This window comes from Urocitellus parryii, chromosome 3, assembly GCF_045843805.1.
Source record: "Urocitellus parryii isolate mUroPar1 chromosome 3, mUroPar1.hap1, whole genome shotgun sequence".
Lineage (NCBI taxonomy): Eukaryota > Metazoa > Chordata > Mammalia > Rodentia > Sciuridae > Urocitellus > Urocitellus parryii.
The window spans coordinates 92,593,175-92,737,353 of NC_135533.1; the positions used below are offsets into that span (position 1 = coordinate 92,593,175).

Sequence of the window (144,179 nt, forward strand, 5' to 3'; positions counted from 1 at the left end):
GGGCTATTGAGCACTTTAGATTAGGCTAGCTTGAACTGAGTTGTGGATCATAGTTAGGATCCATATATTCCCATATAAATTATCTCATTTTATAGTAATTGTATGTTGAAATAATACTTTGGATTTACTGAGTTAAAGAAAATATATTACTATAAATTAATTTTAACCTGCTTCCTTTTGCTTCTCTAATGAAACTAATAAAATATTTTAAATTATGTATGTGGCTTACATTATATTTCTAATGGAAAGAGCTGGTCTAACCTGTTTTAGAAATTCACTACCTTCTGAGGAAGCAGATTTTATTTTTGAAATTTCATTTTCATTTTTTGAAACTTTATTGCTCCTATTTTTAGATGGAGCTAAATGTTTGTATTCAAAAATTCTCATTTGCCTCCTGAAACCAAAAAAGTCTAACCTCCCTATTTAATCATTTTAAGACAAATTGCAAGTCTTTCTGAGTCTTTTCATTTCCATTAATAATATTTATATGGCAGAGGGTTATATTTCTCTAATTGTTGTTATACCCTTTTAAACTATATTTTGCACATATTCTTGCTGACATTAGTAACTGTAGATCTGTGATCTTAAAATTACAAATTGGTTGAGATCTTGTTGGGATTATCTCCTATAATTTCTTACTTGACAGTCATATGAACTTGTCAGAAGTAAAAATAAAGAACATCAGACTTAACCTGTTGAAAAGTAGACCCATAGTGATTTTTGATGTATATTACTTTAGTTTTTTCTATGTGATTTTTTAAAAATGGAAAATTAAAAAAAATATTTCAGATTTCTTAATAATAACTTGGAAAATGGAGAATTATAGAAAACTGAATTACCTCTAAACACAGCAAAATAACACAGTGTTAAAATTTGGGGAGTATTCTCTTTCAGTGCTTTTATTTTATAGACTTTTTAAAAAGCTGTAATAAGATGGCTCATGATTTTTTTTTCGTAGGGAAATAGTACTTGGACTATATTATATGGTAGATATATGTTTATCTTTTTAAGAAATTGCAAAACTATTTTTCGATGTACTTGTAACATTTTACATCACTATCAGCAGTGTGTGAGAATTCTACTGGCTCTATATACTCACCAATCCTTGGAATGACTCTTAATTTTAGTTGTTGTTGTAGATCTGTAGAGGTAACTCATTGTAGTTTTAAATTGTATTTTCTTGGTGACTAATGTTGAGGATCTTCTTTGCGTATTTGCTATCCATATATCATCTTTGGTGGTCTATGGAAATCTTTGGTCCATTTTTAAATTGGGTTGTTCATCTTACTGAGTTGTAAGAGTTCTTTGTATATTTTAGATGCTATTTTGTTGAAATGTGCAAATACTTAATTTCTCATTATTAATATTTTTACCTTCTAATTTTAGCATCTGTCAATAATTCTTGCCTGTGGCAGTTGTTACTTTGTTCTTTGTCTTATAGTTTCTGTTTATATCATGCTACATTTTAAGAGGATTATGTTGTAAGGAAGAATTTTTATTCATTAATTCATCAATTATTAATATTAGCATGGACCCATGGATATTAATTGATTGCTCTTTCACATTGGCTCTCATATCTTTTTAATGTGACCCTGTCATTTTTTGAGTTCTTCCTTATTTTCTGGCTTATCTTGATTTTTTCCTGTTTAAGGCTTGGAATCAACCATTGCCTAAGGTTCCTTTTGTTTGAGAATAGTATTTATATACTAAATCTGGGCATTAGAAGCATCGCTATTGGAGTATAATGCTTCTACTATTTTGAGCAGGCAAAGGTAGGGAATACATGTATTTATGTACATAAACACACATTTTTTTTTTTTTTAAGTGGTGCTGGGGATTGAACCCAGGCTTTGTGCTTGCCTCACATGCACAACTTAGCTATATCCCCAGCCTCATAACCACATTTTTATTTCTGTATATGTATATAGTTATGAACCATGAATTCATAACTGGTATACAGATTCCCATCTAATATTTTAGGGTTCACGCTAATATTTGTTTTTCTTATTTGTAACTCCTTTCTCTTCCTTTTAGAAATTGCAGTACTTCATATGTACAAGGCAAGTGTTCTACCGCTGAGCTACAACTCCAGCCCGTTATCTACTAAATATTTATAAAATTGTTATACAGCTGAGTGCAGTGGCATATGCTAATCCCAGCAGTTTGGGAGGCAGAGGCAAGGGGATCTGAAGTTCAAACCCAGCCACAGCAATTTAGTGAGACCCTGTCTCAAATTTATAAGAAAAAGGATGTTATACTCAGATAAAACTTCAGAACTGCTCTTATATATATGTTTACTTATTAAGTATAGTGTTTGTGTATACTTCTTTTTGTCTCTAACCTTATACCATTATAGTCAAAATACTGTTTTCTGAAGTTACTTATCTTTTCTTTAACTCCATTCAGTGTCTTTATGTTCTTAATTTGAAATACAGTTAGTTTCACTTGTTATTTTTTGTATTCCATTTTGGGTTCTTCTCATATCCTGGTTGATTTTGATTATTTCGTTGTTATTGTTGGAATATATGAAACATGGGGTTAATAGTCACCTCTTTATAATGAGTGTACTCAGAAGTATACTTCCCTCTTTTTTTTTTTCCCTGTTCTCATTTCCCTTTTCTTTCTACCACTTTCCAGTCTGTCCGTAGAGGTAACCAGCTGTGTAAGTTTCTGGCTTTTTCGTCCTATCATTTTTGGATAAATGAGAAGATAATGTGTGAGAAAGGGGACATTATACCTGAGAGGTAGCAGCATATTATACAATACGTGCTTGTTTTTATACCACCTATATTGAGATATAATTTATATACCTTAAAACCCCTTTTATGTATACAGTTCTGTGTTTTGGTATATTAAGGGTGTGCAACCATTGCCATTATCTGCTTTTAGACATTTTCATCACCAAAAAGGAACTCTGTACTCATTAGTAATCACTCATTGTACCCTCTCCTTCTCAGATCCTGGCAACTACTAATCTACTTTGTTTCTATGGATTTGCCTATCCTGGACATTTAATATAAATGTGGTCTTTTGTTAGTGGCTTCTTTCACTTAACATAATGTTTTTTAAAAAAGATATTTTGTTTTCATTGTAGTTGGACACAGTACCTTTACTTTATTTTTATGTGGTGCTGAGAATTGAACCCAGCGCGCACATGCTAGGTAAGCGCTCTACTGCTGAGCCATAACCCCAGCCATAACATAAGCCATGTATAATGTTTTAATGTTATCCATACCTTCGGAGTACTTTATTTTATTGTTGGTATTATTCCACCGTATAGATAATACTTACATTTCGTTTATCCATTCATCAATTGGTTATAGGTTATTGGAGTTTCATTTATTTATTTATTTTTGCTATTATGAAAATTCTGCTGTGGACATTTAAATAAGTTTTTATGTGGACATATTTCCAATTCTCTTGGATATATACCTTAGAATAGAATTTCCCAATTCTAGGGTAACTCCATTTCAATTTTCTGAGGAACTGCAAACTATTTTCTAATTACCACCAGTTTATGGGAGTTTTACTTTTTCTGCATTCTTGTTCACATTTCTGATTATCTCTTAAATTTTACTTATCTTTGTAGGTTTGAGGTGATTATCATTGTGATTTTAATTTGCATTTTCCTAACAGCTAATGATGTTTGACACATATGTTTATCTTTGCAGGAATGTCTGTTAAAATTTCTTGCTCAAGTTTTTTTTTTTTTTTTTTTAAAGAGAGAGTGAGAGAGAGAGGGGGACAGAGAGAGAGAATTTTTTAAAATATTTATTTATTTTTTCTTAGTTGTCGGCGGACACAACATCTTCGTTTGTATGTGGTGCTGAGGATCGAACCCAGGCCGCACACACGCTAGGCGAGCGCGCTACCGCTTGAGCCACATCCCCAGCCCTCTTGCTCAAGTTTTAATCGTGTTATTTGTCTTTTATTAAGTTGTAGGAATCCCTTATGTTCTGGATATAAATTTGTTATCAGATGGTTTGCAAATATTTTCTTTAATTTTCAGTTTTCATTTACTTGGTGGTGGTGTGTGAAGCACAAATGTTTTTAGTTTTGATGAAATACAGTTTATCTGTTTTTAAAAAGTTGCTTGTGCTTTTGATGTTCATATTTAAGAAACTTCATCCAAGATCATGAAGATTTACTCTTTGTTTTCTTCTAAGAGTTTAATAGTTTTATATCTTATATTTAAGTCTTTGGTCCATTTTGATTTTTATATGTGATGTGATCTAGGAAATATTTTTATGTAGATATTCATGCCTTTTGATAGGCACAGTGTTGAATTTATAGATCAATTTCCTGTTTATAAGATCAAGTCATTTGCAATTAGAGATAATTTTATTCCTTATATTTACAATTAAGATACCTTTTTTTTATCTTGCCAAATACCTTTTCTTGAACCTCCACAAAGTGTTGATTAGAAGTGACATGAGTGGACACCTGTGTCTTGTTCTTGATTTTTTTTAGAGTGAAAGCATTCAATCTTTTACCATTAAGTATAATATTGTGGGTTTTCTTAGATGCCTTATGAGTTTGAGGAAGTTCCCTTCCGTGCCTCATTTGTTAAGTGTGTTTATTTTGAAAGAGTATTGAATTTTTGTCAAATATATTTTCTTTTTCTACAGAGATGGTCATATGATTGTTGTGTATATTTACTTAATTTAGTATGTTACATTGGTTAATTCTTAGATGTAAATCCAGCATATTTATTCTGGGATAAATCCCATTCTGGTCATGGTGTAATTCCTTCCATATTGCTAGATTCTGTGGCTAGTATTTTGATGATGGTTTTGGGGTCTATATAAAGAGCACTGGTTTGTTGTTTCCATTTGTGCATTTGGTTTTGGTATCAGTATAAAATTGGTCTCATAAAAGAAACTGAGAATTGTTTCTTGGAGTAGTTTGTGGAGGATTGGACAATTTTTAAACATTTGGTAAAATATTCCAGTGAAGACATCTGGGCTTGGGTTTGTCTTTGTGGGCAGATTTATGTTTTTGTTTAATTTTTTGTTTTGGTTATCTCTTTGTTTGTACACATGCATGTGAGAGAATTTTTGATTGCTAATTTAATCATTTGTCATAGGACAGTTCTGATTTTCTGAATTATTTTTGTTTTTGCAGTGCTAGGGTTGGAACCCAGGGTCTCTCACATGGTAGACAAATGTGCTAACACAGAGCTACACAACCTTTTGTTGATAGACAGCTTGAGTCAGTTTTGATAGTTTGTGTCTTTCTAGGAATTTTTATATTTCTTCTAGATTATCTAATTTTTTGGCATACAGTTGTTCATAGATTCCTTTGAAATATTAAAAAAAAATTTTTTTCTATGAGGGTAGTGCTTTTTCCTTTGTTCTTAACTAATTTGAGTGTTACTTTTTTTTTTTTGGTCAGTCTTGCTAAATTTGTCAGATCTGTTGACCAAATTAGAGTTTTGTTGACCCCCCCCCCATTGTTTTCATGTTTTTCCTTTATTTCGAGTCAGACCTTTATCATGTTCTTATTTTTGTTTGTCTTGGGTTTAATTTGTTGTTTTTCTAGTTTCTTGAGAAGAAACAACTGCACATGGTCAGTTCCTTCTTACTTGGTTCTTTCAGGGTTCTCTTTGTCTTTGCTTTCTTTTTGACAGTTTGAGGTTTGGGTCTCATTTTATCCTCTTTGGCATTTACTGATCTTTTAATGTGGAGACTAATTTTTTCCCTAACAAATTTGAGAAGTTTTCTGCCATTGTTCTTCAATACTTTCTCTCCCTTCCTCCCTCTCTCTTCCTCTCCTCTCTTTTTCTCTCCTACTCTAGGAATTCCCATTATACACATATTGGCATGATTGATTTTGTTCTGTGGATTTCTATGGTTCTTGCCCACTTTTCATATTTAACTTAGATTGGTTAATGTTATTTGATCAATTTTCAGTTTTGCTGATTTTTTTCTTCTGCCACATCTAGTCTTTTGAGCCTAATGAAAAGAGGAAGCCAGCTCCACATCATTTTCAATAAGTGTAAAATGTATTTTATCAATAAATAAATATTAAAGTGATGGCTCAATCACAACTAAGAAATCGAGACTTAAACTTATTGAAAGACTTTACACATAGGCGCTAAAAATATTCTGGAATGTCAGTTTGGAGCAGAAAGGAAAACTGAAATGTCAGATATCATCTTTAACAAACAAAAGAAAGCAGGAGTGTAGTAACTGACAAATTTAAGAAGCAGGGAGAAGAAATATACTACCGTTAAACAGTTTTTTTTTGAAAAGCTAGATTCTAGCTGTCCAATAGAAACATAAGGTGAACCACACATATTGACAGTATATACAGTTAAATAGTCTACTAGACACATTAAGAAAGTAAAGGTAAAAAGGTGAAAATAAATAATAAAAACTTTAATATTTTATGTTACCAAATGTAATCCATAGTACTATCATTTTAACATTCAGTCAATATAAAAAGTTAAAGACTATTATTCTGCATTCTTTTTATTTGTAGTAAACCTATATAATCTGATGTACATATTAAAACCTTTAGAACATCTCATTTGATGGGAGTAGAAAAGACAGTGGAATGAGATGGATATCATTACCTTAAGTACATGTTTATTTTTTTTTTAAGAGAGAGAGAGAGAAATTTTTTTTTTAATATTTATTTTTTAGTTTTCGGTAGACACAACATCTTTGTATGTGGTGCTGAGGATCGAACCCGGGCCGCACGCATGCCAGGCGAGCCCGCTACCGCTTGAGCCACATCCCCAGCCCCTTAAGTACATTTTTGATGAATGGTGTGACTCTACTTTGTGTACAACCAGAGATATGAAAAATTGTGCTCTATATGTGTAATATGAATTGTAATGCATTCTGCTGTCATATATAACAAATTAGAATAAAAAATAAAATAGAAATTAGAATTAAAAAATCATTTGGAACTGGTCACGTTTCAAGCCAGGTGCAGTGACTCATATCTGTAATCCCAGTGATTTGGGAAACAAGAAAAAGGATTGTAAATTCAAGGCCAGCCTAGGCAATTTAGTGAGACTGTGTCAAAAATAAGAAAAACGTGGATGTAGCTCAAGTGGTTATCGCGCTTCTGGATTCAATTCTCAAACTGCCTCCCTCCAAAAGAGTGTGTGTGTGTGTGTGTGTGTGTGTGTGTGTGTGTGTATAACTAGTCACATTTCAAGTGCACAACAGGCCCATAATATCAGTGACCAACATAATCAGCACAGATAGAGAACATTTTCATCATTACCAAAAGATCTGTTTGAGAGAATAAGTTAAAATGAATAGAAGGACCCAGTACTGGCTGAGAATGTAGAAATGTAAGGTACTCGGTAACATGATTGTCAGAATTTAAATGACTTACTTGAGGAGCAGTTTGGTTTTGTGGACGAAAAGCTTAAATCTTCATTCCCTTTAACTCAGCAAATTCCAGTTCTACAAATTTATAATCTTGAGAATATGTAAGATTTAAATAGCAGAATATTAAAGAAAGCCCTGTTAATAAAAGTGAAACATTATTTTATAAAGTTCCTTGAACAAGTGAAATAAAAAACATTATGGTATGTCCATATATCAAATGCCATGCAGATATAAAAAGCTTGGATTTAGAAGAATAGACATGGAAAGATAAGGGCATACTGAATAGAAAAACTATTTTCAGACATTTGGCAGAGTGACATCAAAGAAATTACAATAGATCTCAGAAAATGCTCTCCACCACTAAAATCAATGAGAAAATGGGCAAGAATGGTCAAAATTAACTTTCTTAGAACTCTGGAAATTAACCAAAAGCTTGTAACAATTCAGGGAATACTTGGAAAACAAAGCTGAATTTTCAGGAGAAAAAAAAATTTTTTTTTGTAAAACAGTGTGTCATATGTGCATCTACATATATGTTTAATTTTAAAATCCAAAGGAAGGTGGATTGAACTTAAAGTTATTTTGGAAAGACCAAATGTTTATCGTTGAATTTGAAAGTAATTGATATAATCCTCGGATCTGTATAACCTGATTTTTTAAAATCGAAATTACCAAGAGGTGAAATAGAATTCTAGCATATTAAGGAAATTTGGGTTGTATGTTATTATTCCTAACCACTTTGATTTTTTTATTGGAATCTCATTTTGTGAAGATTGGGGGAGTTGAAGATTGATGAAAATCCTTCCAGGATAATTTTTAATTTTCCTGAGATTTTCGTCTTTTTTAGGCTTCCATTCTTTTACAATTCTCCTTGCTTAATTTTTTTTATTGTTGTTACCAGAAAGCATGTTGAGCAAATTTCAAAATATGTTGTGGTTTTTTTCTACTCTGATGGAAAGATTTGTTAGAGCAAATATAATACCTTACCTTTAAATATGATGATGGGGTTTTAGGTATCAAATTTTAGTGACTTTATTGTGTGTAACAAGAACATGGCAAAAGAACATGAAGAATTCTTGAAAAGTTTCAGTTATATAAGTATCTTTTTCTTTAAGTAGTTTTGATTTCTAGAAATAAGGTTAGATAAGTTAAACATTCATCTTATTCCATATTTTATTTAATTTCTAGCAAGCAGTGGCATTGTAGTGTTTTCTTCTTTCTTTCTTCCTCCCTCCCTCCCTTTCTTCCTTCCTTCCTTCTTCAGGATTGAACCCAGGGCACCTAACCCCTGAGCCACATCCTGAGCCTCCCCTGCTCCCCTTTTTAAAAATATTTTATTTAGAGACAGGGTCTCGATGGGTTGCTTAACTCGCTAAGTTGCTAAGACTGGCTTTGAGCTTGCGATTCTCCTATCTCAGCCTCCCGAGCCTGTGAGATTACAGGCATGCCCTACTGTGCCCAGCTCTAGGTTTTTTTTTTTTTGTTGTTTTGTTTTGTTTTAAATATAAATTTTCGCAGAAATAGAATATAACTAAAAACTATGAATATATTCATCTGGAAATAATGATTAAGGTTTCTTTTTACAGAGCTGATGTTTAAAATCAAAGAATACTTTCAAGATCTTAAGGTTTTAGGTAGAAGCCTGGGTGAATATACATTTATTTATAATTCTCATACTTATAAATACCATGGTTATATCACTTACATCTATAAATAATGTTTCCTTATCCAGCGATATATTTCACAACTGGCACTGTGAACATTTTGTTTGTTCAGGAAAAGAATCAGTGGGTGGTTAAGTCTTCATAATTACAAACTGGTTATTTTAGAATTTGGGGTCAGGAAAGATTCTCATGGGATATGAAAAGTTTGTGCCTTAGTTAAGCAATATTGTGAATAGTGTACTATCTAAATAGTATTTGGAGCCAGGTAGCTTTAGACTTTTATTTTTCTATTTGATGGGATACTTTTATGCAAATTCTGTGATAATTTATTTTACAGCAGTAGTCAAACCAATTTGTCTTTGATTTTTGAACATTTTTTTTCAGAAGAAATGTCTCTGAATATGCAGTCCGCCACAATTTTTGGTTATCAACTCTGTAAATGACACTTTGCTAGTACTATAGAGATGAATATGACAATTCTACCCATCTAGGATATCAGTCATGAGGGAACCATAAGTGTTTCAAAATCATTTGATTTTTGAAATAACAAAATGTTTTAATAATTAAGTGCAAATAATTATCTACTGTAAACCAAACTAGTCACTCTTCTTACTGTGTAACAGTGACTGCGTTTTTTAAAAGTTACTGGCAACTTTACTTTCAAATGTTAGGGTCATATTTCATTTGACTTCTTTTCTGTAGCATTCCATACAGTTGATTGACTAGTCCATCATTGAAATGGTTTTGGTTTTCCTCATACCTTCTCATTGTCTAATCTTTCACATCCTAACTATTAATATTTTAGGGTTATAGGGCTCTGAATTCCCTTCTTTTTTATCTATAATCTCTTTTTGGGAATTTAGTCCCTTCCCAGTCATAATCTATATTTACAGCACTAACTAGTCTTGGAATTTCTGGAGCCATGAATTTAAAGCTGTCTACTGGACATATCAAATAGATAATAGGCACCTCAAACAACCATTTCAAAGCTGTTTTTGATTTTTTGTTTCACCAATGTTTTCTTATACCATTACTCATTTTTTCCCTAGGAGATGTCAGTAGCAATTAAGTTGTTCAAGCCAAAAATCTAGGAATTATCCTTCATCTCTTTTTCCTTCACTAATCACATCCAGTTCATCAGCAATATCCCCTTAACTTTATCTTCAAAACATTTTGAATCCTTAATCTGTCATTGTTTTCGTACCATTTTAGTTCAGTATATCTTTCTTTCCTGGACTATTGCAGTAGCCTCTTTACTAGTTTTCTTATTTCCACTCTTCACCTTGCAGGGAGAACTATCTTTAAAATACTAATCAGGTCACTTGCCTGTAGAAACTCTCCAGTGGCTTCCCATCTTGCCTAAAATAATATCTAGACTTCCTACTTTGGCTGAGTCCCACATGATCATACCCTGCCTACTTCCCTGACCTCATTTCCTATCACTCATGCCCTTGTCCATACCTTCCTTTGTTTCTTTACCTTCTTTTCTACCTCAGTTCATATACCTTTTTTGTTGTTGTTGTTCCTAGAAATACCAAGTTTATCTCTAATTTAGGGTCCACTTTTTACCTAGAATACTTTTCCCTCTTTTCTTAGTATGTGCCAAAGACTATACTGAAGCTAAAGCAATGAATAAGACACAGAGCCAGGCTCTTTAGATGCTTTTGTTATGTCTTTTGTCTGGTGGATTCTTTGAAGATGCAGACTAAAATACCATAATTTCTGAACTTTTTTCAACTCTCCCAGATGGCTTCTTTTCTGATACTGCAATTTGTGTAATTCATTTAATCTCTGCCCTGATGGAGCTTACAATCTTGTTAGCAATGGGGTAGAGAAAATTAATAAACAGTATGATTAACATGCATGTTAGATGGTGGTAAATTTAAGTGCAAAGCAAGCAGCAAAGTACTAGGTGAGGAGTGGATTAAATAGGGTAGACAGGCACATCTCTCTTTGAAGGTGACATTTGTGTAATGATAATCTCTTACAGAGAGAAAAAGCAATAAGTGTAAAAGTCATGAAGTTAAAGCATCCTGGTGTGTTTGAAAAGTGGTTAGACATTCACTGTGTCTGAAGAAAAATTAGTAAGGCGAGTTGTAGGAAACTAGGCCAGGATAATAGCAAGGCTAGATCTTGAGGGCCGGGGTGCTTGTCAATTGGTGGTTCTTAGCTCTGGCTATTCATGGGAGCTATCTAAAGAGCTTTAAAAGTACTAATGGGTGAGTCCTACTCCTAGAAATTGATATAATTGATCTGGATGGAGTATAACCAGGGCATTGGTATTTTATCAAAACTCCCTAGATGATTTTCTAAGATGAAGCTGAAGTTGAGAACCACTGTAGGTCTTTTGTTAGGAATTTGAATTTGACTTTTGAGGGAGAAGTCATTGAAGGGTTGTGTCATGGGAAAAATAATTTTGTAATTAATTATGTTTCAAAGTAGATTTTCATTTACTAAATTTAATTAACTATAAAACTATAGTAATGCCTTAACTCTCTGATTGGTAGAAGTAGGTTATAGATTTGTATTTGTGTAAATATGTACACTTTTTTTTTTTGAGAGAGAGAGAGAGATTGAATTATTTATTTTTTAGTTTTTGGTAGACACAACATCTTTATTTGTATGTGGTGCTGAGGATCGAACCCAGGCCACACGCATGACAGGCTAGCATACTACCGCTTTGAGCCACATCTCCAGCCCCAATATGTACACTTTTCACAACAAGTTTGTTCGGTGATTATCTTGTCTTCTCTCTGTTTCATTAATTGCCTCTAAGTTTTCACAGCTCACAGTTTATGCCATCTTGCCATATGTTGCTGCTTACCATCTTAACTTTCTTCCCTTTCCTGTATCTAGTCTACATTTCTTTTAACTCTGAATTTCACTTTAATAGAATTGAAATGTAGCATTGTATGAGAAGATTTTTAGTTAAAACATTTAGGTTTGTCTGATTTGGGCTGCATTAATACAGTGACTAACCAAAAAAAAAAAACACAAGAAAAATGAAACTATGAAAATATTTATATTTTTTCCCTTATTGAAAATTAAAAGCTTTTGCCTGTGTGTCTTCCTGAAACTATACTTCTGTCATCTTTCAACCATTTCATGTGGAAGACTTAAGATGCAAGGCATAGTAATTGGCCTTTATAAAAAACATAGGAGTCTTGTTCTATATTTCAGCAGAACTATTGACAATGAGTTTTAACTCACACTTCAGGATAATAGCAAGGCTAGTGTGAATTTTAACTCTCACTACTTGATGTCCTGTAAACACAAAAAAAGACCGAAATGTGTAGAGAAGTCTGTTCTCAATTTATTTGTGATTTACATCTATTTTTGAGTTACATGTAAGTAACTTTTATTTTTCTACCTTTTGTTGTGTTCCAATGGATTTGCTACTCCTGTTTGGATTGAATTGTCATTACAATTCTTGGAATTCCTCGTTTACTGTTCCCCTGTGAATTTGTTCTGTTTGGAATCTGGAACACTGGAATGATGGAAATGTGTTCTTTACAAAGTAGCTGTAAGTATACTACATAATTTATACAGAGACATTTTTTCATTCTAAGTTTACTTAAATTTAACTCAAAGTTGGATGAAATGTGTACTCAGGAAACCTTAAATTTAATACATATTTTAGCTATACTTATAGTAAACTTTCAAATATTGACTTTAAAATGCTATGTTAAGATGAGTTTCTTGATTATTAGCATTAAAATTAGCTTTTCAATTTAATCAACTGAGTTGGCTTATCAATACTTGGATTAAAAACTATATGAGTGAAAAAAGATTATTGATAAAATATTTTACTACATACGTGATTCTAGTGAAGAATTTAGATGACTTTGTTAAATACAAATGTGTTGAATTAATGCTTTGATCTCCTGAGTTTTTATTAATGTACTGTTGTAAAAGTGGCCAAAACTTAAAAGAAATATGTATCTCTAAGTAGATTTGCCATTATATTGTCATAATGAATGAGACTTAACCTCCAAAGTGAAATTAGCCAGTAAGATTCTACTCCCTCAGATGGTCCGAACTATGGGCAGTGTTTCTTACCTATGGGCAAGTTAGAACTCAGACTTATTTACTATACCAATTTAGAATTGGATTTTTAAAAGTTACTTATTAAATAATCATTGAAGTCATCAGAGGACCAAAAACTCATATAGCAAAGAAATTATGATGTACTTAAAAATCTGGATAAATTTGATTTCCTTGAAGATGGAATAGGCAAGATCATGTGAAACCTTGAAGTGGCATAATTGGACCTGGCATAATAGCTTGAAAGTTATTGTTTGTTGATTGACATTGATCATGAGAGCTGTCAAGAATTTATGAATAAATTGCTTTAAACTAAACTTTATTTCATTTCATGATTCAGAAAACATATTTCAAGAAACTCATACCTGTGGTAATTAATCAGTGAGAATAAAGGTTATAGTTAAAAAATGTTCATAACATATTTTTAGGGGATTTGAGTTTTTGCTAGTAAAAGTGCTTTTTTATTTTGTTTGGTTTCGTTGGTTAGAATCTTGTTACTAATTTATCATCAATTGAAGTCTGCTCTGAGGGAAGTGGAGGTCTAATTTTTATGTCATTCCCTTGGGGTTTTTGTAATTAGCCATTATATTATCAATCAATTTGAGCTCTATTCATTTCATCCATTCTGCCATTAACTAATACTTTTTATTGGTATCAACCAAAAAAAATTGGACTTTTTATGAATAATATTTTGTATAATTTTAAAAGTAGATTAGTAAATAAAATTTGAAATGTCTGATAGGATACTGTTGTTGATACATGAATAACTTGCCTCTTTTTACCTTTCTTAGCAACCGAAGAACCTTGAAGGCTATGTGGGATTTGCCAATCTTCCAAATCAAGTTTATAGAAAATCAGTGAAGAGAGGGTTTGAATTCACACTTATGGTAGTAGGTAAGATATGATTTTGCACTAAAATGGAGTTTTGGTTTCAGTTAAAATGTTGATTAGCTCTGAATAAATTTAAGACAATAATAAAAAAATAGCCCAAATAACTACAGTGAATTTATGTTATCGTTTATCTATTTTTTATATGATTACATTTTCAAATTTAACTTAGTGGTATAATGAGATTTATATATCTTATCTATTGGAAACCAAAAGTTGGAAATGATGGGCAGTAGAGGTGAAATAGAACCCAAAAGAGATTCTCTACAATTGATATTGCAAAAGAAAATAGTGTCTGGTGGTTACTTATTACTTTAGGATGTTTGTTCTGTGCTTTATCTACTATAATGAAGTCATGTCACATGAGCATTTAACAAAAAAAAAATATGTGCTCTAAATTCAGAGGTCGGGTGAAGAAGCATAATCCAAATGATTATGCTTAGAATTATACCCATTTCGAGTATGAGCCCTTGAGTGAGTTAAATATTACCCTTCTTGTTCTCTAATTCAGTCTCATTTTTTTCTTTTGTGTTTTATGTCATGAATATCTTATTCTGTTTTATAGTCCATTTGAAGATTAAGGGCTATTTTGACTGTAGTTTGGTAATATTATTACATATAAAGAAACATATTCTGCATTTTACTATGAGTAAGATTAGTAATTTAAAGTGATGGTTTTATTCTTAAATGACCAATATTTTTACCTCATAGATTGACTTTAGAACCTTTCATGAGTATGATACAATTGCAATTTTATTGTACTTTTATTTATTTATTTATTTTTAAATCAGGTAAAAAGGAGGGTAGTGGATTAATTATCCTTGACAAATAAAATTGATTTAATATTGGTATGGGGGTAAAAAAGATGGTTGAATGAGAAGGATATCATTACCCTAAGTACATGTGTGAAGACATGAATGGTGTGAATATACTTTATATACAGCCAGAGAAATGAAAAATTGTGCTCTGTGTGTATAATATGAATTTTAATGCATTCTGCTGTCATATATAACAAATTAGAATAAAAAATAAATAAAAAATGATTTAATACTAGGCTTTTAAGGTAGTGTTTATCAAGTTTTGTTAATCATGTTTTACCATGTAGTATTTTTATTTTGGTATTAAATTGAATTCATTGAATCAGCTATGAAATACTCCTTTATGGAGAGGAGAAAATATTTTACCTGTTTGGAAGTTGTACACATTGTGACAGTTCATACATTTAAAACTTGGCTCAAAGTTGTAAATTTGTTGGTTAACTTGCCCCACTATGCTTTGGTAGAAGTATAGTATACCTAGCTTGCAAATTCCTGCTGTGGAGCAGAGTTGGATCTAGATATATGGATAAAATAAAGGAAAAGTGTGCCTTTTTTTTCTGGAGGTTTATAGCATCATCATTATATAAAGAAACATTGGCTCTTACCTTAGTAGTTGTAAATGATAAATTGTTATAGTTCTCTGATATAGGTCTATTAGGAGAATTATAACAATAGAAATTTTTTTTTGGTATTAGAATTTTAGTTTGAACAATAAGTTCTTGAACTTAGTAGAATAATGTGTGGTGATCAAGGCCAGATGTTTTAAAATTTCTTTGTCAATTTTTCAGATAAAAATCTGATAAGCTATTTTTTTCTTTCTTTTTGAAATTTAAGTCATCATATATATTTAATTTTGTTCTTTAACAAAGCCATTATAACTACATATCCTACTACTTTACTGACCTATGTAGGAAATCATTGAAAAATATTATAAAATCTGATAAGTCTTTTGATCTTTCTTTTTTAGACTAAATGTATAGTTTGTAAATATATCTTCTCTATAAGCTTTTATGATAAACTCTTCTGGGAAATTCAGCTTTTTTTTTTTTCCCTCCTTCTTAAACCTCAACTGAGGATAAAGGAAAAGAGGTATCCTATAGACTTGTGTGCAGAGACTAAATCTTTTCATCAGTGTAGTAGTTGTGCCTAATATATAGTCAGTCATCTTTTAAATGTCTCAGTATGTTGATCTGTTTTTCAGACTTAGACTGAGTTTTACAGCATTAATCATAGTAAGCCAAAAATTAACCTTTGTTTTAGTATTCTTGACTTACATAAAACTACAAGCAATTTCTTAGAAGTCCTCATTTTTGGGATCTAAATTCAGTACATTTCTGACTCTTAACAATTCTTAAGACTTAAACATTGATTATGTATATCTATGATGAACATCTATAACATTGATTATGTATATATCTCTCTATATATGATAAGTCAAAATACATTCAACTGTTATGTATAACTTAAAAGAACAATAATTAAAAAGACTTAAACATTGGCACAAATTGAGAATCTATATCAGTGATTTCTATTTAAAACTCTTTGTACTTTGTTATAAAGCCTTTGTGCAGTAATCTTGCCTCAGATACTATATCCTGAGTACTTACTTGAATACCTTTTTTTCCTATTTAAGAGGTATGGTGTGAGTTCCCATATTGTATGTCTTAAAAGGAGCATATAATTGGCATGACAAGATAAACTACACATAAAGAAAATAGGTGGAATTTCCAGAAAATGAAGATAAGTCAGTAGACTCACACAAAAATTGAAAATTCTTAGAGTTTAAGAATACAGGAGAGTTTGCCCTGGTTACAGATTATTAATGCCTTATTGTAAGATTGGGGCAGAGTTTTTTTTTTATTATTTAATGCTTTTTTAGTTGTAGATGGACACAATACCTTTATTATTTGTTTTTATTTTTGTGTGTTGCTGCGGATCGAACCAGTGCCTCTCACATGCTAGGCAAGTGCTCTACCACTGAGGGACAATCCCAGCCCCTTAGGGCAGAGTTTTGAGAATAGAATTGAAGTTGAGATCAAGTGAGCATTCTAGTTTTGAAAATAGTAACCCAGCATAAAATTAATGTGTTATACAATGTTTATTATGGATATTGATTGATATACTCAATAAAATGATTTTATAAAGTACCCCAGTTTAGAGATGAAGAAACCAAGGTATTAGATCAGCCTTTTGTTGCATAACTAGCAGGTGACAGAAGCAAATTCATTTTGCTCCTTAGTTTGTTTTGTTGTTCTTTTTTTTTTTTTTTTTTTTTTTTTTGGGACAGAGTCTCACTAAATTGCCAGGCAGGCCTCAAACTTGTGATACCCTCCCCTACCCCATCAGACTCTTGAAGTAGCTGAGACAGTGGTGCCCAGTTTTGTTATGTTCTTAACCATGATTCAGAGGCTCATTTTGGAATACTGGTTCTAGTACACAGTTCAGTAGAGGGCAACCATAATGCTTTGAGCTCACATGAATTCAACTACACACTTTTGTTTCCCCTAAAAAAAACTGGGAAGGGGGAGAGAGAAAGTGTGAGTATATGTGAGAATGGGGTCATGATTTAAGAATGAAAACTGTAGAACCTTTTATGAATTGTATTTTTCCCACTGCTATTCCGTGGGAATTGATGTCTGCCTAGAGTGTCTTGAAATGGGAGAGGAGATTTACTATCCCACTAGTCACTTTCATCTTCCACATACTTTCATAGTGTATAAGCATCACCTTATTGAATATTAATCTGGTGACAGTATTCTACCCCTTTTTTTGTGGTACTTGGGTTGAAGTGTTTCAGGCATGATAGGCAAATGTTCTACCACCGAACTACATCCAAAGGCTAATTAAATCCATTCACTGTGTAACTGCTCAGAGGAATAGTTACTTATTTTAGTGCAGGAGGAAAACAAGTTGCTAGATTATATTTCATTATGCTGTATGGGTGATAAAATTAATTTTCATTTCACATTGACTTTAGGATCTGACCCCTAAGTTGTAACATTATCTTTGAATCTTTGTTTTTGTATGCTTCCTAATTAGATTTAACTATAATGGAGAATAAAATGTTAATTGTAAAAGTCCTGATTTTACTATAATCCTTGAAGGAGGCAGAACTCAGAAAACTGTAGATTGCTTTGTCTCTAAATATTTTGAAAACAGGTGGTATCAAAACTATTAATTTCTTTGAAGATAAAATTCTAATTTTGAGGGTTGGGGCTATAGCTAAGTGGTAAAGTGTTTGCCTAGCACATGTGAGGGCCCTGCGTTCAATCCCCAGCACCACATAAAAATAAATAAATAAAGTTGCTATGAAAAAAAATTCTTAAAAAAAAAAGCCATTATCAAGCCACTTTAAAGAAAAAAATCCAAAATTTGATTATTTCTGTAATTTTGAGATTTGCAGGATTTCTATGATAGAGATTTTTTTTGTTTTAGTTTAATGACATGACATGTATTTGACCTATACCAAATATTTTTAGTAGCAGATTAGCATTTCTATTTTTTAGTAGGAGAATGCTTAGAACATTGGTCTAGCCATTTTTGGAATTCAATGTTTATCATAAAATGTTTTTTGTATATGCTTTATTAGAGATAGTTTATGAGGTAGTCAATGTTAGTATATTCAATGACTGTCATAGTTTCTATTTTTCTCCACCATACTATTGGTGTTTGAAGTGATTTAATAATATCCAGTTATTTGAAAAAGCTAAAAGATAGGTCTGAGAATGTAGGTCAGTGGTAGAGCTTGGACTTAGCATATGAAATGCCTTGGGTTCAACCTCCATCATCTCAAAAAAAAAAAAAAATAGTAACAGCAACAAAAAAATCCTCACCCAAACCAAAAAGGTAATACTGACTCATTTTATATGTAGGCTGTTGGGTAATTAGTGGTTTTTTAAGAGATATTAGTTTGTTGGAATGCTTTAAGTAGTGTTTAAAAAAATTCTTCCTTGAGCTCTCTATTCTTATTTTACTTCAAATAAAATAACTTAATGACTGTAAGCATTGTAAATATACTGAAAATCACTCAATTGTTTAATTAATAAAATAGTGAATTTTCTCTCATTTAAAAAAAAGTAATTTTTTACCCATACAGCATAACAAAACATAATCTAAGAAAAGAAAGTTCAGAGGAAAAAGCAATCGTGAAATTCCATGTATCTACTATTTTAATTTTGTGCATTCTTTCCAGGTGTTTAATCTGTTTCATTGAAGAAATTAGGAAATGCAGAAAAGCAAAATGGGAATAAACATTACCATTTCACCCATCATGACACTTACGTATAGAAACTTGGAATACTTGCAGTATTCCTGTTTGTGAGCGTCTGTAATGTTCTATGATTGCTTTTTTAAATTTAGCGGTAAATTGTGGTCATCTTGCACTGACTGTGGGTCAAATTGTGTTTTTTAAATATTCATTTTATTTTTGAAAAATGGCTAAGTAATCATCCTAGAACTATTTATTACAAACTTGATTTTTGAAAACATAGATGCTTGGTTTTATCTCTCTCCCTTTGGTTTGGTTTAGTTGTAAGAGTATATATCTATTATACTTGGCCATGTTGTCAGAATAGTTATACTTGATAGCTAATAGTAATATCAGAGTAAACATGATTATAGTTGTGTTTTTGCTTGCATTTGCAGTTATTTACTTTCAGTTAAAGCTTTGGAAGTGTGAATTGCTGTTTTTTAAGGCCATTTTTAAAAGGGGTTTGATACAAATAAAAATTGCCCTAAAATAGATTGTGCCATTTTACCTACTCACTGTTATTAATACCTCCTTTTCTGAATACTGCCAACATTGGATATTATATTCTTCCTTTGCCAATTTAATGCCCCCAATAGGTGTCTTATTACCATCTGTATTTCATCATTGCTATTTTTTAAATGTTTATTTATCTTTGATATTGCTGTATTTGCTTCCTTGTTTGTTTTTATGGTGCTGGGGAATAAACCCAGAGCCTTGAGCATTCTAGACAAGCACTGTAGCACTGAGCTCTACTCCTAACCCCTTGCCCTATTTGTAAATGATATACAGTAATAACATTCAGGATGAGATCTTTCATAGCATGCTTATCATAATTCAGAAAATAGATTTTAATTGAGAACAGATTTTAATTCAGTTAAAATCTATTCTCTGAATTATGATAAGCATACATACACTTCATAACAGTAAATGCTAGGAATTCTAGATCAACTTGGATGATATAAAAATGAAAATGGTCAATTCTACCTTCAAAGGAATTTCCAGGGAAGAAACACACACTACTAATTGCAATGTAATAAGTGAAATATACACATGTACGTGTGTGTGAGTGTGTGTGTGTGTGTGTGTGTGTGTGTGTGTGTGTGTGTGTGTAAGTTATTTTTTGGATTTAATGGTAGTAACATCTTACTGGTCTGATAGATATATTAGAATCCCTAAAGTAGTAACTTATTATTGTGTTTAAATTTAAAATATACAAATTATTTTGGAAATTTTATAACAGAACTCCTTAATACTCACGTTTTGGTTTACGTTTTTCGTGAATATCAGGCATCTGTATTTAAACAACATTTAAAACTACCTTATAATACCAAGTACAGCAGCTATGATACTTATTCTAGTTTTAAACTTCAGAGCTATAAATGTTAATCACCACATCAATAGACTTAAAGATAAGAACCGTATGATCATCTCGATAGATGCAGAAAAAGCATTCGACAAAGTACAGCATCCCTTTATGTTCAAAACACTAGAAAAACTAGGGATAACAGGAACTTACCTCAACATTGTAAAAGCTATATATGCTAAGCCTCAGGGTAGCATCATCCTAAATGGAGAAAAACTGAAGGCATTCCCTCTAAAATCTGGAACAAGACAGGGATGCCCTCTCTCACCACTTCTATTCAATTTAGTTCTTGAAATACTAGCCAGAGCAATTAGACAGACAAAAGAAATTAAAGGCATAAAAATAGGAAAAGAAGAACTTAAAATATCACTATTTGCGGACGACATGATCCTATACCTAGAAGACCCAAAAGGGTCTACAAAGAAACTACTAGAACTAATAAATGAATTCAGCAAAGTGGCAGGATATAAAATCAATACGCATAAATCAAAGGCATTCCTGTATATCAGCAACAAAACTTCTGAAATGGAAATGAGGAAAACCACCCCATTCACAATATCCTCAAAAAAAATAAAATACTTGGGAATTAACCTAACAAAAGAGGTGAAAGATTTATACAATGAAAACTACAGAACCCTAAAGAGAGAGATAGAAGAAGATCTCAGAAGATGGAAAAATGTACCCTGTTCATGGATAGGCAGAACTAACATCATCAAAATGGAGATATTACCCAAAGTTCTCTACAGGTTTAATGCGATGCCAATCAAAATCCCAACGGCATTTCTTGTAGAAATAGATAAAGCAATCATGAAATTCATATGGGAAAACAAAAGACCCAGAATAGCAAAAGCAATTCAAAGCAGGAAGTGTGAATCTGGAGGTATAGCAATACCAGAGTTTAAACTGTACTACAAAGCAATAGTAACAAAAACAGCATGGTACTGGTACCAAAACAGGCAGGTGGACCAATGGTACAGAATAGAGGACACAGAGACCAATCCACAAAATTACAACTTTCTTATATTTGATAAAGGGGCTAAAAGCATGCAATGGAGGAAGGATAGCATCTTCAACAAATGGTGCTGGGAAAACTGGAAATCCATATGCAACAAAATGAAGCTGAACCCCTTTCTCTCGCCATGCACAAAAGTTAACTCAGAGTGGATCAAAGAGCTTGATATCAAACCAGAGACTCTGCGCCTGATAGAAGAAAAAGTTGGCTCCGATCTACATATTGTGGGGTCGTGCTCCAAATTCCTTAATAGGACGCCCATAGCCCAAGAGTTAAATACAAGAATAAACAAATGGGACTTACTTAAACTAAAAAGTTTTTTCTCAGCAAGAGAAACAATAAGAGAGGTAAATAGGGAACCTACATCCTGGGAACAAATTTTTACTCCTCACACTTCAGATAGAGCCCTAATATCCAGAATATACAAAGAACTCAAAAAATTAAACAACAAGATAACAAATAACCCTATCAACAAATGGGCCAAGGACCTGAACAGACACTTCTCAGAGGAGGACATACAATCAATCAATAAGTACATGAAAAAATGCTCACCATCTCAAGCAGTCAGAGAAATGCAAATCAAAACCACCCTAAGATACCATCTCACTCCAGTAAGATTGGCAGCCATTATGAAGTCAAACAACAATAAGTGCTGGCGAGGATGTGGGGAAAAGGGTACACTTGCACATTGCTGGTGGGACTGCAAATTGGTGCAGCCAATATGGAAAGCAGTATGGAGATTCATGGGAAAGCTGGGAATGGAACCACCATTTGACCCAGCTATCGACCTTCTCGACTATTCCCTGAGGACCTTAAAAGAGCATATTATAGGGATACTGCCACATCAATGATCATAGCAGCACAATTCACAATAGCTAGACTCTGGAATCAACCTAGATGCCCTTCAGTAGATGAATGGATAAAAAAATGTGGCATTTATACACAATGGAGTATTACACAGCACTAAAAAATGACAAAATCATGGAATTTGCAGGGAAATGGATGGCATTAGAGCAGATTATGCTAAGTGAAGCTAGCCAATCCTTAAAAAACAAATGCCAAGTGTCTTCTTTGATATAAGGAGAGCAACTAAGAACAGAGCAGTTAGGAAGAGCATGAGGAAAAGACTAACATTAAACAGAGACGAGTGGTGGGAGGGAAAGGGAGAGAGAAGGGAAACTGTATGGAAATGGAAGGAGACCCTCATTGTTACACAGAATTACATATAAGAGATGGTCAGGGGAAAGGGGAAAAAAAAAGGGAGAGAATTGAACAACAGCTGATGGGGTAGAGAGGGAAGATGGGAGGGAAGGGGAGGGGGGATAGTAGGGAATAGGAAAGGCAGCAGAATACAACAGTCACTAATATGGCATTATGGAAAAATGTGGATGTGTAACCGATGTGATTCTGCAACTTGTATTTGGGGTAAAAATGGGAGTTCATAACCCACTTGAATCAAATGTATGAAAGATGATGTGTCATGAGTTATGTAATGTTTTGAACAACCAATAATAATTAAAAAAAAGAAATAAGAAGAAAAAAAAATGATGTAAATCTCTTTTTGTTATGTTGTTCCACAATTAAGTGTTCCGGTAATGATTTTCCATTCTTTGTCTATCTTGATACTTTAAATAGAGTCTAGGTTAAAAATATCTGGTATAATAAAATAAGAAATAAGCAGCTAGCAAATTAGGAAGTAGGTAAAACTAATTAAAATAATTCTGAAGACTGTTGAAGGTATAGTCCTACTAGATTATTTTTTAGTTATGTCAGTATTTCAACCTTTTCTAGATAGTATTTTCATACTGACTTTGAGATTAACTTCAATGGCAACATCACACTTTTAAACAATAATATCACAGTAATGATATGTGTTGATGTCTGGCAGTCCTGCTTCTGTGCCAGCAATATGCTAAGCTCATCTCCTGTGCTTCCTGACAGCTCTGTACAAAAACAACCCTAATAAACCTAGTGGCCACAGTTGAGATAATTGTGGGCTTAATGGCCCAGTGGCACACTAGATGCTCAACACAAAATCTCTATGCTTTAGTAGGACAACATTAAGGAAGAAGATGTATACAGGGTGAACTTTGCCTCTCTTTGCTTTAGACTACTTAAAACTGAGAGAGACCAACAATTTCTGGTTTGCATAAGCTTTATTGCCAACTTCCAGGCCAAAGGGTAGGCCACCATTTTTTCTTCTTATTAAAAAGAAGAGGGAACTTCAATTCTATGAGCAAATTCTAGCCTCCAGTTTTCTCAGAGCTGGGTAATCTGGGTGGCAAAATACATAGATCCAACTACTTGTTTGTGCTTAAGTTTATAAAATTCCAGTGTGATTTAAAGTCTTTATTGCAATATCCTAAAACCATACAATGCAAATATTATTCCCTATAAGTTTGTTAGTATGAAATAGTCACTCCTGCCTCTTTTTTAAGTCCTTCCTTAAGTATTTCTAACTTGTATCTGCATTTCCCTATAGCTAATTTTTCTTTCTCTTGCTCTTACTGTGTGTGTCTGTGTGCACAGGCTCTCTCAAAAGCATTTTAATAATCATTATGTTTATTAGATTTTTGTTTTATTTATATTTGTTATTTTTATACTTCAATATCTTAAAAATAAATTTACAATGGAAATAACTAGATTTTTACTTCAAATATAGCTTTTCTTCCTTGCAAAAAAAAAAAAAAAACTTCAGAGCTATATAGCTTTGGATGGATAATTTTGAATCTGTTTCCTTCTTACAGCTAATTCTTATGTAGTCTTTTCTAAGCTAGGCACTGCACTGTGATGTAATAATTATAATAACAACAATAATGATTATAAAAGAATTACAGCATTAGGGTGCCTTCAGCACCTATAAGTATTAGATGATGGTGAAGTGAAGACACTTTTGTGAGCATAGTGTGTTCTGTGTGACTACCCCACCTCAGAGAGGGCTTGAGATAATTACATATGTTAATATATATACTATACATAGAATGTATATACTAAGTCTTTAAATTGTGTTAAGTGTTAATTTTATACCCGGTTTTTTTATTATTACTTTTTAAAAATTTTTATATTCTAAGTAGGTATATGTGACACCAAAATCCATTTTTACTATTACTTTTTAATGACAGTTTTGAGATCTAAAACTAGAAATGAAAAAAGAAAGACAAGGGATGCATTGTATCCCTGTATACAAAATATGGTGTTTTTACTTACCTGTTATGTATAGATTAGGGTCCATAGTCATTTTGGAATATGAGATTTATAGAATGCTTAGAAATGGAAAGACTGGGTCATTGTTCAGTTAAAGACTGCCCCCTTCTAGTTTGAAAGCCACTGCTTAGCATCACTGTGTAGGAAAAAAAAAAAAAAACACCTTCCCCAAGAAAAAATTGACACCTTGTTTCCCCTCTTTAATCCTTTAGATAGGCAAGTAAAAACATTTCTTTAGTATTCTCCTATCACCTTTCCTGACTTCCCTTTATTTACGTCCTCATTTTCCCAGTGGCCTTTAGCGGATGTCTAGCTTCATAGAGCCTTCCAACTGTATTTCCACGAAATCTCTACCTTCTTTGATTCAGATAAACCAAAAGTAGCCCTGTTTCCCTTAAACTAAAATTTAGTGAATACTGACCACAACTAAAAGTTAGAGGGAAAGTCTTTTTTTTCCCCCAAAATATGAAAGACTGAGAGCACTCAAGAGAATACTGGATTTTTAAGGAGGAAAGTTTATTGAATAAGCAGTTACAACTTCTGGTAATAATAGGGAGAATTTAGAGTAACATTAAAGGAGATACAGTATCCAAAAAGTTGATTTCATCACATTTCAGTTAAGTAAAATAACTTATATTTGTTATGAAAGATAGATCAAATCAAACAATATTTTTAGCCTAAATCAAACAATATTTTAACCAAAAAATGGTGGTAACCTTTTTAAAAAATAATTAATCATGAAGAAAGTGTTCCAAGTAGCTAAGTTTTTCTTATAATATGAGGATTAAAAAATGTAGCTATCCATGTGAACCAGGCTGTATAAAGAGTACTTTTTATCTCTGAATATAGTAAAAAAGAGATAGCAAATGTACTAGGCCAGTGGGGTAATTATTGAGTGTCTGGTTGGACTCTTTGCTTCTAGTTAGGTAGAAGAATTGTTTGTTAGATCTTAGGATTGTTGGTCAATTATTGTAATTCAAATGAACTTACTTTAGGATAATTGTAGAGTCAGCTCATAGAAAACCTTATTTAGCTTATATTTGAAGAATAGCATGTGTATCAGTCTGCATACTGAAGGCTACCTTAATAGATTTTAAGGACGTGATATAGTCTTTCAGCAAATTTCAGATCACATATTTTTAGAATGTCTTGAAAATAATCAGTGTCTAATTATATTCTGTTCTTGAAAATCTTTATCAGATAAGCATATTAAAAAGCAAAACAAAGAATAGTATCCTTTCTTGACGACACATCTTTATCCTATGGGTGGTATCTTTTCTTTGTTTTACAGCTAGATGAAAGGAAGGATAAATCTTTACTTTTTAATTTTGCACCCATACTTAAATCCTTACCATTTGGCTTTTTTTCATTATTTTATTTATTTATTTTTATGTGGTGCTGAAGTTCAAACCCAAGGCCTCTCGTGTATTAGGTGAGCGCTCTATCACTGAGCCACAACCCCACCCCTGGCTTTTTCCTTTAATTTAAAGCTGCTTTTTACTAAAAGTTAGTAGGCCTTTTTCTTGTACACTAATCACTTTTTCTTTAACCTCTTCGATGACATTGTTGACCTTGTTGGGTTTTTTTTTTTTTTCATTGAAATTCTTTCCTTTTAAGAATTTGTGGTTAACTGGTTATTTTAAAGCCTCCTTTTTAGGATTCATTTTCCACTGGCCAACTTTATGTTGCTATAATTTGGCATATTTCCTTTGTTAGATTGTCTTAATTTTATCTGTTGTTTGAATCATTTGGACTGCTTCATCATCATATACCTGAAAATACTTGCCTGGGTATTCTGGCCTTTAGAGGTCCGGGGTGTGATATAGTGATTAATTTTGAAGTAGGTCCTTAGCTATTAAATGACATCAATATGAATTCTGGTTAAAAAATATAGTTTGCCCACAGCATGCCTGTAATCCCAGCTACTTTAGAGACTGAGGTAGGACAATATGGAGTTCAGAGCCAGCCTTTGGAACTTAGCAAGGCCCTAAGCAACTTAGAGAGACTCTGTCTCTAAAAATAAACATAAAAAGACTAGGAATGTGGTTAAGCACCCCTGGGTTTAATCCCTGGTACCAAAGAAAAAAAAAAAAAAGATTTTAACGAATAAAATATTCTGAAAAATCCTTAAATCAAACTGTAGTTTGGTGCTATTTCATCTCTACTTCAGTTAAAATGAACACCTGTATCTTAATAATAGGTAACATTTGAGGTATTTTTGTTCTTATGTCAAACACTGCTAATTTAATAAAATAAGTTTCTTAATTGAAGTCCTATACTTGTATTGTGATTCAGTTAGGATTTGAATTGAACAAAACTGTTTTCAAAACCCAGGAAAAGTGAGAGAGGGAATCTGAAGAACAAAATGGAAAATGGTGTACAATGTGGTCATCATTTTCACAAGCACCACCAGGCATTTATTCCATCATGACCAAAAATCTAGAAGAACTGAAGATCCTGCTTTTAAACATTCTTTGCTTTCTTTCCCACACTATTGCAAGATGATAAAAGTAACATCTTCTAACCACAAATATAGTAAACAGTTGAAATGCTTACTGAATTGGCACTCCCATCTTTCAAAGCCTCATTGAAATGTGCTCTCCTTTCCAGACTTCTGTGATTTATCAAGTTTTTGAAATTCTATTGCTCTTGGTTATATCATTTATGGTTTGGATCAAATTCTGCATTGTGTTATTGTTTATTTGCATAGCTTACATTTCAGATCTACCATTTTTGAGGGCAACAATTACATCATATTTTGCATTGCCTATTTATGTGAAAAAAAATTTAATGATCACTTAAAAAGTATTTTATGCTCTTCTAGTCCCTGAAGATCTTATGGCTGCAAACTGAGGAGATGCTAAACAAAACAAAAATAAACATTTATCTTTGACTTCAGGAGTTTTCAGAATATATAATTCTATAAATTTTGGGGTGGAGAGGGTATTAGGGATTCAATTTAGGGGCACTTAATTACTAAGCCATGTCCCCAGCCATTTTTAAAGTTTTTTTAGAGACAGAGTTGCTTAGGGCCTTTCTAAGTACCCGAGGCTGGCTTTGCATTCATTATCCTCCTGCCTCAGCCTCCTGAGCCATTGGGATTACAGGCCTGTGCTGCCACACCCAGCTTGTCCTATAAATCTTGTAGGGTCCTAAAGGATCTCAATCCCAAAGTCCTGAAAGAATCTGACCTTGACTCTTATAAGTAAATATTGCAGTTTTCTTCAAAATCTCATGTGTAGACATTTCATGAATATTTTAGTCTTAGACTAGAAATTTAATATTCTTGAATATGGTAGAATATACATGGCTTACATGGGCTAGACCGCAAAGATGAGAAAGACAGGTGATTTTAACCTTCTTAATGTTAAAGTACATGTGTTATATTACAGATTTTAGGTACTTTTATTTCATAAGGCATTTGACATCTTAACTCGTAAGTAATAAAATATTTTGTTTTAGCAAAGACAAAAAAATAATCCAATTATTTCCCCTTAAAGTCTAACAAAACAAGGGAATGATAATGACTTTGTTGTACAGCATATATATATAGGGCATATCAAAGTCAAGATAATATAAAATAGACATTGATTTGAATCAGTAAATAGATCTCCCAGAATTTTAAAAAATATTGTTTATAAGGAGATATAAAATGTTAGTTAGATTTACTATTATATTTTCTTAAGTTTTCTTAAGCCAGAATATATAATTCCAAACTTTATTATTATTAAATGTTTCTAAGGTAGTGCAAAGGTTAACTTGATTAGGATTGTTTTCACAAATTCTTTGTTCAAGTAGTGCTTGAGTTATAGTCAAGAATATACTGTACTAAGATGGTTCTAATAGATAATTTCTTTCTCAAAACAATTTTGTGATGTTGTAGATATTACCTTTATCTCATTAATAAGGATACTGAAGTGGTGAAATTGTGGTTTGCTGAAGGTCACAAAATCAGTTTAAGATGGAAGCGGGATAAGAAATTTCAAAGACATTTTAAGCTCTAATGGACTGGTACCTTTGCCCATAGCCTTTTTCAAAGTTATACAACTGCTTTCTTAAAACTAGGCATACTTTAAAAAAATATATTGTTGAGATAACTTGGAGTAAGGATATGTGGTACCAAAGGAAGCATTGAGAAGGCTGGAATGCACTTAATTACAGCCTATTTCTATAATATTTCTCAGGTACTGTATTAACTGGTATACCAAATAAATGAACTACTCATTTATTACAAAATAGCTTGTTCTTAGAGTTCCCATATCAATGTCACATTGGTCACAATGATTTGAATAAGATGACCTTGCTTATAAACTTCATTTTATCAGTTTTATTTGAATGACATTTTGGTAACCTCTACAGTATAATAGAATCATTAAAACACTACAGTAGCCTGCTAATCTCATTTGTCTGAGCTTGCTTATTTTCCTTTTTTCTTTCTGGTAGTACTTTAGAAGAAAGTTCACTGAAACAGTGTTAATCTGGCTGAGTATAATTATGTCTTGTAAAGGTTCTTTTTCCTCTTTTTCTTCAGCCTGCTAAAGAAAAGGTTCTAATTTGGGTCCACTTCAGATGTGGGATTTGATGCTTGGTAGGTAGAGAGTATTTAGTCTGAAGAGATCAAAAGCTGTTTAGCTTTCCCTTTTCCCCTTTTAAATTTTGAATTGCTTTGATTTGACCTTTTCTTTTCCCATTCAAAACTCTTTGGGTCTGTTCTCACTATTAAGACTATGTAGGCCAAGACAAAGAGGAGAAGAAGCGTCTTCTTTAGTCTCTTCAGAGTATGGGCAGTATAACCTGGTGGTTTAAGAAATAAGCTTTGCCATTCAGGGTGAGATGTAGCTCGGCTATTTGATAGATATTTGTCTTTGGTAGGTTATTTAACCCCTCAGAGTTTTTGTTTATTCATCTGTAATATTTGGATAAGAACCTTAATAGAGTTTTGATTACATTTTTATTCTGTTTTCTGTCCTGAATTCTTTCTTTTATGTATCCTTTCTTAATGTTGCTAAGTTTTATTTATCCTTCATGATTCAGCTTTGTTGTAACCTCTCCAGACTATCTAATCTCCTCTTTAAAAGTTACAGTTCTGTTTTCTACCATCTTAAATATACATAAATATAGAGCTCATGGTATTTTTCTTATCTACCTACCTGCAAGTCTGTGGTGTAAGTTGGAGGTCTGTTCTGTTTATACTTTTAATTTCATAACTGATAAAAAGTAGGTGATTAATTAATATTTACTGAATGTATTTTATGCAAAGTGGTTTCTCTTTGCTCTATGAGAGTGTTTTGTATTCACAATTTGGCAGTGTTTTCTGTTTTCAATGTGATTATACAGGGTTTGTCATGATAAGTAAAAGAAAATTATTATTAATTTCTTACTGGCTACATGTTTATGGATATTTGGTCTGTGTGAGACCTTATTTGTGAGTTATTGATTGTTCTCTTGTGAATTTTGTTCATGATGAGGATGTTTAAATATCTCAGAGCAGAAATGGCAAGTTATCCAGTTTTTCATTGACTAGAAGTTAACTTATAACTATTTCTCTGTAAAGCATATTTGGCAATAAGCTTATTGATTATTTTGACTATTCATAAAGAGGAAAATACATGTTCCTTTTAGAAAGTTTTGGAAGTAGAAAAAGTTGATGTAAGGGAAAAGAAAACTAGGTCTATAGTACAACTTGGGTTCCCTTTCACATCAACAATAAAACATCCCCAATTTCTTTAAGAAGTTGTAGTAACACTAGCCTCCTCCATTTCTCATACTTTATAATTTTCCTTTTATGCAGAGTTGTGTTCTCTCCTGTATTTTTAGGCTCTCATCCCTTGCTCAGCCACTCTACCAACCTCTCCATGATTTTATATGGATCTCCCATGCCACATATAACACATTCCCTTAGTTTGAATTCTTCTTTTTTTTTTTCTTTCCTCTTTTTAAAGATTTTTATGTTTTTTTAGCCAGGCATGGTGGCATACACCTGTAATTCCAGTGGCTCAGGAGGCTGAGGCAGGATGATTGCAAGTTCAAAACCAGCCTCAGCAGTGTAGTAAGACCCTCAGCAACTTAGTGAGACTCTACCTTAACATAAAGGTGAAAAAAAAATTAAAAAAAAAAAGTGACTTGGGGATTTGGCTCAGTGGTTAAGCACTGCTCAGTTCAATCCTGGTACTGAAAAAGAAGAAAAAGGAGCAGGGGAGACTGCTTTTAGAGCAGTTCTAGGTTCACAGCAAAATTGGGAAGAAGATACACAGATTGTTCATATACTCTTGTTTTCCCACACATGCATAGCTATACCCTCCCCTCACCTACCCACAGGGTTACATTTGTTAAATTGTGAACCTAAATTGACATATCATGATCAACCAAAGACATAATTTACCTATTCACTCTTGGTATTGTACATTCTGTGGATTTGGACAAATATAAATGGTTTTCATCATTGTAATCTCTATTTAGAGTATTGTCACTGCCCTAAATATCCTCTTCTCTTCATATTTATTCCTGTACCACAAACCTAGGTAACTACTGATTATTTTACAGTTTCCCTGGTTTTGCCTTTTTTATAATGTCATAGAATTGGAGTCATACAGTATGAATGCGCATTTAATGTTACTCCATGTTTTTGTAGTGCTGGGAATTGAGTGCAGGGCCTCATGCATGCCAGGCAAGTGCTCTCTCTCTCAGCCACATCCCCAGCATCTTAAAATAGCTCATTTCTTTTTAGTGCCGAAGTTTTCTATTGTCTGGATATACCAGTGTTTGTTTATTCATTCACCAACTAAAAGACATCTTGTTTGTTTCCAAGTTTTGGCAATTATAAATGGAGTTACAATAAACATTCACTTGCAGGTTGTTGTATAGAAGTAAGCGTGCTACTCCTTTAGGTAAATACCAAAGAGCATGATTGCTGAATTGTATGGTAAGAGTGTGTTTTTTAAGAATCTGCGAAACTGTCTCCCAAAGTAACTGTAGTGTACATTTCTATCAGCAATTATTGAGACTTCTATTACTTCACATCCTTTCCAGCATTTGATATTGTCACTGCTGACTTTGGCCATTCTGATAGGTATGTTTTATTTTGTATTTCCCTAATAACATAGGAAGTGAAGCAACTTTTCATATACTTACTTGCCTTCTCTTTATCTTCTTTGGGAAGGTGTCTGTTAAGGTCTTTGATCCATTTTTAAAACATGTTATTTTTCTGTTGTTGAGTTTTAAGACCTTTTATATTTTGCATCCTAGTCTTTTATCAGATGTTTTCTTCTAGTCTGTGTCTTGTCCTCTCATTCTCTTAACATTGACTTTAACAGAGCAGAAACTTTTTTTTTTTATTTTAATGAGTTCCAGTTTATCAGTGGTTTCTTTTATTAATGTGCCTTTGTGTTACATCTGAAAAGTCATTGCAATATTCGAGGTCATCCAGGTTTCCTTTTATGTTATCTTCTAGGAGTTCTGCAGTTTTCATTTTAAATTTAAAACTATAATCCATTTGGGTTTTTTTTGGGGGGGGGTACTGGGAACTGAATCCAGGGGCCCTCAACCCCTGAGCCACATTCCTAGACCTTTTTATAAAATTTTGACATAGGGCCTTGCTAAGTTGCTGAGGCTTGTCTTGAACTTGCAATTCTCCTGCCTCAGCCTCCTGAGCCACTGGGATTACAGGTGTGTGCCACCACACCCAGCTTTTTTTGGATATGTTTTTACAAAGAGTTTGAGTTCTGTCTCTAGAATCATTTTGTTGTATATGTATACAGTTCTTCTGGCACCATTTGTTGTAAATATTATTTTTTACTCCACTGTATTGCCTTTGCTCCTTTGTAACAGATCAGTTGACTATATTTGAGTATATTTCTGGACTCTTCATTCTGTTCTCCTGTTCTATTTGTATGTTTATTTCACTTGTTTATAGGCACCACACACACGCACACACACACATGTATGTTGTGTGTATAGCTATATGCACAAACAATTGAATAGTTACTCATTTCAAACAAAATATTCTCTTAGACCAATTAAGAATAAAAAAAAAAACAATGTTTTTATTTTACTTGTTCTTTCTTCAGTGCTCTTTCTTTTTGTAGACCCAAGTTTCTATTATCTAAAGAATTTCATTTCTTGCAACGTGTATTTATTTTCAACAAATTTCTTCAATTTTTGTCTTGAAAATCTAATTCTCCTTCACTATCTTTTTTTTTTAAATCTAGGGGCACTTTACCAATGGACTACATTCCCAGCCCATTTATTTGTTTGTTTATTTATTTATTATTTTGAGATAAGGTCTTACTTAGTCGCTCAGGCTGGACTCAAACTTGGCAGTCCTGCCTCAGAGGCAGGCGTACACCACTGTGCTTGGTTTTATACTTTTGAAGGATAATTTCATAGTTTACAGAATTCTAGGTTAGTTGGTTGATTTTTTTTTTCTGTCTCTCCTGTCCTCTCTTTCTCTCTCAACACCTTAGATTTTTTACTCTATTCTCTTACTCACATGGTTCTGAAAAGTCAGATGTAATTCTTTTGTTGTTATTGTTGATAAGTAGTTTCCCTTTACCCTGTATTTTTAGTTTTTTGTTTTCTTTTTACAAATGATATGCCTTGTTTTAGTTCTTTTGGCATTTATCCTGCTTTGGTGTCTCTGAGCTCTCTGTGATTTGGTGTCTGACATATATTTTGGAAATATTATCAGTGATTATCTCAAATAGTCTGTTCCCCTCTTATATTCTTATTATTCATAGTTGTGCCTTTTGTAGTTATGTCAGTCCTTGAATAATTTTTTTCATTTATAAATAGGTCTTTTGCCCATTTAAAAAATCTCTTTGGTTTTCAGTTTTGGAGGTTTCTATGGAGATGTCCTCAAGTTCAAAGGTTTATTTTTTTTCATCTGTGTCTAGAGTCTACTTACAAGCCCAGCCAGTCATTCTTCATTTCTGTTAAAATGTTTTTGATCACTGACATTTCTTTGTAGCCTTTCTTCGGAATTCCATTTCTGTTTATATCGCCCATCTGAATATGTAATAAAATATAATCTATTATAAAACCTAATCAAATTGATATGGAAGAGGTAAGACATAGTATTGTAGATGAACATTTTGATTCTGAGACATTTGTTTTTAAATATGTTGTTGGGGAAAATGTGTATCTTAAAATTGTGGAAATTGTGGTGTTCTTTGAATCTATCATTATAGTTTACTTTGCCCAAATCAGCTTAGAAATAAATATAAATAACTTAGAAGAAATAACTACAAGCATAAATTTTGGAGATAATAAATACTAATTCTGCATGAGTACTCTTAAATGGGATTCTGAAATTATTTTTTGCTTTACCAAATGATAACCCTGTGCTATTTGAAGTTTTATTTTGGTAGAGATCACCTAGTTAGTATAGTCATGGTCCATATCGTAAATATATCTTAAAACATATGAAATATAGAGAATAAGTTGGTAAAATAGTAAACTTAATTGTTTCCTTTTTTAAAATGCAGTTTTTCTACCTACTAACTCTTAACTCTTTTTTGGAAACTTCCATAAAAACTTTGATAAAGTTTCTTGAAATAATACCTTGGTTTTGAGCAAGGTAGCATGTGTCTTCTTTATATCCAACCTTAGAGGATGTCACATGCAAATTGGTTTGGAAGCTTTGGTGTATAATTTCAGTATAAGTAATCCAAGAACTGATAGATATCTGTTGACATGACAGAATTGCTCATAACTTAGTTTTAATTCAGAGGGTTTCACATAACTAATCTCAAGAGTTTAAAAGTTTCAAAAAAAATTTGGTAGGAAAAAATTTATTTTTAAGTGAAAATGTAGTTTGTTATTTTTTTTAAAATTTTTAATTTGTTATATATGACAGCAGAATGCATAACAATTCATTACACATATACAGCACAACTTTTCATATCTCTGATTGTACACAAAGTAGAGTCACACCATTCATGTCTTCATACATGTACTTAGGGTAATGATGTCCATCTCATTCCACCATCTTTCCTACCTCCATGCTCCTCCCTTCCCCTCCCTCTCCTTTGCCCTATTTATAGTTCATCTAATCCTCCCATGCCCCTCCCACCACATTATGAATCATTATCCTTAAATCAGAGAAAACATTCTTACCTGCAAATGACATGATTTTATTCTCTTTTATTGTTGAGTAATATTCCATTGTGTTTATATACCATATTTTCATTCATCCAATGAATGGCATCTAGGTTGGTTCCTAAGTTTAGCTATTGTAAATTGTGCTGCTATAAACATTGATGTGGCTGTGTACCTGTAGTATGCTGTTTTTAAGTCCTTTGGGTATAGACCCAGGAGTGGGATAGCTGGGTCAAATTTTGGTTCTACTCCCAGTTTTCCAAGGATTCTCCATACTACCTTCCATATGTGCTGCACCAATTTGCAGTCCCACCAGCAGTGTAAGAGTGTGCCTTTCCCCTACATCCTAGTCAACACTTATTATTGTTTGTATTCTTAAATTCTGACTGATGTGAGATGAAATCTTAGTTTTGATTTTCATTTCTCTAATTGCTAGAGGTGTTCAACGTTTTTGCATATATTTGTTGATTGATTGTATATCATCTTCTGAAAAGTGTCTGTTCATTCCTTGGCTTATTTATTGATTGGGGTTTTTTTTGTTAAGATTTTTTAGTTCTTTATATACCCTAGGATTAGTGCTCTATCTGATGTGTGTGTGTGGTAAAAAAATTTTCCCAGATTGTAGGCTCAGGCTCTGTATTCACCTCATTGATTGTTTCTTTTGCTGAGAAGAAGCTTTTTAGTTTGAATCCATCCCATTTATTGATTCTTCATATTAATTCTTGTGCTATAGGAGTCTTTTTAAGGAAGTTGGAGCCTAAAGAGTATTTTAAAAACAATGTATATATGACCTTCTCATTTATCCATAATGTCACAAATGGCAGGATTCCCTTCTGCCATAGATAGACAGTTTGATAGATTCCACAGTTTCTTTGTCCATTCATTCATTGATGGATATTTACCTTGATTCCAAATGTTGACTGTTGTCAGTGGTGCTGCAATAAACACAGGGGTGCAGAATTTCTTTGACATAGATTTCATTTTCTTCAGTTATGTCACCAGTAGAGGGATTGCTGGAACATATAGTGTTGTAGGGACAGAGGAAGCAGGGCACCAAAGATAGCAGGAAACAGTTTTATTTGGAGCCAGGTTCAGAGGGTACAGCTTTAGCTATAATCAATTAATCCCCTGAACCGTGAGTTCAGGAAATTTCAGAACTTTATATCCAGCATGTAAGGGGAAGAAGGGCTCAGAAGTTCACAGTCTGCAGAAGTTCACATAAAAGCAGCTTTTTCTTTCACTGTTCTGGGCAAGTTAACCCTTCAAGGACAACACCTGAGAAGGAGAGACCTTCTTCTCTCCTTTGTTTTCTTCTCCCCGCCAACTGTTACCATGGAGCCTAATTGGTAACTTCTTTTATCTTAGAAATGTAGACATCTCTGTGAAGCTCCAGCTCAAGGCCAGAGGCCTTGTTAAAGGATTTTTCTCTCTTTTTTAAGACCTTTATTTCATCCGTTTATTATTATTTTTTTAATGTGGTGCTGAAGATCGAACCCAGCGCTTCACACATGCCAGGCAAGTGCTCTACCACTCAGCTACAACCCTAGCCGAGGATTTCTCTTTTTATTATCACATTTTGCATTTGTAAACACACTTCTACAAACTACTATACTGGATATATGTTTGTGAAAAACTAGTAAAGGGGCATTCAAGACCTGGAGTGCTGATTTCTTCCAGGCCAATGGCCAAGTAAAATAGAGCAATAGGGAAATACAAAGTTTACAGTGTTTTATTGGGTTGACTCTTTTGCTGATAGTCCTAAAATCAATTATGGTGAAGATTTCTGGAGAAGCTTAGTTAAGATTTCCTGTGGAGGAGGGGGTGCCATTACAATAGTCATTCTATTTTTATTTGTTAGAGGAGCCTCATGATCATTTCCTAACCATATTTATATTTCCAACTGTGTAAGGGTTCCTTTTTCTAAATCATAGCTAAACTTATTTTTTATTCTTTTGATAATAGAAATGTTAACAGATGTGAGGTGATAATCACATTGTGGTTTTAATTTGCATTTTCCTTCTTGATTAGTGAGGTTTAGCATTTTTTCTATGCTTATTGGCCGTTTGTGAATCTCCCTTTAAAAAATGTCTATTAAAAGGTCTTTTTTTTTTTTAAGAGAGAGGGAGAGAGAGAGAATTTTTTAAAAATATTTATTTATTAGTTTTCGGCTGACACAACATCTTTGTGTGTATGTGGTGCTGAGGATCGAACTTGAGCAACATCCCCAGCCCTTAAAAGATCTTTTGACCATTTTTTTAACTGGGATTTTTTTTTTCTATTGAGTTGTTTGATATTGAGTTGTTTAATATTTTGAATATTAAGTCCTTATCACATGTATGCTTCGAAGATATTTTCTCACATTCTGTATTTGTGTCTTTGTTGATTTATTTATTTTTATTTCCATACAAACACTTTTTTAATTTGATGTAATTCTTCATCCTCTCTGGACCCCCCCACACCCTCACCTTTTTTTTTTTGCCTTGGTTGCCTGTGCTATTTGAGGTCATATCCAAAGTCATTGCTATGACCCAAGCATGGAGTTTTTCTTGTTTGTTTGTTTTTCTTAATAGTTTTATAGTTTTAAGTCTTACATTTAAATCTGTAATTCATTTTTTTAATACAGTGTGGGCTATAGGTCTGCTTTCATAATTTTATGTGCAAATACTCAGATTTTAATAACATTTATTGAAATAACTATCCTAGGGGCTGGGGATGTGGCTCAAGCAGTAGCGCGCTCGCCTGGCATGCGTGCGACCCGGGTTCGATCCCCAGCACCACATACCAACAAAGATGTTGTGTCCACCGAGAACTAAAAAATAAATATTAAAGAAAAAAAAAGAATAAAAAAAAAAAAGAAATAACTATCCTATCTTTAATGTGTGTTCTTGACATCTTTGTTAAAAATAAATTTAATTTTTTGTGGATTTTATTTTGAGCCAATCTATTCCATTGGTTTTTATGTCATTTTAATTCTACTATGTTGTTTTGTGTTCTCTGCACTATTATAGCTGTATAAGATATCTGAATCAGGTGGTATAATAGTTCCTGCTTTGTTCATTTAAGATTTCTTTATTTGTGGTCTTCTGTGGTTCTATGTGAATTTTAGAATTATTTTATCCATATCTGAAAAATGTCATTGGAATTGTGATAGGTATTGCATTTATGTCTAGGTTTTTTTTTTTTCTTTTTAAGGCAGTATGGTCATTTTTATCAGTATTTTCGAATCCATAAACACAGGTTTTCTTTCCATTTATTTGTGTCATCTTCAATTTCTTTTTTAATTGTTTCAGAGTTTTATTGTAGAAATCTTTAACTCCGGGTAAATTTATTCCTAAGTGTTACTCTTTTGGTAGCTACTGTTACTAAGGTACCCCCCCCCCCATTTCTTTTTTGGGTAGTTCTTTGTTAGTTCATAGAAATACGACAGCTTTTATGTTTTTTCTAAGTATAAAATCATGTCATCTGCAAATAGGCAGTAGAAATGATGAGAGTGGACATCATGTCTTAGGTTCTTAGAGAATGTTGTAAACATTGTGCAGTTGAGTATGACATTAGCTGTGGGCTTGTCATCCTTTCTTTTTAATTTCTTGGAAGAATTTCAGGAGAATTTGTTTTTAATTCTTTAAATTTTGGGTAGACTTTACCAGTGAAGCTATTTGGTCTAGGACTTTTTTTTATTGAAAGGTTTTTGGTTACTGCTTTAATCTCCTTACTATAATTATGGATCTTTTTATGTATCGGTGCTGGGGTTACTAGGGTTTGAACCCAGAGGAGCTTTACCACTGAGCCACATCCCCATTCCATTTTTTTTATTTTTTACTTTGAGACAGGGTCTCAAAAAATTAATCAGCCTGACTTGAACTTGTGGTCCTCCTTCCTCAGCCTCCCCAGCTGTTGAGATTACAGGTGTGTGCCACTGCACCTGGCTAATTATAGATCTTTAACATGTTTTCTTTTTCATCATTCAGGCTTCATAGGTTATATGTTGCTAGGAATTTGTCATTTAGGTTCCCAATTTGTTGCCATACAATTATTCACAGTACTCTTTCTACCTTCCTAGTAATGTAAAATAGAATTAATTTTTAATTTTAGTAATTTGAATCTTTTTCTATTCTCTTTCTTTCCCTCTTTTTTGATGACTTTGGGTTTAATTTGCTGTTCTTTTTCTAGTTATTTGTGGTATAAAGATAGACTCTTATTATTCAAGATCATTATTTTAATGTAACCATTTTCAACTATAAATTTTCTGTCTTAACACTGTTTTCTGCATCCTGTAAGTTTTGATATGTGTGTTTTCGTTTTGATTTGTCTCACTATATGTTCTATTTTCTCTTATGATTTCTTCTTTGACCCATTTATTATTTAAGAATGTGTTAGTTAGTTTCCAGTAGGTATAAATTTTTCCTGTAGGTATAAATTCATTATGTTACTGAGTTTTAGTTTCATTTTGTTAAGAAGGAATAAAAATTTGATTTTAGTCTTTAGTTTAGATTTTAGTCTTTAGTTTTTAGTGTTTAGTTTTTGTTTGTTTGTTTTGTTTTGTTTTGTTTTTGGTACTGGGGTTGAACCCACAGCATTTTACCACTGAACTGCATCCCTGGTCCTTTTTTTATTTTTGGTTTCGAAATAGAGTCTTACTAAGTTACTGAGGCTGGCTTTGAATTTGTAATCCTCCTGCCTCAGCCTCCCTAGCTACTGGGATTACAGGAATATGCCACCACTCCTGGCTCTTTTGGATTTATTAAGACTTGTTTTAGTCATTCCTGAAAAATGTCTTGTGTGCATTTGAGAAAATTATGTATTCTATTGTTGGATTCAAAGTCCATTTTTACCCATAATATAATAACTACAAAGCGTACATCATGTAACCAAAAGATTAGATCTAGCCAGATGCATTGGTACGTACCTATAATCCCATGGCAGGAGGATCACAAGTTTGAGACCAGCTTTATTGAAAAGTTTTTGGTTACTGCTCTAATTATGGATCTTTTTATGTGTTTTATGTGTTGGTTATTCTATTCATTATTGAAATCAGAGTATTGAAATTTCTATTATTATAGAACTATTTCTCCCTTCAGTTCCATCAGGGTTGTATACGGACACAATATATTTATTTATTCTTATTTGGGGCTTAGGTTAGAACCCATGCCTCACGCATGCAAGTGCTCTACAACTGATCTATAACCGCAGCCTGGCTTCATGTATTTTGAAGTGCTGGTGTTTGGTTTATGTAGATTTTATGTCCTCTTGGTGAGTTGATACTTTTACCAACATACAGAAAGTCCTTTGACTATCATAACAGTTTTTGATAAGTTTATTTTGTCTGACAGTAGTAACATGGTAACTCTTTTAGTTACTGTTTGCTTGGAATATCTTTTTTCAATCTCTGCTTTCAACCCATTGAGTTCTTAAATCTAAAGTGAATCTAATAGATAATATGTAGTTGGATATCTTGTAGCAGTTTTGTCCCTCATTTCCACCAGTTTTGTGCTGGCAGTCAGTCCTCTGCTAATAGAGTGGGCATGGCTGGGCATGCTTAAGCTTAAGGATCATCTCAAGGTAAAAGCTTAAGTTTTTAGGACTTCTCTGAAGGTGAAAGTCATAATTTCCAAAAAGACTTTCACCACTGTTTCTTCTGGGTCTTTAGGTGGTCTGTTGTAGCTCTTTACCATAGTCTGTGGCCCCAGGCTGCAGACTTGTAGTCTCCTTGTCATTTTCATAAATGGTTCTTACCACTTCTCCCACCGGAGATCCAAATTAGGCAAGATAATTGTTACTACTCCTTGCAGAGCTAAGACTGATTAAAATGTTAAAAGAAAGGTCAGCTCTTTTCCCTTCTCTTTGAAGGGAAGGAATTCATTCTACAAGGCTTTTGTTTTTTTGAGGCCCAGACAAACCTATGGAAGGGTTGAAACAAGAACTCAGAAACATGCCAAGCTCTCTTTTGCCTATAACTTTTTCTCAATTGGGCATTTTTTATTGTTCCTATAGGTCTTTCGCTTTTTTAAAAAGATACTTTTTTATTTTTTAGTTGTAGTTGGACCCAATACCTTTATTTTATTTATTTATTTTTATGTGGTGCTGAGGATCGAACCCAGGGCCTCATCCTTGCTAGGCAAGAGCTCTACTGCTGAGTCACAACCCCAGCCTCTCTTTCACTGTTTTTTATCACTCTTATAAGGTCAGTTCAGCCGATTTTGTTGTTTCTATGAGGAATAAGAGCTTGGAGCTTCTTTATTTGCCATTTTGATGTTTACACTTGAATGTTTTTTAATTTTACAAAAATAATGTAATATTATTAAAGGAAATTTAGAACACACAAAAATGTAGAAAGCTTAAAACAAACAACTCCCTCTCCCCAGCACACTTCTACCATCGTTTTTGGATTCTGGCTCATGAAGGAGAGATATTCTTATACTTAAACTCATTGGTATGTGGGTAGATAAATTAGAAAATATTTTTTGTGATTTTAAGTTTTATACTGAGGTGCATTGTGATTAATTTTTCTTTGTATCAGCAATTTTCTACTTTTATAGCTACATTATTTCTTACTGAGGATATTCTTTTTTTAATAATAAATATTTATAATTTTCTAGTTTATTTCACTGAAATAACAGTATATAATCCAACTAGAATTTTTTCCATAATGATCGACTTTGGTCTTTAGGAGTACATTACTGTTAAAATTGCCAATTATAGCATTTGGATACATTACTTTCTAATAAAAATAATTTTATTTTTAATACTGGGATGCCATCTATCTACAATACAGTAAAAGACAAATGGGGAAAATTATAGAACAATTATAAAAGAATCCTTGAATATATAAATTTCATTTAATTAATAACAAACTGAGGACAAGATACTTATTCTAATAGTGAGTTTTTGTAATATATTTTCTAATGTTAACTTTTCCCATCAGAACTACTTGCATGAAGCAAATTTGTTTATAGTATTATATATACATTGATTAAAGTGGTTGAGTTTGACAGACTTTTCTCCTATTTCTTTTAGGTGAATCTGGACTGGGAAAATCGACATTAATCAACTCATTATTCCTCACAGATTTGTATTCTCCAGAGTATCCAGGTCCTTCCCATAGAATAAAAAAGACTGTGCAGGTATGTAGATTAGTATTATTAATTAATGATAAGCTGAAATAATGTTAACACAAGAGAGAACTCATGCTGTGCCTTTCATTCACCTAGAAGTAGGATGCAAATTTGACTTTAGCCAGTGTATAAAGTGAGAAACATGACTGTCATAAAATTAAAAAGAAAACTTAAAAGTACAGCTAATCAAAGAAATTGTCTTGATTGGGACCTTCCAGAATTGTCCTGAGGACTCCTAGAAATGACACCATGACTCTCAGTAAATAACCTTAGAATTGTTCTGTCTAGTATGGAAGCCCCTTGCCACATGGGACTAGGTTTAAATAAATTAAAATTAAAATTAAATTTAAAAATGCAGTTTCTCAATTGCAACAGATATTTTAATCTGTTATGTGCTCAGTAGCCATAGGTAGCTACCATTTGGAGTGGCACACATATAGAATATTTTAACCATTGCAGAAAGTTCTGTTGGACAGTGGAAAGAAAGAATAATTCAAAGAAAGTATTTAAATAACAATATTATACTGAATTTAAAGGACCATATGATGATAATATCATATGATAATTGAATGGCAATAGCAATTAGGTAAGACTCCTGAGCTATGTTTGGTTTAATTTAGCAATTATCAGTGTTTAGTATGTGTCTAGATCACCTGGGGATCTTGTTAAATTAGTTTCTATTCTAGAAGGTCTGAGGTAGGACTGAGTTTCTGTATTTCTAACAAGATTTCAGGTGATGCCAATAGTGCTGAGTGGTGGACCACACTTTGTATTAATTATTCAGCAAAGCAGAGTCTAGGCTCTAGATTTTTACTTTTCAGCACTGCAGCCTCTTGAGCTTTTGAAATGAGAGTAGTCCAAATTGAAACGTTCTGCAACTATAAATTCTCCCTGGTTTTGAACACTTGTCAGATACCTCATTAATAATTTTTATATTGATTATTTGGTTCAGTGATAACATTTTGGAAACATTAGATTCAATATATTTATCTCTCTGATTTCTTGTTTTAAAGTGGCTACTAAAAATTAAATTTATGTGGCTCACATTGTATTTTTATTTGGTAACACTGCTTTAAACTGTTGTTTGAAAAATTTGTTGGTGAACTGATTCAGTACTACACAGTACAAGAGCAGAGAAGAAGGAAGTGAACAGTTTCTGAAGCAGGCTTTATTGAGGTGGTAAAACTTAGAAGTGGATTTGGAGAAGTCATGATTATTTCATTGTCCAGATGGAAAAATAGTTTTCATAAGTTGGACAGAAACTCACATATATCAAACTGCAAGATGCAGTTTAGTAATTAGATCCCTAGAGAGTAATTTTTATGAAGTAAGATTTTTATTTTTGCCTTATTAAATTTTCTCTTAGTCTTAGTTTCCTTTTTTTGGTAACCTTTTAAAATTACTTGCATAAATGTTCTCTAAAAATTTGATCTCACATAGCTTATTTTGGGATCAACATTGAAAATTTTAATCCTAAGCAAAAAGATGAACTTAACATCTTAATTTTGGTATTTAAGTTCAAGATCAGCAAACTTTCTAAGTTCTTGTTATTGTTCTAACCTATGCATATTGCCAGACCTATATTAACAATAAAAGTTAACGTTTAGTTATTGTTTTCTGAGCACTTTAGATGTATTAATTTATTTTATTAAAAATTTTTTTTAGTTGTAGATGGACACAGTATCTTAATTTATTTAGTTTTATGTGGTGTTGAGGATTGAACCCAGTCCCTCACATGCGCAAAGCAAGCGCTCTACCACTGAGCTACAGCCCCAGCCCTCTTACTTGATTATTGAAAAAGATTTTATGTAGTTGTAGTAATGTTATTCTCAGCTTACAAGTGAAGAAATTGAGGTACAGAGATGGTGATATGCCTGAGATCATGTAGTTGGTCAATGGCAGCAATAGAATTCAAAACCAAGCGGTCAGGTGCAGTCTATACTCTGTCAAACTGTACATAGTATGTATCTAAACCTTAACTACTTAGTGAACTTAGTGAAATGGTACCTGAATGGATTAACCAGTTCTTTTTTTAAATTCAACAAACCTTACCTTTATTTAAGATTATTTCTCTGACCAAGTTTTCTAAACTGGGTCTTATCCTGGGAATTTTATTATCTGTTTCAGAAAATTATGGTCTTTAAGACAGCCAGTTCTTAATAAGTAGATTATTTTGTCTTTACTATTTCTTTCCCTTATCGGTAATGTTTAATCTTACAAATTACCACTTAAGTTTTGGTTTATTTTGGATTTTCCTTTTAAATTCTGACACAGTGACATAGTTTTCCCAACAAGGCAGTTTAGACAAAGGCAAAGGGAGTTGATTAGTGAAGTCATGTCTTCATCATAGGTATATTATGCATGAAGGTAATTAAAAGAATATAGAGCCAGGCATGGTGTCACACCCCTGTAAATCCCAGATACTAAGGAGGCTGAGTCAGGAGGATTACAAGTTCAAAGTTAGCCTCAGCAACTTAACAAGATTCTGTCTCAAAATAAAAAATTTTAAAAGGCTAGGGATGTAGCTCAGTGGTTCAGTCCTCCTTAACTCTTTTTGGTATGGAGAGTTTCATTCCCTGTATCAAACAAAAACAAAACCTGCCGCAGTCTGGCTGGGCAAAATTCACGAGCCACTTATCAAGCAGAAACGAACTTTATTTTTAGAACACACACACACACACACGCCACACCACAAGAGCTCTTCAGGAATTCCCTCAGAAAACAACTGCCTTCACCGGCTTCCTACAAGCCTCTCAACCCCCCTCTCCTCCTGCTCTTGAGGCTGATTGGCTGGGTCACATGGGTAGAGCCAAAAAAAAGTCCCCAAATGAGCAGCTCCCTGGTTTGAAAGGGCGGGGAAACAGCCCAATGAGCATCACCGCAGAGGAGCCAATCAACTGGCAGCTGGAAGTTTGCTGGGTCCCCTTTGGCTGTGGCTCTCAACATCTCCCCCTCTCTGTTTAAACAACAAGCATGTGGCTTAGGGACCGTGCTTGCCTTAGGTTGTCCAATACTACATATGGTCCTTACCCATCATCGGATGAGCTGACCTCAAGGCGTCAGCCTCCTGTCTTAGGTTGGTACCATTGCAATTGGATCTTACCTGTCATTGACTACCGGTCCAGCATACAGCCACACCTGTGGATAGACCTTTGTACCAGTGTGGGGGTGAGGTTCTTTGCCTCACCTCTGTTTGCCCCTAGATTTTAGCTGAACGACCATCACAAGCAGAAGGGAGGAGGAGGATACACCAAGCCAATTGACGGCTCCTTTTGGAAAAATTGTACCACCGATGACACCATCAGCAAAAATACCCCAACACTACCAAAAGTCGCTGCACCAACAGATAGTTCACAATGCATACAAGTGATACATAGTCCAGACAAGTTCTGCAAGCAGTTCAGTGATAGCTATTGCAGAAGCTGTAGATTGGTTTTATCTTTGTCTTCACTGGCACTGGAATGAAGATAGGAATTCTGGCAATAATGGCTAAAGAAAAAATTATGTAACATTCCAGAAGGCACTAAAAGAAAACAATTTTCTGAACAATTTACATTATCTTGAACAGAATTATTAAATATAATGAAAAGGAAAGGTGAAAGTAAACAAACAGATCTGTTAACCTCCTTTTGTGTTCACATATTAAAACAATCCTCAACAGCTGTTTATCCAATTTAAATTAAACCATTTAAATCATGTGAATAAAAAAAAATTTGGATCCATTTTTTCATGAGCGCTCATCATATATGATGTATGGACATACGTAAATACAAACATACAATACAAAACACAAGTGTGCACACATAATATAATACATACAACACATAACATAATAGTTAAGGCCCTATAACTTTTTACAGGTGAAATCTCCATTGCAATGTTTAAAAACTCTATAGTCAAAAAATAGAACTGATCAGCAAAACATTAACCTAGGTCTGTATGAGCCCAAAAAACAAAATAGAACTTCATGATGTGGTAAAGGGCAATAATAAAATAGATATTGAAAAAAGCATCCTGGTTAAATTACTGATATACCCTTTGGAGAACTGGCTATAATTTTTATTTCGCCTTTATAATCAGGATCAATTACCCCAGGACTTACATTAGTCCTTTTAGTGTAGAAAAACTGCGTCCCAATAATAAGCCTACTGTTCCTTGGGGAAGAGATCCTTTTACCCCTGTGGGAATGATTTGAACTCCCATCTCTGGAGTTAGTGCTGCTCTGGCGGAAGCGCAGATGTCCAACCCTGTGCTCCCTCTGGTTTGTCTAGTGAGGGATCTAATGGACAATGTGTCCTGGGCACTACCCTGATGGGGTTGCTGGGTTCCTCCAGTGCCCCGTATATTTGTGGTCTTGGGCCCCGGAGCATTAGGCCCTCCTGTCCATTTTTTGGCAATGGAGCCCGATGCCTTTCTCCACTATATGGTGGATAGACACCTGGTCCTTGTCCGTTTTTTGATAACAGAGTACCCTCTATGGTGGTTTGAGAACGGCATTCATTTGCCCAATGTCTCCCTCTACGGCATCATGGGCAAATACCCTGTATTCTACTCCTTTGATACCTAGTTTTGTTAAATCCTCCTCCTATGGGGCAATTCCTTTTAAAATGTCCTGTTTGTTCACAATTGTAGCATGTTTTTGGCCTGGCATCTCAAACCTGTTGTACTGCAGCTGCCAAGACTTGCCCTTGTTCATTATTGTCTCTACATAATTTAATATATGTGTTTAAATCTTCATGTTTCCATGGTCTAATGACTTCTCTGCACCAACGATTCGCTTGCTCGTAAGCCAGTTGTTTTATTAATGGCATTGCTTGTTCTGTTTTCCCAAAAACTCTGGTAGCTGTTTGAATAAGCCTATCTACAAATTCAGCATAAGGTTCATTAGCTCCTTGTATTACCTTAGATAATTGACCTTGTAAACCTCCATGTCCTTGTAAAGTCTTCCATGCCCTAACCGCATCTGCAGCAATTTGTGAGTATGTGGAAGCAGCCCATGACCTGGTCAAACAAGAAGGACATATACAACCCTCTCTATCTCCCCGTAATACTCCCATTTTTGTCATCAAAAAGAAATCTGGTAAATGGAGATTATTGCAAGATTTAAGAGCCAAAAAAAGTCCCCCAATGAGCAGCTCCGTGGTCTGAAAGGGCAGGGAAACAGCCCAATGAGCATCACCGAAGAGGAGCCAATCATCAGCTGGCAGCTGGAAATTTGCTGGGGCTCCTTTGGCTGTGGCTCTCAACAAAAACCCATAGAAAATACCAATATAGGTCATATGACTGACCTGTGTCTAATGCTACTTAGTGAAAGATACTTAAAATAGATGGGACTTATTTTTTAAATCTCAGTTGGTACACCCATGAGGTTACATGTTGTTTTTAAGGTTTGGGTTGGAAGCTGGACTTAGGGGATGTCTTGACTTCCATTTAGGTACTAGATATGAAATTTTAGTAAATTACTGGGTAGAGGAGGACAATCAGTGAACTCATAAAAACTTTGAACTTTACATGTTTTATTTTCCTTTTTTAAAAATAAAAACAATAGAAGTATATTTCAAAGCTCTTTTGATTCACCCATGCAGTAACCTTTGCTGGTATCTGAACATGTATTTATTATCTCAGTACTTCAACACATAGAAATCTAGTTTGTTGTACGGAACAAAATATTTACTCAAATAATGAAAGAGTGCTTGTAATATAATCATAAATGTGCTTATTCTATCATGGTATACATATTACCATGTATGAAATTGTCATCACTGATTCTCTACATTGTATGATTATGAATATGTTTTTTTTTTTAAATTCAGTTGTATAGTGGACATTCTTTTATAATCAGAAAAATGCCTTTTAGGGCAAAAGGGGTACAAATTTTAAGCAGATTTATGAATTTTCAAATATGTAAACATATGTTCATGTAACCACCACTTAAATTAAGATATAATACATTTTCTAGCATCCTAGAATGCTTTCTTGATTTTCCTTTCAGTGTTATACCCCTCAAAATAGACATGTTGCTGACTTCTGTCTCTGTAGATTAATTTCACCTGTTTTTTGAATTGCATGTAGACACTTGTAGCTGGTTTCTTTCACCAAAGATTAGTCTGTGTTGTTTATACATGTTGACTATAGTTGTAAGTTTTTTTTTCATTATTCTATAATACCTTTTGTAGGATTATATCACAGCGTATCTCATGTTTCTTATTTTTGTTTTATTTCATTTTAATTTTGTGGTCCAGGTGATTAAACCCAGAGGCCCTCTACCACTGAGCTACACCCTCAAACCATTTATTATTTAAATTTTTGAGACAGGTACTTGCTAAAGTGACCAGGCTGACCTGTTACTCGTGATCCTCCTATTTTGGCCTCATAAGTTGCTGGGTTTACAAGTGTGTACCACCACACATGGCTTCTCTCTCCTGTTTTAGATAGCCTGTGGATTTTCAGGTTCTTAGTAATAGAAACATTCTTGTAGTGGTGAACATAGCCCTTGCATATGCATAACAATATAAAAGTGTCCCATCATGTTGATATGTTTCTTTCATTGCTAATGAGATTGAACTGGTATTTTCTATTCATTAGCTGCTTCAGTTTCATTGAATTGCTATGGTTGTTTTTAATACTTGCTATCTTTTCCTTACTGATTTACACGAGTTTCTTACCTAAATAGTAATCTAAATCCCTTACATTTTGGGCGTTATATGTATCTTCTCCCAGCCTAGCTACCTTTCTAGAAGATGTGACATGCTTGAAAAATATATCATCTAAACTCAGTTTGCCTTCCTTTAAGAAACTTTCCCAGTATATTTTCCTTTTGTGACTATATTTTTGACTTTCCCATCTTGAGGACAAAGGAGTAATGGGATTTGGGCGTATCTTTTAAGGCAGAGGTGTTTGTTTACCACTGTCAAATCTTCCTTCTTTATCAAAAATAAGACCTCTAAAACTGAGAATCAGAATGATCCTAACTAGAATCCCAGAGAAGTATCCTTTCCTGACTGAATCTTGTAGATATTCCTTTATATACTAGAAACAAATTGAAGATCATCTATACTCTTCTGTTCACTTATCCAGGAAAAAGCATGACATATGCTAGACTGGAATCATTTAAGAGACCTAGAAAGTAGATTATGATCATCTTTTACAGTTGACTGTCTCTTCTCTAGCCTAGCAGTCTAGCAGATAATCTGCCCTTGGAAGCCAATGAATTCTTTCAGCAGGGAAGCATGATCACGAGACACATTAAACATACATGAGTTTCAGAAGCCAGTCCTGACCTGAGGCTTTCTGGAACACTGACATCTGTCAAAAACAAAACAAAAATAAAAACAAGGGAAAAAAAATCCTCTCCTGCAATGTGCCCAAACAGGGAATGAAATTTTCATAAAGACCGTGATTTCATATTTTCCTTTCTAAGGATTATATATTTACAAAAGACTTGTATCTTAAAGAGAAATTTGTTCACATTTATAGTCTTGGAAGACGATCATGTATTACACTGAATGGAGAGCTAATTCTAAGACTCCTTTTTATCAGTAGTTCTGTTTTAACTGTTAATTATGAAGCTCTCTGAGATTGATTCTTAACTTTCTATCTTGGGCATAAGGACCCTAAGATGTGCATTTCCAGATGTGAGCTGACATCTCAAACACCAGTGTGCATCACGCTCTCTTGGAAGGCTTGTTAAACAGATTGCTGATTTCTTTCCACAAAGTTTACTATATAGTAGGTTGAAGGCAACCTCCCTCCATTTACATTTATTAATTTGCTACCACTGACTTGGGTATTACACTTTAAGAATTCTTGCTATGTAGTTTTCTTGGCCTACTGAAAACTGGTATTATCCTATCTCTGTGGGAAAGGAGAAGGGGGAAGTGTTTTGTCTTACTTCTTTTGGAATATTTCAAATTGGATGAAAAAGTTCCATGTTCCTTATTTTATTTATATATATATATATATATATATATAAAATCTTTTTTTTCCCAATAGCTGACTAAAATGAAGTATCAGAAAAAAAATTGGAATATGAGCTCCACATCATATTCTAATCTCTTGTATAGATCCCTGGACAAAGTTATTAAGAAAAGCATCACATATGTTGTATCTGTGATAACAAATTTTATCTCACAACTTTGTTGTATTTGAAAATCGTGTTAATTCAGTGAAAGAATTTTCTTTGGGAAAAGCTTTTATTCACGATTAAGTCCATTTTAATTTTATCAAGAGAATTCATGGGGTTAGGAAACTGGGTTCAATTTCTAGCATCACCGAGAGAGTGGTGGGGGGGCTGTGCGGGAATTATTTTGTGAAAACTATAGTGTTAAGATTTTTTGTTTGTTTGAGTTCTTAGTTGGCAACTTTATGTTGATCCTACTTTAAAACCTTTTCTTGGACTATGAAGTCCTGTAAATCACTGCTTTAGATTAAGTTGGTACAAAATTTGTGGAAGTAAGGAAAGGTGAAAGCAGTGTATCCTAGTCTTAGAAAAGCATGTTTTATAGATGCCTTGAAAAAATTTACAGACTCCAATTAGAAAACTCTCCTGCAGTTATAAGCGCAGTTTTGATTTTTTGAACCAATCAAGAAATTTGAATTCTTTTATTATCAGGCTTTGTGGTTACAGTAATGATGAACAGATACAGTTCCTAAAGTTCTCAATTTAAAAACTAGATAAACAATTATGATTTAGTGGGTAACCCGGATGCTACTGTCGTGCTTAAGAGATGACCTGGGTATAGTAGATATTAGTGAAGTGGGAAGGGGATGGAGAAAAGGAGGCAGTGGGTTGAGAAGTGAAGATAAGTGGTAGCTATCAAGAAAAGGATGAGAGAAATATGTGTAAAGAGTTGAGAGTAGTGTGGTTATTTCAAAAAGACTCAAGAATAGTTATATTCAGTTTCTGAGAGATGAGAGGTTGAATATACAGGGGAAATAGTTGTCAAGATGTTTCAAAAATGGGAAGTTATCAGATCCCCAGTATAGACTGAGAAATTAGCTTTAAGAAAAATCAAATCTCTTTCATTGAATAGTAGGGAGGACTCAGTGCTGATTCAAACAGGTTGAGAATGCTCTATCTTTAAAAGAGTGGCAGGTATTTTGACCAGCATAGTTGACACACATGGTAGAGAAGAGGACTTTAGGAAGACCGTTCTGGGAAATGAGAAACATGCAACTAAGAAGCATATAAAAGGAATATTAGATAGCAGAGAGGTAGCCGATTGAGGTTGACACTCATGAATTTTATGGTACAGAAACAGAAGGGTGAGTAGATAGACTAATGCAGACGGGAATCTGAACTGGAAAAGGAAAGAAAGGTTTTGAGAAGTGGAGATTGCTAATAGAAAATGAAAGGAGCATGGGATTTGAGGTCTCAGAGTGAGAAGACAGAAACAAGAGAATAGAGGCAGAATTAGAAACTTGGGATCAACTTTCTCTTGTATAAACTAAAATAATTCTGGGTCTTGATGAGAAAGAAGCAGTCTTTAGGTATAACTGTTATACTGTAGGTCATTTCTACTTTTCTGTGGTATATTTAGAAGCATTTAAGATGATATTTATCTTTTGAGCTATTAAGTAATAGTTCTTATGTTTGAACTCTGGAATACGTCAGACTTTTCAAGTCTTTTCTGAGCTTTGGTCGTAATGCCCTTTACCGAGCAAGTGTTAGTAAGAAGTGAGCTCCTGACAAAATTTTAAACTTCTCGCCAAAATTTTGTGCATTTAATTAAATAATGATTTTAATTTACTCTAATAAATGGCTTATAAACATTAGCTTAAAAAAGTTTAGTGTACTTAGCAGTCTTTTGGTTATGAAATGGTAAACATTGAAAGTTTGATTTTTTTTTCCCCCTCTCAGATTGAAAACTAAACAGCATTAAAAAGGAGAGAACTTTAGATTTCTGGAATCTAGGAAGCCAGAATAAACCTCTAATGGGCTTTAGTTTTATTTACTCTTCAGGGAGAAACCATTGAAAATGTCCTTGCTTCATTCCTTTGGTATTAAATTATGCATTTAATCTTAGAATTCTGAGTGATGCCATAAAATATCCTGATGTGACTGACCTGCTTAAGGAAAGTGCATGGGAAAGTGGCCATTTGGAATAGATTTGTTAAGAAAAGTTTGAAATTCCTGGACTTGAACTAATTTGTTTTCCATGGATCTCATGAGGATACTTGAAAAACCAGATGATAGGATACAGTTGGATCCTGTGAATGGCACTTGTTTACAGTTAAGTTTTTTGGATCTCTTCCATATGTTACTGACTTTGTATTTGACCATGTATGGATATACAGAATTTGATAAGCGAAAAAAGAAAAGAAGATTTATAAACCCACTCTTTAAAGTTCATGCAATATTCATTTTTCTTATCAAGTCAATAGACAATTAGGATGAACTGATTTTGTTCATTCTTTCATTTTTTGGGATGGCAGTGGGCTGTGTTGGTGATCAACTCCATGGTCTTATGCATGCTAAGCAAGCACTCTGTCACTGTCTGATCTATACTCCTAATCCCTTTTTTTATTTTTTATTTAAGTAAGAAATGTCTTAAAATTAGCCTGGTACAGTGGCATACACCTGTAATGCCAGCCTCAGGTATATGACTTAGCAAGACCCTATTTCAAAATGAAAAGAGCTAGAGATATAGCTCAGTGATAAAGCACCCCTGAGTTCAATCTCCAGTACCACCGAAGGAGAAAAAAAATTAAAATTTAAGCTGTTGTATTAAGGTGTGTAATATGTATATAGCATTTGGGCTCTGTTTATTAATAAGGAAAACAAGTGATTTCAAGTAAAACTGATAGAATATTCATGTGGAAATAGATATTTTTTAAATCAAGTAAAAGGACAATATGATTATTTAATATGTTTTTGCTTAGTAACAGTTATTAATAAATGACCTGTCTTTATGAAGGATCTGGAAAATAATCCAATAATAATAATATTTTAAAATGTAGACTTGTCCAGGTTGTCCTTTGACTAGAGGATCACTAGATAAATAAAATGTGGACTTCCTAAACCAGGAGAGAGAGCATAATTTAAAAATTTGTTTTAATACTGGTGAATATTATAACTTACATATTGATGTTTGCCTTTTAAATCTGCAGATAAATTAATACTTAATATTCAGATTACCAGTTTGTTAGATTAATATGCTTATATTTGGGATACTCAAAATTTTTACTGATAGCTTATGCCAAGATCAAAGCAGTTTGAAAAATCATTGATCTAAAAGATAAGACCTTGACTTCTTAATTGTCTAAAAGATAGGAAGGACCTTCAGAGACATGCATGTCTAAATCTTATAGATTGTTTTCTTTTCAAGATTTAACAAGTTTTTTCTTAATGATAAACTTCTTTTATTGGTAGTCACTAGCCATGTGTGACTATTTAAATTTGAATTAAATTCAAATAATATAAAAATAAACATTTAGCTCTTCAGTTGCACTAGCCACCATTTTATGGGCTGAGTAGCTACATTACCAGGTGGTTACAATATTGGACAGAGTGGATACAGAACAATTCCACTATCTAGGTATATTTTCTTGGTACTATTGGGTATAGTTGCTGCAGTGTTCTTGCTCAGCAATCTTAATCTGAGCTTCTCAGTCTCTTTGTATGCAAGAGCAGGTATCTAAAAATGCAACAGGGAAAATAGAGTTCTCATTTCCATATTCTCTAACAGTATGCCAAACTTTTTCTACCCAGAAATTAATCACTTTCTTTTCAAATCCTTTTAGTCAACATATATGAAGTTGCTTTTTTCTTGGTCATGATCACATTTTATCCTTTAATTGGGTAGAAAACAAATTGTGCCAAGAACCATTGTTGTATAAGTTTAAAACCTTTAAGCAGACAGAACATATTTGAAAATTGAAAAGATAACTGAAGATTTTAATTAGTAAAGTTTCGGTCTTATCAGAATACATTTTCACTACCTGGACCTTTATTGATTGTGTTATTCAGAATATGGAGCATATAAGTTGACTGAAAAATATTTAGGAATGGCATTAAGTTTGCTTGAGTAATTAGTTTGGATAAATCTGTATGGAGACTAGTCCAGGAAGTTGTTTATTATAAATGCTAGATGAGATATGCTTGTATAATTAATCACATTTGAACTCAATAAATTACCAAATTATTCAAACAAATTATTTATTTATATTGTTTGTGTATTTGGGTCACATAGTATATAGCTCTAGTGGTTATTACTACTTCATTAGTTCCTCTTTCCTTCTTTATGTCAAGTATGAACCATAAACTCAGTATGAAATACCAAGAGAATGGTATATTATATACATACATGCTTTTCTTTCAAGTATTGAGGATTCTAATGGCTGCAATAATTGATTTTAAAGAAAATTGTGGGAGAGAGTAGATTTAATTTGTAAATAATTGCCAAATTGGCTTAGAAAAATTTGATTGATACTGTTTATATCCCTTGTAGGAAATACCTGGTGTAATGCATGATACTAACATCTGTACCAAATGACTCTTACAGGTGGAACAATCCAAAGTTTTAATCAAAGAAGGTGGTGTCCAGTTGCTGCTCACAATAGTTGATACCCCAGGATTTGGAGATGCAGTGGATAATAGTAATTGGTAAGAAGTGTTTGTTCTCATTGCTTTCTTGGGCTTTTGAGATATCAGCATGGTTAGACTTCTTTTGCTTACCACTTACGTTAATAAAGAACATTGAACTTTAAGTGATGTGACTTGAGTTCATATGTCAACCCTGCCACTTATTTGAAAATATTTTTTAACTACTTTGAAGTAATTCTTTCCTATACAATGGAGTTAATACCTGTCATAATTATTTTTAACACAAATCTTAAGCAACAAAGGTAAGAATTCTCATTATTGTAATAAATGTGTAATAAATAAGAATTCTCATTATTGTAATAAATGTTAAACTTTCCTTTTACTATAATTTATAATTGCATAAATTATTTTCTAAATAATTAGCTAAACTACCCAATTTTTAGACCTTCAGTTTTAAGTAAATTAACTTATGAAATTCTAGTCTTAAGTAATTATTATAGTTTTTTTTTGTTGTTGTTTTTTTAAACCTCTAATTAAACCCAGGGGCACTTAATCACTGAGCCACATCCCCAGCCCCTTTTTGTATTTTATTTAAAGACAGGGTCTTAACTGAGTTGCTCAGGGCCTCACTAAATTGCTGAGGCTGGCTTTGAACTTACTATTCTCCTGCCTCAGCCTCCTGAGTCTCTGGGATTACAGGCATGTGCCACTGCACCTGTCTCTCTCAGTATTTTATAAACAGAATTTTTTTTTTTTTTTTAGTCCACATTGATTTGAGGTGATTTTCTCTCTTAAAACACACAAATAAGTTTATCCTAATGTTTTTATATTAAAGTAATCTCCATTTTAAAATCGTATATAATTGTTTTCATATTGGAAAGTATCTTAGCATTTTTGTAGTTATCAATCCAAGTAATTTGTTCATAATTAACTAGGTCTTCACACTGCATTTTAAATCTTTTGAAATACTGAACAAGGTTTATTCAACATAATTTTTACCTGCTTCTGAATAGAATAGTTTGAGATCCTTCTATTAGTTTGGTTTTTACCTAATTAAAAATATTGATTATTATCTTATGGATATCAGTTTTTCATTCATTTATAAGATTGCAACTTAATTGTGTTGTTTATCTGCATTCCACAGTTGGCAGCCTGTTATTGACTACATTGATAGTAAATTTGAGGATTACCTAAATGCAGAATCTCGAGTGAACAGACGTCAGATGCCTGATAACAGAGTGCAGTGTTGTTTATACTTCGTTGCTCCTTCAGGACATGGGTTAGTACTTTAATTGTTCTGATGCATTTGTTGTTTAGTATTTCTCATCTTTATGTTCATATTTTAGAATCCTTATTCTAGGAAGCACGTATAACTAAACTAGACCAATGATAAAGGACCAAATTCCATGCAGAAATGACTTAAGAGCAAACTTTTTAAAGTTCTAAGTAAACTAACAAGTGATTTTATCCCTTAGTTCCTCATATGTATCGTACCTGCTTCATGGAAAGTAGCAGGGTTTTCACCATGGTTTGAGGTCTCAACGTGACTAATTCAGTGTTTGTTTTGACCATACTTTGTCACTAACTGAACTACCAAATAAGCAGGAGTAGCAATAACAATTGTCTTTCGATTTAATGTTAAGAAATTTTAAATAATTTTGCCATTTCTTCAGTTAGTCCATTTGGCTTCTGTTTCACCTTAGCTACCAAAGTCACATTATTTCCATTTCGTACCCATTAGTACTAACCTTCTTTTTATTAGGAGTTAGGACCATGTGTCTAGATGTACATCTGATTTGATTATTCTGTTTGTTAGTAGTTAGCCTGTAAACTCCTCACCCCTTTTTTCCCCTTGGTACTCTTCTGTCATTTTGAGTAGATGTATGTGTTATTATCAACTGCAGATGCTTTTAATTACTCTTCTTCAATCTTTTTCTTTGAGTCAGTAACTCAGAGTAATTCAGTCACTTAATGATAACTCCACCTCTTTACCAAAAACAACTAGATTATTATGTAGAACAACATTTTCCTTTGATACTCAAATTGCAGTAATGTAAAGCAATTTCCTTATAAGCCATGTTGAAATAATGAACAAGGTTTTTGGTTTCTCTCTCCATCTTTTCTGTAGTCTGATGTCCATTTTCTCTATTGGTAGAGCAGGGAACCTTAATTATAAAGTTAACATTTTTGCACTAGTAGGTTAGAGAGGTGAAAGTGTACCTTTGGATATTCTACATTGTTCTCAGAAGTTTATAAATTTTTATCATTTAAATGACTCATCTAGTTAAAAGGCTCAAAAAAGGTAATCTTAAAAAAGGGAACACTATATAAAGTTTTTTATAAGTACCTAGGCAGCTACTTCTTGAATTTAATTTTTTGAAATATTTTTTCAAGTTGTAGATGGACACACAATATCTTTGTTTATTTATTTAGTTTTTTATGTGGTGCTGAGGCTCGAACTCGGTGCTTCACACATGGGAGGCAAGCATTTTCCTACTGAGCTACAGCCACAGCCCCTAAATTTTTTTTTTAATCAACCTAGTTTAATTTGTTAGGACTTAATCCTGGAAGTCAGCTGAATGAAGTTTTAACCTGCAGTTAAGTCAATAGAAATTAGTGAGCTCATAACCAGTTTTATTATTTTAGATCTTTTGGACACTCTCCAAGTGTTAGTATTTCTCATGAAATTACATTCCTCCCATCCCCCCTGGGGAAATTTATTTCTTAAAATTGCATGGGAAATATGAAGGTTCCCCCAATGCCTTATTTTTTTGTTGTTGTTGTTTGTTTTTAGAAAAAGTTTTATAATTGAAATGATATGTAGAGGCTTTGAGCTGTTTTTTGTCACAAGAATGGGAGTTCAAAATTTTTATTTCCTCTATGCAAAAATATGCTTTTGAATAGTTAGCTTAATTATTTTTAGAAATGGAGCAAAGTTTTGCCCATTATGTGATACCATAAACTAAGTAAAAGAATATGACACTGAATTTTATGTAGAGTTCTAAATTCTCTGCTCACTCAAGACTGAAAACCCATGCAGTTTAGTAAATGAATTAAGGCTTTTCTATCTTATTTGAGTAGTTCCTAGATTTCTTTTTTAGAAGGACTCCTTTTTTGAAGAAGAAATAAATTTTAACGTATTGATTTTATTGTCTTCTACCTCATCTACCAAGTGGATGAGGATATAGGCGTAACTTATTATTTCAGTTATTATTGTTCCATTTTTTTTTTTACTCACTGTTAGGTAGCTGCTATTAAAATTAAAAATCAACTCAGCACTTCAATTTTAAAATGGTGTCTCATTCTTTTAATACTGACCACCACTATTTTTAAAAAGTAAATATAATTTAGTAAGCTTTATACAGAACTTTTTTCTTCCTGAGAAACATACTGTAATTTATTTTGTGTGTGTGTGTGTGTGTGTGTGTGTGTGTGTGTGTGTGGTATTTATCATTTCCCCTGTGGTCAGTGATTTTGCTATAAATAGGCTTTGAGATTAAATAATCTTTTCTCTCTAATGGGGGTTTATTTTTTTTAATTTTCACAAAGGACTTTCTGTTAGTTAAAAACAAGATTTATAAACTAAATTTGTTAATGAACAGATAAACCTGTTCAAAACTAAAGGGACAGAGGAAAAATTTCAACCAGTATGAATATAGTCAACATTGAATGAAATGTTTTCTGCTGATGTCATTTTGTAAGCATGTGAAATTTGTATACTAATTTAAGAAGAGTTTTATTGAGACTTTTATAAGGTTTTACCTTTTATCCTAAAGGAAAAACTGATTTAAATGTTCATTGGCCCTCATTTTATACTTAGAAAATTGACTTCCCTGATTCCCTGTCATGATTATTTTTAAAAACCTTTCTCTTTAAAAGTTGGGATATTATAAATAAATACTCAGTTTAAAGTTACAATTAAAACAGAACTCTCAAGGGATAATTTTGCATACATGTTCATTTGCAGTATATTTTTCATAATAGCTAAAACATGGAAGAAACCCAAGTATCCATTGACAGATGAATAGATAATCAAAATCTAGTATAGCCACATGTTGAACGTTATTCTGCCTTAAAAGGACGAACACATAGACTTATGGTGCAATATGGATGAACCTTAAGAACATTACATTAAGTGAAGTAAGCCAGTGCTGTGGTCTGGATTCGTTCCCTCCAAAACTCATGTGAATGATTCCCCTCATGAATAAATTACCATTGTAATAGAAAGCCCTTTGGAAACTGAATTGCCCCCTCTAGTATTCTGCCACATAAGGAACAGCACTCCTCTTATGTGGAGGATGCAGCATTCAAACCATCTTAGAAGGGGAGAGCGGGCCTTTACTAGACACACCTGCCACTACCTTGACTTGGGCTTCCCAGACTGCAGAACTGTGAAAGAACACATTTCTTTTTTTTTTTTTTTAATAAATTACACAGTCTCAGGTATTTTATTATAGCATAAAATGGACTAAGATAGCCAGTCATAAAAAGACAAATACTGTATGATTCCATTGAAATGAAGTACTTACAGTAGTCAAAATCATAGACACAGAAATAGAATGGTAGTTACCAGGTGCTAGGTGGAGGGAGAAGGGGATAGTTATTGTTTAATTTGGTATAGAATTCCAACTTTACAAAATGAAGAGTTCTTGAGGTAGATGATCACACAACATTGTGAAATATCACTAAACTGCTCACTTAATTTTATGTTATCTGTAAAATTTAAATAATTTTATTTTATCTGTATTTTAAAATATATTAATCATTATCTGGTTTTAAATATAAAATCTAGTTAACTTGTATTTTGACTTTAATGTTTTATATTAAATGCTCTTAAGATTTAATAATTCTGTCTTTAACACTGGTTTATATAAGTCTATCTATATAGCTCAATAAAGCAGAGGTAATTTAAACTTCATGGGTGTAAATTGGAAACTGTACCATATGTATTTAGAAATCTGAGGTTGAATAGGCCATGACTTTATATTTAATGATATATGTAATGATTGATGACAATAAGCATATTTTAATTTTTTCGCAAAGATGGATAGGTTTTTTTTTCCCCCTGTTAGTATTAGTGAGGTAAATATACTGTTATACATAGTGTAGTGTTATTTCAGCTATACTCTTTTCCATGGTATTTCCTATTCTTTGAATGCCAGTAACGAATTCCAAGGAACGCAGGATAGAGAGATTTGCAATAGGAGGCAACCATCTTAAATTTTCATATTTGTATCTTCTTTTCTCTTTACCTCTGTTTTTGTGCTGGTCAGCCTCACTACCACAATGAGGTATAATAGTTTTTGTTAGTATAAAGGAGTATCGTATTACTCCTGGACTCCAATCTTCCCAATTTCAACTATTTATTAATTTAAAAATAGTATCAATATAATTATTAAGCCAATATTAGTCAATAGAATAACAGTCCTTTATTCCAGTTTCTCTTATTGCTTTATAAAAATTAAAGAATATTACTTTAGAATGGTATTGCTATGCAAAAATATTTATTATCTTTACTTACTTCTTTGGAACATTAATATTTAGTCCTAAGTAGGATGTAGGTGTAATATTTAGTCCTAAATAGGATGTAGGTTTAAGGACTTTCTTTGGTTTTCACTTATAATTCCGAAATGACATAGAGAAAATCATAGTAATTTACTTTTTTTGTTCATAAATATTTGGGCACCTTCACAAGTGTCCAACATTGTGCTAAATGCTGAGGATACAGATGAATGAGATAAAACCTTCATTTGAGAAGATCTTTTAGTTAAAAGATAGGCAAAATGAATACATATTCAGGAATTAATATGCAGTTCATTAAGTGTTTACCACTTAGAAAATGTGTAGTCTAGATTAGAGAGGATTCCCAGAGGAAATTGGCCAGATTCAAAATGAAAAGTAGGAATTAAACCAAATAGGAGGAAGATGAAATTGAAGGATATTTCAGGTAAGGTGGTAACCTGTGTCCAACAGTTGAGTTATGGTACTTTTCAAGAAATTGTGAGAAATTAATAAAGGATGGCACATTGGAAGTGGGAGATGGCAAAAGATATGCCAAGAATGCTGAGAAATGAGTCCAGATGGAGGATCTTTGTCTTTACTAGCCCTGTAAGCCACACAACCTAAGGAATGTGTCCTTCAGTAAGGCTTTTAGTCAAATAATGATTTAAATCAGATTTGGATGACTGCAGTGTAGATGGTTTATAGGGAAACAAAAAGGCTCATGTGGCTCTCCTTTCCAGAGGTCTTGGTGACCTGAACTAAAGTAATGGAAATGGAGGTGTATGTAGGTACATATTTGCATACATATTTGTTTGAATGTTTTCCCCTGTAGCAGATCTTGGTGAATCTTCAAAAGTGAGAGTTAGAAGAGAGAGCAATTCTAGATTTCAGGCTTGAGTAATTGGGTAAATTCACTGAGCTGGGAAGCATACAAGAGGAGGAAATACTGAGACTCAGGTTGTTTCAGTTTTTGCATTGCTGTGAAGAGTATATCTGACAGAAACAATGCAGAGGAGGACAGGTTTATTTTGGTTCACAGTTTCACAGTTTCTGTCCATGATAGCCAACCCCATAGCTCTGGGTCCAAGGTGAGGCAGAACACCATGGTAGAAGGGTGGAGTAGAATAAAGCAGCTCAGAACGTTACAGTCAGGAAGGAAAGAGAGATCTCCACTTACTAGGGACAAAATATAAACCCCAGGGTCATGCTCCCAGTGATTTACTTCTTCCAACCACAACCTACCCTACCAACAGTTATTGTCTATTTAATCCCTATCAGTGGATGATGAATCTATTGATTAGATCATGACTCTTATAATCTAATTATTTCACCCCTGAACATTCTTTCATTTTTTTCACATGTGAACTTTTGGGGGATACCTCATCCCACAACATCCAACTCTCATAATCTAATTATTTCATTTCTGAACATCTTGCATTGTGTCTCATACATGAGATTTTGGAGGACACCTCATATCTAAACTATAACATAAAGCTTTTGATTTGAAGGAGCCTATGAGATGTCCCAGTTTAACCATTGGGTAAACAAATCTGGTCTTAAGTGAGATCTAGATTGTGTAAAAAGATTTGGGAGTTATTGGTCTGTAGAGGATAATCAAAATCTATTGAATGATGATAATCACACAGAATATAGAATTTTTTTAAAAGGGCCAGGTAGAGAATTCTAAGGAATGTACTTCTTTAAAGGACCAGCCTTACACAGAGGATCCTATAAAATACCTTAAAGGATCGTAGAAGAGCTTATGAGGGGGTGATGACAGATATACACAATGGGCAATTTGTGATGGTAAGCATCCTTATGGAAAGATTTGTGACTTGAAAAATACAACGGCAAAGTGATGGCAGCAGCCAGATTGTAATGGACAGAAGGAATTTTGAAGGTTCTCTTAAGTATCTTGTCTGAGAAGATTGTGAAATTTAATAAATAGCTCATTCTAAGAAATTCTACTAGGAGCCTTTCTGGTTTTTTTAATTCTTTATTAGGGCCAAAACCCTATGAACTGGGTGTTCAAGGGCAGGAATCAAAAAGCCTTCTTAGTCACTCCAGTGTTTCTTGATTGAAGTCCTGTTCTACCTAACTGTTGGCTGGCCTAATACCTCATCAGAGAGTGTTTCTGATAAGTAAGTCAAGCAGTTAATTGTATTTACTGGTCATTGGGAATGTGAAGAATCTGTTTCCCCAAATTGGTCAGTTCAGTCATATTAAATACTATGTATTTCAGACTTAAACCATTGGACATTGAGTTTATGAAGCGTTTGCATGAAAAAGTGAATATCATCCCACTTATTGCCAAAGCAGACACACTCACACCGGAGGAATGCCAACAATTTAAAAAACAGGTGAGCAAAATAAGTTAACTCCTGGGTTTCTCCCATTATTCATGTAATTTGCAGTTTTTACCATTTTTCACATAATTTGTTGCAATATATTTCTCGTTCGGATTTACAGTATTGTCAAATTGTATTAAAAATAACTCCTGAAAATAATCTTCTGCCTTAATTTTCTTCTCAAATTTTTATCCATTATCATAGTAACCTGATGCTTTGTCAGTTTTTAAATAAGATTATTTTAAATAACTCCCATCACCACCCCTCCTCACACCTTATAGAATTATTTTAGAATGAATTGCCACAGCTAGGATTACTCATTGAAAGTATCTGGTTATTTTTATAGCCCTTTAACCCTGCCTCTGCATTTTGTATAATGTTTTCCCAATAAAACAAACCAAATTTCTATAATGAGTATATTTGTTTCACTTAATCTTACCAGCTTTTAATTTTAATTTTCAGAAAGACTGAACATTTTTTAAAGCAGATTTGTTCACTTTAAAATTTCTTTCATGAACTTCCTGTTCAAAACCTTTGTACTTTTTGAAGAATAATATTAAGTATTGCCTGTATGTATGTATTATAGATTCTTTTTATTTTGGATATTTAGTTTTCTCTCTTCCTCTCCCCACCTCCCTTGCCTTGTATGCGTTTCTCTCTCCCCCCTCCCCCTCCCCCCCTTTCTGTCTCTCTCCCTCCCTCCCTACCTTCTTACTTATCTCTCCCTTTCCCCCATCCTCTCTCGAATCCAGAGGCATTTAACCACTGAGCCACATCCTCAGCCACCAACCCCCACCTTTTTAATTATTTTGAGTCAGGGTCTCACACAGTTGCTTAGGGCTTTGCTAACTTGCTGAGGCTGGCTTTGAACTTGCTATCCTCTTGCCTCAACTTCCTGAGCCATTGGTGTACACCACCATGCTCTGCTAGTTTTCTCTCATTTTTACTGTGTATTTTCTTTTTTCTCTTTTGCTCTTTATATCTTAATTTTTATTGCATTTTATGGAATACATGTTTTCCCCATGTATTAGAGATATATATGTTCTATAGTTTAAGCTTTTATCTAAACTCATACCCAGTTTTATCACTAATATTGAGTTAAATAATGACACGTTTTCCTCATTATCTTAATTTATTGTACATGACATTTTATGAAATGTAGGGTCAATTTGTGGAATTCTCTCCCATTCTAGTAGTTGTAGTTTCTGTTTTAGACCTGTGTTGTATTTTTTTAAAACCACAGAAACTTTGTATTATATCTAAAAAAATAAATTTTTGAGTTATTATCTCTTACTGTTGTTATAGTTCTCTTTATAAAAAAATACCGTTCTTCACTTTTCAATATGAATTTTAGATTACCTTGAAACTTTTTACAAAAAGAAAACCTGTTGAAATATGCTTTGAAGTTGTGTTAAATTCATGTAAATTTTGAGAATATTTTGTATATTGTTTTTACTAGACATATTTCCATCAGGAATATGGTTTTTTTGTTTGTTTTCCATCATGCCTGTTTTTGTCTTATACTGTGGTGTAAATTTCAAATACTAATCATGACATTTCTCCCTTTATTTTGCATTATATCTCTATTGGGATTTGTACCGAGAACTTAGACATAAAAAAGACAAAGAAGTAATGATCTCTACTTCCAAATTGGTCACATTCTAGTAGTTGCACAGTTCCCTTTTTCTTTTTTTCCTGTTTTTCTTTTGGGAATTGGTAATTAAAGCAAGACCGCATACATGCTTTCCCACTGAGTTATACTTCTAACCCTAGTGGTGGTTGTTGTTTTTCTTTTTTCTTTTTCTTCTTTTTTATTTTATTTATTTATTTATTTTTGGTATGTTTAGAATAATGATTTCTATCCAGGAGTCTCTATCAAAATCATCTAGAGAACTTTTTCAAAATGAGTTGTTGGGGCTTATCCCGACCAGTTATTACTGGCTTTAGTATTTATTTTGAAAATGCTCTCTCAGTTCATTTTAATATACAACCTGTACTCAAGAACCACTACGCTTAGAGCTTGATACTATGGCTTCTTTTTGTCTGCTAGTCATTTATTTGTCATCTCATCATTTTTTTCTACTCTTTTTCTCTATGTAGGACATGTCCCAGTTGTGAAAGAAATGTGGTCCTGTTTTTCCAACCCCCCAGGGGCAATTTTTACTTCTTTTTGTTTCTATCTATTATAGTAACCATGTAACTTACTTTGTTTTACTGTCTGTGTTATTGAGAATATGTTCCTTGAGAGTAGCACCAAATGTAAGCAAGGACATGAGTTCTAGGTACATTATCTGTTTGTTTGTTGCAAATTCAAATAGGGTAAGTAGTTGAAAATTATTTGGATGACTGTATTCCATTTTGAATTTGGAGTCAAGTTGTCTTCTTTGATCTTTTCATTCTTGTTAACTCTTGAGCTTCTTAATTTCTAGGGCATATTTTCATCCTGTGGGATGTCCAGTCTTGTATATGTTGCTTTTTGATTTGTGTTATAGACTGTACATGCAAGGATATTTACCTATCAGAGTATAATTTTTCTCTTGGGACCAATGTTATATTTAGTTTCACTCATTCTGGCCACATAGTATAAAATTTTTAGGTGAGTTTTAGTCTGCTGAATAAGATAGTTGGTGAGTTATATCTAGAATAAGAATCTCAGTTATTGTAAATAAATGACCTAAAGCCATTACGGTAGAAACCAACTGGTGAAATCCCTTTCTGGTTTTTATAGTTTTGGAACTCTTGGTTTTATAACCAAATGACTTTAACATTTTTGAAAACTTGTATTAAATTTTATTATTTCTTTAGTTGTAGATATTTTTATGTCGTGCTGAGGATTGAACCCAGTGCCTCACATGTGGAAGGCAAGCACTCTACCATTGAGCCCCAGCTCCAGCCCATGACTGTAACATTTTTAAAAAAAAATTTTTAGTTGTAGTTGGATACAGTATCTTTATTTATTTATTTTTATGTTGTGCTGAGGATTGAACCCAGTGCTTTGCACATGCTAGGCAAATGCTCTACCACTTAGGCACAACCCTAGCCCCAACTTTAACATTTTTGAATTTTGGGTTTTATTTGTCAACGTAATAGTTGTCTAAAAAATAGAACTTGGGAGGCTGAAGCAGGAGAATCACAAGATCAAGGCCAGCCTCAGCAACTGGTGAGACCCTGACTCAAAAACTAAAAAGGTCTGAGGATGTGGCTCAGTGGTAAGGTGCCTCTGTCAGTCCCCAGTACTAGGAAAAAAGAAAGACTAGCATAGTTTTTTTGTTGTTAGTTCTGTGTTTTTTTTTTTTTTTAATTACAGTTTTACATCATTGAAAAACAGTAAAGAACCAGAAGCTATGTGGTCTCATGTAAGAATCCAAGAAATTTAATAAAAATAGGGCCAATATACTAATTATATATGGAGCTCTTTTGCTAACTATTTCTTCCATTTTAGATAATGAAAGAAATTCAAGAACATAAAATTAAAATATATGAATTTCCAGAAACAGATGATGAAGAAGAAAATAAGCTGGTTAAAAAGATAAAGGTAGATTCATTCATACATTTTTATATATGTACATAAATATATATACATGCATGTACATGTGTGTGAAAATATTTGGGAACCTTTTCCACAGAAAAGACCAAAAATATCAATGTTTTAAGGAGTTGGTTTACAAAACAAGATTGTTTAATGTTATTCAACTTTGGAGTTAATTTGGTTGATTAGCTGTTACATGTAAATAAGACATTGATTAAAATAGGTGAATAGCACATTCATATCTTAAATGATTTTAGGTACCCTGGACTTAAAAATGGTATATCAAATAATGGCATATGTAGGCAAATAACCCAGTTATCTTTGAATTAATGAACAATGAAGAATTTCTGGGGTTTTATAAAATAGCTACTTAGGTATTTTTGAAAGCCTCAAGAATTTTGAAAGTTTTATACTCCGAGTTAATGTGGGTGAACACAAATCAAGTTTCTTGGATATGAAATTTTGAAGTTAGAGTTTAGCAAATAAAATATTTCTTGTTTCTAGTGTTGTATTGTTAGTGTTGGTTTATGATAGGGCAGATACAATTAATCACAAGCTTCATTTTTTCCTCCCCTAAATATCAATATATTTTTTATTCTTTTCCCTCACAGTGTGGGACAGTTTTTTGGAGTGACTTTTAGCAAATAATTTGATAGCATCTGCCTTAGTATTTTTAAATTTTCAGAAAAGATATAACTATATTCACTGATTACCTTGATGGTAATATCCTATAATCTCAATTTATAAATATTTATTAATGGCCTACAAAAATGTTGAATTATTATCAATTTTCTTGTTAATCTGTTGAGTAATATAACTTTATTCTTAGATTTATGAGGACTACAGAGATGTATTTGAACAAGAATACTTTATTTTATAGGACCGTTTACCTCTTGCTGTGGTAGGTAGTAATACTATCATTGAAGTTAATGGCAAAAGGGTCAGAGGAAGGCAGTATCCTTGGGGTGTGGCTGAAGGTAAGGTTTTCTTCAGTGAATGACTTGTAAGATCTCATAAATGCAATAAAACTTTGTATTTATAATTAGTATAATATGCATACTACATTGAAACAGTCCAGATTTTCAACAATAGTTCTGATTTTATTTTCCTTTAGTCTTGTTTTCTTCAGAAGTACATTATGTTTTTCAAACTTTCTATATTTTCAAACCTTTAATACATACAGGGAAGTATGTGTTAAATTCTAACATTGTAGTAATACTTTAGAAGTCAGTTGTCAATGCCCCACCCCATTTTTTTTTCTCATCATTAGGTCAATTTCTGTTTTTTTGTTTGAAAACATTCTTATAATTCAGGACTTCTATACTCAGGGCCAAAAGATTGCTTCCAAGAGTTCTGCTGAACCCTCTGAAATAGAATAATTTGGAGAGAAAACCCATCACATTTGTCTCAAATGGGTTGTGGATCCTCAAGAATCATTGAAAATATTTATAAACTCAGTTCTCAAAGCAGAAATCACTTTTTTTTTTGCCATCACATCTTTACAAATTATTATAAGAGATCCTTTTTACTACTTTTATAAAAGCTTTTAAATGCCAATAAAATGTTATAGCAGCAAACCTTAGAATATCTCTTAGCATTACAAGTGTGTCCTCAAATTTATGTTTCTTATATTGGTTTGATCTAATACTTTCTGTGAATTTTAGTATATCATTCCAGATTATTGTCTATTCTAGATATCCCACCAGTGACCCTGTCCTTTGTTCCTAGCTATCTTTTGGACCCAGTGAACCTCTAGTTGCTGGCCTGAGACTTTAGAACTTATGCTTATGTACCCCTTAGAAATCTACACTGGAGAAATTGTATCTCTGGTTTGCTGCCTCTCCCCTACCTCCAAGTGGTGTTCTTAATACACACACACACACACACACACACACACACATTTATTTGTTTATAAATATGTATATATACATTTATTTATTATTATTTTTAAAATAAAATAAAGAGTCTTAAGTTCTTGGCTCATCTTTTTATTCTGTTTACCTATGAAGAAAGTGTTTATGAAGTGACTCTCCCCTCATCCAGACTACTAATTTTTAAAAATATATTTCATTTCAGAATAAATATATCTTTACCAATGAGAAAAAACATATTTTTCCTTTCAAATTTTTAGAATTGTATGTTTCCATGTAGCTCATTTATTAGGTTTACTTATCTATCACTGAGGATTCAACTATAGTAAAGTAATATTATAATGCAATTATTTGTCATTCCACTGAGTGCTATATTAGAGTTTTACCTTAATGAAAAATTGATCTAACCAGTTCTACATATTCTTTCATTGTTTTTACCCCCATGTTCCTGTGAGATTTCCTTTGGAAAGACTTGGTTTAGTGGAAATAATATATGTGGTCTATTTTTTTTCTTATAGTTGAAAATGGTGAACATTGTGATTTTACAATTCTAAGAAATATGTTGATAAGGTAAGTACAAACAGTGATGAAAATAGCATAAGTGTTTTGTTTCCTTAAATAAAGTTAGAGTTGTACAGATTTACTTTTTACCTCTATAAATGTGGCTAATTTAAATTGGTATTTTCATCTTAGCAATGAATTAAGTACTTGATGTAGACACCTTGGATTCTTTCTCTATGGTTTGTTTTAGCAAAAATACAAAATAAGTTGCATGACTAGGGATACAAAGGAAAATCAGTCTATCAACATGCATTATGTTGAGGTTTAGAACTGAAAGGATAAAGAGTGGAATAGACAGGAAAACTGTAAAAGCTAGACTTTGTATGTTAAAAGGTGCAGAGTTCAGTAGCTGGTGGGATGGAACAGTTTTTGTACTGTAACACTGAACAAAACCAGTCTTCCTATCTGGTGAAAAAACAGCCCTAACTTGTGCATTTCATTACCTGTTGAAAGAAAAGGAAAGCCTCGGATATTGAGGTCATTTTGATTAGAGGCCCAGGGACTTGAGTTAGAAAAGCAGCAGCAGCGTGGTTGGGAACATAGCTCAGGGTTGGAGTGCTGGCCTAGCATGTATGATGCACAGAGTTCAATCCCTTGATCGCACCCCACCCTCCTCAAAAAAGAAAAGAAAAAAAAAAACAGCAGTAGAGAGAAGAAAATGTTAATAGTGCTAGAGACATTAGCAAGAAAATGGAACGGAATGAGCTACAGTGTTGTTGAGACACATGGTTTCCTCTCTCTACCTAATCCCTCTTTCCAGTGCTCCTCCCTTTCATCTTACTTTTCCAGGCTCTCACATCATATTCTCTTCAACCACCAGTTATAATTAAATAGAAATAAAGACTTCCCACTTTCCCAATGTACAGGAATCGTTTAAGCTATTTAGAGGCAGTAATATACACATGGGTGATAATTGGAAATCATGGAATAACAAAAAGCCCACTCTTACAAATGAAGAGGAAATTTTAAGAAAGTGTGATTACTATCTCAAGAAATACATAAGGAAAAATTGTAAACTCGAGAAATTTTGAAGTCAAAGAAATTGTCATATAATTGGTATTTTTTCAAAGGAGAACATAATCAGATGTTTCTGATAGAAAGTAGATTATAAGATTGATTAAACCCTTGGGGTTGCCAGGTCTCACACTGTGAGAGGGTATCCTCAGGGTTTTGAGAACACAACACTTCAGGTTCTGTTACAAGCTGTTCTCTTTCCCTTCCATTCTTAAGGTATGACTTTGAAAGAGGTAATAATGCAATCTCTCGTGGCAGTCTGTGTGTAGGAATTGTTTAATAAATATTAATTGCCATTGTATTTCCTCTGGTTTTAAAATCTGCTGTGGTGCTTGACACAGTGGTACTCTATAAATTTTTTGTGTACTTTGAAAATATATAATCAACCATTATCTATATTCCTTTACCAAGGGAAGGCTAATTTTACTGAGCCAGAAGCTACTTAGTTTTGTTTTGTCCAGGGCCTTCCAACAAGCAAATGCTCTACTACTGAGCTAGACCTTTCAGTCCAGAAGCTACTTTGAATGTTTACAGACTGGCAGCTGGTGAGGAGAACTCTCTAGTATAAAAGTATTATAGAGCAAATTGACCATGTATATAGGAACATTTAATCAACAAAGCAGCAAGACAGTATGCATGTATGAAAATATGAAAAAAATCTTGAGCTTATATGCTACCATAGAAAATTGTGTATTTTGTAGCTCATGTCTTCAAAATAAAAATACTTAGTGAATATTTAACAGATTCTTGAGAAATAACAATACTAATATTGCCGATGTCTATAAATCTTAAGTATTTGAAATCTTGCAGACCAAAGATAGGAATAGTGATTGCTTCTAAGAAAGATTCAACCTCAAAGAATTGTCATTTTGTTAATTAAGAGAACTGGTTGCTGCAGGCAAATCAAGGAAAATGAGAAAGAAGAAAATGTTGCAAATATTTTGAGGGTGTAGGAATGGGATGGTACAGAAATAACAGAAGGAAAAAAAAAGAGAGAACACTTTGAGATCGGTAATGGGAAATGGAAAAAACATTCCTGAAACTAGGGAGAACTATATAGCTAATTATCAAATTATTTTAAGAATGGAGAATGGATTGAGACTTAAAAGGATAAAGTAAAGCATGATTAAATAGAAATAAAGGCTTTCATATCTGGCAAAAGTTAAGAGCTATAGATGTAGTTCATTGATAGAACACCTGCCTAGCACATGAAAGGCCCTAAATTTAATCCCCAGTATTGTCCCCCACCCAATAAAGTCAGAATTATGCAATCATATAAATGATTTACTGCAAAGGAAGATCTTTCATTACCTAAAATGTTAGATGACACTAACAAAAATAGGTTAACAAAAAGTTTACCTTGTTTTTATTTTATACATCTTGTATTTCACTATACTTTTCTTCAGGCGCTTTGAAGATTTTTCATAAATAGAGTGACATGTGATGTATAATAATTAAAATTATAAAATATTATTTTTATGTTGGCACAATTTTTTTTATTCTCTTCTTATAGAAGCTAGTAATAGTAATTTATTCCCAAAATCAACATTAGTTATATTTTAGCTTCATTCTTTAGTTGTCAGTTGTTTTGAAGCTACTATATATCTATAGTCAGGGTACAAAAAAAATAACATGTTTCTGGCAAAATGGATTTCATAGTAGAAGAGGTAAGATAGTATCACCTATGACATGTATGGTCCCAAAAAGGATTGGAGTGCCTTTACTTCTAGGCTGGGAAGAAAGTAGAGCTCTTCTAAGGATCAGTAACAAATTAGCAATCAGTTTCACCTACCAGATATGCTAGGAATTAAGAGCTCTCTGACTTGATTGTAGATCAGATCTTTAAATATAACTGTGTGGCTCAAGAGAGTATGAATTATCAAGGGACAGAGTATTACAGGAGATTAGTAAACTATCAAAGAACTATGGAAATGTCAGAAAGAAGGAGATGAATCAGTAGTTAAATGTTACATTCTAAGAGTACTTTGCAAAACTTCGTGGTAAAGTAATCATACATATTTTCTGGATATAAGGAAGTTCATATAGCATATCTTTAGGTTTGTCTTCCAGAAGGGAGATGTGATAAGTGGTAAGGATGGAAGATGGCAGATGCAAGAAATTAAAAAATAATGGGTGATGAGAAAAGAGAAGATTGGATAATAGAGTACTATGATACCTCGAGAGAACACTGTTGGTAAATGATATCCATAGAGCAGCTACAGAGTATCTTCAATGAATTCTAAAGAATGATGAAATTGTCATATAAATTGTATAGTTTATCTTCTATGTATTGATTTTATATCTGAAACAAATATGGAAGAAAAATTTATTTAACCAAATCATCATTGGAGAGTTTAAAAAAACAGAAATGTACTCTAAATTGATTCCCCTGTTTGAAACCAACTTGAAGTGTCCCTGTGTATTAATCTGGTAATAGTTGCTTAAAGAAAAGCAATCTCGTTTAGATTTTATGAGCTAATCTCCTTTCCCTTCTCTAGTAAAATTAAATATGTACCATCAGGGTCAATACTCTTATAGACAGTTCATCCTTCAGAAATTGCTTTAAGGGATTTGTGGCTCTTAAAATCTCATTTGGAATCTAAATTTCTGTTGCTTAAGTTGGTGTATTTTACCTTGGTCTGCTTTGAGTATGAATAAAGACAGATAAAAAAAATCTTCATTATGAATAATCTTTTGCTTTATTTAAGTATGAAATTTTTGTTTGGGTAAAACTTGCATTAGTAAAAGCAAACTCTTGCTATTTGTTTATGACAGAACACACATGCAGGACTTGAAAGATGTTACTAATAATGTACACTATGAGAACTACAGAAGCAGAAAACTGGCAGCTGTGACTTACAATGGAGTTGATAACAATAAGAATAAAGGGCAGCTTACAAAGTAAGTGTATATACTTTTTCCTCCACAAAAGGTATTACATAGTAAATAATCATACTGTTTTATTTTCATCAGATTCCTTCTTATTACTCATCAGAAAATTTGGATAATGTTCCCTGTGAACAACATCAGAAAATTGTGTTGTTAAGCTTTGTTTTAGTAGTTTTATATACTGGTTTTTAATTGTTGGAGGAATTTTTTTTATTATATTGCTCCTTAAAGAATCATGCATTCTCTTCTGGTCATTTGCCATCATCTTATTAATCCATATACCACACATTTAATAGAATTCCAGTTAGAAATTAAACATCTTTTAGCAAATAAGTTTTTTGGGGAAAGAAAATAGTTATCTTTAAGATCTCTTAAATTCATTTTACTTATTTTTTAAGGTAAAGATTCTTTTTTTTTTTGCCATTACTTCATATTTATTATGGCATTCAAAATGTAATGTCCTCTCCAAGTATGGTGGCATACACCTATAATCTCAGCAGCTCGGGAGGCTGAGGCAAAAGCAGTGCAAGTTCAAAGCCAGCCTCTGCCACTTAGCAAGGCCCTAAGCACCTTAGCGAGACTCTAAAAAACATATCTTAAAAAAAAAAAAGGCTGAGATGTGTCTCAGTGGGTAAGTGCCCCTGAGTTTAATCCCTGGTACAAAAAAAAAAAAAAAGAAAGAAGTAAAGAAAAAAAAATTAATGTCCTCAGAGAAGTGTGTGCCTCTGTGGGAACTGGAATCAGGTATTGGCGCCCACCTGTGGCTTCAATTGTGCACAAGCAGTGACTCTTCCTATATTCTCTTTAAGGAGAGTAAATAACTTCTGCTAAAAGGAAAAGCTTTAAACACAGCATTTTGAAAGAAAGAACCAAGTTTATTTGGACAGGACCAAACAAAAATATTCTGATGAATATAGTCTTATTACCTTCTGTATTCATATTCTATTGTGTATTCCAAGAAGTAAATTAGCTAGCATTTGGATTTCTTCTCTTGTTAGTGAGAATAGTATGACTACCAAGCATGTAGCTTTGCCTTACTGATTGCATATTGCAAACTGTGATGGGTTTTATGATGGAGGTGTGGGGAGATATATGAGAAAGTAGGATTTTTGATAACCATGTCTATACCCTACACTTCCTTTATTTGGATTGTTGAAGACCAAAACTATAATGAAAACTATTTTAAGTGATGTACATTGCAGCTAGATATTATCTTATCATTTGGAGAGAATCCTGAGGAATTGTATATGTAAATAATGAGAAAAGTTTTTAAAAAAAGCAATAGTGTTGTTTTTGTAGCTGTCAATATTCCTTATAATGGAATAGAAAAATGTCACTTTCATATTTAAAAATATAAAATCCTATTTGAGATAAGGTTTAGTTTTTTTCTCCTTCACAAAATGTATGTGAACAATTTTAATACAAAATAAAAGAATTTATAATAGTGAATATTCATAAAATTTTAATCTACTTTAAATGTATTTTCTTTAATTTGGGGACTTTTAACTATTTAAAAGAAAAGCATACACAAAGCTACTGATGATTTTATATAATGTTTAAAGACAAATGTACTACCAATGTATTTTTCATTAAAGGTATGTACTTCATGTTAATTTTTTTAAATTAAATAATTGTTTATATCCTAAACATGAGAAATTACTTTTTCCACATTTCAAATTTAAGATTTTTAAAATAATACAATTGGAGTAGTCCTCCTATTAGTTATAGGTAAGGTAATTCAGAGAAAAATAGTAAATCTTAAGCTTTGATTTAAAAATTTTTTAAATGTATACAGAATTCTATTCTTTGGGCTTAACTTGATGAGTTCAGTTATAACCCAGGAAGAAAGTTTAAGAAGTAGAAGTAGTATAAAAAGAATACTATCAGAAATCTATGTCAAGATGACTCATGACAAAAGTTTGCCTGTGGAAATAAAAAAAGAAAAGTTTGCATGCTAAAAAGCAAATTGCCCCAGAAGCTAGTAAGTAGAAAAAGAAATGTTTTTAGAGATCAAACCAATTACAGAATGACTATAATTGTAAAAGATGTTTGATACAATTTGATTAGAATTTATTCCTTATTGAGGTAATAAATATTAAATTTTTACACTAATTATAAGGAAGTCATTGAGACATATTAAATCTGAAAGAAGTCACTTAAAAGTTCATCCATTATTTATATGTTATCTTGAAAGTTTTAGCAATTTCAAAAAGCATAGTAGCTAAATTAAAAAAAAACAATATCAGCAGTTTATAATGCCTTTATTACAGCTAGATACATATCCATGAATAACTAAAAATAAAGACTAATGTTTAAGTATATGAAGTATGAGTTTAGGCTTCTTATTGAAGTTCTTTTTTTGGATTGCTCTAATGGGACTCTCCCTCCATAGTGATGTGTCCTTTGACAACGATAGCAGGGAGAGGTTGAGGTTGCAATAATACAGTCTTGGAAGAAGCAGAATTGTTTAAAAAAAAAAAAAAGTTGCCAGTACTCCAACCATCTCATTTTGTATGAACTTAGAGCATCTGAACATGGTTCAAAACACTGTTTCTAACATCTAAAAACATGCTTTTCCCTTAATAGAAACGTTTTAATATTGGGAAACGCAGATGCTTTATGGATTTATCATTGAAGATATACCTCAGTAAATGAGATGAAGGAGTAGGTTCTTCTTGAAAGTGAGAGAAGGGCTATCTGCAACTTGGGAAATTTCAGGCAGATCAGTTTAACTAAGAATTTGTATAGAAGTTGAGGATCTGGAAATTTATTCTCTTAAAACTACTCATGCTTAAATAACTTAAAAGACTTCATATAGAGTCCCAATTTTAGAGATAATTCAACTAGACAATCTCTTTGGTCCCTTTAAAAAATGTTGGTGGTAGTTCTTTTTAAATTTACTTTTTATGGAATCTAAATAGGGTTTAATGTAGGCAATTTGAGAAAGAAAGAAAATTGATGATAATGTCAATTATTCAATCTATTGATTGCTGAGGAACCTGTTTTTTTCATTACCCAGTAAACAACATTTCTTCATACCCACACATATATGTGTGCATACTCACATTTATGTGTGTATACACACAAGAACACGTATTCAAAATTTATAGTTAAACTAACCTTTATATGGCAATACACACTTCATAAAGTGCTAATCATATTTGGTTTATAAGCTAAATTGTTCAAAAAATGTTAGGAATTGGATAGTATTAATTTATCTTATTTTTAATTTTCTGAGGCAATTTTTGACAAACAGAGTGTGCTTAACTGTGGAATAAAAATGAAAATATATTTGTTTTGCATATCTGAAAATTGGTCCTAAAATAATTGTTCTGGAAGGACTTAAAATCAAGAATGAGAATGTGTGGTTAAAATCTGAAAGGTAGCTGAAATTGTCTAGTTAAATACTAGCTTGTCTCAAGGCTTTCTAGACACTCAAGAAAGGGTTACTATTCTTAACAACTGGCCAGGTATTACCTGTATCTGACAAATAAGTTATCAGTTTTTTAGTACTTCTTTAAGTCTTTTTTTTTTTTTTTTTTTTTTTTTGGTGGTGTTGTTGTTGGTGCTGGGGATCATACTCAGGGCCTTGTACATGTGAGGCAAGCACTCTACCACCTGAGCTATATCCCCAGCCCCACTTCTTAAATCCTCAGGGAGAGTGTATCTTGTGCATTTCTGTATGGGGGATGGTAGGTTGTTGGAAGCCACAGAAAGTGAGACCTCCCCATCAAACACATTCAATAAGGGGTTGTAAAGGAAAGGGGAGAAGAGGTCCATATCCAGATTACAAATCTCCTTAAAGAAAGAAAATGATCCTCAATAAGGGGAGAGCTATCCTTTTTTGCTAATTTGTTTTTTAGAGTTTTATATGCTGCTTTCTTCCTTGATTTTTCTTGTACCTTTTACTTAAAATCACTGTTGATTATCTCTGAACTCTTTATCTATCATTAGCAGTATTAAGATGGTTGATAACATGCTCCAGGTTTGTGGGCACATCCTGTTAGCTCTTTCCTGCTTGTCAGTTCATTTCTCTTTTCTATAGCCTTCTTCATCTCCGCTCTTAGGATAACTTTACAAGTAACTGAGTTCCTAAAAATACAGGTTTCAGAGTTGATCCTTAGAACTCTTTTCATGAAAAAGTTTTTAATTATAAAAGTTTCCCCCTAAAATTAAATTTATTCAGTTATATCCCTCACTCTTTGTTCAAATGTACTTTTATAAAAATAATAGTTGGGATTTTATGTTGTTTATGATTGGTTTTAATGCTCTCATTTGGCAGAATACTGACAAATATTGTTTCCCGAAATTTTTGAAAATTTGTTCGTCTTTGAAATCTGTTGAAATGAAATTCTTTTGGAAAATTTTACATGAAAACTATATGTCAGATATATAGTGACTAACTAACCATTGGAGTGAAAGTATTAAATGTACTAGCTTAATGTATTCTTCAAGAAATACCACACACATAATTTGAATGAAATGTATGTCATGAAATACAACCATGATAGAATTTTGCTGAGTCAACTTCATGTGGCCCTTGTTGTGATTCTGTTACTGTTCACCAAAGGATGAATTATCTGGTGGTTTTAAAGAATTCTAACCAGGGCTGGGGTTATGGCTCAGCAGTAGAGTGCTCGCCTTGCATATGCAAGGCCCTAGGTTCGATCCTCAGCATCACATAAAAATAAATAAATAAATAGATAAATAAATAAATAAATAAATAAATTTAGATTAAAAAATCTTCACATGAAAATAATATTTAAAAAAAAAAGAATTCTAACTCTGTTAAAGAGAACCCTGAAAGGAACTATATTGTATCTTTGGGGATTTAGTTTGGTATTCAGGTTATGTGATAGCCTTTTTCTTTTCCTTTTATGAGACTTTTTCCATTTCTTTGACTGGGTTGCTATTAATTTCTTTGACAAGATTGGGTTTGCAAAGCTTTTAGCATATCTGTGGGGTAGGGGAATTTCCCATTAAAAAGCAAACAGGCAATAATGTAACTTGGTTTTTCCAGCCATCCATTTTAGTTGGGGGGAAAAGAAATAATACTAAATGTGATAATAAAAAGTGATTCTTTTTCCTGCATTTTCTACATTGTAAGCACAATTTTGTATTATGGTTTTAAAAGAATCATTTTAATAAAGGTAACTGGAAGTGGAATACTGATTTATTTTAAAAATTAAAGAATTTAAAGATCCATTTTAGGTATGCATGAACATTTTTTTCATAATATTTGAATATCAGTTCATTTGGTCAGGGATCAAGCATGATCAAGGATGAAGAAGTATCTCAAACATCATCTATTGCGGATTTTCTTTTGAAAATACACATTTAATAGGTTTGGAACTTTGGACAGGCTATCAGAAGATAATTGCATAAAATATATTTTCATAACGATTTGGAATGCTTATTGATAAGAGAATTGGGGGAATAAATTAACTCACTGTAACAAATTTTACCATAAGATTTTTAACTTAAGGCACATACCTTAATTATTTAATCCTCAAAGCTATACATTTGCCTTTATTTGTTGCTTTTAGTAGTGTTTAAACATGTTCAGTATTTTTTATCTTTTAGGTAGGCATGTAAAGGATTATTTATCTTTTGAAAGATATAATCAGTTCTTGTTTACTATGCACAGATTCCTAATATTTAAAATTTGAATTCAAAAGCAGATTTCAAATGATGGTGGAATGAGATGAACATCATTACCCTAGGTTCATACATGACTGCACATGTGGTGCAACCCTACATTGTTTACAACCAGAGAAAGGAAAAGTTGTGATCCATTTATGTACAATGAATCAAAATGCATTCTGTCGTGTATAACTAATTAGAACAAATAAACAACAACAACAACAAGAAGCACATTTCAAAACATCATTGTTTCCCTGTAGTTTGCTATTTTTCCTCAAGAGTCATTTAAATAATAATTTAGGTGACAAGGTTTACTCTTTGAAAACTGGTAGATAGCCTTTAATGTGTATGGATTACTATAAATTCTTTATGTGAATTGCCTGATTCTTCCCAGAGATACATAAAATTAGCATTAGGTTATTATAAGTATGAATATGTGTTTAACATTAAAATGATTATTATATTCTCTCAAATCCTGATTTATTCAATATATTTACAATATTGAAATATTTGTTTTTGAATCGTGGCTATATTGTTAAATAAGTTGCTTAAGTATACATATTCAATTATTTAAGACTATCAACTCAATAATAGTTACTAGATTATTATATAGAGTCTAACGAGGAAATTTTGGGAGTGTTTGAGGAATTGAAGTTAGAAACCCTTTGAAAAGCTAACAAAAGCTTTGGGTCATCTCACCAGCAAAATGAACTTAAGCACACATCTATTTAGTATGCTTACTTCAGGGCAGTCACTAACACTCTGCGCAAAAGATCTGAGATCCCTGTGTTTTAAAAACCCCTGCCATTAGCTGGTGGTACACTCCTATGTTCCCAGTGACGAGGAAGGCTGAGGCAGGAGGAATGTAAGCTGTGCAACTTAATGAGACCCTGTCTCAAAATTTTAAAAAAAGAGTATTGGGATGTAGCTCAGTGATAGTGCCCCTGGGTTTAATCCCTAGCACCATAAAAAATTTTTAAAAAATTAAAACGCCTGCCATTAGTATAAGAAATATAAGAAAAGTTTGTTTGTTTTGGTGATACTGAAAATTGAATCCAGTGGCACTCTACCACTGAGCTATAGTCCTAAACTTTATTTATTTATTTTGAATTTCAATTTTTAAAAATTTTATTTCTTTATTCTAATTTATTTTATATGACAGCAGAATGCAATACAATTCATATTACTGGTATAGAGTACATTTTTTCACATTTCTGATTGTATACAAAGTATATTCACACCATTTGTGTCTTCATACATGTACTTAGGGAAATGATGTCCATCTCATTCCACCATCTTTTTTATATCCCTTGCCACCTCCCTTCCCCTCTCTCCCTTTTGCCCTATCTAGAATTCATCTAATCTTCACATGCTTCCCCTCCCAACCCCACTATGAATCAGCCTCCTTATATCAGAGAAAACATTTGGCATTGGTTTTTAGAATTGGCTAGCTTCACTTAGCATTATATTCTCCAGCTCCATCCATTTACCTGCAAATGTCATGATTTCATTCTCTTTTATTGATGAGTAATATTCCATTGTCTATAAATACCACATTTTCTTTATTCATTCATCTACTGATGGGCATTTAGGTTGGTTCCACAGTTTAGCTGTTGTGAATTATGCTGCAATAAACATTGATGTGGCCGTAGTATGCTGTTTTTAAGTCCTTTGGGTATAGAACAAGGAGTGGGATAGTTGGATCAAATGGTGGTTCCATTCCAAATTTTCCAAGAAATCTCCATACTTCTTTCCATATTGGTTGCACCATTTTGCAGACCCAGCAGCAGTGTATGATTGTGCCTTTCCCCCATATCCTTGCCAATACTTATTATTGTTATATTCTTCATAGCTGCCATTCTGACTGGAATGAGATGAAATCTTAAGTGTATAGTTTTCATTTGCATATCTCTAATTGCTAGAGATGTTGAACATTTTTTTATATATATTTGTTGATTGTATATCACCTTCTGAGAAGTGTCTGTTCAATTCCTTGGCCCATTTATTGATTGGGTTATTTATTATTTTGGTGTTTAGCTTTTTGAGTTCTTTATATCCCTAGAGATTAGTGCTCTATCTGATGTGCAAGTGGTAAAAATTTGCTCCCAAGCTGTAGGGTCTCTCTTCACCTCACTGATTGTTTCTTTTGCTAGAAGAAGCTTTTTAGTTTGAATCTGTCCCATTTATTAATTCTTGATTTAATTCTTGCACTATAGGAGTCTGATTAAGGAAGTGGGGGCTTAATCCTATATGATGGAGATTGGGGCCTACTTTTCTTCTGTTAGATGCAGGGTCTCTGGCTTAATTCCTCGGTCCTTGATCCACTTTGAGTTAAGTTTTATGTATGGTGAGAGAGATGGATTTAATTTCATTTTTCTGCATATGGATTTCCAGTTTTCTGAGCACCATTTGTTGAAGAGGCTATTTTTTCCTCCAGTGTATGTTTTTGGCACTTTTGTCTAATATAAGATAACTGTAATTATGTGGGTTAGTTTCTGTGTCCTCTATTCTGTACCATTGGTCTACCAGTATATTTTGGTGCCAATACCATGCCATTTTTGTTACTGTTGTTCTGTAGGATAGTTTAAGGTCTGGTATAGTGATACCATCTGCTTCGCTCTTCCTGCTAAGGATTGCTTTAGCTATTTTGGGTCTCTTATTTTTCCAGGAATTTCATGACTGCTTTTTCTATTTCTATGGGGAATGTCATTGGGATTTTTATTGGAATTGCATTAAATCTATGTAGTGCTTTTGTCAATATTAATTCTGCCTATGCAAGAACAAGGGTGATCTTTTCATCTTCTAAGGTCTTCTTTAATTTCTTTAGGGTTCTGTAGTTTTCGTTGTAGAGGTCTTTCATCTCTTTTGTTATTTTATTCATTCTTTCATTCATTCATTCATTTATTTTGAGGCTATTGTAAACGGGGTAGTTTTCCTTTCAGAGGATTTGCCACAGTTACACAGAAATGCCTTTGATTTATGGGTGTTGATTTTGTATCCTGCTACTGTGCTGAATTCATTTACTAGTTCTAGAAGTTTCTGGTGGAGTTTTTTGGGTCTTCTAAGTATAGAATCATATCGTTGGCAAATAGTGCTAATTTGAATTCTTCTTTTCCTGTCTGTATACTTTAATTTCTTTTGTCTGCTCCCAAGTTTTCTGATGTGTCTAATCACTCTGACCAGTGTTTCAAGAAGTATTTTAAATAGAAATGGTAAAAGAGGGCATCCCTGTCTTTTTCCAGTCTTTTGAGACAATGCTTTCAATTTTTCTCCATTTAGAATGATGTTGGCCTGGGGCTTAGCATAGGTAGCTTTTACAGTGTTGAGATATTTTCCTGTTATCCCTAATTTTCCTAGTGTTTTGAACATGAAGGGGTGCTAATTTTATCGAATGCTTTTACTGCGTCTATTGAGATGATCGTATGGTTTTTTAAGTCTATGGATGTGATGAATTACATTTATCGACTTCCGTATGTTGAACCAACCTTGTATCCTGAGATGAACCCCACTTGATCCTTGCACTATCTTTTTGATATGTTTTTTTATTTGATTTGTGTTTCGATGGTCAAAAGGTGCCACTTATGCAGTCGAGGGTGAGAAATAAAGAATGTCCACATGCTTCTGCCCTTTGCAATGCTTTTTTCACTCAAATCACTCATACAATTTCACTCTATAGGTTCTTAATCAAGAAAATGACAATCCTTAATGCTAGGCACTGCAGTAGACACAATTAATTCACAGCAAACAATTCAGGATTAATTAATTCACAGTAAACAATTCTAGATTAATTCTAAGCACTGCAGACACACTTAATCATGACCGGCTAATGACAGACATTCTCTCTGCACACTAAGTTCAAGTGTCAGATCAAAAGTCTCTAGCCTTAGGCTTTAAATCCGGCAGATGCACACTCAGACCATGGTGATCAGATCAGGAACCAAGGCAGGCTTCTGGAGTGGAGCTGATGGCTAGCTGAGGAGAGGATCATAGGGAGAAGTTGTGGCTGTAGAGTTTGAGAGCAGTGAGGCAGATGCAGAAGATCAGCAAAAGTATTGGGATGTCAGTCCAGATCCTCATCAGGCTCTCAGTGTGAGGGCATCAGTATCGGCTGGCTGAATGTATGTTCATTTGCTCTGTTATTTATACTAAATTTTGGGGCTTTTGCCCCTCCCCTCCTTTTAATCCTTATCAACTGCCACTGAATTTCTCAGTAACATCATTTACCCTGGGGTTAAAACATCTGGTCCGGTGGACTTGTTTGTGCTTGAGGACCACAATGGAGGACTCTGTTAGCCGTGCCTGATGAGATTGCAGGTTTCTTTCTTTTTTTTTTTTTTAATTTTTATTTATTTATTTATTTTTTAGTCATACATGACAGTAGAATGCATTTTGATATATAATACATACATGGAATGTACATACATCAATCATATTGTCTTTTCTGTTCTGCTGCCCTTCCTATCCTTCCTACTCCTCCCCTCCTCTCCCATCCTTTCTCTCTATCCAATCTAATGTGACACACTTTTTTTTTCTTTTTCTCATTACAACATCATATATGTATTCTGTATAACAAGGAAGAGCATGAGAAGAAGACTACCACTAAATAGGAAAGAGAGGTGGGAGAGAAAAAGAGGGAGAAGTGGAGTTGCACAGAAGATGGGAGGAGAACCTCATTGAGATTGCAGGTTTCAAACTGAAGTTTTTAAAATAGAGTTACTTAGGCTCAGGCCTAAGGGCATCCTCATAATTTGTCAGAATTTTATTGAGAATTTTTGCATTTATGTTCATTAGAGATATTGTCTGAAGTTTTCTTTCTTTGATGTGTTTTGCCTAGTTTTGGAATCAGGGTGACATTGGCCTCATAGAATGTATTTGGAAGTGCTCCCTCTTTTTCTATTTCCTGAAGTAAATTGAGGACTATTTGTATTAGTTCTTCTTTAAAGGTCTTGTAGAACACGGCTGTGTATCCATCTGATCCTGGGCTTTTCTTGGTTCGTAGGTTTCTGATGGTGTCTTCTGTTTCATCACTTGAAATATATCATCCTTATTCAATTTGGGCAAATCATGTGACTAGAAATTTGTCAATGCCTTCAATATTTTCTATTTTATTGGAGTATAAGTTTTCAAAATAATTTTTGGGGCTGGGGTTGTGGCTCAGTGGTTGAGTGCTTGCCCTGCATGCGTGAGGCACTGGATTTGATCCTCAGCACCATATAAAATAAATAAATAAATAAAACAACTAAAAACAATTAAAAAATTTCTAATTATCTTCTGTAGCTCTGAAGTGTTGTGATATTTCCTTTTTCATCATGTATGTTAGTGATTTGAGTTTTCTCTATCCTTTGTTAGCATGGCTAAGGGTCTGTCAATTTTATTTATTATTTCAAAGAACCAACTTTTTATTTTGTTTCTTTGTTTCAATTTCATTGATTTCAGCTCTGATTTTAATTATTTCCTGTCTTCTGCTTTTGGTGTTGATTTGTTCTTCTTTTTTTCTAGGGCTTTGAGATGTAATGTTAAGTCATTTATTTGTTGACTTTTTCTTCTTTTAAGGAATGAACTCCATGCAATGAACTTTCCTCTTAGTACTGTCTTCATAGTGTCCCAGAGATTTTTGATACATTGTATCTATGTTCTCATTCACCTCTAAAGATCTTTTAATCTCTTCTTTGATGTCTTTTGCAACCCATTGCTCATTTAGTAGCATATTATTTAGTCTCCAGGTATTGGAGTAGCTTTTATTTTTTATTTTATCATTGATTTCTAATTTCATTCCATTATGATCTGATAAAATGCAGGGTAGTATCTCTTCCTTTTTTTGTATTTGCTAAGAATAGCTTTGTGGCATAATATATGGTCTATTTTAGAGAAGGATCCATGTGCTGCTGAGAAGAAAGTGTATTCGTTCATTGAAGGATGAAATATTCTATATATGTCAGTTAAGTCTAAGTTATTGATTGTATTATTGAGATCCGTATTTTCTTTGTTCAGCTTTTGTTTGGATGATCTATCCAGTGGTGAAAGAGGTATGTTAAAAGTCAAAAGGAATTATTGTGTTGTAGTCTATTTGAGTCTTGAACCTGAGAAGAGTATGTTTAATGAATGTAGAAACTCCATTTTTTGGGGGGGGCATATACATTTATTATTGTTATGTCTTCTTGATGAATTGTTTCCTTAAACAGTATGAAAAATCCTTCTTATCCCTTTTGATTAATTTTGGCTTGAAGTCTATTTGATATGAGGATGGGAATCCCTGCTTGCTTCCGCAGTCCATGTGAGTGGTGTGATTTTTCCCAGCCTTGTTACCGTCAGTCTGTGAATGTCTTTTCCACAGCATATTGTTGGGTCTTTTTTTTTTTAGTCTAATCTGCCAGTCTACGTCTTTTTTTTTTTTTTTTTTTTTTTTTTTTTTGAGAGAGAGAGAGAGAGAGAAATTTTTTAGTATTTATTTTTTTAGTTTTCGGTGGACACAACATCTTTATTCTTATGTGGGGCTGAGGATCGAACCCAGTGCTCCACGCATGCCAGGCTAGCGCGCTACCACTTGAGCCACATCCCCAGCCCCAGTCTATGTCTTTTGATTGATGATTTTAGGCCATTAACATTCAGGGTTATTATTGAGATATGATTTGTATTTCCAGCCATTTCTGTTTATTTTTTGGTATTTAACTTGAATTGGTTTGTCCTTTGACCTGTTTTTCCTTTAGACTAAAACCTCCCTTTGCTGATTTTCATGGGTTTTCTTTCTGTAGTGCAGGCTTTTGAGTTGTAAAATCTTTTAACTTCTGTTTATCATGGAAGGTTTTAATTTCATCATCAAATCTAAAGCTTAATTTTGCTGGATATAAGACCAGCCTTTATTTTATTATGTTTTTTAAAGTTTTGAGAAAGGGCTGCACTAAACTGCCCAGACTGGTCTAGGACTTTTCGGTCCTCCTGCTTTAGTTTCCCAGGTAGCTGAGATTATAGGAAACACCACTGCACCTGGCTGTCATCACCTTGTAATGAAATAATGCTACACTTTAAAATTTCTTCAACAAACACTGCTTTATAAATGCAGGCTCTTGTTCTAAGTTAGTATATCTGGTTTAGTTTTATTTTCATAACTTCTGCTTAGTTGTTTAGTTGGTAAAATACACTGTAGATTTCCAAATAGAAGTAAGTTTTCCTTTGGAAAGAAGTATCCTTAGGTTAAATACTTTACACTATATAAACAAATCATCTTCATCAAAGCAGTACATACTTATTCTTCCTTTTTGCTAAGAAAAAATGGTAGTAGCTGATATTCTGTCTTATTTAGTATTTTCTATCTAAGCTTTTTTTGTCCTCCTTGATAGGAAAGAAGAGAGCTGTGTATGGTCAGAAATACTCAGCCTAATGAGAGGTCACCATAAGAATGTGACATATCAAGGTTAAAGTGATTGGCCCTTTAAATTATTGGGGAAATAAAAAAAAACATTACCACTGTTGAGATAAAATCACCCATTTAAGTTGTAAATTATTTTTTATAGAGTCAAAATAAATAAATGTGTTTATCAACAAAGTCAGAAAAGGGCTTGCCTTCTTTCAAGGTGCTTCGGTGTATTCATTAATTTTCAGATATCTACAAAACAACAGAGCCGACTCATCATTCTCCCCTGGATATTTTGTCATTCTCTCATATGTTTAAATATGCTAGCTTTAACATAAATTTACGTGTAAATATTGGTAAATATTTTAAAATATGAAAAAATGATAACATTATTATGCAAAGAGATTTGAGCCCATGGACTTTCATGTCCGTGTTAAACTTTTTTTTTTATTATTATTTAACTGTGCTTAATGCCTATTCTGGCATTTCAAAAATAAATATCAAAATATTTGATCCTTATTATTTCATGTATGTGTATGTGTATAAGCCATTGAACAGTTTAAAATTTAAAACACTGAAACATTTGAAATAAAGATGAATTTTCAAAACATTAAAAAATTTTAAGAAGCCTAGAAATATTCTTCAAACCTGAATAGTGTTTTAAGTATTGACTAGTAGTTGTTTTTAGCAGTATCAGTTCAATTATCAAATAGTTGGAATTTTTGTAATAAAATGTAATTGTGATATCAGTAGTCATTGCAGAAATTATAATACCTCAAATTTTAGTGGAACTAAAAATATGCTTCATATATTAACTCACTTTCTTCATGCTTTCAATTTTTCTTTAAAGAAAATTCAAAATTAATTTTTTTTCCTATTTTTTTCATTTTGTGAATGTATTTGGAAAATGTTTCTTATTTTCCTTCTACAGGTCATTTTATGTGTCATCGTTACAGTTGATGTTCACAAAGAACCATCTCATAGTTGCTTTGGTTATTTTAGATCTTTTCTTATAATAATTATGTTCTAGTGATTGAGGTTTATTGGTAAATTCTCACAGAAGGAAGTTCAAGTTTAAAATATCATGTTTCTGAGGATTTTATCTCATTTGTTCATAAATGAATCCATGTCATGTATCACTTAGAATGATGTAAGTAAAATATTTCAAAAATTATTTGGTACATATAAATAATAATGGCATCTGTAGCATCTCGTGTTTCACCAGTTCTTTTAGACTTTTGTATTACAATTTTCATTTATAAATGTTTAATGATTATTCTTAATGTTCATGACAGGAGTCCTCTGGCACAAATGGAAGAAGAAAGGAGGGAGCATGTAGCCAAGATGAAGAAGATGGAAATGGAGATGGAGCAGGTGTTTGAAATGAAGGTCAAAGAAAAAGTTCAAAAATTGAAGGACTCTGAAGCTGAGGTAATCTCTTACAGACATAGTATTCTTTTTAAAATAATAATACAAACTTTCTGCATGCATTTTTTTTTAATTTCATGCCCTAGTGTAACAAACTGGGGAAATGAAAACAAGTATTATATTTATTATAAAATAATATATACTCAATATGTAAGTGCTTGGGCACAGTGTGCTAGGTAGGGAGACCTAATATAGTAGTCAGAATACTTATAATGAATTATATTAGAATTACAATGAGCAATGAAAAACTTTTTTTTATTTATGAAAAATAAAATATAAGCCACTCTAATAATCAGTATTAAAAAACTGAAGGTCAGAGTTATGAATGAATGTAAGAATAAAAACTTAGTATTAGGATAATAATAATTGAACAAATTTATTTATATATGTATGAGAAAGAAAGAACCTTAATTGAACTAAGGGCATGCCTGAATAAAATGGACAGTGGCCAGGGAGAAAATGAGGGAATATTAATTTCTAAATAAGTTGGACTTACTTTATACTGTAGTATTAAACTAATTTCTAACATTGGGGCACAGTGGTGCCAAAGTATCCCAGCACACATATCTGCTGTCTTGAAATCCCTCTAGATGTTGAGTCTTTCATGTAGTTTCTATTAATTTAAAAAACAAACAAACAAACAAACCAAAAAAAAACCTTGCAGAATTTACTTCATTAAAGTGACAAGAAAGAAAAGATGGAGAAAAAGATGCACTTAAGGTAAGAATCCTTAGAATAGTTGCTTTGATGGATGTTTAAGAAAAGAAAACTCTTGGGGCTGGGGTTGTGGCTCAGCGGTAGAGTGTTTGCCTAGCACATGCAAGGTGTCCTGGGTTCAATCCTCAGCACTACATATAAGTAAATAAAATAAAGGTATTGTGTCAACTACAAATAAAAAATGTCTCTAGATTAAAAAAAAAAAAGAAAAGAAAAGAAAACTCTTAGCCCAGAGTAAGTCAGTCAGTATAGGTTTGCTCAACATAAATTACGTTAATCTATAATTAAAAATTATAAAATAACAATTGTTTTTAAATATATGGAATGACTGTAACAAGAAATATTTTAAAAATAATGTTTAGTGATAAAATTTAGCAAGATCCCTTTCTGTGTCTTCACCAATAATGTTTGTATATAAATATATTTAAAAAGATATTCAGATCTCTTCTGTTACATCCTTACAGTTGATCTCATTGCTTTTGTAATTATTGAAGAAAATACTGAAACCTTTTTTTTTTTTTTTAAAGGTTTTTAAAGACATAACCAAAAGTACTCTAATCCACTGATAGAATGTGACATAAGTATCCAATAACTTCAAGGAAATGTTTTTATTCTGAAACATTTCTCCTTCATTACTGGGCTTTTCTTGTAATTTCTTATGAAAACCTTTATTATTATCATATTTGTTGTGAGTTTAATTTATAGGTTAATTCCTGTTGATTTAAAACTACTGAGTACTGCAGGATTAGTATCCCTGTTACCTGCCACTAAATGCCAATAATAGTGCCCTCCGAATCATTGAGCCAACCAAAATGTGCAGGCATATACTCTTACTTAAGAATTAATTAATAATCTCTCTTATGGTTATTATAAATTATTAAGATGATATTTTTGAGTTAAGTTTATTCTTTGTTTACCAGCCTATTATTTAAGTAAATCCTTTTGAGTCTTTACCTCCTTACTAATGGATAATATGAAAAATCCATATCCAGAGAAGGGGGAAAAAGTAATAATAATGAGCCAACTAGTTTATCTCCACAATGAGATTCCACTAAAAAAATCTAAATATAGTTTAACTTAATTTAATGTAGACATAGTTTAGGACATGTTCCTAAGAGTAAATGTTATAAACAGGCAATTGTGGAACAGTAGCCAAAGAACCCTTCTGGAATTTTCATAATTACTGTGAATGGTAAGAGCAGTTTTGAGAAATTATGTTTTGAAATATGGAATCTTAGCATTGAAAGGGACCTAAGAAGAGATCTGAGCCAAGTTCCCCCTATACTCTTAAGTCTATTAGATAAATAGTGTGCTCATTCCTCTTGTTTCATGGAACTCCACTCTGGGATATGCTTACCAACATCACTGTGGTAATAAGTTTGAAAAGCTTCTTGATTATATAAATATGTATATAAACATAATATAGATTTAAAAAATAAAGCAATTTTAGCCTTGCTTAATACAGTTTATCCTCAAATTCATTCTGCTGGAAATATTTGTGGGTATAGCCACTTATACCTAGCAGTACAGCGTGTTAGGTATAGTACCAAGCATCTCTTGTGTATTATGTCATTTAATCCATACCACATCCCTAAAAGGTGGGTGTTACTGCTCATCTCCTCTTATAGATGAGAGGAAGGATAATTAACTTGGTCAGTGCTACATAGTCATAAGCCAGCATTTGAACCTGCTCAGTGCTTAAATTTGCTTTTAATCACAAGACAGGTCCACAGTCCTGTTTTCCACAATTTCAAAGTGTAAAATGCAATATGAACTATGCGGTTTTTTCCCTGCTTTTGTGAATATTTTCATATTTTACAGCAAAAAAACAAGATATTTGATTATAGTTGTTGCTCAGATAGCCCAGAAGGTTTTTAAATATTATATGCCTCTTCCTAAGTAGTTATTGCTTCTTTAATATCTGAAAAATTCTGAACTTCAATACACATTTGACCCCAAAGGTTTCTTGAGGGGAAGGGATTATGACCTATACTATTTTTTACATGCAGTTAACACAGAACATAATTACTTATTTGTATTATAAATGTAAGTTTACGAATAATGAATGTCTATGAACCTATTGCCCAGCTTAAGAAATAGAACCATATCATTTAAATCTTTCATTTAAAATCTTTCCCTTGTTGTTGTCCCTCTCTTTCCTAATACTAGAAGTAAACAGTATCCAGCATCATTTGTTTATGCATGATTCCCTGGCATTTAAAAATAACTGGAAGCATGTTCTTATGTTCCTATTTTCTGTTTTTTTTCTTACTAACTTACTGTCATCAGGAAGATTTCACCTCAGATTTGACTCATCTTTGCTTAAATGTATTGTAGGTGACTTTCTTTTGTAGGAATTGCTTAAAGTGTTTGCAATAGCAAAAAATACAACATTAGTTTTTGTGGATTTGTAAAATAAGAAAAATTGTATAAAGAATTATATCCAAATTCAAGGTGTTAACTCACCAGTTAAATCTTCAATAGAACATAATTTCTGAACAATTGAAGATTTTGAATCACCCTTGGGCATTTGGTATAATAAGATTTAATCTGATTTTTTTTATTTATTGACTATTCAGAAATAGATTGAATAGTTTCTTATGAAATTATTATTTACCTAATGAGCCATTAGACTTAAGGTCTTTGGCTCTGAAGTTTATTTGCATGAGTGTTTTCCATCTCTCAGCCAGCAGTTCTTTACAGCATTAATTCTTAGTGTAGTAAGGATGACCTACATTAGAATCACTGGAGCTTATTTATAACCTATGTTTCTAGACATAACACCCAAAGATTCAAATTCAGTATATATAGATAGGTTCAGGATTCTGTTTTCTTAAAAAGCACCCTAGATGATTCGTATGAAGACCAGTATTTGAGAACCACTCCTTTACAAGAATTAGGGGATATTACCCATTACACTGGGATCTTGGGGCTCTTAGGTCCTTAACTAACTTCTTTCTTTCCCCCTGTCTCAGCTTTCTGAACTTGGAATTAGGAGACTTAGGTTCAAGTCCAGTATTGTCACTTTCTGGCTAGTGATCTTGAGCAAGTCACTTAAATTCTGCAACTATTTCCTCATCTGTACAGTGGAAGCAATGATGTTTTTCCTGCTCAGCCTCCAACATATTTGTGAATAAAGAAAAATGAGATAATAAGATAATAATTGTCCATTATAAAGTGCTACACAACTGTAAGTTTGTTGCATTTTTTTTATGTCTCCCAAGATTATTTTCTTGGGTCACTGGTACTTTGGGTGGCAGGTCCTATAATAGGAGGAATCCTCACCAGTGCTTTCCAGGTGGCACTCTGAATTTATAGCAGTAGGACTCAGTGCCCATATTCTTAACATTAGGACACCTGGATGGAACATTCTTCTGCCTCTGATTTCTTAAACAGTTTTTATTTATATATCATACTGTGATTTAGCTGCAGCGACGTCATGAGCAAATGAAAAAGAATTTGGAAGCCCAGCATAAGGAATTAGAAGAAAAACGTCGTCAGTTTGAGGAGGAGAAAGCAAACTGGGAAGCTCAACAGCGTATTTTAGAACAACAGAACTCTTCGAGGTAACTCATCAAATTCTTAAGAAATGTGTTTATTAATGTTTTAAATAATTATTTTCCTATTTTAAAAATATCAGAATACTATTTTAAAAGTTATCACCCACTATCATGCATTCTCACACACAGTTGCTTTCATGGGTGTTTTTATATGGATGGATTCATTAGTGTATTTTTTCCAGTATATTTTCCATGACTTAATCTATAATTTATAATTATAATTTTAGAGCACCATATCTGTTCTCTCCAGTTAACTCACCTTAACTGATATCTTACTTCCCTCCCCCACAATTGTTGGATACAATTGTTATTTTCAGAATTTGGTATGCATGGAAAACAATGATGTTACAAAGGTTTTTATACATTTAGGTATATTTTAATTGCATCGAATGGCTTCTTTAAGATAAGCTTAAGATATGAGGATGTACATCTAATTTCTAATACTTTTAATTTATTCCTCCTCCTTAATTTTACTGTCTTTCTACTAATTTTTGGCTCAAAGATAATGAAAAATATATTTGAAAAAGCAAATGTACTTCATAATATAAATAGCAGCAGGAGAAAAAGGCACCACCCTTAGCTGAAGTTTTTCAAAGTATCGTATTTCATTTGGGAAGAATTGTTCTCAATATTAAAATTATTAAAATGGTTTTATTATATTTTTAATGCTTATCCTGAAATTTTGTCTAATATTTGATTGTTTAAAAGTATTAATATAGAGTAGCATTGTCTTCATAGTTTACTCTTCCATATCTTATAATTTTTTAAATGACAAAGTAATGTTTGAAAATCTAACTTATAGTTGGATTAGCAATTGCTACCATATTTTGTCTTTTATATTTACAACATGGTCACTCGTCTCAGTTGTTTTCTTCTAATCACTTAGGACCTTGGAAAAGAACAAGAAGAAAGGGAAGATCTTTTAAACTCTCTATTGACCACCAGTTACGTATTAGTTGCCAATATGCCAGCTTGGACATCAGTGTTTGTTGGATCCGTTTGACCAATTTGCACCAGTTTTATCCATAATGATGGATTTAACAGCATGACAAAAATTATTTTTTTGTTGTTCTTGATGGAGATTAAGATGCCTTGAATTGTCTAGGGTGTTATGTACTTAGAAAGTAACAGCTCTAAGTACCTTTCTACATTTTCTTTTTTTTTTCTTTTTTCTTTTTAATTTTTATTAAAAAGATATCTTCAATTTAATGCAAGAGAACATTTTACTGTTGTACAATCATGTTCTGGTGGTTTGATTGTTTACAGGATATTCCAAAATAAAAGGACTCTGGAAGGTTTTCATCAAGGATAAATTGCCATAATATGATGCAAACTATGCTTCTCTATGATAATTATAATACAAAGGTTCCATTCAGTGCAGCCTATACAATAATGTAATTTAGTCTAACACAGTTGACCCTATTTTTTGACACTTCCATTGTTTAAAAGTACACATGGAAAAAAAAAAAAAAAACCCTATATGCTTACAGTGCACCTAGAGCTTTTTTATAACAACCTCTTTTTTGTTTGTTTTGGATGCTTTAAATATGTATTATTCTCATTTAGTGCCCTCTTTAGCCAGAATCTCATTACTGCTTCATTTTTGTAATAACATTTAATTTAGTTATTTTCCATATATTTGCCCTGCTAAAATAGAATATAGCATCTTTCATATGGTAGGAACCAACAAGGAAACTTTCCTTTAACTCCCTTTTTACATTTTATGGTAAGTAGCAGGGGGAAAATGCATTTATAGATCATTTCTAGGCAAATTGTGAAGCTAACGACCAACCTGTTTCTACCTATATGCAGTCTCTTTATTTTATTAGAAATGGGCATCATGTCCTCTTAAAGAGAAAAAAAAGTCACCATTCTGCATCTAGCTGTATTCCATATATTGCATTTCTGTATTTTTGTTGTATTGTAAAAAATTCACATAATAAACAATGTTGTGATGTAATAGAGTGCAGAGTCTTAAATATTTTAAAGTTGATATAAAAGTAGAATATGTTTGGGAAGAAAATTTTCACTTGAATTTGCCTCCACCACAGTGACATCTCTGATGTTGCTTGTCTTGTTTAGAATGCGTATATGCTATATGCTAATTTTCTAATTTAAGGATTATAGCATCTCTGTCTCAATAGTCATTTCTTGCAGAACAATTTCCAACCCATTTGGATTAGGGCATATTCTCAAGTTTCTGGAAACTGGTCTTTTTTGTTTAAAAAAAAACTGGAAAGAAGGTGATATAATTTTTATTAAGGTCAAAATGTTTCACCACGTTTGTTTACTTTTTTGAATTAATGACCCAAGCAGAAGTAAGTGACCATTCTAATTAGCTATTGTTTTTAATTCAGAGGCTGAAGTATTCAAATAAATCAGTATGCTTGAAAGATACTTATTGCTTTTCAAAGATATTTAGTTCTGAATTTTAAACATATATTACTAAAATCACTCATAGAATCTTAACTTTACCTAAACCCCACCTCTCCAGGACATTTTTTAAAAAGTAGATCCCATGAGGCATTACAAATATGATTTATAAGACTTTTACTTTTACATTTACTCTTATTTGATGGCTATGACTGGTTAAAAATTGCTTTGGAAGTTTTGTTAATCCTAAAATGTCATCTATTTATAGAAAACATGATGGTATGAGTGACTTTGGTTTTGTTTTTTGTTTGGTTGTTTTTTTTGTGTTGGGGGTGGTACCGGGGATTGAATTCAGGGGCACTTGACCACTGAGCCACATCCCAAGCCCTATTTTATATTTTATTTAGAGACAGCTTAGTGCCTCGATTTTGCTGAGGCTGGTTTTGAACTCTTGATCCTCTTGTCTCAGCCTCCCAAGCCACTGGGATTATAGGCATGTGCCACTGCGCTCAGCTATCTGTGACTTTTTAAGAAATAAATCTCAGTGGGATTATATGCTTACTAAATATGCTCAGAAGTATGCAATGCATGTCCCATGCAAGGTAGAACTGTGATTCTCCTCCCCCACACCTAAGTGTGGCTGTTATTCCAAGACCAAAATCATATGTTCAGGAATAACTTTCAATAGCAAGATTTTTGTTTGTTGGATTTTTTTTTTTCCTTGTGTTGAGTTTGGGTTTACCACCCCTAGCCACAAAGGTTTGGTTTTAGGGTATTAGGAACAATCTACTGAATTTGGAGAATGCGAAGTAAAGTTGTTATAGACTGCCTGCCTAACTGGGGAAGTACTGCTGCCTCTGGAATATAGTTGCCATTTTAAAATTTTACATATTATGATATATTGTCCAATTACCCCACCCTAATGAAACTTTGTTACATCTTTTATCCATGTAAAAGATTTATCCAGGATACCTGAGTTGATATAAGGACCTCTGTAGCTTTACTGGGTCTTTTGATAATATTGACTCCAGGATTTTCAAGTATATGGAGGCTATTTTCACTAGACAGTCTAAGGATTTCTGTGATTTTCTTTCTGCTACTCAAGTAGGGTTGACCAGGTAGGCACTGATCTCATTGAATTGCTGGAAACCTTATGGTAGGGTTTTACTGCCACCTACTGGAATGGGATCTGTTTCCCTATCAGGTTTAACTTTAAAAGTTTACATCAGTCATTAATTTGACACTGCTTAATTTGTAGTGTGGGTTATAATCTCGAAATCTGAAGATAGCTTTTTCCTCTCAGACTCATTAGCTTCACATTTGCTACACCTTTCATACATTGTAACCTTTTAGAGAAACTGAACTAGGAATAAAGTCAGGTAAGAAAAAGAAAGAAGAAAAATAGCACAATTGTCATAGTGCAGCAAGAGCAGTGTTGACCAGACAATTGCATGGATCACTGTCTCCAAACTTGACCCTTTTTGTTAAAATATTTTTGAGACTGTATCCATAATTATATGTATTGATTTAAAAATACATAAATGTACTGCTATGCTACCATGATTATTATGAAATAGTTCTAAGCATGAAATTAAAAGGTCAGCACTCTTCCCAAGCTCCAGTGAATTATTAGTACTCTTCACCTCATGGGTCATTGCTCTCAGTAGTATGGTTAACATTCAGTTATTGCTGAATCCCTAAGGAAAGTCCTAATGAAGACTGCTGTGAGAGCCTACTTGATTTGGAAGAAAAAATTGGTACACCAGTAAATTGAAGTTCTTTCTAATAAATAGCTTGCAGGTGCAAGCAGAAGTCCCCTATACATCATTCAGGATTTTTTCCCTGACCATTTTGTCATCACTAACTAAAACATTGTTTTAGACAGTTAGCTAAGTAATTTGCATACATTATCTTTAATCCTTGATAGATTTAATCTTTTAATTAAAGATTAAATCTTTAATCCAGATATAGTTGGGAGATGTTTGGTGACTTAACCAATAAACAATAATGGATAGGGTTTGAACTGGTCTTGGTGACAGCGGGGCCTGTACTATACTGCCACACTCAACAATTATGAGGTTCTAGAGTTGTTAGCAGAAGCAGTTGCTCACTAGTTAGAGTGGTCAGCCTGAAGTAGAAAATACTGGGTTCAAATCTCAGCTCTGTGTGAGCTGGGCTTGTTACTCCCTTTTCTGGATATTCATTTCTTTAGCAAACAAATAGAGCCCATACCTCTTGCCTGTTTCGAATAACTATTACATTGTGACTGCTCACTTGAACATAGTCCCTCCTTGAATGGCAGTGGAAATGATGATCTGAAGCCCTGGCTGAACAAAAAGAATGGTTTCTTCCCAGTTTGGAGTGATGGTTCATTCGTTTTCAGTAAGAGCAAGTGGTGCTGTGATGCCACCATACCTGCTTCTTTGTACACAGATAATAGCCTTTGGAGTCAACACTGTGGAAATAAGGCAACTGGTCAAGAGAGGAAAGGTATTAGGAATGGGATTTAGAAAATATGCCATTCGTGGTTGAGGGTTTGGTTCACATAAGGCTGGGTTCTGCCCTCAACCCTGGGGATGGGGGAAGCCATTCTTCTTTGCAGATAATGTTGAGGTGTTTTGTTTTTGTCAGTCATTGCTGCTTATGAAGAAGCAAATTTGGTTTCCTGTAATTTGGTATTCATCCATAGAATGTTAGAAGTTGAGTGTCAGCCATTTGCAGCAGAAAGTAATGGTCAACAATTTCCTGTGTTCTTTAGAAGCCTTTCAAAGTTCCATGGGAAGAATGAAGACTATTCTTGGCCTGAACATTTGCCCCATAGGGTGCTGAACCCAGCCAGCCAGCCTTGTATTAGCAAAGGCGGGTCAAGTGAAAGGAGACCTTGTTCTGCTCCCTGCTCTCAAGGGGGTAGCCTGAAACACTACTAGTCATACAACCTCTGTTTTAGAATCAGCATTTGTGGACCTGTTAGAATCTAATGCCACTCATGCTTCCTGAAATTCTTTGGGGTAGTGACAGCAGGTAGTTGACCCCTTTGAGAGCAGAGATCTGTGACAACTAGCAGAGGATGGGGGGCTAGCTGAGGTAGGAGGGCTAGACTCTGTCAACAAACATCTTTCTCTTCAAAGTAGACTCCACTTAGCTCCCTGACTAAGCAGGAAGTCACTAGGAGCAGCTTTTCACCCTGGTTATTTATAAGTAAAAAGCAGGACACACAATCCCCTTGGGTGAGTGTCTTTATTAACTATGAAGTAGTAACTGAGTTACTCTGGCAAAGACAACTTTTTTTCTCATTTAAATCCATTGTCTTTGAATTTTGCTGGTCTCTTTCATATTTAAATACATGCTTCATTACAGGGCAGGCACAGAGAAGTTTCCTGTATTTTCAATAATCCAGTGACTTCAGCAAATTGGCAAGTGGTAGATGAATTGATGTGTACTGTGGCATGGCTCCTTATGTTAATATGAGCTTTTTTCCCCTGCTTTTCACAAATCTGGGAATATGTTGGGAGTAGTGGGAACTGTCAACTTTTCCTTCCCAGGGGTAAATCTGATGTGATTGTATAGATCTATATTGTGTTTTACTTAAAAACAAATAACATTGTAATCAACATTTCAGGAACACAGTTCTTTCAGACACCCATGACATCCTTTATCCTCAAGTTTGTGGGGCAGAGGTTCCTGGAATTCTGATTGGCATTTTTCTCACCTGAAGCTCCACTTCCTTGGTGTACCCAATTAGACTCCATCCCTCAGGAGAAATGGAGTGGAGACCACTGCTGATAATTCACCTTTTGTGATCTTGATTTGGGTTATATTGGTCCAGTTACAGCTCACACCCTGAAGAGGAGATGGTCTTTCCAATTTTTACTGCAAGAAATGATCTTAACTCCAAGAACTCTTCCTACTGAATGTGAATAATTTAGACAATATTCAAACTGAGAAGGACTCCTACATATCAAGGGAGATAAAAGGGAAGGGCGAAAATACAGTAACAAGTGTTTGTAAAGTATCTGCATGCACTAACTAAACTCAAGAATTGTATGACATGGCCATTTTGAACCCCTTTGTAAGCAAGCAGACTAAAATTTTACTGTATGATTACATAACATTAGTTATCCATTTTTGCATAGCAAATACCCCTCAATCCTGGCAACAATAACATTATTTCAGTTTCTGCTGCTCGGGAATTGAGCAGATTAACACGTTCTGGCTGAAGATGTTGGTCCAGGCTATAGCCAATTTACATGAGGCTGGAGGATCTGCTTCCAGGAGGCTTTCTAATGTCACTAGCAAGCTGACATTGAGGACTTAGTCCTTTGCCATGTGAACTTAAATGAGGACTGCTTGAGTGTCCTTGTGTCATGGTAGTCAGCTTTTCTTCCAAAGAAAGTGATCCGAGAGAGTATAAGGCACAAGCTGCAATGTTCCACTCAGCTTTAAAAGACAATATAATTTCCCAGTTTGCTCTTGCTTTTGCAGCTCAGTCCCTGTTTAGTATGGGAGGGGCCTGTACAAGAGAATAGAGGACTGCAGCCACAACATTGTATTCATTTTTCTAGTTAACAGTTTCATAGTTTTCAAATAATGCTACAGTGAACTTTTCTATACACATCTTGGCCAAAGCAAGAGTTTCTATAGGCTTTTCTATAGAAAAGTTCCCAAATCAGCTCTTACCAAGTTTTCTGGGATGTATCATGCAGAATGTTTTATCCCCTGCCCTCTCCCCACTTATGTCAGATGTCCGCAGAGACAGACCCTCAGCTCTTGGTTAACCCCAGACTTACAACCATAAAAGAGAACTTGGTCTTCCCTCTGCCACAGCACTTGATAAACCCCAGGAAAGAACTGTGACAGTCCTAGTATGGAGGATGGTACAGACATGGTCACTAAGAACCACATGAGCCAGACAGCACCTTCCCCCTGCCCTGCAAACTTCTCTACCCTTTGGGTTTGTGGATAAATGAGATTCCAGTTCTGCAGCTAATATGAGCCTTTGAATCAGTTTGACTCACACCTCAAGTATCAGATCCAGATCTAACAGGTAAGCAATCCTGGGACTTTGCCTGTGTTGGCTTGTGGCTTGTACCCCTTCTTCCCACACTCAGGCAGCCCTTGAAACTGGGCCCTCCTGAGACTCCATTTCTCTCCTTCCCTTTTCATTACCCAATCTGGGTGTAGGTTTAGGCTGGCCCCTAATCTTCAGGCCATGGGTGCACCCAAAACCCAGCATACCCCCACCCCGGGGTTGGCTTTCTGCTGGTACCCACAACAGATTGTCCAATGTCCAAGAATTTTTTTCTTTTGACTTTCAATTTTGGCATAATTTCAGACTTAAATGTTGCCCAAAGTAATTTTCTTCTTAACTATTTTTGAATTATTACACTACATTCCTTAAAATGAACTTAAGGAGGGTTATCTCCAGTCCTTGATCCTGGGTTTCTTAGGTGCCAAGAAACCCTATAGGTTCACTTCTTTCACCATCAAGTGGAACATCTTCATTATTTTAATTTGTTTGTTCATTCCTTCATTTCATTGAATCTTCTCTCAGTATTGGGGCCATCACAGGGTCATGGGGAAGGCGTGGTTTGCATGCGCAGGCTCTGCTCTGTTCGATGTTCCTGCCCCCATAGCAACCCACTACCTCTGAGAGAAACAGACAAAGCATCCTGGGGGACAAAGGGCAGGGCCACGGTCTGCAGAAAATCGGGTTTGGTCAACATTTGCAAACCTTTCTGAGGGCCAAGACAAGACTAACCCTTCAGGCTCTAGTCCCCACGTCCTAGGCGGCGGCTTGACCCCGGTACCCTCTGTCGGCGCTAAAACTTCTGCTAGCCTCCTCCCCGGGTGGCTCCGAGGATAGGACAAAACCACCGAGGTGATGGCCTCAGGCGAGCGCGCTCCTCTGCTACCCCTGGCGGCCGCCGCCTGCGCAAGGGCCCAGTCTCCCGCGCCTCTCTAGCACATAGGCTCCCCGTGTCTTGGGGACCTGCAGGGGCTGGGATCTTATTGTCTCACAGCTCCTGCCCTACTTCTCACGGGCTGCAGTTCGAGCGTCATGCAGGCGGTGGCCATGGGGACAGGAGGTCCTCGCGTTCCTCCTACACTACCCAGATTTTATTTCGGTTCAAATGTATTTCAGGACCTTAAAAATAAATATATACATTTAAAGAAGAGATTTAAGAATATCATAAAAGAAAATGAGTGTCAAAACAGAACATATGACCAAGAATAAGGAAAACTGATAATTTTGATTCCTTAAAAGGGTAAATGTAGGGGCTGGGGATGTGGCTCAAGTGGTAGTGCGCTCGCCTGGCATGCGTGCGGCCCGGGTTCCATCCTCAGCACCACATACAAACAAAGATGTTGTGTCCGCTGAGAACTAAGAAAAAATAAAAATAAATAAGTGTTAAAATTCTCTCTCTCTCTCTCTCTCTCTCTCTCTCTCTCTCTCTCTCTCTCTCTCTCCCCCTCTCTCTCACTCTCTCTTTAAAAAAAAAAAAAGGGGTAAATGTAGAATTTTCATATGACCCAGCAATTCTACTCCCGGGATAGGTCCAGAAGAAGTGAAGGCCTGGAGGGACTAGAACAGGAGACTTCACCTACCTCAGCGGCACCATTCACCATAGCCAAAGGGCAGTCCATCTGCCCATCGAAGGATGAGTGGATAAACAAAATGTGGTCTATCCATACAATAGAACATTATTGAGCCTTTTTTAAAAATGAGGGCCCTCGCTGGCCTGGCATGCATGCGGCCCAGGTTCGATCCTCAGCACCATATACAAACAAAGATGTTGTATCCGCTAATAACTAAAAAATATTAAAATTCTCTCTCCTCTCTCTTTAAAAAAAAAAAAAAAAAATGAGGGCCCAGCCCCATGGTACATGCCTTTAATTCCAGTGACAGGGAGGTTGAGACAGAAGAATCCAAAGTTCATCAGCAACTTAGCAGACCCTGTCACAAAATTAAAAAAAACTAACAACAAAAAGTGCTGGGAGTAAAGCACCCCTGAGTTCAATTCCCAGTATTAAAAAAAAAAAAAAATGAGGGTCCATACATGTTGCAACATGCATGAACCTTGAAAATAGTATTCTAAAACTGAAAGAAACCAGACACAAAAAGACAATTAATTATGATTGCACAAATGAAATATATAGAGTAGGGCTGGAGTTATAGCTCACTGGTACAGCACTTGCCTACCATTTGTGAGGCACTGGGTTCGATCATCAGCACTACCTAAAAATAAATAAAATAAAGGTACTGTGTCCATCTACAACTAAAAACATTTTTTTAAGCAAAATATGTAGAGTAGGCAAATTTATAGGGATGGGGTAGATTTGAGGTTAACAAGGGCTAAAGCTGGGTAGGGAATTATTGCTTAGGCAGAGTTTCTGTTTGGGAGGATGGAAACCTTGGGGGGAAATGGTGAGGACTCTGCATTTCGAATGCAATGAATGCTGCTGAATTGTACAGTAAAAAACTGGTTAAAATGGCAAATTTTATCATAATAAGAAACAGTAAAAACAACAAAAAAGAACACACTACGTTTACTCTTTGCTTCCTATTCTATCTCTGAGGCCAAGGGCAGTTGAAAGGTTTCATTGTAGGCTTGCCAATAGTTGAGCTGATGGCAAACCCAATAAATAAGCTCATGGTGGGCAGCCTCCTCTGCACAGCCTGGCCTGGACCACCTGGCCTGGACCAGTCTGCACATCAAAGCACGTTTCATAGCCACCTCCCTTCCTGACTCCAAGCACATTACCTGACACATTGCCCTGCACTGCTGAAGTCTCCAAAAATTTGAAACGTAAAAAGATTAAATTTTGAAAATTAAAAAAGAAGATATTAAATTATTATTACAGGAAACCAGGGTTTTGTTGGACTTCCACTTGTTTGCAGTTTAAAATTGTGTAATTATTGAATTGGGTGGGAGTGGGCAGTATTTATCTTTAAGGGTTTAACAGCCTATGCATCTCAATCTGCCCCCCCACCCCGCCCCCTACCTGCATATGGCTCATCCCTCTTCTTTTACCAACTTCTCACTCCCATGGGTGACTGAGAAGAGCCAAGCAGAGCAGAAGGTGGAAGCCTCCAGCCTGCCTCAGGGAAGTTTGCTGACTGTGGAAAGGGGAGCAGGGCAGCCAGAGGGGACTGTGGAAGTGCTTGGGAAGGGTGGGACTGCTTCAGGGGGAAGCTGAGGGTGTGACCAGTGTGGAGGGAAGGGGCGGGAAGGCAGATCACCGTAGTGGCTCCCATTTGGGAAGTAGTCAAGGACAAGAGGCAGGGGCATCAGTTCCCTGGTGACTTTGAAAGAGGAAGCACTAGCCCCTTCTCAGACCCTGTCCTTGGTGGATGGAGGACCTCTCTGGAACAAGACAATCTCAGCTTGGGCTTGACAGACCCTTGTGGACAGAACTTCTGGAGTTGTGACCACACACAATGGCCTCTCACCAGAGTTATTCTGGCAGGAAGTCTGGTTATGGGCATAGGAGGGTGTACCCTACCTACCCACTTCTTCCCATTTAGATGGAGAGTGTGAGTCTGAAGAAAAGGAGGAGGTTAAGTGTGGACCCAGACTCTTGGGAGAGCTGGGAATACATGCGCATGGGCGCCAGGGGGCAGTGCTGCTCCAGTGCCAGGCCTTTCATACAGCCGTCCTGGACTCCAGCTGCTGGAGCCCTGGGTTCCTGGGCCCTTGTTTTTGAAGTTTAAGAAGTTAAAATAAATTTTGAGAGCCATGAACTTGGTGCAGATCCTTGCAGTCACAGGTGGAAAAACCTAGTCTGGAGAATAAACATGAGACCACGTTCTGCTCTCCTGCTGTCTGGTGAAAAGCACACTTTTCATCTACTCTTTGCCTCAGTTTCTCCATCTGTCAGACTGAAACGCCTCTTCCCACCTACTGCTCAAAGATCTTTTATGCAAAAAACAACAACCAATTAGAAATGAATTCCTTATGTTAGAGGCAGCTGGCCCAGCCACTAAGTCCCTCTGGTGAAGAAACAAGACAGCTAGGGTGGCAGAACCCTGACAGAGCTGTCCTTTGGAGTCATTTTCCATAGAATGGAAACATACAATGTAGGGGAGATGCTTCCTGCTTCTACCAGTTAACCGGATCAAGGACACTTTAGCAGCCTCTGGGAGTCTCTCTTGTGGGTTCATCAGAGTCAGCAGTGGGGGATGGCCCATGGCTACCCATTGCTGGATGTCCAATTCCAGAGCCTTCCCTTGACCAGCAAGTTCCATGCCTCCCGATAACCTGTTCCCTGAAAGTGAGACTCATTTCTGGTGACTGAACTCCTTGTCAAGCTTTTCTGAAAGCACAGGGAGGCCAGCACAGGGCAAAACAACCTCAGGATGAATTCCCAGAGCTTTAGCAGAGCCAGGTTTTGAATATATCCCTAGGGGAGGGGGTATTGCAAGCAGAAGGTGCCAGAATAACCCAATGAGGCCAAGCTTGCTTACTGAGTCATCCTTACTTTTAGCCAGAGGAAGGTTTTGCAGCTGGAATGCGACTTTCTAAAAGGCATGAGGTTATATAAAGTTCTTTTCAACCCAGAGTATTTACATAAACCTCAACTCTAAGCCACAGGTAGATGGCAGTTTTGGCTTTACTGCTTGACTAGGAGCAGGTTCCTTAACATTTTTTTTTTTTAAGTCTTATGTTCCTGATTTGGAGAATGGAGACTACTTTCTCTATCTCGCAGCATTGTTGTGAAGATAAAATGTGAGTGTATCTAGCTAGCTGCCTAGCAGAGCATCAAGAGTGCACTATATGCTCAATAAATATCAGTGCCACAGGATGTTGAGTGACTGATTGAGAAGGAAGAAAAATGTCTTTTTACTTCTTAAAATCCAAAAACACTCATATGGGTCCAGGAACCCACAGCTCCTGCAGCTCTTCCAGGGGTGCTGTGCTGTGTAAGTCCTTCTGTTCATTCTTGTGGGATGAGGAAAGAGTGGGCTTATGGCTTATTAAGAAAGATTGAGGGCAGCGGCTCAGCGGTACAGCAGTTGTAGTATGTCGGTCGAGGCCCTGGGTTCGATTCTCAGCACCACATAAATAAAAATAAAGGTATTGTGTTCAACTACAACCTATATATTAAAAAAAAAAAAGAATGAAAGAAATTTTTCCCTTCCAGAAGACAGCTAGATTTACTGTTCCCAAAGTCTTTGGTTAATGTTTTGTTTCTGTGGTACTTAGGACTGAACTGAGGGCCTCATGCATAATTAGGCAAGCACCCTACCTTTGAGCTACATCCCAGCTTCTGTTCTCAAGGTCTTCGTCCTATCTTGCTATGGCCAGAAAAGAAAAGTAGGTTCCTTTGTAGTTTTAAGACGAATCCCTATGATGGTACAAAGAGGCAAAACAAATGCCCTGTGTATTGGAGACTTGAAAAGGGACTGCAGCCTGAAACTGTCCTCTGTCTCCCAGAGTCAGGGAAGAACAAGCAGAAAGCAGAGGAAAACCGTCAAGGTAAGAGAATAAGACGGTTGCTGCTCCTTGGGGTCTGTGGAGGCCCAGGCAGGCCCCAGGTGGAGGGTGTGAGTGGCCCTGGAGCTCCCTTCTTGGTAGTGGGAGACCTATGAATGCTGCTGAGTACCTGCCCTGACCTGGAGACCCCAGGTCACCTGGGGGACCTCTTCAGGGCTCTGGGACCCCCACCATGATCCAGGGATTTTGTAGGATCCAAAGGAAGAGTGCTCAAGCATCTGATTTAAATACCTACCAGCTTCATGAGTGAAAGCTGGAACCAGTCCACAATAAACCAGAGGGGGTAACAATTGACATTATTTGCACCCTGAGGAGACTAATTCTCTGTGAGACACATGCAGAGGTAACACGGGTAACATTTGCTTAGGTCTTGGGATCTCCACAAGTCAGCACCAGCTAAAACTGCTGAAGTGCTTGTCCTCTTGTGGTTTTGGTTTTCTTGACATGAAACTGGTAGAGGCATGAAGAGTAACGAACCGTGGCCACACACAGCCACCAGTGAGGAAGGGCAAATATCCACCGCTGTTCACTTGAATACGCGTGCACACCCAAGGAAACCTGAGGACACATCTCAAACACACTGGGGAGGGAGAAGAGTGTGGTGACAAATGAGAATCCATAAGCAGAAGCAAGAGAGAGCTACTTGCCCTGGCAGTGATGATGGTATCCCAAGGTTGAGAGCATATTGAGAGCAGCTCCCTGCAGAGGTGGCTTGCAGAGGTGAGAGAATGGTGAGCTGTAACCGTGGAGGGTCTGTCCAGGTACCCTCAGAACCACAAGCAATGCCACAAGACTTCAGGAAGTTGTTGGCAACACAGAGATTTCTGCTCCTGTGCCTGCCCTGGCCTTCATTGTGAGGGTCCAAGGTTGACCTCCTTAGAGCACAGTACTTGGGTGGGTCCACACTGGCTCACCTGGTGCTTTCTCAAGTTCCCCATTCCGTGAACAACCTGTGTCTCACGGGAATTGCCTCAGTGACTTCTTTCAAGATAGACATTAAAATTAAAATTTTTCTCCTTAATTGCTGACTCCTGACACACCCCCATTAGGAAAACTATTTCTTCTGTAGCCCCAAGCCTATCAGACTTTGTGGGGTTTATGGAAGAACCTCAACAGAGGGCCATACGCTGGACAGTCCTGGCCACATCTGGCTGCTGACAGTGAAGTGCTAGAGATTGTCAGTGGATTGTCCTTGTTGGAAAGCTGGGGTGTAACCGTAACTCTGGTCAACAGTGCTGGTGACACACAGCATTCTCCAAAGAAGTACATTAAGAACTCAGTGCTATGTTCTCCAAAGAGCTTCCAGTATCTTTCTGGGGAGTGGTTGTTTACAATATAACCAGACAGTGTAATATTTTGTACTTATGGAATTATTCTTATTGACATGGAAACATGCTAATGTCACATCTATCTAAATAACATTTGGGGAGTGCTTGTTCACAGCACACAAACTGATTGGAGAGACATGCAAAAGCACCAACAAGCCACACAAAGAACCTACTAGAAAGAAATCTGGCAGGACAGATTGTTTTCTATCCCACAGCTGATTGGTTTGCTTTTCATACCTCATGGACCAGAGGAGATCAGCCCAGGATCATGCAGAGGGAGAGGTTCATTCCTGGCAAACCACAGGGCGGCTGGCTATCAGCGATTGAAGAGGTGATAGCTCCCCAGCTAGGTCGTGGGCAGGGTTTTATCTTCCCACATTCTGAGGCCCCTGGCCTTGAGGTCATTCCCAACAGCCTCTGGACCCTCGTCTATGGACTAAAGAACACCAGAAGAAAACAGACATGAGGGGTATTTGAACATTTAAAAGAGTCCAAGAAATCCAGGAAGCCAGTGGGATCCTCATTTTCACCCCACAGAAGGGACCATTCTCTCCTCATGGGTGGAAAGGCTGTTGGAAGCTCTGTGGCAGGGTGACGTTACTGGTGGCCTTGGGTCACTGAGCAGGGTTGGGGTCAGCCTTACCCACAAACCCTCCAGAATACCCTCATCCCATGAGGCTATGATTTTTTAAAAAAGGCCTTCATAAATTGTCTTAATCCTGAAAAGGGCTTGACTGAACAATAAGTTTCCCAGAATAGAATTGTAAATTACCTGTACAGTTTGAGCTCCATTTTATTTATAGCTCAACATCCAAATATACACCTAGAAAAAAAACTTATAAGGAAATGGACTAGCATATCAAATACTTTCCTTCCCTCTGTGTGATGGCTTTAAGAGAAGTCAAATTGTTTCCTTAAAAGCAGTTTTAATGAGGAGTACTTAACATTAAGCTTTGTTTTCTTTTTTTCCCCTATTTTCTCTTCTGGACTTTGTTTTAAGCAAACCTAAATATGAACATTAGGATTTACTTTTAAAAATTAGGATTGAGGTTGTGGCTCAGTGGAAGAGCACTTGCCTAGCACATGTAAGGCACTGGGTTCGGTCCTCAGCACCACATAAAAATGAATAAATAAAACAAAGTTATACGTACATGGAATATGACTTATAAAAAAAATTGGATGGACCAGATGTGCTGGTTCACATCCATTATCCCAGCTACTCCGGAGGGAGGATCACCTGAGTTTATGGGTTTGAGACCAGCCTGGGCAACATAAATAAAATAAAATCACAAAATAACATAAAACAAAATCAATAACATGAAATAACAAAATAAAATAAAATAAATTAAATAAAATAATAAAATAACAGCACAAAATAAAAATTAGTAGTATAAGAAAATGAGATTAAATGCATGCTGATTGAAAAGGAAGAAGTAAACTATCTCTATTTGAAGATGATATTATCTTGTGTATAGAAAATCCTAAGGAATCCACTAAAGAACTATTAGAACTAATAAATGAGTTAATTAAGGTACAGATTACAAGCACAATATGCAAAAAGAAATTAAATTTCTGTACATTTATGATGAAAAATTTAAAAATCAAATTAAGAAAAGCAATCTCCATTCATAATATAATACAAAGAACAAAATACTTGGAAATAAATTTAATAAAAGAAGTATAAAACTTATCCTCTATAAACTATAAAATATTGTTGACAGATGTCAGAAGATTTAAATGAATAGACATCCCATATTCATGAATTAGAAGACTAAATGTTGAGGTAGAAATCCTTCCCAAATTGGTCTATAGATTTAACACAATCTTTGGAAGGCCCCTAGCTGGCTTCTTTGCAAAACTGAGCAAGCTTGTATTAATAGTCACATAAAGACTCAAGGGACCCAGAATAACTTAAACAGCTTTTTCCATTGAGAAGGAAGAACAGGAGCTGGGTTTGTGGCCCAGTGGTAGAGCACTTGCCTGGCATGTGTGAGGCACTGGGTTTGATTCTCAGCACCACATATAAATAAATAGGTAGATAGACAGGTATAATAAAGGTCCATTAACAACTAAAAATATGTGTTAAAAAAAAAAGAAAAAAAGTTGGAGATTCACATTCCTGATTTAAAATCAGTAGTAGTCAAGATAGTATGATACTGGTATAAAGACAGACATAAGAGTAAGGGAATAGAATGGAAAATCCAGAAGTAATTCCTTGCTTTTATAGTCAACTGATTTTCAACAAGAGTGTCAAAACAATTCAATGAGAAGAAATAGTCTTTTCAACAAATGGTGCTGGGATAACTGGATATCTATATGCAAAAGAACTAACTTGGACTCCTAATTAACTCAAAGTGGATCAAAGACCTAAATATAAAACTCTTGGAAGAAGTTAGAGGGGTAAGTCTTCATGACCTGGGATTTGGCAATGGTTTATGAAATATGACATTAATAACATGAACAACAAAAGAAAAAATAATCTTCATCAAAATTAAAAACTTTGGTGCTTCAAAATACACTGCCCAGAAAGTGAAAAGTCATTGTATAGAATGGGAGAAAATACAGCATATCATATATCTGATAAGGGACCTGTATGTAAAATACATGTAACTCAATAATAAAATAAAGAACCTAATTAAAAATTTAAAAGTGGGGCTGGGGCTGGGGCTCAGCAGTAGAGTGCTCGCCTAGCACATGCAAGGCCCTGGGTTTGATCCTCAGCACCACATAAAAATAAATAAATAAATGTCTTGTGTCCAAATACAACTAAGAAAATAAATATTTTAAAAAAAATTAAAAAGTGGACAAAGGGTGTCAGACATTTGTCCAAAGAAGATATTCAAATGTACAAATGCATGAAAAGATGCTTAGCACTACTAAGGGAAATGCAAATCAAAACCATGAGATATCATTTCATACCTGCTGTGATGGTTTTAATCAAAAAGCCAGATAATAACAGGTGTTAGGCTATGGAGAGAGCATACATTGCTGGTAGAAATGTGAAATGGTGCATCCACTTTGGAAAATAGTCTGACAATTTCTCCAAAACGTAAAGATACAATTTGACCCAACAATTCCACTTGTTAAACGATAAACCTGGGCTCATTAAAATTTTAACAAGTTTGTTTGAGCATTCAGTGATTCATGAATTGGCATGAAGTTCAGCAAGAGGTCACAAGAAGAAACTTTTAGAAGGTGTCCAGAGAAACAGGACAAAGAATAAAGTTGATTGGTTAAAGTGGAAAGTCCCTAGTTGGAGGTTAGTTGGAGCTTTCTGATTGGCAAAGTCTCTAGTTGAAGGTTAGTTGGTGGTTTCTGATCGGTAGAACTCAAGTTTTCCTTTGCTGTTTACATTGAGTTATGTTTAAGTTAGCTTATTGAAGGAACCCAAGGTACTGGATATGTCTCAGCCTAATGCCTCCCAATTAATTATTTTAACACATTCCTAGGTATATACCCAAGAAAATGGAAAGCAAGTGTACACAGAAAAACTTGCCCATAAACATTCATATTAGCATTATTCATAAGAGCCCAAAGGTAGAAAGAATCCAAAGTTCATTAAGTGATAGGTGAACAAAATATAGTATATTCCTACAAGGGGATATTATTTGTCACAAATCAACCATAGAAGAACCTTGAACACACTGTGCTAAACAAAACAAATCATTTGCAAAAGACCACAGATTTCATGATTCCATTTATATAAACAGTCCACAACAGGTAAATCTATAAGGATAGAAAAAAGATTAGTGATTGTCTACCACTGGAAAGTGGTAGCTGAAGGGTGCAGGGTTCCTTTCAGGGGTGATGCAAATGTCCTAAGATTGATTATAGGATGGCCACATAACTGTGAATATACCTAAAACCACTGACTTGCACATTTCTTTCTTTTTGGGGTGTACCGGGGATTGAACTCAGGAGCACTAGATCACTGAGCCACATCCCCATCCCTATTTTGTATTTTATTTAGAGACAGGGTCTTACTGAGTTGCTTAGTGCCTTGTTTTTGCTGAGATCCTCCTGTCTCAGCCTCCTGAGCCACTGGGATTACAGGCGTGGGCCACCTGGCCAGCAGACTTGCACATTTCTAAATGGATGAAGCATAAGGCAAGTGAGTATCTTGACAAAGCTGTTTACAAAAAAAATGAGGAGCTAATTACTTTAAAATAATTCATAGTGGAATTCATTAACTTCAAATTTAATAGATGCATTTAAAATGTGATTCAATTCCTACACATTTAAGACATGAATTGCTCGAAGAAGGGTGGATACATGTGTGGACCAATTTGACTCATGGGCTGTCTGGAGCATGGGTGCAAAAGGTGTCAATTCTTTAATTCCGTTAACCCCTGTGTATGAAAATAAAACAAAAATATAGTCACATACTTCTTCATAAGTGCCATTTCCCCAGCGGAGTGCCACAACCCCTGTGAAAAGAAAAGAATGTCAGTCAGGTGTGTGTCAAAAATATATTTTCAGAGATCTTTTCTAGGCATCTCCTCAAGTTGGATTCATGCTTTTGACACTCTCTTTAATGCCAAGCCTTGAGCAGGACACAGGGACCTGGCTGAGCTCAGGGCCACTAAGAGTAGGCTGAGCCCCAGTCCTGGTGACAGGTTAAGTCACACCAAGGATCTAGCTTGAGGATTTCCTGAAAATTCTTTCCACTTTACTGCTGCTTTTAGCCTCTCCTGAGGCACTGAACGGAAGTTGTGAAGCCAGACACTTTTATAAGAAAGGTAGGGAAGAGGTGAGTCCCGGGGCCCAACTTGCCAACACAGTACAACAAACTCGTGGGCCAGGAGGGTTTTGTAAGGAAGAAATAAGTCAGATATTTTAAACAACAGTCCAATACTGCAGGAGGCAGGGAGACAGGCCGCTCAGACTCAAAAGTAATCACTGTGCACTGGTTTATCAGTACATCCACCCTAGAACACAGGACTCCACCGGAGGTAGTTTTAGTTCCAAATAACAGGGGCCAAAGGTCACACCTCTGCAACAGGGAAACTTCTATTCCTCATCCACAGGATCTGGGTAGGGTTTTGCTTATTTGTTTGTAGGAGCAACATTTATTTCTCCTTGAATTTAACCTTAAATCTCTTTAAGCCCCACTTGTTGGCAGTTGCTTTTTCAGAAGGCTTATAGATTCAAATAGACCACACACGTGTATACCCATATCTGATCCTCCAACCACAGACTGCCGGCTCTGTCAGTGCTTTTCCCCGGGCACTGAGGAATTCAGAATTCCATTTTAGAGAGGAGATGAAATTCCGAACCTCAGATTGATCTGAATCAGACTCAGGCAGCTGGGACAAGTGTGCCCCAAAGACCATGCTTTCTGTACCCAGGAGGATTCGGGGGACCTGGATTCTTAGGCCTCCCCACCCCGACCCACCTCCCATTTCCCAGCAACCAGACTCACTGGGCTTTCTGTCTCTAAAACAAAGACAATCCTACCTGCCCAGCCAGCCTCACGTTCTGGGGAGGTCATGGATACAGAAGTGCTTTGCGAGTATCACAGACAGCCTGGGCTGATCTTGAAGAAACTGCTTAATTCTTGCTACTACACTTAGATTTATAGCAGGTGTATAAACACTGTGGTCGCTTTTTGTCAGCATCATTCCTCAGCTTAGAATAAAGAAAATGCATTTTTGAAGCAGAGAATGGGAAAGGTAAGTTTGGAAAATGCAGAAAAGGAGGAAAAAGCATCATGGAAACATGGGGAATCAGAAGGAAATGGCCTTTCTGGAGCGCAGGGCTGAGGAGTCAGCTGGAGGAGGACAGTGAATGCCTCTTAAAGCAGGAACAAGACCTTTGCTCTCAGTCCTGAATGTATCCAGCTCTGGAACTGCTTCAGCGTTGGCCAGAAGGCCGGGCACCCTGGGGTGATCGCTGCAACAGGAGGAGCTTCTGGTCAGGGGGCGGGGCAAAGGGCGGGTCGGGGCGGGGCAGGGGGCGGGGCCAGGGCAGACCCGGGCCAGTTGGGTCTCCTGGCTTTGCTGAGGACTCCCGTGGTCAATCCCCGGGGTCATTGGCTCCCTGGCCATGGTGCCAGCTAGGTTCAGGCTCCTATTTGTTTCTCGGTGGCCCGCCTCCTGGAGAGATCTGACACCATCAGGTCCTCAGGCATCATCTTATACCCTATGTATTTATTTTTTTTTTTAAAAAAAAAACAATAGATGATGATTATCGTGAAAAGTATTCAGTTCACAAAGAAGAAAATAAAAACAATAATTTCACATAGTAGTCCTGATTACTGCCTTTTCACATCTACAGTTTAAAAACAGTTCTGTAATGTGTATTTTTCATTCAACAGGAGATCATGAACATTTCAACTCATAAATATCCCTGTACTGTCTATTCCTAAGGATCACTCTAACCTTTCACATAGATTAGCTGAATCAGTATGCATGTAGCTCTTAAAACAGGGAGTGGCACATGGTAAATCACCCAGTACATCTTCATGATTATTTTAAGATGGATGCACATGAACTATATGTATAATTTAATCAGGTTTTTATCATTGGACATGCAAATGGTTTTTACTAACATAAATAACGCTCCAGTGTGCACCTTATGAACAAACGTGTTCTCACGTCTGATTTCCTCAGGATAAATTCCTAGCAGTAGAATGGCTGGATCATGAGCTACTGAGTAGCTTTTCTGAGTACCAGCACAGGTTCCTAAGTAAGTCTATCCATTCAGATAGGCTTTTGGCTATTAAAAACCTTTTTTTTTTTTTCTCTTCGAATGAGGCTGCAGTTGGAGATGGCTTCTCCCCCCGGGGTGAGGAGTTCTGTAGCTGACAGAAATATTAGTGTCCCATTTTATGACAGCCGCTGGAAGGTATGATAACCCCAAAGGCCTGAAGCAAAGCTCAGATCAGCTGTCACACATCTAGTTATGAAGCTTTGGGAAAGGTACCCAACTTCTTTGCATCTCAATTTCTTGACCTGTAAAATGCTGTTAACACCTACACCACTTATAGTTAATGAGAGGTTTAAACAAGAATTCTAAATCTCTTCCTGTGGGATTTGGCTCAAAAGGGAGCTAAACATGGAAGTTACCATCAATAGAATTTAGTGCAGTTGGTGCTAGAAATTGTTCCAGTAGCAGTAGCTGTCACCGAAAGAACTGAAGAGCCCTACAGTCCTCAGGGTTCCTCCTCGCTGGCTCTTTCCAAGTGGAAATAATATTGTGTGCAGAGGGCTGGCCACTTGCCAAGCAATCTGGGCCAGAATAGAGAGCTCACTATTTTTAAAAAATATATATTTTTCATACAAATGTTATTCATGTTAGCACATGATGAGTTTGTTATTTTTCAATGAATTAATACATATTTTTAATATCAATTTAACTCGATATAGTAAATAGAGGTAGACTTCACTCACACAAAATCTCTTTGGGGTCCTCTGGTGTTTTGGGGTACCAATGAATACTGAAGTTTAGGAATCACTGTTCTGATATATAAATATGACATCTTTCTCAGATTATTTACATCTTCAGTAGTTTCAGTGAAGTTTTATAATAGTCACCACTCAAATCTTGCACATCTTTTATTAGATTTATTGCTAATGCTGGATATTTTTAAGTATTTTTGATGCTCTTATAAATGCCGTATTTAAAGTTACAATGAAAACTTGTGGGTATGTAGAACTATTATTTTTCTGTCTTGTGTCCAGTAACTTTGCTATAATGCTCTTATTAATTTTCATATATGTGCTTTGGGATTTTTTTTTAAAGAGAGAGTGAGAGAGAGAGAGAGAGAGAGAGAGAGAGAGAGAGAGAGAATTTTTTAAATATTTATTTTTTAGTTCTCGGCGGACACAACATCTTTGTTGGTATGTGGTGCTGAGGATCGAACCCGGGCCGCACGCATGCCAGGCGAGCGCGCTACCGCTTGAGCCACATCCCCAGCCCTGGGATTTTGTTTTTTAAACAGGCAAACTAGAAATAGAAGGAAATTTTTTTTTTTACTTCTGACCTTTTAGACTATAAGCTAATACATAGTGTGTTATTCTAAGCCATTAAAATTTTTGTGATTTGTTACAGTAGCCATGGAATATTAATATAGGTGTGCACTACAGATAGTTCCGTAAAGTCCTGTTTTTCCCCTTACAGTTATGGGAAGATACTTTTAGACCACAACATTTTTTTTTTTACTTTTATTTACTAAATTTAGCATCTATTGACTTTTGCCTGAATAATCATTATACTGTGGTGTCTGCCACATAGTGATTTCTTCATTAATTGGACTGCTACTGCAGTATCTTAGGGACTTAGCTTTTTAAAATATATTGCCACAATATTCTTGCTATAGGTAAAAATTAACAGTAACATCAAGTATCCAGTCAGTGTTCATATTCTCCCATGAGGTTGTTTAAAGGTCTTTCTTTTTCTTCTCTGAATTGCACCTTGGGCCTCACAGATGTTAGGCAGGTGCTTTGCCACTGAGCTACATCACCAGGCCTGGTAAGTTTTTTAAAGTGTGGGTCTGTTTGAAAACAGTACTAAACAGAGTTGAAACACAGCACTGGACTGATATGTCTCTTATCTCCTTTAATGGATAGTTTCCCTCTTTTGTTCCATTGCTAGTTTTTTCCTTTTTTGGGAGGAGGTTGGGGGACTATTGGAGAATCACGGGACTCATGGTATGTTCTACAGAACTCTCTACATGGAGTTCCTGATGGCATCCCATGCTAGTGTTTAACTTCTTCTTGGTTCCTTTGTATTTCCTGTAATCTGGTAATTAACTTAAGGGGTTTGGTAAAATTCCAGTTTAGTTTTAGGCAAAACCTCTTCATAAAGAGTGTTGAGTGCCCACAATTGTGTACACCAGGTGCACATAATTGTTGCTCTTTTTTTTGTTCAGTTTGATCAGGGTTCAAAGGCTCTCAGCCTTATCCTAAACTGTAACAATTTTTTCATCAACTTTTGCCGAATGATTTCCATAGCCATTGGTACTCACTGAATCATTTTTCAATGTACTGATTTTATTTGTGTCTTTCTTTCTTTATATTTTTAGGGAAAGACTGTATGTACCAGTTAGAGAGCAGTCAGAAAATGAACGAGACTTAAATGAATATGCTATTATTTGTTTATTTCTCTCACTTAAGAAGGTTAGAGGTAGGCAGTTTAGAATTGATGTAGAGGTTTAATGGTGTCATCAAAACTCTCTCCATCTTCCAAGCTTGTTGCTTTATAGTCACAAGATGGCTGCACAGTTCCTGAGATCACATACTCATCCAAGATAGGAAGAGAGATGAAGAGGTAGTCCCAATTGTTTCTGTTTTTTAAACTAAGAGTGTAAAAGTTTTCCTGAAGTCACTCATTGCTGCAAGAAAGACTATGAAAGTGAGTTTTTAGATTTCCTAACCTTTATAAAGGAAGATAACCAAGGAGAAGGGGCTTGGGAATGGATGTTTGGTCAGTCGAATGTCACAACACTGGAGTCACTGGATAAAGATTCATTGTTGAGAGCCACAGCCAAAGGGGCCCCAGCAAACTTCCAGCTGCCAGCAAACTTCCAGCTGCCGGCTGATGATTGGCTCCTCCACGGAGCTACTCATTGGGCTGTCTCCCTGCCCTTCAGACTACTGAACTGCTCATTGGGGGACTTCTTTGGCTCCGCCCACACGACCCAGCCAATTGGCCTCAAGAGCAGGAGGATTGTGGGAGGTGGAGTTCTTGTGTGGAGAGAGGCTTATGGAAGCCGGTGGTGGCAGTTGGGCTCTGAGGGTTTTTCCTGAGGAGCTGTTTTGCTTGGCGTTTGTAGTTCTAAAAATAAAGTTAGTTTCTTTTGACAAGTGGCTCCTGAATTGTGCCCAGCCAGACTGCGGCAATTCATGATAAAGATTCACTAACATAAGTATTATGGTTTAGATGTCATGTCCCCCAAAGCTCACATGTGAGACAATGCAAGAAGGTTTGGAGGGGAAATGACCATTTTATAGCTTTAACCTAATCAGTGAATGGATCTATGATGGGATTAACTGGGTGGTAACTGGAGGCCCGTGGGGTGTGGCTGGAGGAAGTGATTCACTGGGGGTGTGGCTATAGGGTATATATTTTCTTTCTTTTTTTTGTTAATTTTTTAAATATATGACAGCAGAATGTATTACAATTCATATTCGACATATAGAGCCCACTTTTTCAGATCTTTGGTTGTATACAAAGTATACATGTCTTTATACAAGTACTTTGGATAATAATGTCCATCACATTCCACCATCATTTCTAACCCCATGCCCCCTCCTCCCTTCCCCTCCCACTGCTCTGCCCTATCTAGAGTTCAAGTAATCCTACCATACTCCCTCTGCAAACCCCACTATGAGTCAGCCTCCTTATATCAGAGAAAACATTCGGCATTTTTTTGGGGGGGATTGGCTAACTTCACTTAGCATTATCTTCCCTAACTCCATCCATTTACCTGCAAATGCCATGATTTTATTCTCTTTTATTGCTGAGCAATATTCCATTGTGTATATATGCCACAGTTTTTTTTTTTTATCCATTCATCTACTGACAGGCATCTGGGTTGGTTCCACAGCATAGCTATTATGAATTGTGCTTCAATAAACATTGATGTGGCTGTGTCTCTGTTGTATGCTGTTTTAAAATCCTTTGGTAGAGACTGAGGAGAGGGATAGGTGGGTCAAATTCCCAGTTTTCCAAGGAATCTCCATACTGCTTTCCATATTGGCTGCACCAATTTGCAGTCCCACCAGCAGTGTATGAGTGTACCTTTTCCCCCACAGCCTTGATAACAGTTATTGTTGTTTGTCTTCATAATAGCTGCCATTCTGACTGGAGTGAGATGAAATCTTAGAGTGGTTTTGATTTGCATTTCTCTAATTGATAGAGATGATGAGCATTTTTTCATATATTTGTTGATTGTATATCCTCTTCTGAGAAGTGTCTTTTCAGTTCCTTGGCCCATTTGTTGGTTGGGTTATTTGTTTTTTTGGTGTTTAGCTTTTTGAGTTCTTTATATACCCTAGAGATTAGTGCTCTATCTGATGTGTGAGGGGTGAAGATTTTCTCCCAAGCTGTAGGCTCTCTATTCATCTCACTGATTGTTTCTTTTGCTGAGAAGAAACTTTTTAGTTTGAGTCCATCTCATTTATTGATTCTTGGTTTTAATTCTTGCACTTTAGGAGTCTTATTAAGGAAGTGGCGGCCTAGCCCCACGTGATGGAGATTAGGGCCTACTTTTTCTTCTATTAGGCGCAGGTTCTCTGGTTTAATTCCTAGGTCCTTGATCCACTTTGAGTTGAGTTTTGTGCATGGTGAGAGATAGGGGTTTAATTTCACTTTGTTGTATGGATTTCCACTTTTCCCAGCACCATTTGTTGAAGAGGCTATTTTTTTTTCTCCAATGTATGTTTTTGGCACCTTTGTCAAATATGAGATAATTGTAGTTTTGTGGGTTAGTCTCTGTGTCCTCTATTCTGTACCATTGGTCTACCGTCTGTTTTGGTGCCCATATATGTGGTATATATTTTCTATCGGGATAGTAGTGTCTCTCTTTCTCTCTCTCTCTCTCTCTCTCTCTCTCTCTCCCCTTCCTCCCTCCCTCCCTTTGCTTTCTGATTATCATGTGAGCTGCTTCCCTCTGCTACACTCTTTCTCCATGATACTCTGCCTGACTCAGATCCCTGAGGAACAGAGCTGGCCTTCTATGGACTAAGACCTCTGAAACTGTGAGCCCTCAAATAAACTTTTCCTCCTCTACAATTGTGCTGGTTGGGTCTTTTTAGTCACAGCAGCAAAAAAGCTGATTAAAGCACTGAGACATGGACTTTCTTCTGTAGGATTTGAGAAAACTTGGTTATCCGAGTTTTTGGTCTGGGGGCCAGCATGACCAAGAAGGATGGCTGAGACTGAACCTAGCAGGGGTGAAAGGTTCACTGGGTCACCTCCTCCTGGAGGGAGGAGCCAAGTCAAGAGGAGACTGGAGCAGTCCAGAGGGGACAAGTTAGAGCAGTGGTTTTTGCCTTATGAATATTAAAAGCATGTATTTCCATTTGTTTTGTGAAAAGTAGAAATGACAAGCAGTAAAGTCCAGAATTTCTTTTTGTTTTTATTTTATATTCATTAATCAATTAAGGGTAGCATGGTCTACCCTTAATTGATTAATGAATTTTACTAAGTGTGATATAATCAATTTTACTAAGCTGCATGTTTAAACATTTAAGATAGTAGATTTTATATTATGTGTACTTTGCTGACATTAAAAACAATTTTTAGATTGGGGGCACAAATCTTGGAGCAGAATTCATAGCTAACTAAAGGCTCAGGGTGCCATGAAAAAATACACAGAGGACAGTATCTGGCAGGGGCCATGCTTAGCTCCCTTTGGGGAAAACAGCAGATGATGGAGGAGGGGCATAGAAATAGTATGTGGCCACAGGACATAGATTGAAAACATGTTCTGAATTTAGTCTGCCGGCTTGAACTAATTGTGGTGAGTTTCAAAAGTTTCAGGCATCTTTTCTGTAAGGTGACTGGGATCAACAAAGTACCAGTTCTGCCTGGTACTGTCGTGAGGGATCAGCCAGAAAGTGAAATCCGATGAAAAGCTGAGTTTTCCCAGACCGAAAACTCCACAGTCCTACACTCAAGCAGACCAAGTCACTGCGAAGTTAAGCTCCTGCTCTCAACTTGGAAACACTGGGTTTCAGTTCTGATCCAACCAGTGGGGTGGGATTCCATCTCAAGGCCCAGGACACTGAATATCAAACCATGCAGAAGAGGGGTGCACATGGGAGGAGACAGCTTCTGTCTGGCCCATTCCCTTTGCCTCCCACTTGCAGGTACAGTCATCCTTTGGTACCCATGGAGGATGGCTCCAGAACCTCCCTGCCCCCACAAAGGACACCCAAATGCTTGGATCTCAAGGCTCTGATGACACTTGAGATCAAATACGACTCAAGAGGGGGTAGTATTTGCATATGACCTAAGTGCATTCTCCCATACACTTTAGATCATCTCTGGATTATGTATAATACATAATCTAATGTAAATGCTAATATATAGTTTTCATGATGCATTGCTTAAAGAATAATGATGAGAAAAAAGTCTGTACATGTTCAGTAAAATGCTACTTTTTTTTTCAAATTTTTTTGGAAATTTGAATCCATAGTTGAGGAATCTGCAGAAACAAAGGGCTGACTGTACTTGGGAGGCCGTCTGAATGTTCCAGAAGTTCACACACCCTTTCTAGGCCAGGTTGGAAATAGCATTCTGTCCTACAGGAGGCAAGTTGATATCTAATGGTTTTGCATTTCTTTTAAGTGTTTTATAAACTTGCATAAAACAGACTGCTGAAGCCTTTGTTTCTTGAGCTGTAAAAATTTAGTTGAATTAAAAGTTTGGAGATGTTTTAATTATTTTAAAACATAAGCTCCCAGGAGCAGAAATCATACCCACAAAAAGTCTCACAATGTAAACATTAACTTAATATAACATATGGAAGTATTTTAAAAATAGTGTCCTCTTTTGGTACTTGAGATTGAGGGCACTTGACGCAGGGGCACTTGACCACTGAGTCCCATCCCCAGCCCTATTTCGTATTTTATTTAGAGACAGAGTCTCACTGAGTTGCTCAGGGCCTTGCTAAATTGCTGAGGCTGACTCGCCATCCTCCTGCCTCAGCCTCCTGAGCTGCTGGGATTACAGGCGTGTGCCTCGGTGCCCAGCTTAGTGTATCTATTTTGGATGTGGAGTTTAAGAACAAGAGCTTCTGACGGCTGGGTCTGATATGGACAATGACTGCCTACTATGTGGCAAGTGGCTTACAGGGATCTTGATGCTACCCAGGGTGGATGGCTCTTGATTACACGGCAGCTGGTCATTCTGTCTATGGGTGATGTTTATGGCCCTTTTCTCAGACAGTTCTCTAGGTTGACCTATCTAACAAGTTGTAGAAGTGAGAAAAGATGGGAAATCGGGTAGACATTACATGTAATAGTTTCGGCAGAGGTTACATAAGATTGAGATCACTATGTTCAAGGTCAGTTATTTGAATCATTCAGATTCCCAGGATGGCAGAAACTGCTGTGTGAGCTCCAGGCTGTACTGTTGTCAACCTAGAAGAACGGTGCTCCTCACAGTGTGCACCAAGGATGGCTAATGGTCCATGTGAACGATCCAGGAGTCAGTCTGTTGCAATATTAATGATTAAGACTTAGTTTTGCTTTGGACTTGAATTAATAGTTCACTCCTCATTGCTTGACTGTTTGAGCGTGAACAGTTCCTCCCAACACCCACTGTACACCTGGGGTCTGTTCTGGGAGTGCCCGGGCCTGCTTCTCCACTGCCTGTGGTTCCTGGAAGGCGCAAAGACCCTGGATTCCTATTCTGCCCTGAGATATCTGCTCTAGAGCCTAGTTATGGCAACTAATTTGGGCTTTCTGTGCCTAATGAACTGAGTCTTTGTTTCTTCGACCTCAGTCGATGGGGAGGAGTGGTGAGGTTTTCTCTATCAATCCTGGCTCAGAGGGTTCCCTAGAGACTCAGCTAAGTTTCCACCTTCCCATGGCCACACCAGCCAGTGGAAGAGGTGTGACGTACGATGTATTTTCAAGGGAGCGGAGTCATCCCAGCAGTGCCTCGCAACAACCTATGATAGGCAGCTCTGTACTGGAACTTCGATTCATATAGTTGCTGTGGTCTGAATAGGGTCTGAGTGTGCCCCCAAAGGGTTCTTGTGTTGATCTTAATTCCCATGGTCAGGTATTAAGAGAGTGGAAACTTAATTAGACTCTGCTGTTTGGAGGTAGAGCCTCTGGGAGGTGATCAGTGTTAAATAAGGTCATCAGGATGGAGTCTCATGATTGAAACCCATTGCTTTACAAGACGGAGAAACAAGAATACACACATGTGCAGGCTCTCTGTGTCTTGTCAAGTGGTGTCGTACATATTTCAGGACTCTGCCAGCAAGAAGGCCATCCCCAAATGCAGCCCTTGACCTTGGGCCTCCAAGCCAAAATAACCTTTTTTCTCTATAAAGTTACCTAGCATCAGGTATTTTATTATGGTAATGCAAAACTGATGAATATGATGATATGAACTGATATCAATCAAAGTCTTAGGACCTCTTGAGAGTTAGATAAGCTTGATCCAAACCTTTTCCCATAGATTGCAAACATCCGAAGCCTTGGCAAGATTTCTTTGAATTGCTGTCCGTTTGTTTTTTCATGATCAGTTCTCCTCCTAATTAGTTTCTTTGCCAAGTTTTTGTTCTCTCTGCATCTTTTTATTTCTACTGTTCCTTTGATCCAAACCAGGGGCACAGAACTTTCTCCTGCTTTCTCAGTCCCTCCAGTGCCACAATGAAAACAGTGGGTTGCATGTAGTAGATGTTTGGGAACTGTTTAAAATCCACATTGGTCTTGAGACACAGCACCCCACAGAGCACTACCAGGACTTTCTCTCCTGCTCACCCTTCTCTTGCCCTCACTTTTCTCTGCCTCAGTCTTAGAAACAAAAAAACCAAAATAATTTTTATTTTATTTGGTTTCTTTTTTTTAAGAGAGAGAGAATTTTAATATTTATTTTTTAGTATTTGGTGAACACAACATCTTTGTTTGTATGTGGTGCTGAGGATTGAACCTGGGCCGCACACATGCCAGGCGAGCGCACTACCGCTTGAGCCACATCCCCAGCCCCTTTATTTGGTTTTTATTTTTAACTTTCCACATGTGCCTTTAGAGTCTCACTCACTGATCTCAAAGACAGTTTTCAGTGGGCCAAACTGCTTGGGACCCAATCTCTGTGCTACTTCACTCTACTTTTGTGACTCTGAACAAGTCACTTCATGTCTATGTGCCTCAGTTTCCTTTTCTATAAACAAATAAACAAAAAGCCAGGAATGGTGGTGTACATCTATAATCCCAGCAGCTCAGGAGGCTGAGGCAGGAGGGATCAAAAATTCAAAGCCAGCCTCAGCAACTAATTAAGGCTTTAAGCAACTTAGCAAGACCCTGTCTCAAAATAAAAAACAAAAAATGGGCTGGGGAATGTGGCTCAGTGGTGAAGGACTGGGTTCAATTCTGGACACCAAAAACAAACAAACAAACAAATCTCCATAGTTTTGTAATGGAGATTAAAGATTAAGGATTAAGATATGTATCTAGAATGTCCCCTCAAGGCCCAAGATTATGAATTAGATATGTACCATCAGTGGATGAATAGATAAATAGATTATGGTATGTCAATACAATCAAGTAGTATTTAGTCATAAAAAATGAATGTAATACTGGTATGTACTATGATTTGAATGAGCTTTGAAAACGTAATGTTAAGGGAAAGATGCAGTACATAAAAGGGCTGCATAATATGTGACTCCTTTTATAAGAAATATCCAGAATAAGGTAGTTACATAAAGACAGAAAGAAGATCAGTGTCTCTAAGGAGACAGAGAGAAGGGATTACTGCTTAATCAGTTTGGGGTATTCCTCTGGGATGGTGAAAAAATTTGAAACTAAAGAGAGGTGATGATTGAACAACATTGCAAATGTACCAAATACCACTGGATTGTAAGCTTTAAAACGGTTAACTGTATACCATGTGAATTTTACCTTGAAAAAAATGTGAATCATTCTGTGTACTTGGTGTCATATAACAAACAAAAAATTATCATTACAACTCATCACTCCCTCCAGCCAGCATACAAGTCTGTTTGTCTCAGCTGCCTTCAACATAAGGAAAAAATATTGCTAAATAGCAGGACCCATGGAGGGGATTTTCCCTGAAGCCTCCCTATTATATAACTGCTAGGAAAATAACATTTAACCCTGTTGCAGGGAGAACAACTAAGAATATGGAGTAAAATGGATAGTTCTTGGAGAATGGTTCTGGGTGTTAAAAGTTGGAAAACTATTCCGTTATTTAAATATCTCTGGCATCTTTTCTCCTGATTTTCATTCTCATTATTACTATCTTAGTGTCAGCTTCCACTGTCTTTTTTTATTGAAATATAATCCATAGGCCATAAGTTGACTGCTTTAGGTGTGCAGTGCCATCATTTTTAGTCGAGTCATCGTGTTAGTCCGTTTTCCATCACTATAACAAACACCTGAGATAATCAACTTACAAAGAGAAAAGGCTTATTTTGACTAACAGTTGTGGAGGGTTTAGTTCGTGACTACGGGTCCTCATTGCCTTTGTGTCTGTGGTGAGCAATATATCATGGTGCAAACGCGTGGCAGAGAACTGTTTACTTCATGGCCAGGAAGTAAGAAAAAACAACAACAACAAAAAACTGGTGTCCCACAATCCCCTTCAAGGGCCTGGCCCCAGTCACCCAAAGACTTCCACTAGGTCTCACCTCTTAAAATCTTCACCAAAGCACCATCTCCCCAAAGCCCCATGCTGGAGACCCAGCATTTAATACATGGGCCTTGAGGGGACATTCTAGCTCCAAACGACAGCAGTCACTAATTCACTGTCTTTTACTTGGAAATTGCAACAACTGGCCTTTCCTGGCTTACTCTTCCAGTTGGTTTGATCTCTAAGACCCAGATCCAACCATGTTCCCATCCTCGTTTTGACCCGTACACACTCCCTGCCCTCCACACACGGTATGTCTGTGTTCGCAGCCTCCTGCCCAGCCTGCCCTTCATGGTGCCCTGGGTGCCAGCCACAGTGAGCCAATTGTGGTAAACTGCACACCCTCTGTGCCTCTGCACAGGCCTGGCCTTTCCCTGGTGTGTGGTGACACCCTCCCCGCCCCCGGCAAACTTCCATCCCACCTTTAAGGTTCCACTGAAACCTCCCTTCCCTTCTGAAGTCTAATTGGATTCCTCAGATGAAGTGACCCACCTCTTCCACCTTCTCTCTGCTCCTTATGTACCCACAGCCAATTCGGGGAATTGTGGTTTGTTTCCTATATGTCAGCCTCCCACTCTATCCTGAAAACTTCATGCATGCCGGAACTATGAACTTCCATATGGGTTAGGGATGCAATCACCAAGCAACTTCAGTTTGTTCTCTCCCTGCCCCTGTACATTTTCTTAGGGCTTGGATGAACACCTAAGAAGACCCATGACATGCAGGTGCTAGGATGCTGAGTTTTGCCATCATGCACAGTTTCAGCACTTTGCTTTCTCTCTTCAGGGCTGAGAAAGGTTCATGTCCATGTGATAGTCAAATTCTCAGCTTCTTTCCAATTCAGAGATTTCCTTGATTGCTTCCAAGGCCTGCAGAAAACCAGAGCTGGGGAAAGAACGGAGCTCAGCATTCTCACCCAGTGGTTGCATTTCTGAACCCTCTATGGGGGAGCTCTGGGAGGGAGAGAGGAGCCAGGGGATTCTTACTTGGCTGGGATACTCATACATGGTTTCCTGCTTTCTGGGCCTCACTGATGTTTACTGTGATTTTCTCTCATGCATATGGTATAGGATGGCACGTGGCACAGGGCTGTTCCCTGGATTCTTTGAAATTCTCTCTGCTACTAACAGCTTCTTATTTGCAGCTCCTTTGACCCAGGTGGTGGGTTTGCCTCTAGCTGATTGGCTGTTGCTGCTCGGCAGCCCCTAAGGATCCTTCAGCTTCTCTTCCACCTGTTGTCTTCTTCAGGCTGCCCATCAGGCATCCCACCAAAGCCTTGCCCTGTGGCCCGCCATGTGGCATGTGTTTGCCCTGGAGACCTCTGGGAGCCCCTCGCTGCTGCTCTTACTGTGGGTGGCAGGCACAAGTCCCCTGGGACCATTCCCTGCCGGGTGTACTGAGTGAACTTTCTGAGCAGTCCCATCTAAGTTTCTCTCCCTGGATCCAGCAGGTGTGGGATCACAGCACAGGGAGAGCTCTGCTGAAAATCCTCTTTAAAGCCTCCTCTCCATCCAACTTTCTTTATTTTTTATTTGTAGGTGGACACAATACCTTTGTTTGTTTGTTTTTTAATTTATTTATCTGTTTATTTATTTATTTAGTACCAAGGATTGAACTCAGGGACACTTAACCACGGAAGCACATCCCCATACCCTTTTTCGTATTTTAGAGACAGGGTAATTTTATTTATTTTTATGTGGGGCTGAGGCTCGAACCCAGTGTCTCACATATGCTAGGCTAGCCATCTACCACCAAGCTACAACCCCAGCCTCCCACCATTAAACTTTTGATGTTGATGAGGAATCTAAGGGCCATAAAACCAGTGTTTGTGTACCTCCTTTGCATATGTGCCCCTTGGGCTGAAACCTCCACTTTTGTCTTATTCCTAGTTGGGGTGGTTTTAGGCAACACCACAATCACTCCTGTGCCCCATATCTTGACTTGAACCTCCACTAATCTTCATCTCTTTGCAAACCAAGGGGAAGGCTGCATTCTGGAGGATGGGACTAGCCTGAGGGGAAGAGGAGCTTAATTATGTGCTACATAACAGCCTGGTCCATGAACATTCCTTAGTGGAGTTCCAAACGATTTAGCAAAGAAAAACCTACCCATTTCAAAAACGCAACCTCATTGTTTTAAAATGAATTAATAAATGGCAGGATTGGAGATTTTAACGTGTCTTGCTTGCTAATTATTTATTATTTTGAACTAAAAATATTATTATCAAAAATATCTTGACTTAATTTCACAGGGAATGTGTCATCTTCCAAGAATTGTACGGAGGCGCCAGTGGGATGTTGGTGGGGCATTAATAACCCAGGGTTACGTACATTTTTATTTTTATTTATGATTACCACTGGCTTCAAAATATCTGAACATGCAAGGCTGAGTTACATAGGATGTAAAAGTCCCTCATAAATCCCTCTGAGATAATCACCAGAAATGGTCTTTTTTTTTTTTTACTACTTTAGGTATGCATTATCTCAAAATGTTATCCATTTAATGTTATTGTGCATACTCTTCTACAACTTGTTCTAACTTAACAATGCATGTTGGCTATTTTTCAATGTCAGCTCACAAACCATTCATCATTCCATTTTATGGACCTACCAAAGTGTACTGATTGACTTTTTGATTACCTCTGGGTTTCCACAGCTATAAATTACTTCAGTTAAAAAATCCTTGCACTGTATCTTAATGAGTTTGAGAATTTTTGTTGGGTGGTTAAATTTCTTGCCTTTATTTATGTTGTTCTATTGTTATCAGAGTAGTATTACATTTTTTTGTATGTGTGGATAATTCATCATTCTTTTCCTTTATGATTGAAAACCTTCAGATCATGCTTGATGCTTTCCCACTTGAAGACTATAAAAATGTTCAGGTGTGTTTTCCTCTGAAACTTAAATTTTTTTTTCTTACATCAAAATCCTCTCTCCTAGGGCTGGGGCTGGAGCTCAGTGGCAGGGTGCTTGCCTAGTATGTGTGAGACACTGGGTTTGATCCTCAGCACCACATAAAAATAAAAATAAAATAAAGGCATGCTGTCCATTTACAACTACTAAAAATTAATAAAAAAAATCTTCTCTCCTTGCATCATTTATTCTGATTTGAGTAGGAAGATAGAGTTCTGTCATATTCTCTAAACATGAGTAACACACCAGCTTCGAGAACCCCAGGGCCACTGAGTGGGAATGCCAACTGTGTGACTTTGAGCAAGTTGTCTATACTCTCTTGGTCCCCCTTCCACGTTAAAATGGGGATAACGGAGGTGAATGTGTGATGAGAAGTCAACAGTTGGTCTACACAGCACGGAACAGTGGCTGGGATTTCTAAACCCTCAGCCTGGCTGAGCTGCTTCCTGTCACTCTTCACAGCTGGCCTGTGGTCCCTGTACCATGGCTGGAAGAATCTACCTCTATCCAGAAATGCCACCTGTTCCCAGATGCACCTTGCTGTTTCCGGACTCTGGGTTCTGTCAGTGTTTCTGGGCCAGTTCCTCAGCCCCATACCTAAGGTTTGCTCCCCTCTGGCCTGGGAAGCCTCCAACTTCTTCTTCTTCACCTGGAGCCTCTGCACCTGTCATTGCCCTCCCCCCCCCTCTCTCCTGCCTTCTATAGCCAGTCTCATCTGCCATCTGTCCGAATCTATTCTTCATTTTCTTTGGACTTACCAACAAGGGTGAGACCTTGTGTTATTACTACTTTGCAGATGGAAAAAAAAAAAGAAAAGAAAAAAACCCAAAGAATTGGAGAGGCTTTAGTTAGAACTTTAAGACTGTAATCCTATCTTGGCCACATACTGGTCAAGTTACTTACATTTTTGAGCCCCAATTCCCATCTGTAAAGCAGGGTCAATAGTGCCTGCCTTCTGGGGTCATTAGGAGGAGTCCATGGAGATGTGCACACCCTTCACTTAATGCCTAACATGTGGGAACTGACTTCTAGTGATGAGGCCAGCTTGTCAGAACTTCTGATTGAGATCCAGGGCAGGCTGGCTCTACCATCTGCCTTCTCCAAATCAGGCTGGTTAGGAAGACTGGACTGAGCCAGGTGGAGATCTTCAGAACTTACCAGAATTTCACGGGTCCCTTCTCCAATGGTTGCATCTTCAGGATGCTCATAACTGACAGGAATGTTCCCAGGCTGAGTGCAACTTCAGCCTTTCTCATTGCTCCTGACTGTATATTTAGCAGCAGGGCACCCTGTACTGTGCAAGTAGCAGGTCTGCATCACTTCATCGCTATGGTGATCAGGCAACTTCAGTCTCCAAACACATTCTTTAGCAGCATATGTCTATCAGGGACAGAAGAGACCCAGTGAAGCTGCGATACTGACATGGGGGTCCCTCGGGGGCTGTATCCTTACTGTGTCGATGTCAGGACCTGGCTGTGATATTATGGCACAGTTTCATAAGATGTTACCATCAGGGGAAACCTGGGGCCCTGGTCTTTGGAATAGAAAGGCCTGGCTCTGCCCTTTGACTGTATAAAGGCAATTCTTTGGAAACCCACCTTGTCAATACCAAATTCACAAACTTCCATTGCCCGATGAATATTCATCGGGCAATGAATATTCAGGAAAAAAAAATTCAAAAAAAAAATGCAGGTGACAGCTGCAAATGTAAACAGGAGCAGAATCCACCGGGATCATGCAGGAGCTACAGGCTCAGTAGAGAGGATTCCTCTTTAAGGATGGAGCTAAGATATGTAGATGGCTCACAAGAACCTCTTGATTCTAAGGTCATTGTAACATAAGTAGTTCTCTCTCCTTTCAGGGGAGAGAAAGCGATGGGAGGGATGCAGCTTGCAGGGGCTGTACCTGACTGCAGCTTGCTTTCCCTGGACACATTCACATTGGCCTTCCCTGTACCGTCAGCCAAGGCTGACTTGCTCAGATTCCTCGATTTCTCTGAGTGCCTCTGGGATCCTCACATGGAGTTCAGCTGCTCTGTTTCAGTGACGCACTGAGCTTTTAATAATGCCGCCCCCTGCCAGCCCTTGCATAGCATTTAGCAGCAGCTTTCAGCTCTTAGTGAAATTTCTCATGCATAGGCTGGTGTCTGGTGCTGGCTTCGGGGCTTCCGTGTCGATGACCGTAAATCCCAGCTCCTGCTGCCTCCTTGGACCCCACAACTCACAAAGCCAGAGGATTTGACAAGTCTACTTTGTGTGACTTTGAACAACATTCTTCAATTCTTCCTAAGATGCAGGGGACCACCTGGGCTGGTAGAGGAAGGGAATTCATAGGGTGTCTCAAGTAGAGACCACAATTTTATCTATTTTACATATTTAAAAACACAGATAAGTCTTCCTTTGGAGAAAGGGTTCAGAGCCCACCCCCCAAAAAATGGGAAAAGTCACTTTTCTCACATGATCTTTTTTTTTTTTTGAGAATTTTTAATATTTATTTATATATATTTTTTTAGTATTTGGCGAACACAACATCTTGATTGTAGGTGGTGCTGAGGATCCAACCCGGGCTGCACGCATGCCAGGTGAGCATGCTACCGCTTGAGCCACATCCCCAGCCCCATGATCTTTTTTTAAAAACAGCTACATTGAGGCTGAGCTTTAGTACAATTCATCCTTTTTGTTGGTCTGATCTGTAATTTGATAATTACATATAGTCACTATAATCAAGATAGAGAACACTTCTGATTCCAAAAAATCTCCTCATTGTCCTTGTAGTCAACTATAAGCCAACCCTCCCCAGCTCCTGCAAGACAGAAATTTGGTTTGTGTCCCTTCAGTTTTGCCTTCTACAGAATGTCATAATAAGTGAAATCAGGACATATGTAGTCTTTTTTCATTGTGAAATAGTCATATAAATCATATGCAATTATAAGAAGTCATTCATAATCTTGCCCTTTACCCAGTTTCCTCTGATGGTAACATCTTATGAAACTGTGCCATAATATCACAGCCAGGTCCTGACAACGACACAGTAAGGATACAGCCCCCTAGGGGCCCTCATACTCCACTGGCCCTATTTCTCCCTCCCCAACCCCTCCTTAACCTCTGGAAAACATTTATCTTGTCTCAGTTTCTATAACTTTGTCCTTTTAAGAATGTTCTAAAAGTGGAATCATACAGTTAGCAACCTCTGGAGTTGGCTTTTTTCACTCAGCATAACTCTCTGGAGATACACTGAAATCATCATGCACATCCAAAGCACGTTCCTGGTTTTCACTGAGCAGAACACCACAGTACAGGCCCGCTACCATTTGTTTAAGCACTCACCCACTGAAGGACATCAGAGTTGCTTTCAGTGTGGTGCTATTATGAATAAAGTTGACATAAACATTGTGTATAGGTCTCTCAATGGACTCAGTTCTTCATTTCTCTAAGATAAATACCTAGAGACCCTTTGCTGGATCATACATTTAGTTTTTTTTTTTTTTTTTTTTTTTTTTTATTGTTGGTCGTTAAAAACATTACATAGTTCCTCATACATCATATTTCACAGTTTGATTCAAATGAGTTATGAACTCCCAATTTTATCCCGTATACAGATTGCTGTATCACATCAGTTACCCTTCCATTGATTGACATATTGCCTTTCTAGTGTCTGATGTATTCTGCTGTCTGTATTATTCTCTACTATCCCCCCTCCCTTCCCCTCCCCTCCCCTTTTCTCTCTCTACCCCTTCTACTGTAAATCACTTCTTCCATTTGAATTATCTTGTCTTACCCCTCCTTTCCTCTTATATGTCATTTTGTATAACCCTGAGGATCGCCTTCCATTTCCATGCGATTCCCCTTCTCGTTTCCTTTCCCTCCCACCTCTCAACCCTGTTAATGAAAATCTTCGTCTCAAGCTCTTCGTCCCTACCCTGTCCTTGATATAAGGGGAGGAAACAAGGATACATTTAGTTTTTAAAGAAAAAAAAAAGTCAAACTCTTTTCCAGAGTGAGTTTTATGTTCCCGCCATCCATGCATGACGGATCCAGGCTCCCTGCACCTGGGAAGCATTTGATGTTGTCACTGTGTATTATTTTAGCCATTTTGACAGGTGCACAGTGCTATCTCATCATGGATTTCATCTGCATTTCCCTAGTGTGAATGGTGTTGCCCACCTTTTCATGGCTGCCTCTGGGTATCTTCTTTGGTGAAATATCCCTTTTGACCACACTCTACTTGAATTCTTTTATTTTTCTATTGTGCAATTTTAAGACTTCAAAAAATATATTCTAGATATTTACCTTCCATTAGCAATACAGTTTGCAAATATTTTCTCCCACGCTATGGCTATGTTCTTATCCTCTTAAGAGGGTCTTCACAGAGCAAAATTCTAAAATTTATATTGAAGACTTTCTATTGGGGCAGCTTTAAAATCATCCATCATTCTAACATCTCAGTCAATGAGTGTCTTTTTGTCACTGACTTTGAGATCTTCTTAGTTCTTGTTATGCCAAGTGATTTTTTTTTTTAATTAGAAACTGGGCATTTTTGTATTATGTGGTGAAACCCTGGGTCTCATTTAAACTTTCTGTTGTAGCTGGCTTTCTGTGATGCTGTTCCAACAGGGGAAGTAATTAAGGCACCATCTAATTACTGCCAGGGTAGGATGGAAATCCAGGCTCCCCATTGGCCCTCAGTGGACAACGGGGAGAAGAAGCTTCCTTGTCTCTGGGGATTGGGGGGAGTTTTAACTCTGCTGCCAAACACCCTAACTTAGCAACACATCACACTCTAGAGGAAAGGTTGTCTACTTTTGTGATCCCATGTCTGACTGGGACCTGGGCTCAGTGCCAGGCCTCAACATCACATGAGAGAGTCACACAGCTTATTTGTAGCCAAGGGAGGGGGGGGGGCGGAGATCAAAGTTCAAAATTCTATGTATGATTTCTATTGAATGCTTATATCTTTTCTACCATGGTAGAGTCAAAGAAATCACAAGTCAAGCCATCATTAGGTCTAGGATCGTCTGTACTGGCTGGACACAGCACACATATGCCTTTGGGCATCTGCTCTACTTGTGGCCATGACATATTCCAGGGCAGATGCTTGGAGACGAGGTAACCATGCATGCCAGTTGGACCAGGCCAGCTTCATGTTTATCTGTTGTGCTGTTGTAATTGTTAATACGACCTTTTTCACTGGCAAAAGTGTCTTGTCCATGGTAATACAAATGAAAGGGCCCTCTGTGCAGGAGAACCTCAGGTCTTGCCCTCGAGCTCAGCAGCCTGAACATCTGCACAACTGTTTCCCTGGAGTTCTGGGAATTCTCAGATTTAAGGAAAGGTTGGCAAAAGGCAGCAGAATTTTCAAGACCTCATTACCAACCCTAACCAGTTCTCTTTAAAATCCAAGGAAGATGTTTTAAAAACTCCATCTCACCTAGTGGCTGTCAAGACTGTATTTCCATAAAACATTGGCAAAGGAGTCCCAAAGGAATAGTTTTGCAGCTTACATGAAATAAGGACTTTAGTTTCTCGTGTCACAGGAAATGATGAGCCAATGCTAGAATGGACTCAATTTCAGCCTCCTTTTCAAATGTTCAAATAACTGATCCTGCTAGTCAGCTGGTAGATAAACATACACCTGCTGAGTGAACACAAACTTTTTTTTTAAACTCAAGAAAGTATTTAATAATGTAAGTGTTTTTAGTGAAGTGAGAATTTCTGCATACCTGGAGTATGGTCATATTTTGGTAAAATTTAATTGGTAGCTTACATGATAGAATATAACATATCCACAATGCAATAGAATTTTGGTATTAATATTGATATTAATAGATAGTACTCATTGAATCCTAATATGTGCCAGCTATGTGCTGAGTGAATCAGAGAGGTAATTATTTCCTCTTGCAGCAACCCCATGAGATGGGTCCTACCATACCCAATTTTGCAGAAGAGGAAACTGAGGCTTAGGGATGGGAGAAAGCCTATTTCATGCTCTGCCACCTCAACTCATTTGAAATCATCTTTGTAACATCCTGCATATTCACTGTGGTCCCAAATCTAACATTTGACCTCTGCACTTAGGCCATGATTCAATAATAATCAGAGAAAACTCCAGAAGCCACAGAAAAATCATCTGAGTTTTTCTTTTTATCCTGAAAAGACCTTTTGTTTTGCCATGCTTTTTTTTTTCTTTTCTTTTCTTCTAAGGGACAAAGTTAGTTAGAGACTGAAAAAAACTGAGGCCTTACTGTACTAAATATGATGTTGCCGATTTATCCGGGGGATCTCTCCAAGCCGCAGGCCTTAGCACACTGTTGGCTGCAATGCTCTGTAGATGGATCTCCTTTCTTCCTGACTCCCACTTCAGGCTGGATCTGTCCAACTCTTAGCTTACCCAGCGTGGGCACTTTGGAATCGTTGTCATCTGGCACACAGTAAGTGCCTAATAGACATTAGTTTGAAGACAATGTGTTAAGTGAAGGAAGCAATGGCCCAACATTATTTTCACCAGGATCATGAGAGGCAGACACGGGTTAGCACCTTTGAGGGGCAAGTCTGAGGATGTGGGTGTGGCTGGAGGGAGCCAAGAGGATGTGGGAGGAGAGATGGTGGGAGGGTCTGCAGATGAAACCAGGGTCTGCAGACCTTCCTCCTACCCTTGCCACCTGTGCTGCCTGTACTTACCTTTAGCATGGGGCTTGGCATGTCATCATCCCCAGTAGACAGAGTGCCATCAGGGCAAGCTCGCGTCATCCTTAATCCTAAACATCATACTGGGGACGCAGAGGGACTCCAAGAGCAGATGGATAGGGCAGAAATACCCTCTGGATAAACCTTGGCTTTGCCTTCTGGGGTCTGGCCATACTGTCTTTTTGTCTTCTGTCCTTCTGCTCCTGAGTAACCAGCCCGGCGCTGCTCTGGCTGCCCTGCTTTGCTCTTGTCACCACCCACCTTTGCATTTGCCCTGTTCACACTGGGCAGTCAGAACATGTTTCTGCTGTTCCCATGTAGGGGACGGGCATCAGGCCATGTGAGCCTGGAAAGCCTTCCCTGCCTCCTGGCTTTCAGCAGGAAGGACAGAGAGAGGTGGCCTGAGATGCTTTTCTTGCTCATGCACCGAGTGCACTTCTGCCAACAGTTCTGAAGGGCTTTTTGTCCCACTGTGGTGTCGGAGCCGGAACGCTCTTTGCATGGTAATGCTGGGCTTTCCTGGAAAGCCCTGTTTTCTCTCCAGTGTGGCATTTCTTTGCTTTTTTTAATGCCAGCCTCGATTATGGTCCACTGGCCTGGGGGTCCTTTTCCAAATCCAGACAAGACTGTAGGTCAGTTTTTCTCCTTATCTTTTTAAAAGTAGATGTTTACTTTTTAAAGTAATTATTAAAAATCAACATATGTGTATATATATATATATATATATATATATATATATATACACACACATATGTGTATATGTATATACACACACTCACATACTCTTGAAAGAAAATTTTAAAATACAATAAGCTCAAGTAATGTTATCTCATTGCCTGGGTTACAATTTTTTTACTATTAATTTTTTTAAAAAATCTGATGATCATAGTAACAGACTCCAAATAACATTGCTGCAAGTTAAATATTTGACCATTGTTGCAAGTTAAATATTTGACTACAGACTCGTTTATATGCATTCCCTCATTTAAAATTCTTTAAAAATTTGTAATAATTTCAGATTTGCAGAATAGTTGCAGATAGCACGCAGAGTTCCCAATTACCCCTCCCTCATCCAGCTTTCTATAATATTAGCATCTTATGAAACTGATGTATTTGTCAAAACTAAGAAATTAACACTGTACAATAATATTAATTAAACCATAGTTTGGTTTTTGTTTTTTGGGGTATCGACAATTAAACTCAGGGGCACTCAATCACTGAGCCACATCCCCAGCCATATTTTGGATTTTATTTAGAGACAGGGTCTCACTGAATTGCTTAGTACCTTCCTTTTGCTGAGGCTGGCTTTGAACTTGAAATCCTCCTGCCTCAGCCTCCTAAATCGCAGAGATTACAGGCATACACCACCTCACGCGGCTCAACTATAGGTTTTTATCTCAGTATCATCAGTTTGTTCATTTACGTTCTTTTTCTGATTCAGGATCACATGTGGAATCCCAAATTACTTACCATTATCTGTCTCCTTAGTCTCTTCCCATCTGTGATATTTGTTCTTCATGACTGGAGCACTTTCGGAGAGTATCCAACTTGATCAGGAGTACCAAAGCATGCCAAATACTTGATCAGGTGTTGGTAGGGGATATCACACAACTGGGGTAAATCTAATGTTTTTCTCATAATGTTACCTGGGTTGAGGATTTGGAGGAAGAATTTCAGGAGGTCAAGCGCCTTTCCTCACATCATTTCCATGGTTCTTTTTGTCCTTCTTAAAGTACACTCTTAAATTGACATGTGCATATTCTTAAGGTGTATACTCATAAAAAGGCATGAAACATTTTTCCATGTCATTATGTAACGGGGGTGTTCTTCTTCCTGCTGAGGAGGTATAAGCCACCTGAAAACTTAAAGTCTCAAATAATTAGTGAAGAACAAAATACAAAGAGTCAAAAATATATTTACAAAAAGCAGAGAGTCCACATGGGTGATAAAAATATATATTTTGTAAATATATTTACAAAAAGCAGATCTAGATCCACATGGGTGCTTGAACTAGACAAAGAAAAGATGGCTTGGATGGTTTACTTAAGAGGGTACATCAAAGGCAGGGATAAGGTTTCAAGGGTGGACTCTTGCTTTGGATGTCTTGCAGTCAGCAGGTTGATTGACATCTGGACAGGTTACACCCGTCTCTGGTGCTGTGTGGGCCTGGGATAGAAATTCACACTGTCCCTGGGAAATTGACCATAGAAAATGTCCACTGGTCATTCCCAGACACCAGATGTTTCTATCCACTAGGCTTCAATGCACGGTAACGCACACGGAACCCATGGATGGCTCCTGACAATGATGGGGTCTTCTACTCTTAATTATGATTTTGCTGCAGTGTAAATAAGGCCTCAAGAATCCCTCTCAACAGAGCCTGGCCCTCTCTCTGGGCAGCCCACTTTAGGACTTCACATTGAAGCATTTGCCAAATCTGCTCTACAACATTTTTAAAGGCTGAAAATTAGTTCACTGAAAGGTTGTAGCCTAATGTGTTTTTACCAATCCTCTACTGGCTTGTCCTTTTCTTTCCTTTTTCAATTCCTAAAGGAAGAATTGATAGTATAGATTGAGTATCTCTTTTCTGAAATGCTTGGAATTGGGAGTGCTTCGGATTTTGATTTTTTTTTTTTGATTTTGGAATATTTGCATATACATAATGAAACCCAAGTCTAAACATGAAACTTACTTATGTTTCATGTATATCTTATGCATATAGTCTGAAGCTAACAATATATTTTTTAAATAATTTTGTACATGAAACAAATTTTTTTTTTGTACATCAACCCATCAGAAGCTATCACTTGTGGCATCGCAAAACACTCAAAAAGTTTTGGATTTTGGGGTTGCCTGGATTTTCAGATTAGAGATGCTCAACCTGTACTATTATTCTCGGATCAAAAGGAACACACATTTTTAAGACTTTCAATATATGCTTTCAAATTGGCCCCAGAACATTTTCATGATTTTTTTCTTTCATCAGCAATGAAAAGACTCTTGTCCTAAAACTGTCAAATTATTACAGTGAAAAAAACAACTAGAGAAGCTTGTCACTTTCGTCAATTGAATCAAGAATGATTTACTCTTTTTTATCTATACTTTCTCAATTAGTATAGATGTTGAACCTTCTTTTATAGATTCTATTGGCTATTTATGTATTTAATATTTTTAAAACATTTATGTTATCTTTATTTTGTCCACTGGGAGATAATAGTGGTTTCTTCATTGGCTTGTAATATATCAAAACTAATGAATATGTAGCACATTTGTTATAAAATTATCCCCATCTGAAGTTTATCCTTAAATTTCGTATAGTGTTTATTAATATACTGGAGTTTTAAAGTTTTACAGAGCACCTATGTTCAATTTCTCTCATATGGTTTGAATGTGAGGTGTCCCCTAAGCTCACATGTGAGACAATGTAAGAAAGTTCAGAGGAGAAATGGTTGGGCTATGAGAGCCTTAACCAAAACAATGCATTAATCACGGGATAGGATTGAGTGGTAACGGAAGGCAGGTGGAGAGTGGCTGGAGGAGGTGGAGCATTAGGGGCGTGGCTTTGAGGTATATATTTTGTATCTGGCAAGTGGAGTCTCACTCTGCTTCCTGAGCATCATGCATGGTGCTTCCCTGTACTATACTCTTGCATCATGATTTTATGCTTCACCTCCAGCCCTAAGGAATGGAGCTATCTGTGGATTGAGACTATCAACTATACTATCAATCTATACTATCAATGGAGAGGGAAGAGTGATAGTATAGATTGAGTATCCCTTTTCCTTCTCTAAACTTTTCTCCTCTAAAATTGTTCTGGTTGGGTCTTTTAGTCACAGCAGTGAAAGAGCTAACTAAACCACCTCCCAAAATAATCAATGGATCATCCCATCGTTATTTATTATGGCTTCCTGTCTTTCCTTGTTGATTTAAATGCCATCTTTGTGGATATTTAGTTCTTCCATTAGTTTTCTTCCCCCCTTATCTATCTTGTTCCTCAGAACTGCACATCAGATTCTGCAGGCTTATTTCCTTGCATCTTGAGCAGAGCTTTATGATACTGTTTAATATTATATGAAACAAGACCTTCTCATTACTCTAGTTTTTTTTTAATAGCTATTCAATTTTGCCTTTTCATTCTGATGAATTTTAGGATTATTTAAAGAAGATTAAAAAACCTCACAGGAATACTAAATATATGATTTGGATTAGTTGGGGAAAATTTGCTAGCCGTGCCCTGCTCAATCTGCTAATGCGGTTCCATGCTCTTTCTTTTTAGTCACATATTTTACGTCTTTTGGAGAACAGTTTTTCCTTTTTTTCTGAGTTTTCTATGCCTGGGATTCACTTTTAACTGCCCAATTGAAACAATAATGTAAAGAAGGAAATGTTTTTGCAAAATAGTCTTTTAACTCTATCAGTGTGGGGTGAAGATAAGGAGAGAAGTGATCTTTGCTGAGGAAGGTGATTTGCATAAAGAAAAGCAATTGAAAAAAAAAAAAAAACTTGTGACAGTGTGGTGAGCAGGCATCTGGGAGCCAGACAGCCTTGGGCTCAGTTCCCGGATGGGTTCCTTCATTCACCATTCACCAGCTCTGGGATTGAGCTCCTGGGCCTTTGCCTCCCTGGGAGATGCAGGCGGCCTGTCAGGAGTTCTAGCAAGCAGAGTTCATGTGTGTAAGTATCTAGTACTGTATCTGACACACTAAGTCCTCCATAAGTGATTAAACATATACATGTTTCAAACACTGTGAAAGACTAAGGAAATTGACCTCAGACTAGACAACAAGAAACTCTGAATATCACAGAAGTTGTTTTGGCAACATTCTCTGACCACACGGAGATAATGCTAGAAGTTAATGATAAAAGTTTGAACAAACAAAACAAAACCAAAACAAAACCAAAAAACCCAGTGTTTAGAGGAGAAAAATCAAAGGCAAATGTCAACACTCTGATCACAAGAAATATATCATTTCCCTAAAAAGATAGATACAGATGTAAAAAATGGAAATGGGGAATGATGAAGGTATTAGGGATGAGCACTATTAGAGCATAAACTGCTGGAGATCATTGTGTGTCCCAGTTATTCTCAAGTTGTTCAATCTTATGGGATCAACAGGTGTTTTAATTTCCTGTGTAAATGTGGAAAGTCTAGGACTATTCCTACTGTGTTTGGGTAGTTCTGGGACAGAAGAGGAATGGGAACTCTTACCTAAAACCTCTCTTCTACCTCAACTAACCTCTCTGGGCAGCTTTTTCCCACCTTTTCATGTTGTTGTAGCCCCCTGATTTGCTCCAGAACATTCACACAGCCCTCCTTCATGTGTGCTTTCCAGGGGAGGCATGTCGCATATTTTACTAAAGGTTTTGCCGTTAACAGGAGGGTGGTTTAGGCACGGGCTAGGAACTTGAGTATTCAACATCACTGTTGCTAAAGCTGACTCTTGTTCCACAGCAGAGTAACTTTGGCCAACTCTCCCTCAGCCCAGGGAGGCTGCCATGGTGCTGCCTGGTCTCCCTACTAAGATTCTTCATTCCCCTCCTGGCTACCCCAGTCCCCAGATCACCTCCTCACTCCCCTCCTCTCCATGTCTCTTGAGGAAACTGGAAATTTTCCTCATTCACCCCAGCCTCCTCATTCAAACTGTGTTCTGAGCCTCAACTGAAAGGGCAGTTAACATTGCCTACTCAGAAGTTGCCATCTTTGGCCAGATGCATGTGCAGACATATACACATTCTCTTTAACAGAAGCTTTAGAATTGTTATTGCTTTAAAGTTCTGTAGAAGAAATTTTTATCAGAGCTTCCAGCCAACGCACCTGGGCTTTCTCCTCTGAACAACAGTTTTTGTGAGTAAAAGTGGGAGAAGGTGAATTATCCACCTTTTCAGAGCAACCCATACATATACCACTGCTTTTGTTCTTTTTCTTTTCTCCCCTGCCCCCATTGCAAGGGAAACAGTGAACTTGAAGAAGTTCCAAGTTTATGGTGAATGCCTCATCAAGAAGTGAAAATCACCTTACTTCCTTCTGGATGATGTCTCCAGGAGTTTCCTAGACTCTTGTTAGTAGCAGAACTCCTTTTGAAAAATGAAGTCATAGCCAGGTCCCAATACACAAATCACAATAAAAAGGGAACTGGATTGGTTATTTGCCACAGTCTGGCTGGGCACAATTCAGGAGCCACTTGTCAAAAGAAACTAACTTTATTTTTAGAACTACACACGCCAAACAAAACAGCTCCTAGGAAAAAACCCTCAGAGCCCAACTGCCACCACCAGCTTCCCACAAGCCTCTCACACCAACACCAGCCTCTCCACCTCCCACAATCCTCCTGCTCTTGAGGCCGATTGGCTGGGTCGCGTGGGCTGAGCCAAAGAAGTCCCCCAATGAGCAGTTCTGTAGTCTGAAGGGCAGGGAAACAGCCCAATGAGCATCACCGCAAAGGAGCCAATCAGCTAGATGTTCCTGGGGCCGCTGTGAGCCAATCATCAGCCGGCAGCTGGAAGTTTGCTGGCAGCTGGAAGTTTGCTGGGGCCCCTTTGGCTGTGGCTCTCAACAGTTATTATAATGTTGTTAAAATGCCCAGTGAAGAGGGGATAGAGTGTGATACTTTCCAAAGCCCAGGAGAAAACATAGTACAAATCCACAGAGCCTCTGAGAGGGCTAGACTATAAAAGAAGAGGTGGCATGGCCTGGCTGCCCCCCCAGATCACTTTGGGGCACTTCTGTTTTATGAGCATCCCCCAGTGCCATGTGAGAGAAATACATAAATAACTAAGAAAAACCTAATCTTTTTCTTTTCCCAGTATTTTTATAAATTATTTATTTAGAAGAACAATTAAAAATGCCTGTATTAGGATTTTTAAAAATCTTTCTAAAAGAACGTGGTATTCCATCACACCATCACACCAAGTCATATCCCTTTTAGTTCCTTCTTTTGAGATCCCTGCTGAAGACTTCTGAATTTCTTCCCAATAAGCAGAACTCAAAGGCATTCATGATGAGCCTAACCCACAGGCTTCCATCTCATCATTTCCAGAACAGGATTGCACAGATGGGGGTTGGCAAAATTACTGAGGGGGTGTATGTGGTGGTGGTGAGGGGGAGGGTCTTTTGATATTAGATAAGAATAAAAATACATTAGAAAAAATAAATTGTTTTCTCAGCTTCTAAAAATGGCAATCAGATAACACTGGCTTCTTTCATTGATTCCCTAGAAAATATTTTCTTTGAAGCCTACTCATTTTCATCTTTGGGTTCAGTTTTCCTGAGGGCAGAGCTGGTGCCTAATTAAGTCTTATTATTGTATTATATTATCTTTAACACCCTCACAAAGTATTTTTTAGCTTCTTAGAAAAAAAAATTGATGACTCGGTTCTCAGCTGGTCCTGCTGACTTGCTGGTTAGTAGACTTTTTTTTTTTTCTCTTAATTTCCTTTTCAATGGTGCCAAGGAGCAAATGGAAACAGTGGGGACTCTTATTTCTTCTTCCTTTGCTAAGCCCTTAACTGAAACCTCTCTTTCTTGAAATTTTACCACCCATGTCCAGCTCTTAGGTCTCAGACCACAGTCCCCACTAGACTCCCCAATGGTGTGTGAAGAAAAGCGACTATACTCCTAACCCCCGAATAGTGTTATCTTCCATGTCACAAAGAGAGAAGTGACAGGACAGACAAGAAGTCTATCTTCCTTTCCCAAGGAAGCAAACTAGAGTTTAAAAGAGATTTATGATAACTTGACAAGGAAGCAAGCTCTCTGCTCACAAATCAACTGCATTGTTGCTCAGGACTTGTTCTGCTCAGTGAGTGTTTGCTGACCTTCCACCCTCTGTTACTGCCTGGAGAGAGCTTTTCTCTGAGCTGAACTACTGAACATTCTGGAAGAAGTACATTTGCTCTTCCAGCAGAGAATGGAGTAGGGCAAAGCACATTCTAAGTGGAGCTGTCAAAAGGCCATCCACTCATCCATATGTTTATTCATGATCTTTTGGATTCTCAGATCAACTGCTCAGCAGCTTGCATTTTGACGTTGCAGTCAAGGCTCTGTTCAGTCTTCCAGTCTATAAATAAGATTGGAGCTCCACTCTCTGCCAATGCATTGACTGGGACCCCATCCAGGCACCTGGGGGTGGGAATGTTATGAGATGCTCAATAAATATTTGTTGAAACAAATTATCCTCCTGAAACCTAATTGGAGGTGGAGAATGGACAGAGGGAAGTGAGAAAAAAAATTGCCCTTTTCTTTTCCCAGGAGATTGGTTTGGTTATTATATTAGAAACAGACATGCAAATTAGCTTGGAAAATTCATTCATTAGCCTAAATAAAATTTAACAAACTCCATAGTTCTTCTTGCTATCATTGAGCTAAGATTTTAAAATAATCTATCTATAAAACAAAGTTGGAAAAACTCCAAAGACCTAACCTAGTCTAAACAAGAAGCTATAGTCTTAACTCTCAATGGTTACATGCAAGGATAATAAAGCAAAACTGAATGAGATGTGTGAACTGAGTCCTTATAGATTGTCATAAAGTAAGTCCCAGAAGAGTTCAAAGGAACAAGATCAGTTCATATCATTCATTCATTCATTCATTCATTCTTTCTTTCTTTCTTTCAACATACATTCATTCAAAATTTCTGAGCATTACCCCACCTAAGCACTGCACATGGTAAGATGAGCAAGATACAGTTCTTGTCTCCAAGGGGCTCACAGCATTGGTAGAGCCCTTAATTGGCCACAGTATGGTACTAATTGATGCTATTGTGTGTAACACGCAGTGGGGAACTACTGGGAGTGCAGGGAACTCAACTGAGCTAACTAGACCATACGAGAACCTTTCTGGAGAAAGTGTCTCTGGAATGTGATCAGTGAAGGCTAATTAAAGGCAGAAGGATTAGCCTGCAAAGGCACGGACTTTGGGAAACAAAAAAGTTGTGCAATGTAAGTTTCCAGTGGGAAGAGCTCAGGTAGACGCAGCAACAGGAGGCAGAATGGGTCTGGGCATTTGGTACCCTTGACTGGAGCATCCACCATCCATAGGCTAAAGAGGCACCTAGTGGTTTGATGGTGGAAAGAAATGAGACAGACCAAGAGCCCTGGGTCTTTCAAGAGCCAGAGACAGGGATTCTCTCTGTGTTTGTGGGCTCTGTGAGTAGACTGCTAGAACTCAAAGTAGTAGCAACTAATGTGAGATGCTAGGGACTGTGAGAGGCGGAGGGTTTTTTTACCTTGCAAGCTAACAAGGTGACCTGTTGTGGTTACATGGGTGCTGACAGAAGACAAGATACTCCAGAGTCAGGAACTAAAGACTTTCTCAAAGCCATGGCAGGAGCCATAGTGTCGGCTCACTCACCTCAGTTCCCTGAGCCCCAAGGCCCAGAGGTGAGTCTCAGTGGGAGACCACACCCAGAGAGTTACACCCTGGGAGGAACATGGGGCCACTGCCTTAAAGTAGCCTGCTCTTTGTCTTGGAGAGAGATTTTATCTCCCAAGAGTGCTTGCTGCAAACAGAACCTCAAGATGTGGCCAGGTAAAGAGAGATGAGGGTGTGGCAAGACCTATAGGAGTGTGAGAGACCATGGGAAAAGTGTCCCAACCTGGGAAAGTTGTTGTCTTATTCAGCTCAGGCTGATGCAATAAATTCCCAAGGATGAGGAATGTGCTTAGAATGTGCTTTGCCCTACTCCATTCTCTGCTGGAAGAACAAATGTACTTCTTCCAGAATGTTCAGCAGTTTCGCTCAGAGAAAAGCTCTCTCCAGGCAGTAACATTTACTTCTCACAGTTCCTGAGGCTGGACAATCCAAGCTCAAGGTGTGCTTGTAAAAAAATCACATATGATATTAACGTACAATGGGGTGGGGAGAATAGAAGTTCAGTGGATTAGGCAAAAGGGAATGAGGGAAGGGAGGAGGGATAGGAAAGACAGTGAAATGACTCTAACATGACTTTCCTGTGTACATATATGAATACACCACAGTGAATCTCCACACCATGTACATCCACAGATTGGGATGCTAATTAGAACAAGATATATTTTGAATAGATATGTCAAAATATACTGCCATGTATAACTAAAAAGAACAAATAAAATAAAATTTAAAAGCCTTCTGAATCCTGTTGCTATGTGGCTGTTCCCAAAGGTCTGCCTCTGTCTAGCCTCCTGGACAGAGGAGCAGGCAGTGTGCCCATCCTCCAGGTTTGGTCAGAGTGGGCTGCTGAGGGCTTGGAGCTTCCCTGCCCTCCAGAACTGTCATAGTCCAGCAGAAATTCTTTTGTCAGGTGCCCCACAATCTTCTACAAAACCCACAGCTAACAAAAGATGGCAGAGGGTACAAAAGTCTGGCTCCTTTGTCTTAAGGTGGAGGGAATGGGATGCTGCATTTCTTGCTTGCAGCACTTCTGTGGGAAGGCAAAGATGGACTCCGGCTGATACCACATTCCCTGTCTTCCCTTCTTCCCACACTCCCCTTCCTTGAGAGCATTCTCCTTAGTAAATTATATGTGCTGAATCCCTACCTCGGGCTCTGGAGAGCTTCTTGGGACTTGGCCCAGAATTGAGAGTCTGCTGTGTTCTTGACTCAGACTTCTCTGTTGTTCCATCCTATGCAAGCAACTTTTGCTTCTGACCCAGGCCTCCGGATCTCTGGGATGAGAATGGGATATAGATTCCTGTTAATTCAGAAGAGGAATTTGGACAATAATCATGAAGCCTCCTTGTCCCTCATTGGGCTACTTCAGGCTGGTGTTGATACCTTACCTATAAGTTCTCCTGCCCTGTGAAGTGGCTGCTCAGTTCTTGACCAATTGCTGTGTTCTCATTCAGCCATAGACTCTAAGTGGCAGGACCTGGAGCAGAGTGGTTTCTGCATCCTAAGAACTCACCACAGGCCCTGCACACATGTGAGGGGCTGGGGGAGATAGCTCAGTGGTAAACCTCTTGCATAGTATGCCTCAGGCCCTGGGTTCAATCTCCAGTAACACCAAAAAGGAAAGAAAAGAAAGACATGTGTGAGAAACATTTACTTAGGATGAAAAACGGTTGTATCCACAATAAATAAATAAATGAAGTCAACAGCAAGTTGCACGGTTCAAAATGCAGGGAGCCACCAAGACACAGGCCTGGCAAGGTGAAGGATTCTAGAGGGAATCAGCTGCCAATTACTGGAACTTCCCTGTGCCAGACATGATATTGACTGTACCCTGCAGACACTCAATGGAATTCTTAAAACTTTCCTGGTACAGATTATTATCTCCATTTTACTGATGAAGTCATTAAAGCTCAGAAAACTTAAGTAATCTGAACAATATAAAGTGCAAGAAAGTAGTGGAGTCAGATTTTGAGCCCTTGTCTGATTGATTCCAAAGCCTGTTTTCTTTCTACAATCAACTGGCCTTAAATAATATTCTGAAGAGTTTGCGATTGCTCTTCCAAGAATCTGGATCCCTCCAGAATAAGCTAGAGAGAATTGGGCTTGGCCCTGGTCTTGAAGCTAGATTGCCTAGTTAGATGGAGATGGACAAAGAGTTGTGAGATGAATCTCCTCTTTTATTGGGAATTGGCAGAGTCAGGGAATTGAAGTTCTGCAAGGAAGAGCCAAGCTACCAGGACCGGCTGATGCAGGGCATTGTCTAGCATCCAGATAGGCCAGATTCAAGACCCAGTTCACCCAGACCTTCTGACTCTGGGCAGCAAGAGCTCTGGACCTGGAACTGTGTGACCATGGCTGGGCTCCATTTCTCATCCAGGGGGAGCAGGGTGGCTGCACCCGTGGCCTGTCAAGGTTTCCTCCAGCTCTGAAAGTCCCTGATTCTCAATCAGTGAAAGGGCTGGCATTTCCCATCCTTCTTTGCTCTCTCTGTGTAAATCCTGGGCTGAGGATCAGTGATCCAAGTCCCTCAGCCCAGCCAAGGCGACAGAAAGCCTGACTTTCCCAGCCATGAAAAGAGCTGACAGGCTGTTCTCTGGGCTCCCCTCGGGCAGGGGCATTGACAAGAGCTGGAAGAGGGAGACTTTGGCTGGGGGCCTTCTCAAGTGGCTCCACAAAGGACCTCTTTTCTTTCCCAGGCAGGGAGACAAATACTGCTGCTCCCTCTGGCTGCAGGGATGGGGGTGTGGACAAGGTTCCCATGCCTGGACTCTTAAGAAAATTGCAAGCAAAAGGAAAAAAAATGTGCATGGGCTTTTGGCTCTGCTTCTTGACTTGAGGCCAGATGGCCAGTGGGTTCAAAATTACATCACTATCGACAATCTGAGTAATTTCTCTGTTTGACCTTCTTGGAAGAATAGTTACCTTGGCAAC

General features: G+C 36.1%; 1 protein-coding gene across 1 annotated transcript; it reads left to right on the top strand.

The window, feature by feature from the left end:
* The first annotated feature begins 13,848 nt into the window (after positions 1-13,848).
* Positions 13,849-92,210, top strand: Septin7 (septin 7). The gene is made up of 12 exons (XM_026387609.2): positions 13,849-13,951; positions 41,701-41,807; positions 54,302-54,402; positions 55,487-55,621; positions 62,087-62,204; positions 65,635-65,727; positions 66,602-66,698; positions 68,111-68,162; positions 71,943-72,068; positions 86,346-86,481; positions 90,622-90,761; positions 91,642-92,210. Exons 1-12 carry the CDS (start codon positions 13,942-13,944, stop codon positions 91,679-91,681), a joined length of 1,155 nt encoding a protein of 384 aa, XP_026243394.2. The 5' UTR covers positions 13,849-13,941; the 3' UTR covers positions 91,682-92,210.
* The last annotated feature ends 51,969 nt before the right edge of the window (positions 92,211-144,179 follow it).

Bases quoted from the DNA above. Each gene is read 5' to 3' on its own strand.
- Septin7 (XM_026387609.2), top strand. The intron at 62,205-65,634 runs GTGAGCAAAATA...CTTCCATTTTAG, and splicing joins GCCAACAATTTAAAAAACAG to ATAATGAAAGAAATTCAAGA. The intron at 90,762-91,641 runs GTAACTCATCAA...CTAATCACTTAG, and splicing joins GAACAACAGAACTCTTCGAG to GACCTTGGAAAAGAACAAGA.